General features: G+C 40.7%; 3 protein-coding genes across 11 annotated transcripts in view; 2 read left to right on the plus strand and 1 right to left on the minus strand.

Annotated features, from left to right (window-relative positions):
• Positions 1 to 12,771: 12,771 nt before the first annotated feature.
• Positions 12,772 to 83,193, plus strand: KLHDC10 (kelch domain containing 10). 5 transcript variants are annotated; one of them, XM_078439501.2, is made up of 10 exons: positions 12,772 to 13,115; positions 41,429 to 41,515; positions 57,127 to 57,348; positions 59,309 to 59,463; positions 60,638 to 60,786; positions 62,415 to 62,499; positions 63,588 to 63,654; positions 64,185 to 64,232; positions 66,279 to 66,418; positions 82,963 to 83,193. In XM_078439501.2, the coding sequence occupies exons 1-10, from the start codon at positions 12,944 to 12,946 to the stop codon at positions 83,176 to 83,178; spliced, it is 1,341 nt and encodes a 446-aa protein (XP_078295627.1). In that variant the 5' UTR covers positions 12,772 to 12,943; the 3' UTR covers positions 83,179 to 83,193. The 5 variants fall into 5 exon arrangements, with proteins under 5 accessions (XP_078295627.1, XP_078295636.1, XP_078295645.1 ...); XM_078439519.2 differs by having other exon boundaries at positions 12,776 to 13,019; XM_060633122.3 differs by lacking the exon at positions 82,963 to 83,193 and adding an exon at positions 67,054 to 72,185 and having other exon boundaries at positions 12,796 to 13,115.
• Positions 83,194 to 96,498: 13,305 nt separating this feature from the next.
• On the minus strand, positions 96,499 to 134,102 carry TMEM209 (transmembrane protein 209). Of its 5 annotated transcripts, none has more exons than XM_078439427.2 (15): positions 133,562 to 134,102; positions 131,930 to 132,066; positions 131,702 to 131,760; positions 130,390 to 130,521; positions 129,626 to 129,867; positions 125,057 to 125,258; positions 120,196 to 120,371; positions 119,508 to 119,579; positions 117,414 to 117,510; positions 111,076 to 111,201; positions 108,646 to 108,743; positions 106,816 to 106,930; positions 106,625 to 106,722; positions 103,671 to 103,744; positions 96,499 to 97,781 (listed from the first exon to the last, which is right to left on the minus strand). In XM_078439427.2, exons 2-15 carry the CDS (start codon positions 132,064 to 132,066, stop codon positions 97,727 to 97,729), a joined length of 1,683 nt encoding a protein of 560 aa, XP_078295553.1. In that variant the 5' UTR covers positions 133,562 to 134,102; the 3' UTR covers positions 96,499 to 97,726. The 5 variants fall into 5 exon arrangements, 4 of the variants coding, with proteins under 4 accessions (XP_078295553.1, XP_078295547.1, XP_078295540.1 ...); XM_078439421.2 differs by lacking the exon at positions 133,562 to 134,102 and adding an exon at positions 133,216 to 133,324; XM_078439414.2 differs by lacking the exon at positions 133,562 to 134,102 and adding an exon at positions 132,705 to 133,209.
• Positions 134,103 to 135,764: 1,662 nt separating this feature from the next.
• The window catches only part of SSMEM1 (serine rich single-pass membrane protein 1), a 9,197-nt gene continuing 782 nt past the window's right edge, over positions 135,765 to 144,179 (plus strand). The window contains exons 1-3 of the mRNA XM_060633136.3: positions 135,765 to 136,014; positions 141,588 to 141,642; positions 144,113 to 144,179. The exon at positions 144,113 to 144,179 is cut by the window's right edge and continues 782 nt beyond it. Of these exons, the coding sequence (XP_060489119.2) occupies positions 135,832 to 136,014; positions 141,588 to 141,642; positions 144,113 to 144,179 (305 nt within the window). The 5' untranslated portion in view covers positions 135,765 to 135,831. The remainder of the gene's footprint in view (positions 136,015 to 141,587; positions 141,643 to 144,112) is intronic.

Genomic DNA, 144,179 nt, shown 5'->3' on the forward strand with positions numbered 1-144,179 from the left:
TCCTGCTTCCTTCCCCTCCTTTCCATGGTGTTGATCCCAAACCCTCTGGCATGCTAATCTCACTCTCAGGGTCAGTTTATCCACTTTGTTTATCCCAGGGAAGCAGACAGTTCTGCTGATAGCTCCAGCTGTCAGACTGTCTTTATTGTATGTGTGGGGTGTTGTTTATTTATTTATATTTTAGTAATCTCTATACCCAACATGGGGCTTGAACTCACAACCCCCAGATCAAGAGTCGCATGCTCTTCTGACTGAGCCAGCCAGGCACCCCCGTGTGTGTGTGTGTGTGTGTGTGGTTTTTTTAATGTGAGAATATACAAACATGTATGTAAGTAAGCTTTTTATGCCGTGTTGGACCTCTTGAGAATGAGTCAAATATACTATGTTTGCTAAGTACAATTCTTTCATAAAGTACAAAGGTGCGTCCAACAGCAAGATTGACGTTTTCAGTGAAAATTTAATTTCTATAAAACATGACTAAGGTCTTAAGTGGGTATACATTTGTCAAACATTTTTTATTTCTTATGGGCTACTTTTTATTGATATGTAACTTACATAACATAACATGGTTTTTAGTATACTCACAGAGCTGTGCAACCATCACCACCATCTAATTCCAGAACATTTCATCACTCCGTGAAGGAGCCTCATATTCATTAGTAGTTATTCCCTATTCCTCCCTTCCCCCAGCCCCAGGTAACCACTAATCTATTTTTTTTTTTTTTTTTTTTTGGTCATTATGGATTTGCTCTCGCTGGGCATTTCATATAAATGGAGTCATACAATATGTATTTCAGAGATTTTATTTTTAAGTGATCTCTACACCCAACGTGGGCCTCAAACCTACAATGCCGAGATCAAGAGTTGCACGCTCCACCGGATGAGTCAGGCAGGTGCCCCAATATGTGGCTTTTCGTATAATGTCTTCAAGGTTCATTCATGCTGCAGTATTTTTTTAATGACTGGATAATATTCCATTGTACGGATGGATGCCTTATTTTGTTTTTCCGTTACCCGCTGGTGGACGTTTGCGTTGTTTACATTTTTTGACTGTTACGAATAATGCTGTGGTAGATGTTTGTGTACCAGTTTTTGTGTGGACATAGGTTTTCATTTCTCTAGGGTATATATCAAGGAGTAAAACTTGAGTCAGCTGGTAACTCTAACATTTTGGAAACTCTTAAACTTTTCCAAGGTGGCTGTACCCTTTGACAATCCCATTAGCAGTGTATGAGGGTTCTAATCTCTGCACATTCCTCTCAACACTTATTGTCTATCTTTTTTATGTTAGCTGACCTAGGTAATGTGACGTGCCATCTTTTGTGCTCTTGATTTGCATTTCCTTAACCATAGTGGTGAGCATCTTTAAAAAAATTTTTTTAATGTTCATTTATTTTAGAGAGAGGGAGAGAGACAGCGCAAATCAGGAAGGCGGTGGGGGGGGGGGGTAGCAGAGAGAGAGAGAGAGGGAGACACAGAATCCGAGGCAGGCTCCAGGCTTCTAGCTGTCAACACAGAGCCTGATGCGGGGCTCAAACTCACGAACCCTGTGAGATCATGACCTGAGCTGAAGTCGGGACACTTAACCGACTGAACCACTCCGGTGCCCCAAGTATCTTTTCATGTGGTTATTGACCGTTCTTTTTTTTTTTTTTTTAATGTTTATTTATTTTTGAGACAGAGAGAGACAGAGCATGAACGGGGGAGGGCCAGAGAGAGAGGGAGACACAGAATCGGAAGCAGGCTCCAGGCTCTGAGCCATCAACCCAGAGCCTGACGCGGGGTTCGAACTCACGGACCGCAAGATCGTGACCTGAGCTGAAGTCGGACGCTTAACCGACTGAGCCACCCAGGCGCCCCAGTTATTGACCGTTCTTATTTGGAGAAGTGTCTATTCAGACCCTTTGCCCATTTTTCAACTGGGTTGTCTTTTTGTTGAGTTTTAGGAATTCTTTATATATTCGTGACATTAAACTCTTCTCAGATACATGCTTTGCCGATATGTTCTCCTATTCTGTAGGTTGTCTTTCACTTTCTGGAGAATGTCCCCTGATGTGTAAGTTTTAAATTTTGTTGAGATCCAATTTTTCTGTTTTATCTTTTGTTACTTATGCTTTTGGTGTCATACCTAAGAATCCCTTGCCAAATCCAAGATCATGAAGATTCACCTCTATGTTTTTCTTCTAATACTTTTATGGTTCTAGCACTTATGTTCGGGGCATTGATTCATTTTAGATTTATTTTTATATATGGTCTGAGGAAAGAGGTCCAGCTTGATTCTTTAGTGTGTGGAAAATCTAGTGGTTCGAGCACCATTTGTTAAGACTGTTATTTCTGCGTTAAATGTACTTGGCACCCTTGCCTAAAATTGGCCACAAATATAGGGTCCATACCTCTTTTTAATGAGGCATGTTTACTAGTGTTTTTTAATTTCTTCATTATATGGTATCTATAGTTTGTATTTATCCAAGGATTCCTTAAATCTATGAGACGTTGTACATGTTCTTTTTATACTAAAAGAATTAAACATGACTGTACATTTTTCCTCGAGAGAAACTTTTCTGGTTAATCTATAACCTCACAGATATATAAAAGCAGGAGCCTTTTACCCATCCAGGTCCCTTTGCCTTTATGCCAATAAAATTATCTAAGGCCAAATTCAAAGAACTTTTATTATCTAAAAAGTTGCTAATGATTAAAATCAATAACATGTCATAATTTCTTTATTTTTTACCCTGAAAGTAATAAAGTCATATTCTAGAACTTTCTAAAATTAGAGATAAGGAGAAAACAATCCATAATTTCACTCTTCAACACAATAACCATTAGCATTTTTTATCATTTCTCTCTTTCAGACTTCGTACTGATTCCACTTAAACCAGGGAATCTGTGAACTTGGATAGTATACTGGGTTGAATAGTGTCCCCCCCCCCCCCAAAAGTTATGTCTCCCTAGAACCTATGAATATGACCTTATTTGGAAATGAGGTCTTTGTAAATGCAATTAAGTTAAGATGAGGTCACACTGGATTTGAGTGGGCCCTAATCCAATATGACTGGTGTCCTTATAGAAAGAGGGAAATTTGGACACAGAGATGCACAGGGAATGCATCATGTCACAAGATCGGAGTGATGTAGCTACAAGCCAAGGAATGCCAAGGATTGCCAGAAACCACCAGAAACTAGGAAAGGGACATGAAACAGATTCTCCCCCAGAACCTCCAGAAGGAACCAGTCCTGCTGACACCTTGATCTCAGACCTCGAGCCTCCAGAATTGCGGGAAAATACATTTCCATTGTTTAAGCCACCTACTAAGTGGGGTGTTGTAATGGCAGCCCAAGCAAGCCAATACACCAAGGAAACTAATGGTTAGGGAAAAAAGTCCCGTGATTTTCACAATCCCCTAACTGAAATTTAGCATTTCTGTCAATAGAAATGTAGGCAATAAACTGCAGTCGTATTTTTTTTCTTTTCTTTTTTTGAAATTTTATTTAAATTCCAGTTTGTTAACATACAGTGTAATATTATTTTCAGGTGTAAAATGTAGTCATTCCACACTTCCATAAAATACCCTGCGCTCATCACAATAAATGCCTCCTTAATTCCCATCAGCTGTTCAAACCACAGTAGTATTAACTGTACTGTCACTTTGTCACCCATAGAAATCCAGATATTGTCATATACCATTAGAGTTACTGCAAGTACCTTAAAATATTGTTTATACCGTTTTAAATATAGTAGTTCTGGAGACTCCCACTCAACTTTGTTATTTCATGTGTTAGTATCAGAGGCATATGATTTACTATATCAAAAAATTAATTCTTTTAATATTTTGATAGCTATCTTTTAGTATAATTAGTCTCCTTGGTAATTTTATACATTTTATTTTATGCATTGAAAAGATCATTCTGAAAAAAGTATCCATAGGCCTTACCAGGCTAAAAGAGTTTCAGAATCCTTGATTTAAGCAGTGAAATTTGCATGGAGAAACAAGAATATAGTCTTGTGAAATCTCTCAGGGGAAATGAAAGTGGAGTTTTTCAGCCTACCATGCAGCATGGCCAAAGGTGTTCCCAGATCCACCCAGACCTTGACAAATTATCTTTCCCATTTAGAAGAATCCTCCCTCCCAAATCCTATTCCTTTGTTTGTTTTTCGGTGTGAAAGATTATTCAGGTGCTGAAAGCAATTCCAACTTTGCTTGAATTTATTTGGAGTCCTTGGATTTCTTTACATCTTTTCGTTTGCTTTTTGCTGTGTTTGTAAATTTACATCCTAAAAGACAACGTGCTGTTTTGGGACTAAGAGATCTTCACTCTTCCTGTTTCCACCAAAGGACAGAAGAATGTCTGCAGGTTAAAAAAGAATAACGAAATCCTGTTAAAAACTAATAAGAATGTGTCCAAGACATATTGTATAGAAGAGCAAAAGCTGCCTGCAGAATACACCGTGTAATCCCATCTGTGTAACAAACTAAAATAGAATACCTGCATGTGTGTGTAAAAGATCTGGAGGGGCATCTGGGTGGCTCAGTTAAGCATCCAACTCTTTTTTTTTTTAATGTTTATTTATTTTTGGGAGAGAGAGTGGGGAGTGGGGGAACAGAGAATCCCAAGCAGGTCCGTGCTGTCAGCTCAGAGCCCCATGTTGGGCTCGAACTCACGAACCATGAGATCATGACCTGAGCCGAGATCAAGGGTTTGATGCTTGGGGTGGCTGGGTGGCTCAGTCCCTTAAGCGTCCGGCTTTGGCTTAGGTCATGATCTGGCAGTTCACGAGTTCAATTCCCACATCGGGCTCTGTGCTGACAGCTCAGATCCTGGAATCTGCTTCAAATTCTGTCTCCCCCCCACCCCCAAAATAAATAAACATTAAAAAAAAAGAGTTGGACACTTAACCAATTCAGGCGCCCCCAACATCCAAGTCTTGATTTCAGCTCGGGTCATGATATCACAGTTGTGAGATCAAGCCCCATGTTGGGCTCCTGCTTGGGATTCTGTCTCTCTTCTCCCCTTTCCTGCTCATGCTCTCTCTCTCTCTCTCTCTCTCTCTCTCTCTCTCTCTCTCCCTCTCTCTCTCTCCTCTCTCTGTCTCTCTCTCTGTCTCTCAAAATAAATAAAAATAAACTTAAAAAAAAAGAAAAAGATCTGGAAGAATAGACATCAAACCATTAACGGTCTTTTGGGGGTGGAGAGTAGGATTGGGTAGCAAGTGGATGGGAGAGTTTCACTTTTTCTATATCTTCTTCTATTTACAGATTATACAGTAAGGATGTATTCATTATTTTACAAATCAGAGTTTGATATAAAGACTCAAAATCATTTCCCATGTGGCTATTGGACCAATCTTGGGACTATTACAACTTTATGTATTTTTATCTTATTTCACCTCTCCCAGCTGACTAATTAAAAAGCATTTTTTAAGAATCTACTTTGTGTAGGGTGCCTGGGTGACTCAGTCGGTTAAGCATCCAGCTCTTGGTTTCGGCTCAGGTCATGATCTTACAGTTTCGTGGGTTCAAGCTCTGTATCAGGCTCTGCACTGACAGTGCAAAGCCTGCTTGGCATTCTCTCTCTATCCCTCTCTCTGTGTCCCCCACATGGGCTGTCTCTCTCGAAATAAATAAACTTAAAAAAAGAATCTACGTTACATAGGAAATCCCTCACATTTGTATTATTCTGTATGGTTTACACCTGTTTCTTACAACTCTAGAGGTAGTATATTAATTAGGATTATATTGGTTTCGCGTGACAAACTCAATTAAATCTATCTTAAGCAAGCAGGAGCATTTGGTAGAACAATATTTCTTAAAATGATTAATGTTCATTCTACCTTTTGATTTTATTCATCCTGTTTTACACAGAAGAAAACCTCCTCCTCAATGTTGACATGTTATTTTTATCAGAAGTTCAATGCATACATTATTTATAAGCTTCTTATATATGCTTATAGTGCTTTAAAAACAAAATCAGAATAAACTTCTAAATTAAATAACCATATATTCAAAACAGTTCACATTACTGAATGATGTTTGCTGAACTATAATCACCAATGTTGGAGAAAAGTAGAAAAATATGGCCTGGTTTAGGCTCTTTATTTAATCTTCTTGTGTGTGATTTAGTTTCAATAGTATTAACATATGCAGGGAGTGCCTGTTCATATAAGCTTACCACACCAAAAATACAAAATGATATTAATAGTTTCAAGGTTTTGTTTATTTGTTTGGGATGAGACTTAATACTTGACAAATCTTTGCCAGAGAGCATTCTCCTGAAGTCAATTTAATGAGATGTCACTTAATATCTTCATAAAATTATCTTGTTCCTTTGCAGTTAAGTTAGTGTCACTTAAATCTGAATCAAATGAATATGTAAAACAATTATTACTGGAATTGGTAACAGTAAATCCTATCTGGACTTCAAGTTCAATATTTCAGATGTTGAAAAAACCGTCCAGGGGCACTGGGCTGGCTCATTCGGAAGAGTGTGCCACTCTTGATCTCAGGGTCATGAGTTTGAGTCCCACGTAGGGTATAGAGATTATTTAAATAAATAAATAACTTACAAAAAAAAAAGTCTGGTTTTAGCCCAGAACTTTCTATTAGATTACTGAAGTAAATAAGTAAATATCCAAATGACTCTACACATAACTTTAAAAACGATTGACCATTATTCAGTTTTCTGTAGAAACTTACATTTCTTATTGGACTTGGAACATTAGGAGCACTGTGAAACTCGCTTTTGGATTGCTTTCTGTGATGGCATGCAACCTTCAAATATGCCATGAGTGTATTTTTTCATGTTATATGGCAGTCCTTGTCGCCTTCTCATTAGCCTGCAACAGCTAAAGTAATATGTTACTGCATCTCATTATGTCATTTTTCTGATGTCAAGTGTAAAAGTAAATTTATCAAAAGACAATAAACTAGTTTAATTCTGTTTCGGTCTTTCAGTTATAAAGCACCGCTACAAGAGTGTTATTTTTTTTTAGGTTTATTTATTTATTTCTACTTTTTTTTTTTTTTTAGTTTATTTATTTTGAGAGGGAGAGAGAAAGTGCATGAATGAGTGGTGGAGGCAGAGAGAGGGAGAGAGAGAATTCTAAGCAGGCTCCATGTGCTATGAAGCACAAAGCCCGATGTGAGGCTCGAACCCATGAACCATGAGATCATGACCTGAGCTGAAATCAGGAGTCCGATGCTTAACCCACTGAACCATCCAGGCGCTCCAAATGTTTTTTTTTTTTTAAATGTTTGTTTACTTTTGAGAGAGGGAGAGAGGGAGAGGGAGGGAGGGAGACAGAGGATACAAAGCAGGCTCTGTGCTGACAGCAGAGAGCCTGATGTGGAGCTTGAACTCACAAACTGTGAGATCATGACCTGAGCTGATGTTTAACTGACTGAGCCTCCCAGGCACTCCTATTTATACTTTTTAATGTACAGGTTCCAATGTAGAACTTGAACTCACGACCCCAAGATCAAGAGTTTACTGAGGTAGCCAGGTGCAAGAGCATTGTCTTTATAATTGATGATTATAAGACTACATGGCTTAGTGCTAGAGCAATATTGCATTTAAGTCATAGCCTAAACAAGTATTCCAATCTTTTGTGATACTGCTCAAAAATATGCATGTGAGAATAGATTTTTTTTTTTTAAGTTTATTTATTTTGAGAGAGAGCACAAGCAAGGGAAGGGCAGAGAGAGAGGGAGAGAGAAAATCCCAAGCAGTCTCCGCAGTGTCAGTGCAGAGCCCCACTTGGGGCAAGGCCCCGGTTCCATGAACCGTGAGATCATGACCTGAGCCAAAATCCAGAGTTGGACGCTTAATGGACTGAGCCACCCTGGTGCCCCAACATGATAGATCCTTAGTGTGGCCAGGAGAAGATATTTGGGAGCAGAGGTCTTTTCCCTGAGGGTGCTGCCTATAGGCAGGTTCACCCACGGCAATGGACAGCCTCCCATATAAATCCTCAACCCAGTTCTCTGGAGTGATCTTTGAAAACTAATCTGATCATGTCACCTCTTTTCTTAAAGACTTCAATGTCTCCTCACTCCATTAGGATTCAGCCTAAGCTCCTTAATGAGATTTGTCTTTCCGGTGTCATCTTAAGCAGAACTGTTTAATACCTTCCCTATCCAAAATGAAATCTTGGTTTTACCTTTGCAAAGTCCAAGGCCTTTTTTCCACATATCAAAGGCAAACTCAGGCTTTTATGTTTAAAGCTACACAAAGAAACATGGAAGCTTTGAAACAGTGGGATATATGTGTGTGTGTGTGTGTGTGTGTGTGTGTGTGTGTGTGTGTGTGTGTGTGTGTGTTTTAAGTGGGGGTGGGATAAGGGTAAAGAGTTGCATTCAAAATTTCCATATAAGTTTTTTAGACAGGGCTGAAGTTACTGGGCTTCTGGGAACCTAAAACTTTGGTAAACACATTGGTTGCTTACCCTTTTGCTGATCAAATGCCTGCCTAAACATTGTGAGAGGGGAGCTTAAGGTTTCTATAACCCTTCAGAGGAGGCCCTTCCAACTTGAATACCTAGAGGCAAGGTGTTTCAAGACCTTCCTGAACCACTTTGTCCCCCCACCCCTTTATTTTCTTGCACTCTTACAGTTTCATTCTCCTTTTTAGGAAATACTGGTCATGTTCCATTGAATTGGTTTCATGACTTAATGTTTCAAAAATGCTATGGTAGGTAATCTGCCTATTAAAAAACATAATATACATAAAAGTGCCTAGTTCACAACAGGTGAATCAATAAATGTGAGCCTTCTTCCTTCTTTTCTCTGGGCAGCCAGACCTAACCTTAGCTACAATTTATACTTTGTGTTTTGACGACATCTGTATGTGTGATGCTTATGTGTGTAATGTTTATGAGTAGATGGTTATAATTTTTGTAATTAAGTAAACTACAGACTCATTAGTTTGGGCTTCTCAGTATCAATGCTGATTTGATCTGGGCTGATGACAGTTAGTCACCTTTGACTATTCACCAAGGAATTTGTAGGATTCTGGGTCATGTTTAATCTATGACAAACTAACCAACAATCCAAGAAGTAAACGTTTTTATTTTTTATTTAAAAAAATTTTTTTAACGTTTATTTATTTTTGAGACAGAGAGAGACAGAGCATGAACGGGGGAGGGCCAGAGAGAGGGAGACACAGAACCAAAAGCAGGCTCCAGGCTCTGAGCCATCAGCCCAGAGCCCGATGCGGGGCTCGAACTCACAGACCACGAGATCGTGACCTGAGCTGAAGTCGGATGCTTAACCGACTGAGCCACCCAGGTGCCCCTATTTTTAAAGGATTGCTATACATTGATTGATTGCTAACATGAGAATATGACCTTACATTTATATAAAACATACTTTTCCATGTACTTTCACATGTACTGTTTTTTATATCCTGTAAACGGATAGAGTTACACGTTTGACTTTATTCAGATTCAGTTTTTTGGCAAGAATAGTTAATCATAGGGGCCACTGGGTGGCTCAGTCGGTTGAGCATCCGACTTGAGCTCAGGCCATGACCTCATGGCTCATGGGTTCATGCCTCACGTCAGGCTCTGTGCTGACAGCTCAGAGCCTGGAGCCTGCTTCGGATTCTGTGTCTCCCCCTCTCTCTGCCCCTCCTGTGCTCATGCTCATGCTCTCTCTCAATAATAAATAAACGTTAAAAAAATTTTTTTAAAAAGAATAGTTCACCATCAATGATTATACTTTTGTTAGCACACACGTAATGTCTGCTTGTTCCTTTTTGTTATGCTAGCAGCCATTGATTGTCATTGCCTACCTCTATTATTTCGTTAGGGGTCACCACCTTCCCATTTTGTTTTTGTGTTATTTCATTTTGTTTTTCATTACATTGACTTATTGACGAAACCAGGCTAGATATAGTGAAGATTGTCTCCTTGGATTTAGTTGTTTCACATGTTATTTAACTTGTTCCTTTGTGCCCTGAAAGTTTCTGTAAACTGGATGTTAGAGGTTAAATCTTGAATAGATTCAAGTGAATATTTTTGATATGATGACTTTGTAGGTGGTATCATGTACTTCATGTTATGTTATGTTAGCAGGTACATATTGTCTCCATGCACTTAACTTTATTAACTTTTTAAGTAATCTCTACATTTAACATGAGGTTCAAACTCATGGCCCAAAGATCGAGAGTTGCATGAGAACTGACTGAGCCAGCCATGTGCCTCTGCATGCACTTCTTTTGAAGGCCCCTGTCCAAATCATGTCAATGCCCATCAAAGTGTACCTATATTCCACATTAAAAAGTTTTGATGGCAACCTAATTTTTAGAAGGTTTTCAAAATAATTTAATAATTTTGGGGCACCTGGGTGGCTCAGTTGGTTGAATGTCCGACTTTGGCTCAGGTCACCATCTCAGGGTGTGAGAGTTTGAGCCCCATATTGGGCCCTCTGTCGTTGGCACAGGGCCCACTTCGGATCCTCTGTCTTCCTCTTTCTGGCCCTCCCCCATGTGCTCTCTCTCTCAAAAATAAATAAGCATTAAAAAAATAATAATTTAATATTTTAAATTTAGTTAAGAACAAAAGTTTCATTTTGTTTCTGGAATTAAAACTGATTATCATATATATTACATACAAATTATATGTGTATTATATATACTACATAATATATAATAACTACATGAGATAGTTTTCAGTTGATTCGTTAATATAATCTTGTTTTTGTAGACCTTTTTTTTTCCTTTTTATTATGAAGAATTTCTAACATATACAAAGGTAGGCACAACAGTATAATGAACAGTTCTTCTGTCCTTCTTCACCACCCAGCTTCAGCTTATGGTTAATGTGTTTCATCTAGCTCCACATCCATTCCTCCCTTCCCATATTATTTAAAATTTTTAATTCAGATATAATCCACATAAAATCCACCATAAAATTTACCCTCTCAAGTGTACAATGCAGTGGTTTTTAATATAATAACAAAGTTGTGCAACCATTACTATTCAGTGATTCTTAGTATATTCACAATTATACCACTATCACTGGTCTCTTATCATATAGATTTTTCCTTCCAAATCTCTCATTTTCCTTTGTAATTTATTTGTTGAAAAATTTGATTATTCTGTAGAATTTCCATAGTCTGGATTTTGCGATTTGTGTCTCTGTAGTTTTGTTTTTTTTTTTATATTCCTCTATCCTCGGTATTTCCTATAAATTGATAGATATAGATATCTGATGAGATTCAAGTTCAATTTTTCTACAAGACTACTTCATACTTATGTTTATGTTCTAGAGGCATATATATCTCATCTTTAATTTTGTGATGCTAGCAGTGGGTAATATTCAATAGGTTGATCTCTGAGTGTATTAAGGGTTGAAAAATGGTGATATTGTATTGTTCTTTATTTAGGGAATACTCCTATAAAAAGAAAATTTCCTTCATCTACTATTTGGTTGTACTAAATGGTACAATTGTACTAAATGGTACAATTTCTTTAGAAAAATTAACATTTATTAATTTTGACTTTCATATTTTAGAGCCATAAACTTTTTTTTTTTCAAGTCTCAAACATTTTCATAAGCAGTGCCTTAATAGTGCTTACAAGGTAAAACACCTACCTTGAGGGACTAAAAGTAGGAAAATAAGGAGGCAGGACCACTGGTGACATGAGATTTGACCAAAAGCATATGTAGGCAGCCTCAGCTACAGCAGATTTTCTCTTTTTTCCTTGCATCACATAAGGTTCTCCTATGTAAAGGTTTACAGAAAAAAAAGAAAAGCCACCGTACCTAAGAACCTTGAAAAGTTGTTTTCTCTGAAGAGTATATATGCTTTTCCCTTATTCATAAACATCTTTAATAATCTGTATTTTCCCACTTTGCACTGCCCCCCCCCCCCCGTAAGTTCATAGCCAAGTTTTCTGTTTAATTTTGGAACAATAATTTGACAGTAATAATTTGACAATTATTTAACAATAAGAATTTCTGAACTGTACATCTGCAGTTTTCCTCAATCTTCATCTTCCGTACCTATTTCTGTGTTTCAGGTGATTCAGATTTTCTACTAGCAAAAAAGGGTTTGATTGGACAAAAACATTTTCATAGCCATCAGTCATCCATGAAATTACCTTTTTCCTGGTACTCTTCTTACTGATAGGTGTTATTTTTAAAATCTTTACTAACCTAATAAGCCAGAAATGGTTTCTCATTGGAGTCTTAATTTGTATTTCCAGGATTACTGGTTAGCTTCAACACTTCTTTATGTTTATTAACCAAGTTTAAAATTGCTTGCTTGGTAGGTGGCTGGTGTTTAATTGAGGAGCTCAGCCACTCAATTCAAAGACGAGACAAATGAAACCCAGACTACCTCACTTTTATATTTAAGCTATGACTCCGCCTCTGTTTTTTTCCTCCTCCAACAGAGCCCTTTGTGTGTGTTAACAGTCAGGGAAAGGGGTCTCAGTCTGCACAGCCGGCGAAACACTGTATTGCCCCCAAACATGTGTATTATGTTCACAGCCTAGTTCTGATTTGAGTACTTATGGGAAGAGTTCCTGAACCCTAACCGCGGCTGGAGGACCGACTATCGCCGGGACTCTTTCTGCAGGCGTGGCCTCTCTTGCTCGGCCTTCGATTGGCCCTCCTGATCCCGCAGGACTCGCGACGCGGGCTTGCTTAGCGCGGTTGATGCGTGTGTTGAGTGGCTGCTTCTGCCTTTCTCTCTCTCCACTTTTTTTTTTTAGCCATAGCTATGGTTACCACGTCTCTCCCCGCCTCCCTCCACCTGCCAAGAAGGCGACTGGCCATTGGCTGCCTGTCACCAAGTAAGCCAGTCATTGGTCGCTGGTGAGGACAGGGCGCTCCCCCTACCCCAGTCTCCCGGGTCTCTTGAGGAGCCCAGCAAGGAGGCTCCGCTAGTGCCGCCGGGCCAGGGGCTGCCGGGACCGGCTGCCGCAATCGTTAGCGGGTCATGTCGGCCGCCCAGGGCTGGGACAGGAACCGCCGGCGGGGAGGAGGCGCCGCAGGCAGTGGCGGCGGCGGCGGAGGTAGCGGGGCCGGCGGGGGCAGCGGGGGCAGCGGGGGTCGGGGGACTGGCCAGCTCAACAGATTCGTGCAACTCTCCGGGCGGCCGCACCTGCCAGGTGAGTCGTGGGACAGGGTCCTGCCAGCTTGCGGGCGCGAAGGGAAGGCGACTGCTACCTTTTCTTTTCTCCCTGGCTTTCTTTTCCTTGGGAGGAGCAAAGGCAGGCCCCACGCATAGCAGAGGAACTGGGGCTTAGAGAAAAGGAAAGGTGTCTTTGAGGTCAGGGACGGAGCAGGAACACAACGAAAAGAAGCATTTTTGCTTTGTTGAAAGCTCTGTGCTGAGAGTTGTGTTTTCTTTTCAAAGGAGAGGCCGATGTTTCATTGACATTCCCAAATGTTTCGGTGACTCTGTTCCCAGTCTCATCCTCTTCCGCAGTTTGATCCTGTAAAAGGAGGGTATTGGCGCCTAGCTGTGGGACATTATTTTTTAAAGGGTGCTAAGTTGAGAGAAGAGGGAGGAACATTCCAAAGAGTGTTTTTGTAAAAACCACCTCGAGTGTTTAAGAGTTAGGCATTCTGAGACTAGAAAGGAGGAGGAAAGGCGCGGGGAGGGGGGTAGAGGGTGTTGGGATGTGGATGGGGAACAGAACCAAGAGAATTAGGAAAAACTAGTTAAATTATTAATATTTTGCAATGTCCAGAGACAGAATCGATAACGTGGTCTAGATTTTAAGGGGAGAAAAATGAAGATCAAGAATATACTTGGTGACAAAGTTATGATAAAAGCAGCTGATTGAGAATTGGAAAAATGTATCCAATGTGATTATTTTACGTTTTGGCCTACAATTTCCTATCCTGGAGTTCAGATGCTTTAAAAAACAAATCAAATCGATGTGTGTGTGCAGAGAATTTTAAAGAGGTACATTTGTAAGTGAAGTGTAGTAGAGGGAAGGTAGGGAAGTAAATATTGCACAGAATGTCAAATATTATATTGGGCAAGCGTATTTTTTTTTACCTTGAAGAGAACGATCAGGAATGATGTGTTAATCATTCACCATATTGTTTGTGAATAATGTTGATTTTATCAGTGATATATTTGCTTAGCCGGTGAGTTTTGAGAACATGATGGTTTTTGAATTCATTTTAGTACCATGCCTGTGGTTCTAAGTAGTCAAAAATTATTTGATTAATTTGGAGACAACAAAGGGAATTTTGCACGTTCAATGAGACAGTTGCTTGCTGGTGATGAGGCTATTGATGTGTGTTAGAAATGCACATTAACCATTTATATGTGCCATTAAAATTCACATTGAAGCAGTTGTAAATAGTCAAATATATAATATACTAGGAGTTGAGTTTGAGGTGGTAGTATCAGACTGGGTATTTTAGAACTGCTATATATGTGATCTTTAACATGAAAAAGAAAAAAGGAGAAAACCTTTTACCTACCTCAAATTAACAGCAAACACTTCTATTTTTGTGTATTGACAGATTAGAAGATAAATCTCTTACCAAAGACTTTTACCGGTTTTCCCTCTACCACTGCGATCTTTAGGTCTTTGATCTCAGATTAATTATACCATGGACTTCATATAGGCATTCCCAGGCTCCCAAGAACCTAGTTGGTGCACTTCCTCACTGCCACCACCAGATGGCAGTGGAAGCCATGCTTTCTGATGTGGGGCTTAGGTGTGGAGCTATTTCTGCGTTTCCTTAGCACACAAGGCCACGAACAGCCATTTGTCCAGAGGGAAAGATAAAACGTGAAAAATTTAAACTGTGAGAATTCATGCAATGGGATGATCAGCCTCTTCTCTCTTTCTTTTCCTTTTGATTGGTGCTTCATTCTTCCTTCCCCAAGTAGGCAGCTTCTGTCATTTCTTTACTATCAGAATTGGGAACATCTGCCATCTCAATATATTTCAAATTCTTTTACACCAATTAATTATTTTCCCCAACATTGCATTTTGACCGTCCCCTCCCCCCACACTCATCGAAAGGTTGTGTATTGAGGTGTTTAAGAAGATTTTAGGTGCTGGTGAGGCATAGAAATATCTAGGCCTGTTTTATGGCTGACCCTGGAGGTTAAAAAAGGATTCTTTTTTTTAAGTTTTTGTAGCTAACTTTCTCTCTCCATTGACATCTAATCCCATTTTCCACTTTTTGTCCGGCTCTACCAAGACTGCCAGATACTAAGCACCCAGAACCCTTTCTTGCTTTTTGCACGCAGACCCTCCATCTAGTCCCTGATGAAACAAAACACAACACTCTGGTCTTCCTGGAGTGTTCTTGCGCTCTCCTTCAGTGGTGGCATCTTTATGCACGCAGTTACGCAACCTGAAACTTGGGCATCCTCCTGAAATTTGCTTCTCCCTTGTATTTCAGGTATAATTAATCACCAAGTTCCATCTATTTTATTTCTGCTCTATAACTCCAGCTCATGCTGCCATCATCCCTCACTTAGGTCTCCTGCAGTTTTCTAAGCAGTCTTCCTGCTTCTCCTCTTGCCCTGCAATACATATAGCACACTCACCTTTGCAAGCGCAAATCTGTTCTCATCTCTGCTTACAGCCCTTCACTAGCTTTTCATTGCTTTTAGCGTAGGGCAGAAATCCTTAACATGACCTAAAAGGCACTGCATTGTGTAACTCTTGAGTTAATTTTACGTCATACGGTCTTGCTCTTAGATCGTTTTCTGCTACCTTAGACATATCATGCTCTTTCTGCCACGAGGCCATTTCACATGCTATCCCATCATCCAAGAACTGTCTAACTCCACTTCTGTTTTTTGGCTTTTAGGGTTTTTTGTTTTTGTTTTTTAGCTTCTCTTCCATTAGAACTTAACTCAATCACACTGTGTTTTCAGGGATGCCTTCTTTGACCTTCTGATTTATTCTCTTCTCTCTATACACACTTATAGTGCCGTGTGGTTCTCCTTGGGCATACTTATCATTTATGGGTGATTCCTTGATTTGCATGATTTGACACTCTTCGTATATGCACACACACTAATTGTGTATATACGTCTGTACATATGTACATGTACTTAAATTCTAGATGGATGCATTGGCATTATATGTAAGCAATTAGTTTCTTGTGAATTTGATTGATTAGTGTGGTTCAATCCTCTACAGCCCCATTGACTCTGGACAAATGGATAAAATCAAGTTCTTACACTTAAAAGTAGACCACACTCTGCATTCATGGTGACAGCACAAATGATAATTTTGTGAAACCTTGTTTGAGCAGCTTCTTGCCTTTTTGCTGTCTCCTAAAATGCAGTCGTGAGTTTGTGTTTGTCCCATAGGCCAAGACATTCATAGCTTGTTGGTCCTGGATTTCTAATTCATAATCTCTATACACATGGTAAAGAAAGAACAGGGAACATTTTTGTAGAATAGGTATGCAGAGGTAGAGCTCAGGGGCACCCAGATCATGGAGATAATAGAGTGCAAGTTACTATTGTGATTTCACGGTGTCAGTTTGATTAAATGTATTACCTGCGATGACAGTTAGACATTGCTGCTAATGAAAGAACTGAAAAACTGACAAAGAGAAGGAAATATGTAACAACTGGTAAAGCTGGGCAAAAACAGTACTGATAACTTAAAAATGTGAAATGTGATATATGTTGCTGATATAAAATCCAAATGGTACAAAAGAGCATATGATAAAAGGCAAATTTTCCTTCTACCTTTGACCCCAGCTAATTGGCTTCTTTCCCTAGAAGCAAGCAATGATAAATTTTGAGTGCACGTGCGTGTGTGTGTGTGTGTGTGTGTGCACATGCACGTGGAAAGAAATGGTAGCATTTCTTTGTTTGGATGGGCATTTAAAATGTTTACAGTCTTGCTAATATAAATGATGATATGATGAATATCTGTCTATATATTTTTGCACATGAGTGAGTCTGTCTTTAGAATAAATTCCTAGAAGTGCAATTGCTGGGTCAAAGGATATGTACTATTTAGATTTTCATAGATATTGTGAAATTGCCTTCCATAAAGATTGTACCAGTTTTGTTTTCACTGTTGGTGTTGGAGTGCTTGCATCCCAGACCCTTGATAATAGAGTGGGTTATCAAACTTTCTAAAATTGCCAATTTAATAGGTGTATTTTTCTTCATCTTTTCAATAGGTATGAGAACCATATTTGTTAACTTTATTTATAACATCTGCTTATAGGTTTTATTCATCTGGTTATATTTTTTGTTCATTTTCTATCAGGATGTTTAATATTGTTTATAGGAACTCTGTGTTTTAAGGAAATTAGTTGTCTTTGCTGTGTGTTGAAGGTATTTTTCATAGCTCATCATTTGGCTTTTGACCTTGTTTATGGTACAGTTTTTCAGCAGAAATTAAAATTCTTTTGTAGTTGTAATTATCATTCTTTTTTGGATTTTAGATTTTGTATCATAAGAAAGGCCTTTCCTATTTAACTATTATTTCTGATTAAAATGAAAATTCTTGTTTTTTCTAGGTACTTTTATAATTTTACTTTAAGTTAAATGTACTTATCTATATAAAATATAAATTATGTAAAGTGTTAAGGTAAGAATCCGACTTTTTTCTAGGTGGCTACAAGTTATTGCAGTATTAAAATACTGTCTATAGGTGTACTTGATTCCTACATATAATTTGAGGTTCTTACTGGGCTTTTATCCTGTTTCATTGATCAGTTCACCTATTTATACCTTAATGACCCCATTCTTTGATTATAGTCTGCTCTTACTCTACTTGCCAGGGATTTCCTGGATAGTCTTGCTTGTATAGCTCCTCTCCCCCATGCTGTTGATATTTTTATTGATAGAACATTATAGATTGATTTAGAGATATTTGATGTCTTTTTGCGGTTCATTCTTCTGTTCCAAGAGCAGGGAATATATTCATTTCTTGTTCAAGTCTTCTTTTGCATCTCTCAATAACATTTAAACATTTTTTCATAAAGACCTTTCACATTTCTTATGTTTAGCCCTTGGTATTTTATCTTTTTTGTTGCTATTGTAAATGGAGTTTATAGTTTCATTATATCTTTTATCTTGTTTGAATGTGGGAATGCTGTTAATTTCTGATGTTAATTTTGTATCTAGCCACTTTTAGAATTCTAATACTAGCTAGTTTCCCAGTTGTCTTTTTAGAGTTGTGGGGTTAAATAATCCTATCATTACCAAATAAAGATAATTTTATCTGCTTCTTTCCAGTTTTTATACTTCTTTCTTTCTTTTGTCACATTATTTTGGCAAGTACTTTCCAAAAAATATGAAACAGTAAGATAGTGGATCTTTGTCTTATTCCTAAGTTCATTGGGTGTTTTTGGTGCTTTCCTGTTGGAATGTGATCTGACTTCAGATTGAAGTGTACGTATTTAATCATGTTAAAGTAGTCCACTATTACCATTTTATTAAGATTTTTTAATACAGAAGTAAATTTCATCTAAAGCCTTCATCTATAGCTTCTTTGAAAATTACATAATTCTTATCCTTTGATCTACTTTTGTGGTGAATTGTACTACTGGACCATCCTTGCATTCCTGAATCAATTCACTTTGTCACAATGTATTACTATTTTAAATGTGCTGTTGGGTTCTATTTGCTAAACTTTATTTAGAAATTTTGTATCACTCCTCATAAGCTAAATTGCTCCATAGTTTTTGGTTTATCTTTGTTGGATTATGCCACTTTCATAAAAGTTATTTCAAAGTTTTGGTTTTTTGTGCTTTTAAATTTGTGTTCTTTCTATCTCTGGCTAAATGGCATTGAAGTTAAAGGTTTGATTCAATTGCCTGTGAAATCTTTGGACCTTGAGTATTTGAGGGGAAGAAAAACTATTTGACAAATAATGTCTACTTTTATGATAATTTGGCTGCTTACAATATACATCTTTTAGGGGAAGCTTTGATAATTTTATTATCCTAGAAAATAACCCATTTCATCTAAGTTTTTAAAATTATTTTGTGTGATGTTGAACAGATACTCTTTTATGATTAAAAAAAATTTTCCTGTGTTTTTTTCTTGGTTCTTGGATTTTAGAATCAGCTCTTGGATTTATTTAAGTTAGTTCTACTATTTTCTTATTTATTACTTTTTTCTTTCATTGCTTTAAATCCTTCCTTTAGCTTTTCTTAGGTTTTATTTTGTGGTTGTATTTCTGTCTTTTTATGTTGGATGCTTAATGCTCTTTTCATTCTAAGTGTTTAAATCATAAGAATGCCTCTAAATACTGCTTTAGTTGTGTTCTGTAGGTTATAGGCTTCCTGTTGTAGTTATTTTCTAAATATCTTGCAATTCCATCAATTCCATTTTTATTTATTTTCTTTAGTACAAGAGTAGTTAATCCCTTTATTATTATTTTTTTTTAGCCCCCAACTCCCTAGTTAATCCTTTTAAACTCTTTCTTAACATTTCCATTTCTGTTTTCAATAGCTTGAGATACACTTCACATGTCAAACAAACAATTCACCATTTAAATACCAGGGTTTTTAAATATAGCCAGATATGTGCAGTTATTATCACAGTTGATTTTAGAGCGTTTTCATCACCTCAAGAAGAAACCTCATATTTTTTAGCTGCACCTCCCTTATCCTCTTGCTTCCATTCCCCACCCCACCCCCACCCTAAGCAACCGCTACTCTACCTTTTGTCTCTATAGATTTCCCTACTGTAGACTGTCTCATATGAATGGAATCATATAATATGTGGTCTTTTGTGACTGCCTTTTTTTACTTTGCATAATTTTTTCAAAGTTCATCCATGTTAAAGTGGTGGATATCAGTACTCCATTCCTTTTTATGGGTAAATAATATTCCATTGTATGGATAAACCACATTTTGTCTATCCATTTATCCACTCATGAGCATTTAGGCTATTTCTACTTTTTGGCTGTTAAGAATAAGACTGCTATATTGTGTAGAGATGTCTGAGTGAACATATGTTTTCATTCTCCTGGGTATATACCTAGGAGTGAAATTGTTAGGTCGTATAGTAGCTCTGTGCTCTATGTTTAATATTTTGATTAACTGCCAAACTTTTCCAAAGTGGCTGGAATTTTACATTCCTACTAGTAGCGTATGAGGGTTCCAATTGCGTCCACATGCTCTCATCAACACTTGTTGTTATCTGACTTTTTATTTGTATTTATTTATTTTTATTTTTTTAAGTGTATTTATTTATTTTGAGAGAGAAAGAGTGAGGAGAGGTGGAGAGAGAGGGAGACAGAATCCCAAGTAGGCTCTGCACTATCAGCACAGAGCCTGATATGGGGCTCGAACCCAACTGCGAGATCATGACCTAAGGCAAAATCAAGAGCTGGACGCTTAACCGACTAACCCACCCAGGCGCCCCCCACCAAATTTTTAAAAATTTATTTTTAGAGAGAAAGAAAGAGTGCACACATGTGAACAGGGGAGTGGGGCAAAGGGAGAGAGGGAGAATCCAAAGCAAGCTTCACACTCATCATGGAGCCCGACAGGGGCTTGATCCCATGACTCTGAGATCACGACCTGAGCCTAAATCAAGAGTTGATGCTCAACTCACAGAGCTACCCAGGTGGCCCCTGCCTTTTCACTTTTTTAATTGTGTTATTTGAAGTGCAAAAGCTTTAAATTTTGGTGAAGTCCAAAAATAAATAAATAAATTTTAATGAAGTCCAGTTTATCATATCTAAAACTCTTGCCAAATCCAGGGTCATGAAAACTTATCCCTATGTTTTTTCTAAGAGTTTTATATAGCTTCACTTTTACATTTATGTTTGATTCTTTTTGCGTAAGTTTTCATGTTTGGTGTAGGGTAGAGATTGTCTCAGTTGGCTGCCCTGTTGTCCCAGCACCATTTGTTGGAAAGACTGCTCTTTGCCCATGGAATAGCCTTGGCATTTCTGTCAAAAATCAGTTGACCGTAAACATTCAGGTTTATTTCTGGACACTTGATTCTATTCTATTGATCTATATGTCTGTCCATGTGCTGTTACCTCACTGCCTCCCATGCTTTTGCTCTGTAGCAAGTTTTGAAATCAGAAAGTATGAGTCCTCTTACTTTATTCTTTTCCAAGATTGTTTTGACTATTCTAGGTACCTTGCAATTCCATATAAATTTGAGAATCAGCTTGTCAGTTTATATGAACTCAACTGAGATTCTTATAGAGATTTGTGTTGAATCTGCATATCAGTTTGAGGAGTATTACCATATTAATAACATTAAGTCTTCCAATCTCGAACATGGGATGTTTTTAATTTATTTAGATCTTCTTTAATTCTTTCAACAATGTTTTATGGTTTTCAGAGTTCACTTATATCTTGCTTGCCTTTCTCAGTCCTCTTGTCCGTGTCCTTTACTATGTTTTCAGCAGTGTTTGTACTCCTTTGTGTTATATTCAATGAAGATTTCATTTCTGTGTCGGTTTTATTTTTTCCTTCCATTTCTTTCCTGCTTTCAACCTGCTTATGTTTCATCTCTTCTATGGTCTATCTTCTTTGAGTTAGAATCTCTTAAATTTTTTCTGCCTTTGAAACATCATTAATTTTGGTTCAGTATGCTTTATTGCCTTCCACTTCTTACCACCACAATTATAAAAGGAATAGAAGCTCATTAGTAAAATTTGGTAAGTATTGAGTGAGAACTTGAAAATCATCCATTGTAATTCTGCTTAAAAACCACTATATCAACATTTTGATATTTGCTTTCCTTTTAGTTATCAGTGAATTGTTTTTTCTTTAATACTATGTAAGTAATTACATATCACTAGCAGCAACGTGGATTCTGTTAAAACTGTTGTGTATTTAGGGGCGCCTTGGTGGTCCCGTTGGTTGAGTGTCCAACTCTTGGTTTCGACTCAGGTCATGATCTCGCAATTCACAAGGTCAAGCCCTGTGCTGGGCTCTGTGCTGACAGCATGGAGCCTGCTTAGAATTCTCTCTTTCCCCTCTCTCTGTGCCCCTCCCCTGCATGTATGCACTCTCTCTCAAAATAAATAAATACACTTTAAAAAAACAACAACAACAAAATAACCCAAAAGCTGTCGTATGTTTAAATATTTTACTCATAAACACTCATTTATATTTTCTATTATTAGGAAGAATTTGTTTCTCAATTTATTATATGAATAACTTTTAGGTTTTCTTCTAGCTGATGTCCTATTTTATTTCTTTTCTTTTTTTAAAAAAATTTTTAGTGCTTATTTTTTGAGAGAGAGAGACAGAGACAGAGAAAACACATGAACAGGGGAGGGGTAGAGAGAGAGGGAGAGAAAGAATCTGAAACACGCTCCAGGCTCCGAGTTGTCAGCACAGAGCCCGATGCAGGGCTCGAACTCACAAACTGCGAGATCGTGACCTGAGCCAAAGTCAGATGCTTAACTGACTGAGCCACCAGGCACCCCATGTCCTGTTTTATTTCTCTCAGTTACAGCCAAGCTTTCAAAAAGAATAGACTCTGTTATTTATTTTAATTTCTTTTTTTTCTCTTCAATCTGTTGCAGTCTTGCTTCTGCCTCCTTCATTCCACTCAAGTGCTCTTGTTAAGGTAATAACTTCCTAATTGTTCAACCCATTGGATACCTCTTAGTCTTCATCCTACCCAACTTCTCTAGATTTTTATTTTGACTACCTCCTGTATTAGAGCCTAGGAATCCATAATTAGACAAAGTCTCTATTCCTGAAAAGCTCTTAGTTATCCTTTTAGCTCTTGAACTTCTCATTAGTTTTCCTTTATCTGCCCCTTAATATTAGTATCCAAGAATATATCTGTCTGTTTATTTGTTTTCCCTTCCTACTCTTGTATTCTCCCTGGGTGATGTTATTAATTTCCTGACAATGCCTAAATCTGTCTCCAACCCAGACCTACTTTCCTGTTGGACTGTTTGCCTGTGGCTACCAGACATTACCACCCAAGTTACTGAAGAGTACCTTAAATTCAGTGTCTAAAAATAATTTCATCATCTTCCTGCCAAACCTGTTCTTTCTTCTTTGCTCCTTATCCTAACTAGTTTCATGGCTAATTCATCCATTTAGTGACCCAAGCCAGAAACCTGGGAATCACGGTAGATTCCTTCCTTTTGCTCACCTCTTACCCAATTGGTCACAGTCTTCTCAATTTCTCCTCCTTACCCTAACTCTTCAGTTTGTCCCTTTCTATCTCTCTAACCTCACCACTGATGTCTTTGATTTTATATTTCAGCTGTATAGAAGTATTTGTAGTTAGTTGCCTTACATTCTTGGCAAAAGGTAGGTTGGAGAGAGAGATTTAAAAAAATGTGTAATTTACTGTAATACTACAGTACATTTTATTTCTTCTTTCTAGAGTGCCATTCTCCTAATTGTCTTCTAAGACCCATTCAAGTGTACTTTATACAACTTTTTAAAATTCTCTCTTTTTTTTAAATCTCTTTTTTAATACAAATAGGTTGTTTGTAATGAGTAGGTACTATGTGTCTGGCCCTGTTCAAGGTGTTTTATACCATTAACTTATTTAATCCTCATAACCTTGTGAGGAAAATAACTTTTGCATCTTCTTCTCTGATGAGGAACTGAGGCTTAGAGAGAAGCTACATAACTTGCCCAAAGGTATATAGCTAATAAATGTCAGAGTTCAGATTCAGACCAGTCTGTTGGACTTCAAAGCCCATGCTGTTGTGCCCCTTCTTTGTGTCACCACCTTCCTTTGTATATATATACAAAGTGTGTATCACAGTACTGATGTATACTGAATTGCAATTCTCAACTTACCTGCTTGCTAACTATGGGTTCCTTAAAGGCAAAAGGAATGTCTTACTCTTTACCGTATTCTGCAGAGATTAGAACACTGTCCAGCTCATTACTATGCTTTTAGTAAATGTTTATTGAATGAGTTGGTCATTGTCAATGTCTGCAGGTATTGATGCAAGAGAGTTATTTTACATTACATGGTCTAAAATAGATTTTCTTTACTGAGGCATTTAGCACATACAAGAGTTGTATGGCTTTTCTAAATATTCTTTTTTTCCGAGTACACTTTTATGTTGAACGTTATCATAAATAGTTGTACCACGCTTCCATCTGTACCTTGATTCTGTCCCCTCCTGCCTTTCCAGAAAATGTACATCATGTCCTGTGTCGTCAACCTTTTTCTCTCCGTCAAATCATTCCTATAGCGTTATAGCTTTAAGTTTTATGTCTTCTAATCTCTCCTTTTCCTTTTTTGTTTTTAAGTTTATTTATTTATTTAGAGAGAAACAGAGAGTGTGAGCAGGAGAGGGGCAGAGAGAGAGAGGGGGAGAGAGAATCTCAAGCAGGCTCTGTGCTGTGAGCCCAGAGCCCAATGTGGGTCTCGAACCCACGAGCTGTGAGATGATGACTTGAGCCAAAATCAAGAGTCAGACACTTAACCCACAGAGCCACTCAGGTGCCCCTCTCCTTCTCCTTTGATGGCCAAGTTTGTGAAAGCATTGACTAGAGTTGCTGTCTTAATCGCCATACCTCCCCATCACGTCTTTGAAGTAGGTCTCGTTAAAGTCACAGAATGACTAATGTGTTATCAAATCAAACGAATGTTTTTCAATCTCCATTTTATTTGATCTCTCTTCATTTTAAAACATCCTTTTCCGTCAGCTTTCTAGGTGTCGGATCTGCTCTTCTTATTATGAGTCTGGCCTCTCATACCCAGTCTTAATTTTGTCAACTCTTCCTTTTCGACCAGGCCTTAATGTGAGTTCTCAAGTCATGATCCTATGCCTCCACCCTTTTTTTTTTTTCCAAACTTAATTTTAAGTATTCTCTTCCAAATCCATGGTTTTCAATTTCTATCCATATGCCAATAAGTAAGGCCACTTTCTAACCTCTGCCCAAATCTCTCTTGAGGGCCGTATACTTACTGTCTTCACGTCTTCACTTACCTGCCTTATATCCTTCAAGTTCTGCCTGTCTGAAACTGAATTTGTGACCTTTCCTTATTCTAAAGGTGAAGGGAAGCTATTGGGCAGTTTTAAGCAAGGGATTGATAAGATGTGATTTACATTTTTTTAATGTTTTTTATTTAAATTCCAGTTAACATACAGTATAATATTAGTTTCAGGTATACAATATAGTGATTCAACGCTACCATATAATACCTGATGCTCATTACAAGTGTGCTCCTTAAACCTCATCACCTATTTAACCCATCCCCCCACCTACCTCCATTCTGGTAACCATCGGGTTGTTCTCTATAGTTAAGAATCTGTTCTTGGTTTGTCTCTCCCTCTCTTTTTTCCCCTTTGCTCATTTGTTTTGTTTCTTAAATGCCACATATGAGTGAAATCATATGGTATTTGTCTTTCTCTGACTGGCTTAACAGTCCAAGTGTCTGTTGACTGATGAATGGATAAAGATGTGGTATGTATATGTGTACACACACACACACACACACACACACACACTGGAATATTACTCAGTCATAAAAAAGAATGAAATTTTGCCATTGGAAATGACGTGGAGCTAGAGAATAGTATGCTAAGCGAAATAAGTCAGTCAGCAATTTACATCTAAAAAAATTTTTTTAAGTTTATTTTTTCAGAGATGGAGATAGAACATGAGCAGGGGAGGGACAGAGAGAGGGGGAGACACAGAATGCGAAGCAGGCTCCAGACTCTGAGCTGTCAGCACAGAGCCCGACACGGGGCTCAAACTCACGAACTGTGAGATCGTGACCTTCAGCCGAAGTTGGAGGCTCAACTGACTGAGCCACCCAGGTGCCCCAGCAATTTATATTTTTTAAAACTCCCTCTAGCTGCTGGATGGAGAATGGAGTGTGGGAATTGGCTAAAGTGAAGCATAAAAGCCATTTAGAAGACTTGTAGTTGTCTCCTCAAAGGATTATGGTGGCTTGGACTAGGGTATAGTGGTATAGGTGGTGAGAAGTGATTGAATATGAGATGTATTTTGAAAGTAGCATTTTTTTAAAGTTTATTAATTTTGTGAGAGAGACCACACGTGTGTGTGTGTGTGTGTGTGTGTGTGTGTGTGTGTGTGTAAGCAGGGGAAGGGTAGAGGAGGGAGAGAAAGAATCCTAAGCAGGCTCCGTGCTTTCAGTGCAGAGCCCGACTCAGGGCTTGATCTCACGAACCATGAAATCATGACCCGAGCCAAAATCAAGAGTCGGATGCTTAACCTACCGAGTCACCAGGTGCCCCTTGAAAATAGCATTAACGGGATTTACTGTGAGGTATGAAGAGAGGAATCATATGTTTCTGTCTTGAGCAACTGGATGGATGATGGTGTCATTAAATGAGATGGAACAGACGGGAAGGAGCAGGATTGTGGGGGTAAGTCAAGAATTTTGTTTTGGCTATGTTAAGCATGTGATGCCTATATGACCTCCACGTGGAGAATATGGGGTAGGCAATTTTCATATATAAATCAAACTTAAGGGAGAGGTAGAGGGTCAATATATAAATTTTGGAATTATTAGCATATAGATGGTATTTTAAAGCTGCTGGGCTGGATGAGATCACCAAGGAAGAGTAAATAGAAATAAGGACAGAGGACTAACTTGAAGGTGGGAAGGAAAGGAGAAGCAAGCAAAGAAGGTCCGTAAAATAAGAGGAAAACTGGGACTACTTGATTTCACACAAGCCAAGAGAAGAAAGCCTTTCAAGAAGGAGGGAGAGGTCATCTCGTTCAAGGCTCTAAAATGATGGACTCTAATACTATGGTGCTCTAGTTACCATTGTCGGTGTGGTAGGCTTTGGTGGGCTGGCCTACGGACCTATGAACTGTTTATAACACAGTTCATATCACAATCCGAGATATAAATTTAGAATTTTGAAGCACAGCCTAATTTTTAATAGCCTCTATACTTTTTAAGGTTCACTTTGTTTTTCCTTCCTGAACTATTTTTAAGACCTTTTTCAAAGCAGTTTTTTAGTGGTTTTGAACCCTAAGATCACTAGACCAGATTACCAGTTGTCTATACTGAGCAAACTTGTAGAATGAATAAAAGTTATGCTCAGGCTAAAATATGTAAATATGATTTCCTGTTGTTGGACTCATCCTAGCCTATCCCCTAATATCTTTTCATAACTTTTTTAACTAAAAAGCACTACATAAATATGGTAAAATCAAATAGTATACAAAGGAGACAAAATTTCCCTTCTGCCCTAGATCCCTAGTTCTCTAGACTGTCTCCAGGGGAATCATCTGTTAAGAGTTTCTGGTGTACCTTTCCAGAAATAGAATTTGCATATGTATGCATATAGATACATTGTATCTTCATTTTTAAGCAATTAGAGTACAATATAAAGTATTCTTTATGAACCTATCCTTTTTTTTAACTAAAAAAATATTTTGGGGGTAGTTCTATATTACTATTTAGATTTTGATTGATCTGATTGATCTGAGTCTTCTTCGTGGCTGAAAGTATTGTGTTATATGGATGTACAGTAATTTACCATTCATGCAATAGATACTTATTTAAACTGTTCCTCATCTACAATTTGAAAATATTGCTGGGGCGCCTGGACGGCTTGGTTGGTTGAGTGACTTTGGCTCAGATTGTGATTTCACGGTTCATGAGTTCAAGCCCTGCATCGGGCTCTGTGCTGACAGCTCGGAGCCTGGAGCCTGCTTTGGATTCTGTGTGTGTGTCTCTCTCTCTGCCCCTCCCCCACTCATGCTCTGTCTCTCAAAAATAAATATTAAAAAAAATTTAAAGAGAGAGAAAACATTCCTGCAATGGATAGTGATAAATATTACCAACTTACCCATATAATGTCTGTTTTTAAAGTTTTCTTCAAGTTATGGAACTAAAAACTCATGCTTCTATTTATCCCTTTATTTTATTCAACTTTCCCATCCATTTTGTCTGGGAGTGTTTAGGTTTAATCCTCATAATAATAACACTAGGAACTTTTATAAACATAACCCAGTGAGGAGTAGGTACTGTTATTGTTCCCTTTTCACAGAGAAGGAAGCTGAGACCCAGCATTTCTTGTCTAAGGCCATTAGCTAACTAGAGACAGAGCCAGAATTTGGAACAATCAATGTGGTTCTAAAGTCCATGCTCTTAACTCTGTGCTGTATTCTCTGCTGCCTGTCCTTCCCACTTCTTTCTCTTACTAATGTAATTCAGGCCTTCACTGCCTTATAACTGGATTATACTAATTAATGTTTCTGTCATTTCCTGTCTTCTTCTCGTATTCTATTCTATATACTGAAACAGGATTAATCTTCCTAAAGCAAAACTATGGTTTTCAGGATGTGCTTCCCAGACCAAAATCCTTCAGTTGCTTCCTGCTACATTTAGAATCCAACCTGATATCATGTTCTTACTATATTTGCTATACGGTCAGTGAATTTACTTCAAGCTTTATCTAAGATATCATTGATTTGTCTATAAGATTAGACAGTGAAATTAGGGGTGTCTGGTTGGCTCAGTCAGTTACGCATCTGACTCTTGATTCGGCTCACGTCATGAGATCGGGCTCTGCACTAGGCATGGAACCTGCTTAAGGTTCTCTCTTTCCCTCTCCCTCTACCCCTTCCCTGTTATTCTGGCTCACGTGTGCACGTTCTCCCTCACTTACCAAAAAAAAAAAAAGGAATAAATAGTCTTTGGAGTTGAATAGTGCTTTTTCTTTGAGTTATTTCCCTTTTTACCCACAGTAGCTCCTACCATATGGTTTTATCAACAAACTCTCAACTCAGTTAATTTGAATCAGATGTGTAATTGATCAAAAACTGCTAACCACAAACATCTTGGTGTCACATAAAACAAATTCCTCAAAATACAAACATGCAAACCTCATGCAAGAACATGGAATTTCTTTTTCTTTTTTTTTAAGATAAAAAAAAAATTTTTTTAATGTTTATTTAGTTTTGAGAGAGACAGAGTGAGTGAGTCCAAGAGGGGGAGGTGCAGAGAGGGAGGGGGAGACACAGAATCTCAAAGCAGGCTCCAGGCTCTGAGCTGTCAGCACAGAGCCCCGCACAGGGTTCAAAACCACGAATGACCTGAGCTGAAGTTGGACGCTTCACCAAATGAGCCACCCACGTGCACCTTTTTTTTTTTTTTTTTTAAAGATTTTATTTTTAAGTAATCTCTACAGCCATCATGGGGGGCTCGAACTTACAATCTCAAGATCAAGAGTTGCATGCTCTACCAACTGAGCCAGCCAGGCACCCCAGAATACGGAATTTCTAATGTGCGTTCCAAACTGGGTACTTTAGAAAGAGGTAACATATTTAGCATTAAATGCACATGCATATACTAAACCAAACATTGAGAAAACCATTTCGGAAGAAAAATAACTTTTTAAAGCTACATCAGATTTTTTTCTGCTCAGTTATAATTTTAAGTACAAAACTTCACTCTGCATTTATGGAAAAAGTACTGCAATGCAAATGTTCTTGTGAAATGTATCTTTTGAAATTTTTATTTTTAAGGAAGGAATAGCTATTATTTTATTTTTTAGAATAGCTCTTCTTTTTTAATATGATGCTTCATGCAAGTATCTTACTAGAAGTCATGTCTGCTTTAGCAGTATTCAATCTGACATTTTTTAGTTTTGCATTTAAGTTCTTATTGGCTTTCTGCTGGTTACATGACAGGATTGTCACCAATTTTTCAAAATAGCTTCATTTTAAATATTGAACTTTTAAAAACAGTTTTGTATAAGATAGCAAACATTTATTATTTGGTGACTGTTTTGTTGCTTTTTTTGCCAGGTTTGGTCCAAGACAACTTTTATTGCTTTTGGTCAAGTGTAGATATTTTCTTTGAAGACATTGCATTTGCCAACAGAAAATGGTGACTTGAGAGAAGGGAAAGTGAATTCATAAAGAACAGCCGTGTCTTAGGGTGCCTGGGTGGTTCGGTCAGTTAAGCGTTCAACTTCGGCTCCGGTCATGATCTTACGGTTTGTGAGTTCAAGCCTGCATCAGGCTGTGTGCTCTCAGCACAGAGCCTGCTTCAGATCCTCTTGTCCCCCTCTCTCTCTGCTCTCCCCTACTCTGTCTCTCGCTCTCTCAAAAATAACAAAAAATAATTGTGTCTTCACTTCAAAATTGATTACTTTTCTAATTTTAATCAAGGAACAGAATGAGTAGCAAAGTATTAAATGACATTTCTGGATACAATCATTTAATAGAATTTGTGAATTTCCTTCTACTTGATTTCTCAGTTTTACTTGCAGAAATAGGGAGTGTTCTGTGTCTCTGAAGAGCTAACTGCCTTTGGTGCCTCTTAAAGGAGGGAGTTTGCAAAATTTTAGTTCATCAGGCACTGTCAAAATGTATTGATTGAAAGATCTGTTTTTCCTATTCAGTCTCTTATATCTACACTCACTGAGTACATAGTGTTTCTATCTCTCCCTCAAGGATGTTTTTGGGGAGAAAGTTTATTCTCTGGATACTCATCAGAGTGCAGGAAATCCAGGAATATGAAAAGACCAAATCATGTAGTTTGACTCCTGAGTAGGTTATTACTATACATTTTTATTTCAGTATATTAGGATTCACATACATAGTTGTTAGTAAAGAAACTGGCTAAGTTATTTTCTAGGGTAGTAGGATGTATACCATACTCATTTTTTTAAACTATTTTTTTAAGTGTATATTTATTTTGAGAAAGACACAGTGTGAGTAGGGGGAGAGGTAGAGAGAGAGGGAGAGAGAGAGAGAATCCCAGCCAGCCTCCATGCTGCTAGTGCAGAGCCCGATGCAGTCCCCAAACTCACAGAGTCCAGAGGTCATGACCTGGGCTGAAACCAAGAATCAGATGCTTAACTGACTGAGCCACCCAGGTGGCCCTCTTTTTTTTTTTAAACAAAGTTTTGCTGGAGATACAAAAGGAGATAATATTAAATTAAGAAAAACAGACTCTTGGGGTTCCTGGGTGACTCAGTTGGTTGAACGTCCAACTCTTGGTATTGGCTCATGATCCCAGGGTTGTGGGATTGAGCCCCACATTGGGCTCTGAGCTGAGCGTGGAACCTGCTTGGGATTCTCTCTCTCTCTCTCTCTCTCTCTCTCATCCCCTCCATCTCTAAAAAGAAAAATAAAAGAAAGAAGGAAAGCAGACTCTCTGGCTATGGTTTACATTTCAGGATGGTCACATTAACACAGATACTCCTAGAATACAAATGCAGGCAGTTTTATTTATATTGATTAATTAATTAATTAATTAATTTATTTATTTTTAATATGAAATTTGTTATCAAATTGGTTTCCATACAACATCCCAACAGGTGCCCTCCTCAATACCCATCACCCACCCACCCGTCCCTCCCACCCCCCATAAACCCTCAGTTTGTTCTCAGTTTTTAGAAGTCTCTTATGTTTTGGCTCCCTCCCTCTCTAACCATTTTTTTTTCCTTCTCCTCCCCCATGGTCTTCTGTTAAGTTTCTCAGGATCCACATAGGGGTGAAAATATATGGAATCTGTCCTTCTCTGTATGACTTATTTCACTTAGCATAACACTCTCCAGATCCATCCACGTTGCTACAAAGGGCCATATTTCATTCTTTCTCATTGCCACATAGTATTCCATTGTGTATATAAACCACAGTTTCTTTATCCATTCATCAGTTGATGGACATTTAGGCTCTTGTTTATTTTTTTAAATCTTAAACACAGAAAATATAAGTAGTAAAAAAAAAAAGTTTTAAAATTAACTTTTTATCTTTTTCCTTTGTCCTCTCTTCTAAAACTCTTTAGAGCCATAAAATGTTAAAATTGAAAAAGACCTTAGAAATTAATTATCTTCCCCTAGCTTCTACACAATATGAGAATCCATTCCACAATAGTTCTAATCTTTTTATAAAATCTCTATTTTAATATTGTTGTTTTTTGTTTTTTTGTTTTTTTTATGTAAGCTCTATGCACAATGTGGGGCTTGAACTCATGACCCCAAGATCAAGAGTCACATGCTCTACTAACTGAGCCAGCCTGGTGTTCCTAAATCTCTATTTTAAAGATGTCTCCTTATTTTGACCTCTTAGACTAGTGGACTACCTATTACATTGTGGAGAAAGCTGTCAAATTATGTGTTGGCTCTAATTATTACAAAGACTTGCCTTAAGTGCAGCTACAAATTCTATGAATTTCTCCCAGTTGTATCTTCTTACAGGTTATAGAATGAATCTGTTCTTTCTTCCATTTAACCACCCTTTGGAAAACATTGATAACATTCTGGGTCTGAATTCTGTTTTACTTTTTAACCTGGGGGCCATCAGTTCATGAGTCTGTCTTCAGGGGATGGGTCTTCAGGGGATTATATCATATGTAAAATTGTATATGTGCATTTTTCTGGGAAGGGAGCCAGTAATTTTTATTAGCCTCAATAGAACCTGATTCCCCACCAAAATTAATATGCCAGACCTACCGGGGTAGACCTGGTAATCTGCTTTTTGGTTTTGTTTTTATTTTTATTATTTTTAGTAAGTTTGCAATGAGCGGCTAGTCCAGCATCTCAGGAACTATCGCACTAGGTAATTTCTGAGATGCTTAGAGCATTTCCAACTCCATTGAGAATTGTAGAATTTTTAGAGCTTTAGAGACCATTTAGTTTATATATAGTTTATGGTATATTTATAGTTAATTCTTTCTATCAAAAGATTAAGCTGATCCAAAGGAGTAAGGTTTTTATTTAAAAATTTATTTGAAAACCTTGGCAGCCATTCATAAACATTAAGAATGTGGTAGCGCTATTTTAAATCAGGAGTGTTCCCAAGATTTTTTTTGTTAGACTTAATATTTTAATCTAACACAGGTTTATGAGTTATACTTTTTTATTAATTTTTAATCTGTAAAGATTTTAGCCTATTTTATTCTTACTATTCCGAAGGAAGGACAGTATAGCTTAGGATTCACTTAGGGGCACTAGTTTCAAATATTCCATGTACCTTTTAGAACAGTTTGAGCCTAGTACAACTCCTCCTGTGCCTACCTCCCTTTCCCAAAGACAAAACTCAACCAACGAGGCTTTTTTCTTTTCTCCAGTAAAGTAATACTTGAATAACTAATAATGTAAACCGAATGACAAAAAGCATCTTAAGATTTGAAGATGTCTTTCAGTGTGCTATGATTACTTCACTTTTCTAGAAGTCTGTGCATGATAGGCCTACTTTTTGCAACAAATGTCAGAGGAGTAAAGTCAGAAGAGACAAGAGACTAATGTGAAAGAAAACAGAAAAATGCAGCACAGCAGGGGAAATGAACATGTTTTAATAAACAGCAATGACAAGCAACAGAGATGGCAAGAACCAGCAATTTTCATTCATTTACCATTTATCCCTCTCTTAGTGTCAAAAGTACCTGAGTTAGCTTATAAACAGAGATATATCTGAAAATAGAATGTTTTTTATAAGTAGGTAAATAAGTAAATGGTGTAGTTGAAGACAGATGATATATCATATCTGGTATCTGGGGGGTAGACAGCTGCTTTTGCCTCAATATTGTAACTCCCTAAAGATACATTTCCTGTGTATGTATTAGGGAAGGCGAGTAAGTAGTCAATAGCTGCTTACCCCTAGCTCGAAGGCCCTTGAACCAGAGTGCATGCTTCTTGTTTCCTAAAAGCCTAAGGGATGAGAAACACTACATTGTTTCATTCATTACGATGACTTACTATGGCTTTTATTTTAATAAGGGTGGCAATATGATGGTATATGGGGGGGGGGGTGCGGGTAACACCAGACTCTTGGGAGAGGAGAACAACTTCTTTGGAGGGGTTGGGAGAATGTACCTTTAGTTGAGAGTCCTTGCCTTAATGTTCTTTCATTTGTTCATTCGTTTGTTCAACAAGTATTTAGCAAATGCCTCTATTAGACACATTTCTTAGGTGCTGAATTGAATTGTGACTAAGAGCATTATCATAGAGTCGTTAAGAGTGGTTTGGATCTAAACTGCATGGGTTTGAATCCCAGATTTTTCATTTGCCTGCCCAAGTGACCTTGGGAAAATTACTTAATTTCTCTGTCTTGGTTTCCTCCTCTGTAAGTTGGGAATCATAATAGTATCTGTCTCATACAGATGTGGTGAGGATTAAATGAGTCCTGGAACAGTATTGTTATTAAAGGGAATTCAGTTGTTTTTACACACACACACACACACACACACACACACACACACAAACACACACAAACATGTATATGTAAAATGCTGCCATGACTAAGCCATACACAGTACAATATAGCACTCCAATTTATATTTTAGTTTGTGTTGATTTACATACCTCTTTGTCTCCAAAAGGATTTGAGACCGATCCAAAGCCTCCAAAAGAATACCCTGTATTCAACTAACACAACAGAATTAAGATTATGGGTTCAGATCTTCTTGCTTTGAGAGGCAAAAGACAGAAACTTAAAAATGAGTGTATTTAACTGCTAGGAGTAGAGTAGACACTGGATAAATGTTAATTCTAAGTGTAAAAGAAAGTCATTTACTTAAAAAAGTGGTCACTGCCAGCCCAAAGTGTGCTGTTATGCAAATTACTTAAAAATGCCTCTTCCAGGGGTGCCTGGCTGGCTTAGTCGGTTGACCATGTGAGTCTTGATCTTGGGGTTGTGAGTTCAAGTCCCACGTTGAGTGTATACTTAAAAAAAATAGGGGTTCCTGGGTGGCTTATTTAGTTGCGAGTCTTGATTTTGGCTCGGGTCATGATCCCAGGATCATGGGATTGAGCCCCGCATCGGCCTCTAGGCTGAGCATGGAGCTTGCTTGAATTCTCTCTCTCTCTCTCTCTCTCTCTCTCTCTCTCTCACCCCTCCCCCTCTCTCCGTCTCTCCCTCTGTCTCCCCCTCCGTCTCCCCCTCTCCTCTACTCATGCACTTTCTCTCTCTCTCTCAAAATATCTTAAAAGAAAGAAAGAAAGAAAGCCTTTTCCAGGTAAGCATAGTCCTGTTAGTACACTGGGGAGTAGAGTGTTGGCTGGATTTTAGCCTCACTTAGCCACTTGGCCTGGAGCTCTTGTGCAGTGTGCAACCTACACAACTGTGCAGTGATTCTGAATACAGTATTAATTTGCTTCTCTTCTGAAATTCTTTATAGACACTGAATTGTATAAAGCAATAGGATCATGCCACATGGCATAGCCACCTAAATCAGAATTCTTAGGTCATGTTAAATAGTTTGGTTTATTAAAATATTTATAATTGTTTCAGACATAGCATTTTGAATGCAGTCTGCCCCATATCAACGTAATCAGTTTTTGTCATGTTTTTAATACTTTTCCTTTGAGATATTGTAGATTTACATGCAACTGTAAGAAAGAATGTGGAATGCTCCACACACCCTTCGTTTAGTTTCCCCAAATGATAACATTGTGTTACTATTGTGTAATAACACAACCAGGAAGTCAGCGTTGATACTGCTTGTTTGACCTTACTTCGATTTCATTAGTTTTGCATGCGTTCATTTGTGTGTGTGTTTGTATTGAGTTCTAGGCAGTTTTATCCCATGTGTCGATTTGTGTGACCACCTAGTCAAGATATAGAACAGATCCATCACAGTGACTCCTCATGTTACCCTTGTATAGTCACAGCCATCTCCCCTGGTAAGCCCCTGACAACCACTAATCTGTCTCCATCTCTATAATTTTGTCACTTTAAGAACGTTATATAAATGGAGTCCTACAGTTTTGGCATTGACTTTTTGGCATTGACTTTTGGCATTGGCTTTTTTCATTCAGCACAATTCCCTTGGGAGCCATCTAAGTTGTTACACATATCAGTAGTTCATTAATACTGAGCCTTATGCCATGGTATGGATGTACCACAGTTAAATTACTCATTCATTGGAAGGTTGTTTCCAGGTTTTGGCTATTATTGATGGAGCTACTATGAACATTTGTGTACAGGTTTTTGTGTGAGCTTAAGTTTCTTTTTTTTTGCAGTTTGGTATTTTATCCAAAGGTTTTTTTGCACCGATTGAAATGATGTTGTGGTTTTTCTCCTTATTTTGTTAATATAGTGAATTATACTGATTTTTTAATGTTAAATCATTCTTACATTCTTGGAAGAAATTTTACTTGATCATGATGTATTATCCTTTTATATAGCTTGATTTTATTTGCTAATATTTTGTTTGGAATTTTTGTGCCTGTTTATAAGGGATTGTGACCTGTAATTACTTTTAATGTTTTTATCAGATTTTGATATCAAGGTTCTATTAGTCTCCTAAGTGAGTTTCTCTATTCTCTGACAGCATTTGTGTAAGATGGGTGTTATATATCTTCCTTAAATGTTCGAAGTGAAGCCATCTAGTACTCCTACTAATTTTTTTGCACAATACCTAAATTTGTGTTTTTCTGTCAATATCTGTATTAATCACTTTCTGCATCTTTCTTCTAAACAAGGCAAAGACTTTATTCTTCTGCTTTCCCTCCTCTCAACCCCCTTCTTACCCTCACAGTGATTCCTGTCAATATCATCTAAGATTGGAGTTTTGAATGTTAGTAAACTTTTGTGTTTTGTTCTTTTCCCAATCAGCACTTAACTTCAAGATCTTACTGGTTTCCCCCCTTACTCTTTTCTTGTACCTTGTTTGTTGTTTTTGGATTAATTTTTTTTAGCTCCAAGTAAAGTTTTTAAGTTTATTTATTTGAGAGAGGGAGAATCCCAAGTAGGCTTTGTACTACATGCTAAGCCCAACACAGGGCTCAGTCTCATGGAGCGTGAGATCATGACCTTGAACCGAAATCAAGAGTCGGACACTTAACCAACTGAGCTGCCCAGGTGCCCCAAGTATATAGCTTTGAGTAATTCTTTTGCCAGAAGTCTGAAAGAAGCAAAATTTTTGTTTCCTAGTACATTAAAAAATGTCTTAATTTCACTCTCACAATTGAGAGTTTGAGTAGATATAGAATTCTGGACCATCTGTTGAAAAGACTGTTCTTCCCCATTGAGTGGTCTTGTCACCTTCGTCAAAAGTCAGTTGACCATAGATGTACGGGTTTAATTGTGGACTTTCAATTCTATTCCACTGATCTCTATGTCCATCCTATGCTAGTACTAAGTTGTTTTGAATACGGTATTTTTGTAGTAAGTTTTGAAGTCAGGAAGTGTGAGTCTTCTAATTTAGTTCTTTCTCAAGATTGCTTTGGTTTTCTCGGTTTCTTACATTTCAATATGAAGTTTACAGTTAGCTTGTCCATTTCTGGAAAAAGGGCAGTTGGAATTTTGGTAGAGATTGCTCAGTTCTCTTTTATATCTTAACTTTTGAAAATACTTTCTACTTCTTTTTCCTTCTATACTATATTCTGGTGAATTTCTTGGCCCCATCTTTCATTGTAGTAATTTAGTTTGCTGTTTAACTGTGTCTTTTCAGTTCCTAGGTTTTTTAGTTTGGTGATCAAAATTTAATTTCTGAGAGTTCCAATTGATTTTTTTTTAATAAATGTATTATTACTTTGCATATCTCTGAGGATATTAATTATACTTGATATAAGGTCTTACTCTATTTAACTTGTTAACTCTCTTTAGTCTGAGTTCCTCTGTTTGTCGCATTCATGCCTGAGTCTTTTTCATGTCTGAGTCTTGGTTTTTTGCTTATTCATCTTTATTTGAGAGTCCTAGTTAGCCTTCCTGTGAATATTACATCTGTTGCTGCAGCAGATCTTTAATGGTTGTGGGGAGAGATGAAATGTTAAGTAGGATGGAGCCACCATTGCCAGGGTCTTCTTTAGTGTGAGCGTCCCCTCTTCTACCTGGGAGTTAGTATCCACCCAGGGCTCTGTCCTGTCTGTCTGACCCGGTGTTTATAGTCATTGTTCCTACCCGGGGAGGGGAGGGACACCTCTCCTTTGATGCCACCGTTTCCCTCTGGAGCAAATACCTCTGTTCTGTAATGGTTGACCCAAAGAGGTAAATGAGCGGGAGAGGCTGATCTGCTTTGTAACTTCTGTGCTGGCCCCCAACCTGTAAATTCTGTAAATTGTGTCAGTTCTTCCTGCTGTTTTCCACCTCTGGGCTTCATTTACTGCGAGGTCTGCTCTGACCACTTGCAGTAGCCCTCTCCTCTGGGTGTGTCGGACTATGTTTTTCACGTTGCAGTGATTCCTGATAGTGTTAGTCCACCGAAGACATTTCTTGCTTTCTTTTGATTATGGATTTGTAAAAAATTCAAAAATTAAAAAAGATTTAAAATGGCTTTTGTGTTATTTGCTGGGCTTTGGAGAAAGGAGAATGTGCTTGGCCTAATAGCCTATTTCAGTCAATGACTATGTCATTTTTATAATGAAATAAATTTAATAAAAAAAAACATTTAAAAGCAAAAAATAAGGGTGCCTGGCTAGCTCAGTTGGTAGAGCATGTGACTCTTGATCTTGGGGTGGTGAGTTTGAGCTCCATGTTGGGTGAAGAGATTACTTTAAAAAAATAACAAAAATCAGCAAAAATAAAATATTGATGAAATCATTGAAGAAATTATCCTTTTTGTTTTTGTTTTGAAGAGTAGAAGCAATCACGAATGAAGATTGGCAGTTTGAATTTATACAAATGAAAGCTTTAACGAGCAAAACTTCAGACCAGGAACATATCTATATGAATTTGGAACGGCATATATTTGCTCTATTGCTGGTTTCTCTCTTTTTCTGATCTTTGAGTGAAGGAAGAAAACGTGGGTTCTGAAGTCAGTGCCTACCTTGTGTGAATAACCTCAACATTAGCTTATGCCTATGACAGACTTCATGTTGGCGGCTGAGTGAGGCCAAAGATGTTTGGCAGAGCTCTGAGAAAACATCAAAAGCATTTTTTATTATAACTTTGATTCAGTCATTTTCAATGTTATTCCCTCAGTGTCATTCTAAATTTGCTTGTGTTTTTCCATTATAAAATATGTCCTAGAAATTTGGATAATATAAAAGAGATGATAACCCTCAACCCTAATCATAACCACTGTTAACGCTTTGGTATGTTTCTTTACAGTATTTTTTTAACATAGCATAAATAAATTAAAGTAATATGGTATTATTTTTCTTCCAGTCCAAAAGTAATGCCTACTCAATGGGAAAGCTTGGAAAATAAAGACCAGCATTAAGGAGAAAAATCCAAAAATCATTCATAATAACCACCCAAAGTTAACCACAATTAAAATTTGATGTACATCCTTCCTGTATTTTTCGTCAATCTATACAAGCACTTTTTTCTTTACTGATGTGGTATCAGACTCTAGTACTATTTTGTACTTGCATTTTTTTGTTTGCAATATATTGTGAATGTTTTCCCATGTTAGTAAATATTCTTGTATATACTTTTTAGTGGTGTGTGAAATATGAACATATTTAAGTATGTTTATTTAGCATACTTACTTAACCATCCCCCTATCATTGGACATTGAAAGTGTTTCTAATTTTTTGCCATTATGAATAATATCATAGTGAGTATCTTTGTCCATACATCTTTCCATGCATCTGTGATTGTTTCTTTAGGAATAAATTCCTAGAAGTGGAATAGCTGGGTCAAAGGGTATGTACATTTTAACACTTTTGATACATAAAAATGTCAAATTTTAAGCTAATCACTTGTTATATTCTGTCTTGTATTGCTATCTAATTGTTTTATGTGTCTGTCTTGTCTCCCTAATTAGAATATAAGCTTCTTGAGGTCAAGGGAAGTTTCTTATACATCTTATGTATCCTTTGACAGTGTGGTTTATAATGTTGGACTTCTGAGTCATCAACAAAAATTGTATTGATTTAACCTGTGATTCTCCAGACTTTTGGATGTCATAAATTTGTAATTAAAAAAATATATATATACATATATATATGTATATACACATACATACATATATATGTATATATATGTATATGTATATTTTGGGGATACACATAGACTTGAAAATTTTCTGTTTTTCTAAGAAAGAATAATTCAACCAAAACCAACTAACCATTTCCTCTAACCTTCACCTCATAAAATGAAGCATATTTGATCAAAAAAAATTTCTAATCTCTGAAAAAAGGACAGGCCATTTACTTAAATGGAACATTTTCCTTTTTTTAAAAAAAAAAAATCACTACCTTGTCCGCTTTTTTCTCATTTTGTTTTGGACTGGTGAATCTTCACCTTAGCCTAGCAGTGGTCTGTAGACCAAGATTTGGGCATTGCTGATTTAAAAGACTTAGACAATTAAAAGATAACCCCTTTTGCAAAACAAAGAATTCTTCCCCTTGCCAAGGAGTCTGTCTACTCCACAGTATGAAGTGCGTAACGCATGCACCAGTAATGCCTTTTCATCGCACAGGATTTGTGTACCAGAACCTTGCTGACGACCATCTAAGTATATTTGCAACTGCCAAACCCAAAACCTATACGCTTTCTAATGAATATGAGACAGGGAAGTGTGGTGTAGTGGAAAGAAGGCAGGTTTTAAAGTCAGGCTGAGCTTGGATCCTGGGTGAGGCGTTAAGTCGCTTTGCTACCTGGCTTGTAAAATTAAGATGATAACATCTTTCTCAAAATGTCTTTATGGCCACTGTTATGGCAGTTACTTCACTGTAATGTAATTGTTTGTTTAGACATCTGCCTTCCTCATAAGACCAAGAGCTGTTGAGGGTAGGGGACATATCCTTGCGCTACGCTAGAGCCTGGCCGAGGGCTCAAGGCATAGCAGATGCCTCATGAAATAACTGTTGAAGCCGTACAGGAATTGTTGTGAGGATCAAATGAGGTAACATGCGTGGAAGCTCTTTAGAAACTTTAAACTCTATACAAATGTTAACTTTTTGTATTGCCAGTAAAAGCCATCTTTGGGAGCTATCAAAACTTTGGAAAGAGACAAAATTATTCCTTTAACAGTTCAATAATGCTTTGTATTTCTCTACTATATTACAAGAAAACAAGCTTTAATTGGGGTTAATATGGAACTGGTTTGCTTCCTTGGAAGGCAGATGAATTTCCTTTTTTCTCTCTCCCAGTGGAAGTGCCAAGATATTAAATGTTTGCTTTATTTGGTTGTCACCATGACATTTTAATTATAGCAAGATCTGCTTATTTCATATTCAAAGAATGGTGCCCATTGCTTTATTAACTCTTAACCATATAACCGATAAAAGAATACCAAACCCGGAAGAGAACAGGAGCCTGCATTATGCCGAATTAATTTTAGTCAGTGCTCCTTTTTTGACATTCACTGATTTTTTAAAATGTCATAATTTCTAATTTGTTTGTAAAGCTACTGGTGAATTTTTGCCACAAGATGGCATTGGTGATTATTGAATGCATGTTCTGTTGAACCAGAATTCTGAAAAATGGTGCACATATTGTTTGTATTCTTTGGGGGTGAGTTGAATACCTTCATCACTGCTTGTATATTAATTTAATTTTGTTTTGACTTCCAAAACAGGGTTAAATGCTACTTTACATCACTTCTTTCTGTATTCAAGTATTGTTTTGTTTCCTGTTTTTCTGTCTTTATAGCTACAGTAACTATGTATTATTTGCCATGTGTTGTATGTGTCTGACTTATTGCTGATGATTGTGGTAACAGGTAAGAAGAAAATACGATGGGACCCAGTTAGGAGGCGCTTCATTCAGTCCTGTCCCATCATAAGGATCCCTAACAGGTTTTTGAGAGGTGGGTGATAACTAGCAAGAGATCTGTGCTTCATATGGGTTAAAGGGAACTTTGAATTTTCTAAAGTCAAAACTCTGGTTTTTAAAAATTGTCTAAACAGCTAAAATTGCAGTAAGAAAAGTCTAGAACTTAATTTTAAACCTGTGTCTCATATTGACCACTGTTGGAGTTGGAATTGTAAGTTTTAGGGAGTTAGAAACACTTAATGTGTACTAGGTGGTAGAAATAAATCATCTAACTGATATCAGTATTATTCCACTGTAGCCATATGAGAGAGAACTTTGAGTGAATAATCTATAAAATATGGGCGTGGGAAAGAACTTTCTAAATATCATCTGAGGAATAAATAAAGATTAACTTATGTGACAGTATAAAAATTAAAAACCTCTATGTCAAAAACCATAAATAACAAGATAGATTAAAAGGGGGAAATATTTGTAACAAATGGTTACTACCATGAATATATAAAGAGCTCTTATAAATCAATAGTTTAAAAGCAAATGCCCGCTAGAAAAATAGATAAAAGAACATGAATAATCAATTCAGAAAAAGGAAGCATCAGTAAATATGAACAAATACTTATTTTCACTATTGTTACATAAACATGATAATTAAAATAATAAGATCTCATTTTCACGTATGAGGTTGGCTAAAGGCTAAAAATAAGAATGCCCAGTGTTGGCAAAAGTATGGGGACGTGAAGCTCATATATTGAGGGAAGTGTAAAGTTAACACAGCCTATCTGGATTCAGTTTGGCTATATGATATAAAAAACCTTAAAAATGTTGACATCCTTTGACCTAGTAATTCTTACTTTTAGAAGTGTTGCATTCCTTCTATTTCTTATTTTTTCTACCAGAACATACTCCATACTGAAAAAGAATCTCAGAAGAGGGTTGAAAACTGGTTCACACTGTTTTTCTAGGTATAGCAAATTGTCAGACAAGCATACTTAATGTGATGATTTAGACTTTATTAAATTATTTATAAGCCAGTATATCTAATTTTGACTGAAGATTATTACAAAAAAAAAAAAAAAATCCTGCAGCTGCTATAGATGTTTCTATATCTAGTACCTAATCTATTTTTAGCAGCCATGTTCCACAGCATGGAAAGAATGAAATCTGGACTTAATGGTCAAAATAAGATACTTAGGGTGTTATGCTCCCTTTTAGAATGAATAATGATTTTATTGATACAGACTAAGAGATAATTTTAATATTATATGACAAAACCATTTTTGCATATGTGGCCAAACAAGTGGCACATCTAATTCTATAACATTTTTTTCTTTTTTCTATTTATAAATTAAAATGCCAATTTATTGATTTACAATGAGAAGGCTAACTTGGGCTGACTAAATTTAAGCACAATTAAGAAATTGTTTAATTAGGATATAGAATTTAATATAATACAGTTTTGTACAAATGTAAACATAAAAAAAAAAAACGAAACTGAACCAACATTATATCTGGAGGGTGAGATTTTATTTCCTTTTGAATATTCTGTTTTTCCATTCTTCAGTCATGGAAAAAAGAGATTAGTACAGGTAAGTTGCATATCTTCGGTTCTTTTGTAAGCCCTAAATTGCCTCCAACAATGAATGGCCTAGGAAGATGGCCTCTGCCTGTGCTGAGAGGGAGGTGGGAGTAAAACCAGCATCACCATCATCAGTCACCAGTGACTGCCTCTAAATCAGTGGTCTTGTCTTAGTTCTCGCTTTCTTTGACCTGTTTGTAGTGTTTGATGCTGTTGACCACCTGCACCTTCTTAAATATTTCTCTTCTTTTGGGTTACTTTCCTGTACAATCCTAGATGTTTTCTTCTTCTCTTTGATTGTTCATTCTGTTTCCTTCACTAGCTTCTTTCTTCCTACCCACTACAGGTGGGCATTTCTCCAGCGTTCTGTCCTTCTCTCCATTATCTCCTTTGGTTCTCTCATCAGCTTTCACAGACTTAACTCTCTCCGTTCGTTCGTTCATTCTTTCATTCTTTTAGTATTTCTTGATTGCCTCCTGTGTAGCAGGCAGTGTATCAGCTCAGTATCTAAATAACAGAGAATCAGATAAACAATTACAGAAAATAATTTGAGTGTAATTCTTTGTGATAAGTGTCCTGGTGAGGTAGCATGGTATGGGATTGCACAGAAGAGGCTCCTGACTCAGCTTGTGGGGAGCACAGACAGAGGAGTGGCCATCAGGATGACTTTTCAGAAGAGATGTACTTAAACGCTGAGTAGGTGTTAGTTAGCAAGGGAGGGTTAGCAAGGGAGAACATCTCAAACCATGGGGACCACATAGCGTAAGGAAAGGCAGTTAGGCAAAACAGAGCATAGTCTCCAGAGAACCGTAGGGGGCTCAGCATAGGGGGAAGGAGTAAGGAGAGAAGAAGCTGGAGAGGGTCCAGATCAAGTGGGGCACAACCCAAGGGAAGTTTTCAGAATCATTTTGTGTTTTTAACCAGTGAAGATATTTAATTGAAAGATTAATTACAAGGTTATTACAGTTATTGGGGTGAGAAACGATGGAGACTGCAGTGAAGGTAGTTGTACTAGGAGTGGAGAGTAGGGAGTTGATTTGAAATATAAGGAAGTAGAATTTGATGACACTTGATTCGACTAATATTGAAGAGGAGGAGCTTTCTGTGTGGACCTTTGTGCTCTTTACCCATGTTAAATGGGTGGAGAGTGGGGCAGATTTGAAGAGAGCATGATACATTCAGTTTAATCTCCCCAAGCCAATAATAACGTATCCTTGAGCCCTCAGGTTAAGAGTTATTTCCAGGGAAGTTCCTGGGAAGGCCTGGCTCTGCCCCGATGGCACCCTCGGTGTACCTGCCTGTGTCATAGCACTTATCACACTGAATTACAGTCATCAGTTTCCTTGTCCGTGCCTGCCGTTAGACTGTAAGCTCTGCAAGGGCAGGGATGGTGGGACAGTGCCTGACATTTCTCTGTCTCCAGTTTGTAGCACAGTGCAAGTGGTAGGCATATCATATGTATTTCAGTTGAATTGAATTATTAAGGTCACTGTCAGGGAATAAATAGGATGGGACTAAAATTTTCGTAGGTTCTCAACTTCTCTCTGGTGATGTGGCAGTAAACTAGAGTTGTTGAGAACACAAAAATGCTGTCATTTATCGTTTTCTTAGATTAAAAAAAAATCTATGCTTTTGAAGTTGCCACCTTTAAGTCTTTCATTTTGGGAATCCTATGCATTACCTCTGTTGATTCTGATTTAACAGTTTCAAAGGGCTCGTTTTCTGTCACTGGATTCCTTCTCTAGAACCTGCATTTTCTCTGAAAGATATTTCTACCAATTAAAGTGTGGTGTGAAAACAATATTGGTGTAATAAAAACAATGGGTTTCCATTACAAAATGATGGCCTAAACATACCCATTTATCTTTCTATACTTCTTAGATATCATTGCAAAAGACAAAACAGACATAAGAAAACTAATAAATCGTGATTGTAGAAAAGAAAGGCTTTGAATCCAAATTATCTATGTCTGAATCCAGGCTCCACCATTTACCAACTGTGTGCCTTTGGGCAAGCTCCTTACTCTTTTTTTTTTTGTCCTCAATTTCCTCATCTGTAAAATAAGGATGATGATAGCAGTGCCTACCTTCTAGAGTTATTGTGAGGACCGAGAGAGGTAATGTGTGCAAAGTACTTGGAGTTTTTATATTTAGCCAATGTCGAATTAATGTTAGCTGCTTTCATTATTATTTGATGATACCAGAAAGTCTAAGGAATTTCGAGGTAATAGAAAGCAGTTGGAATTTTATTGATCGAGAAACCAAAACAGTAACATGGAACTCAAAATAGGTGCTCCGGCTGCATGCTGAAGTCAGAGAATTCTCCATAGGGCCTCTTTACTGAAACTCCAAGCCTAGAGTCTGCAAGTGTGGCAGTAGGGAGCAGGTTTAGGAAAAATGGAACATCACGGCAAATAATTAAGGGACTTCCTCCAAAACAGTCACTTCCCTTCTTCCGTCTCTCTATAGACAGAGCTCTGGCAACAGCTTTAGTTCCTAGGATAAAGCTACGAGAACAGCTCTTCAGGTGGAGTTAGGGGATTTGCTTTGGGGATGGTTGAGCAGGCCCTGTTCCCATGGACTTGGACTGGAGAGAGAGTGGGAGCACAAAGCAGAGCTTTAGGTAGTGTGCCTCCACAATAGATGGGTGAGGAGGGTGGAACAGGAGCAGGAAAAGAAAGGGAACTCAATCCGGGATTGACGTACATTGAAGGACCCTACCGTCAAAATACGGCCTTATTCTGGCAATCCTAAGGCAAAACTGCTTACCTTTTCTCAGCTTCTTTCGAAAGGGAAACCTGTCTGTCAGTGTACCTCCACTGCACCACTTACCTGCAGAGACCCACAGTGAAAGAGACCTCTCATTTGGAGTCTTGGAGACAGAGTAATACAACTGTTGAGGAAACCCATGCCTCTTACAGTTACTAACCCATGTGGTCCTTCACTTACTAATATAAATAGGTGATCCAGGCCCATCAGACATTTGCAGGAGACTAACCTTGAAAGAGGATGACTAAGATGAACAAATAGCTGACGTGGGAAAAACAGAGATAATGAGGAAGCGGAATGGAACTTTAGGAAGTTCTGATCATAGGAGGTTTCCTCAGAATCAAGAGTGAATTGGGCCCATAAATTAAAAACCAACTGCCGTGAGAAAAAGGAATGATTAAAGAATTAGTTCTGTGTTGAAGTCTTTTTAAAAAATGTTTATATTTATTTATTTTGAGAGATAGAGAGAGAGCAAGCACATGCAAGCATGGGGCAGAAAGAGGGAGAAAGAAAATCCCAAGCAGGCTGTACTCTCTGTCAGCACAGAGCCTGACATGAGGCTCGATCTCACGAACCATGAGATCATGACCTGAGCTGAAATCAAGAGTTGGCCACTTACCTGACTGAGCCACTCAGGCACCTCTGTGTTGAAGTCTCGATTGCTGAAATAAAAATGCAGTTGGAGTGGTCAATAATAGTCTTAAGACCAATTTTTACAAAAATAAAAGAGGAAATGTAGAGACCATAAGGCAAGAAGACCGAAAGAGAAAATACATGAGAGAAACTCATACTGTCGGGACAAATCTAAGTGGTCAATATTCATTTTGTAGAGTTACAGAAGGAAAGATCAGACAATGGAAGGGAGAAAATAAAGAAATGGAGAATATTTCCCTAAAATGAAGAGGCTATGAAGGGGCCACCAAGGAACAAGCAGGAAGAACACAAACGAAAGCTTCTATCTGTGTACATGGGTGGACTCCTTATGATTCCAGAGACAGAAAATAGTTTACATGGAAAGACTGGTGTTGCATTTCTCACCTGCAACATGATTTGCTTGAAGAGAAGTAGCTTCAGTGTTCTAAGAGAAAATTATTTTGAACAGAAACTCTGCACCCAGCCTCACTAATGGTTATTTGGGGGTCAAAATAAATGAGAATTCTGAAAGTTTACCATACACACCCTTTTTGGAAAATTACTTTGAAGAGATACTCCCAGTAAAATGAAAACAAATCCAAGAAAGAGGGAGATTTGGATATAGAAAGCAACAGTGTGCAAAGAAACCAGTAAAACTTAAAGTTGTGTCCAGATAAAGGGGCTATGAAGCCTAGTTTGATTTTTAAGAAAAGATTTATAAAAATGTAGAAGTATAATATAAATGCGTGTATGTGTATGTATGTGTGTGTATATATGTTACATATACAACATTCTGTAACTAAAAACAGGATAATATAAATATGTGTATGTGTGCATGTTTATGTGTGTGTGTGTGGATAGATAGATATACCTGTAAATAACATTCTGTGACATTTCAGGTGATTTAAACAAATTGGGGGTAAGGAGAAAGTGAAACTGCTTAAGATCATCTGATTTTTTGTTTTAGAATTTACAGGTGTAATATGGGTTTATTAAAACTCAAATAATACGGAAGTACATAGGAGGGTGAAAAGTGAACGTCCTTATCTCAAGCATATATAACAAACTTAACAGATTAGTAAGAAGAAAATAGACATCTCAATAGAAGAATGTATTAAAAGCTTGAGCAGGCATTTCCCAAAGAAAAATCCAGTTGGTCAATAAATAAAAAAAGGTAATGAGACAAATGCATATTTTTTCAATGTTTAGTTTTGAGAAAGAGAGTGTAAGCGGGGAGGGGCATAGAGAGAGGGAGACACAGAATCCAAAGCAGGCTCCAGGCTCAGAGCTGTCAGCACAGAGCCTGACGCGGGGCTCGAACTTATAGACTGCGAGATCATGACCTGAGCCGAGGTCAGATGCTTGATCCACTGAGCCACCTAGGCACCGCAGAGACAAATGCATATTAAAACCATGATGAAAAGAGGTCTACAAACCTTTAGGAATTGCTAAATTAAAAAGACTGACAATACCAACTATTTTGTAAACAGTTAGGCCTTATCTAGTAAAGGTAAAGATTTACACTGTGACTCAGAAATTACATTTCTAGATTTATAGCCTACAAACATTGACCCCTGTGCACCTGAAAACTTGTACAAAAATGTTTATAGCAGCATTAAGAACCACTAATTTGAAACAACCCAAATCACCATTCACACAACATAGAGTGGATAAATCATGGTATATATTCACACAAAGTAATACTATTTGGCAATGGAGATGAACAGACTAATTCACCCCAACAACATGCATGAATCTCAGAAACTTAGTTATGAAAGAAAGAGCCCAGAAAGAATACATACTATATATCATTCTATTAAAATACAATTCAGGGGCACCTGGGTGGCTCAGTTGGTTAGGCGTCCAACCTCGGCTCAGGTCATGATCTCACGGTCTGTGGGTTTGAGCCCCACATCAGGCTCTGTGCTGACAGCTCGGAGCCTGGAGCCTGCTTCGCATTCTGTGTCTCCCTCTCTCTCTGCCCCTCCCCTCCTTACTCTCTGTCTCAAAAATAACATTAAAAAAAATTTTTTTTTAAATACAATTCAAATTTAGGCCAAAATAAACAATACTGTTTAGGAATGCAAACTTAGGTATGATAAAGCCTTTAAAAGAAAGCAAGTTTAATAGTTGCCATAAAAATCAGGAAATATATTTCCTCTAGAAGTGAAGGAGGTGGGATGGATGGAGTTGTGACCAAAAGAAGCAGGTAAGGGGTGTCTCAGCGCTGCCAGTATTCAGTAGTTTGACCTGGGTGATGATTACATATTGCCTTTTTGATAATTTGTTAAGCTACACATTTATAGTTTTATGTGTTCTGTACATGTGTTATATTTCACAGTGAAAGAGATTAAATTAAAAAAGCAAAGGTCCTACTTTATATCTTTATTCTCCACTTTATTCCCCTCTGCAGAAGTAAATGCTGTTAATAGCCAGCTTCCTTTCCATATGTGGTTTATTCTTAATATTGTTAGAAAAACCTGGGGCGCCTGGGTGGCGCAGTCGGTTAAGCGTCCGACTTCAGCTCAGGTCACGATCTCGCCGTCCGTGAGTTCGAGCCCCGCGTCAGGCTCTGGGCTGATGGCTCAGAGCCTGAAGCCTGCTTCTGATTCTGTGTCTCCCTCTCTCTCTGCCCCTCCCCCATTCATGCTCTGTCTCTCTCTGTCTCAAAAAATAAATAAACATTAAAAAAAAAAAAAAAAAAAATTTAAAAAAAAAAAAAAAAAAAAAAAAGAAAAACCAAAGTTTGTGGGTTTTAAAAATTATTAGAGGTTATAGGATGAAGATCTGCCTAGGAAAAAAGGAAAGGAAAATAAGAAAGCTTAACTATTTCAATAAAATCAGAAAAGTGGGAAAACAAGCTTTTTTGATATCAAAAAAAGCATTTTATAAACTTTGATTCTCAGTGTGTTCATTTTGTTAAGTGTTAAATGCATCAAGCTGTACTCTCCTATGCAATTTTCTCTATGTTACATTTCAGTAAAAATTTTATTTAAAAAAATCATACCCATTCCTGACAGGGAACATTTGCAGGCATCCAAGAAAAAAGGAAAATTTATTTTATTGATAGGCTATCTATAAGAACCCAGTTAATTGTAGGGGCACCTTGGGTGGCCCACTCAGTCAGTTAAGCATCAGACTTCGTTCAGCTCAGGTCATCATCTTGCAGTTCGCAAGTTTGAGCCCCACATCAGGCTCTCTGCTGCCAGTGCAGAGCCCACTTTGGATCCTCTGTCTCCCTCTCTCTCTGCTCCTCCCCCACTCATGCTCTCTCAAAAAAATTGTTAAAAAAGAAACCAGCCGCAAGTATATATAATGGTGAAACATTACCAATATCTTCATTAAAGTAAAAATAATGGAAACCAATTTGACAATAAACTTCATATACTGAAAAAAAAAAGTAAAAATAAGACAAAAATGCTTACTATCATCTCCACTCTTCAACCTTATTCTGGAGGTTTCAGCCAATACAATAGAAGACAAGGAAAAAAATTAAAGGGACATATATTGGAAAGAAAGCAGAAAGTTGTCATTAATAACATATATATCATTGTCTACTGTAAAATTCAAGATAATTAATGATAACTAATACCAGAGTTCAGACAGTTGGCTGGATGAAATTTAAACTTGCAAAGATAAATTACTTTCCTATACAGTAACAGCAACAAATTAGAAAATAAAAGAGATATCTAGTCACAATTATATGGAAATTTGTAAAGTACTTAGAAATAAAAACAATGAAACTACTGATGACTATCAAAAAAGATGAGGATAAAAGGCTAGAGATTATGTTCCTTCATGACATAATTTCAGATTCAACAGAGAAGCTACAAGAATGGTAAAAAATTCTGTCCCTTTTGCCCAGATTCTCCAAATGTTAATATTTGATCACATTTGCTTTATCCTATTCCCTCTCTTCTCTCTGTCTCCTCTCCTCGCCCATCCCCCCCTTTCTATATGTATAACACATGTATACATATACATGCATATTGTTTGTTTGAACCGTTTTTGAGGGTAAGCTACAGACATCATGCCCCTTTGCCCCTAAATACTTGTGTCTTTTCCTAAAAAACAAGTAGTCTCTTTGACTGCAGACTCGTACACAAAATAGGAAACTATAAGTAATGGATAAAATTAACACTAGTATCTAATTTACAGACCTTATTTTCAGATTTTGCCAATTATTCCGATGATATCCTTTTTAGTAAAAGAAAATCCCAGATCACGTGTTGCGTTCAGTTCTCATCTTCAGCCTTGATGTTGATATTTTTGAACAGTAAACACTAGTTATATTGTGCAGTGTCCCTTACATTCAGCTTAATGCATTTTTGGTAGGAATACTCTGAAGTCATGCTGTGCTCATCTCATTGCACATGGTGTTGATTTGTCCCATTATGACCCCGTTAACTTTGATCATCTGTATAAGATGGTGTCTTATACCAAAGAACTTCTTATAGGTTTTTAACAAACTGATTTCAAAATTCATTACGTGAGTAATGGAGAAGAACAGCCAAGAGGTTTATGAAAAAGTAACACAAAAGGGAATTTCCTACTAGATGTCGATTGATACTTCAAAGCTAACATAATTAAGACAGTGTGATAATGGTATAGGAATAGACAGTGGAATTGAACAGATCCCAGAAGCCCATGGCCACTGATCCCTAGAACAGTGTGACTGCTGTCTCAAGTATGCTGTGCTCAGCACTTGAAACTAACTCATGATAACACCAGAACCTGTCAAAGCGAATTTATTTTATTGCTGCCATCTTAGACGCTAAAGATTACTCTGCCCTGAGAAGCCAAATATTTACATACACATCTCGTATAGGGCATAGAGTCTCTTTGGTAGGAAATGCTTACACAACTAAGTGATATTGCATGCTGATATGAATGGGTTGCTTTTGCCTGAGCAGCTTGGACTCTGGGAGTAGTAAAAAGGTCTGGTTGCTGGTCAGGGGCGGGAGCTAGCTGGCTCAGTCTTCCTTGGATTTCCTGTCAGGTTTCCAGGTGTACAACAGAAGACCTGTCTTCTCCGGCAGAGGTAATGGAAAGCTTCACATTTGGAAAAAAGTGACCAGTTAAACAATTTATCCTTTAGCTATTTGATATTTATAACCAGCTAATACTTTTAGCGGTAAAAGTTCTTATTTTTTTAATGGCCTCCCCACACATATTTGATAGAACATTTAGAGGTGGCTACATCTTGTAAGTAATAGACTTATTAAGCAATAAATGTTAATATGCTATTTTATTTGCAAGCTTTTGCCATTAAGATTTTGTGGTTTTGCTTTGTATTGATTGTGTGCATTCTTAAAGAGTAATCGATTTTGTGTCTAAATTTGTGATTAGACCTGGATAATTGGGATTTTCCTGATTCTACTCTAGAACATGTCAATTTCGTGTCTGATAAAGGTGATATTTCGATTCAGTATAGAAGAGGTGGCTTTCCATAAATGGTTTGGGGGCAACAGCCTATCCATTTGAGAGGAACAGCTAGAGCCCTACCTCATATAATACACAAAAATAAGTTCTGGATGTATTCAGGTTCTGAATATAAAAAGTCAAAACTATAAAATTACTAGAAGTAAGTGGGAATTTTTTATAATTTTATAATGATTTAGAAATAAATGAGATACAGAGCAGCCTTGTTTCTTTTTCTTTTTGCAAAGAAACCTTAGAAGAAAAGATTGAAAGATTCAGACGAAAACTTCCATCTGTTAAAAGATACCATAAACAAAATTGAGACAAGTAGCAGGCTGGAAGAAAGAAATATAATAATCTCTATAAACCTGTGAGAAGAAAACTCAGTAGATGGAAAAGTAGGCAAGGGATGTGATCAGGCAGTTCCCCAAAGAAGAAATAAAATGGGCTGATAAACATGTGAACTAGTAAAAATCAGGGAAATACAAATTACCTGACACCAATTTGCACCATTCTGATGGGCACAAATGAAAGAGGTTGAAGACAGCATGAATAGGCACTTCCAGAAATCATTGCTGGAGTGTAAATTGTTCCAGTCTTTTTGGAGAGCAGTATGGCTCTATGACAACATTGCGTCTGTAACAGATCAAAGCATATATTCCTTTGACCCAGAAATACTGGGACATTTGCATCTCAATATACATAACGGAAGCTTTGTTACAATATTGTAATGGTGAAAACAGCAGCAACCTAATCATCTATCCCCTCATGGGGGACAGCTAGCTTCTTCCTTCCTCTAGGCTGGAAACTAAAGCCCATTTCCCTGGTTACCATAAGCTCCTGCTTACTCCCTGGGGTAAACAGCAAGTTGTTGTGACAGGGTGAGCACACAGAAGAGAAGATGGCTCGGACATCGTAGGTGCACACTGCCTTAGCTGGAGGTTGCCTTCTGGATATTAGAAGTTCACCTCTGCACACAAGTTCACATTGGAGTTTTTTACATTTTCTAGTGGAAGTTCCTGAATCAGGTAACCTAGTTCTCTGGGTGATTTTAATAGTAGCAGGTCATTTTTAGGAAGGTGGGATTTACACGTGGAGAATTTGGGGGAGGATTCAGAGAACTATTTAACAATCTAAAACCCGATTTTATTTCGGTCAAGTTGATGAGCCTATGCTATATCCCACATAATGAAAATCAATGCTTAGTCTCCATGACATTATCCCTGACAAACTCCCATGATTTATTCAAAATAAAATTTGACTTTCTGATATGTTAGTCACTCTTGGGCTATAAATATGTACAAAGAAATCTCTAGTTACTGACCAAAGAGAAAGAAGAGTAACCTCTTCACTCCCGGCTATCAGACTTCTTGACAGGATGTTTAATATTTATCAAAAATTGATCAGATGCTCTTTACCCAACAGTTTAATTTGCATAGATAATGAAATTACTTACAAAAGCCAGCAATTGAGTTAGACCAGCCCTGTTCAATAGAAATGTTACGTGAACCACAACATTTAAAAATTTCTAGTAGCCACATTAAAAATGTAAAAGGCCATTTGTGATCTTTTTTTTTTAATTTTTTTTTAATTTTTTTTTTTTTATGGTGCTTGAAGTAAAACAGCCCATCCTCTGCAAGTCCATCGATGTTGTTCCTTAGGCATTCTCTCTCTGCTCAAATTGTTGAAGGATGGTGGTTTGTTTCATGGTGTTGTATTTGAGTCTAATGCATGTTCTAACATGATAGAGGCAATGCATTATTGTGTAGCCACGGTTTTCTGGAGAAGTTGATATTTTAGGAATTGTATTTCAGATCTTAAATAAAATTTGTTTCTAAATTTCAAAGCAAAAAAAAAAATGTAAAAGGCAGGCAACATTAATTTTAATAATACTTTAACTCAGGATATAAAAAATTTTTCAACATGTATTCAATACGAAAATTTGTAATTTTACATTCATTTTTGGATATTAAGTCTTTGAAATCCAGTGGGCATTTTACATTTAGAACATATCTCAGTTTGGACCATCCTCATTTCAACATTAATGTTGATTGATTAATTAATTGATTGATTTAATTAATGCTCAACATTAATATAGGACTAGTGGCTACTGCATTGGACAGTGTAGGACTAGCCTTTACAAGCTCTAAAGGACAGAAATGGTTATGGTGTCTCCATTCTCTATCACTGTATCCCCAGCATCTTACACAGTACCTGGTACATAGCAAGTATCTGATAATATTTTTGGCTTAATGAACGAGTGGATAAATCTAAAACTGTCTTTTCACTAACTCCTCAACCTTTCATACATTTGAGTTATAGTTGTCACAAAAATAGTTGCCAGTAAACTTATAATGGAGTATCTGCTGTACAGCCATTTAGAGAAAATCCTAGAATAGACTGTATGTCCTTCCTGTCCAAAAGCAGTTTTAAAAAATTGTCTGTTGACTGCAGGTAATAAAAGTGAGTGACGTTATAGAGATTCTTAGAGTTCCCATCTGCTGACCACGGCAATTCTGTTTTTTCTTTAAATTTGCCTCACTAATTTTTATTTATTTATATATTTTTAAAATACACATATTTTCAATAAATATTTATTTTTAATAAATACTATTTATTTTTGAGACAGAGAGAGAGAGAACAAGCAGGGGAGGGGCAGAGACAGAAGGAAACAGAGGACCTGAGGCTGGCTCTGTGCCGACAGCTGTGAGCCCAGTGTGGGGCTTGAACTCATGAACTGTGAGATCACGATCTGAGCCGAAGTCGGACTTCGGGCGACTGAGCCACCCAGGTGCCTCTAAGTTTGTCTCACTAATTTTTAGAAACATTTATATTTTGAGAAGACCGTTGTGTAACCCAACTCCTGCCCCCCAAATCGTATATCTCTTAAGTATAATTATATCAAAGTCCACTGAGAGCTGGACCGTTTTGAGCGTCCCTGTCATTGTTTACTCTGACTTAAAATCAGCGAAACTTCTAGTGCCTTAAATATCTCCAGCTGTTTTAGGTGTTAGAGGTAGTACGGAATAATTGTTACACATGACCTTTTCCCTTGAGGAGCTTATAACCTATTTGGAGGAGAAAAACCATTAACAAAATGAGTAGAGAAGAATTAAATTTGTAAGTTTTTGTTTAGTGTTTTCTGTGTGCCTTAGGCTTGGTGCTAGAAAGATGAATACAAGTACATTTCTCTCTCTTCAAATAGCTTGCAGATACGTTGAAGATTCATATTTAAACCAATAAACATTTTAGGGGCGCCGGGGTGGCTCAGTCAGTTGTGCCCGACTTCAGGTCATGATTTCACAGTTCATGAGTTTGAGCCCCACGTCAAGCTCTGTGCTGACAGCTCGGAGCCTGGAGCCTGCTTCAGGTTCCGTGTCTCCCTCTCTCTCTGCCCCTCCCCTGCTCGTGTGCGTTCTGTCTCTCTCTCTCAAAAATAAATAAACATTAAAATAAAACTTTATTAATAAACATTTTAATAGCAGTATGAAAAATCTGTGAGGTACAAGAATAATATCCCCTTATGCAGATGAGGAAGCTGAGACTCAGTGAGGGTCAGTGACTTGCTCAAGGTAGCAGTTAGGAAAAAACCTGGATTCAAATCTAGATATTTGTAGGAGCCTTTGCTGTTTCTTCCACACCACACTTTCTGTATTTCAAGATTCCTAGAAAGAGAAATTGAGTTCTTCACTTGAGGTAAATCACGGCTCATGAGTCAATTTTCTAACTGATTCTAGATTGCCTAATATATTCGTGTGTTTACATAATCTTATAGAAAGTGCATATCCTATCATTTGAATTGTAGGGTGCTGAACTGTAAGGGCCCTAGGGTTTTATTGGTGAGAAAGCTGTAAGGGCTGGACTTGGAGGCATTTCCACAAGTAGGCATTGAAGGGTAGGAGGCCAGGCCAAGGTCTAAGGGAAGCACTCGCCTTTCCAAGCAGCGAGACAAACTTAAACAGGCAGGAGTGTGAGAGATCAGGACAAAGTGAGGTCATCAGAGGCCCTAAATCACTAGTTGAACACTCCGTACTTGAACAGGAAGGAACCATCAAAGATTCTCAAGCAGGACTAACAGGTCGGAGTTGAGTGATTCGGTGATTCATGGTTCATTAGTTTTTTAGTTTCTCTTAGATCTGTGCAATTTCTTTTCAGTTCTTATTTAAAACTATACCTTAGGAAGTGGGATTTTGATTAAGAATATATATATATAAGGCTTATGTTAGGTTGATAATAAATGTTTATTTATATGACAGAAGTTTGTTAGGTGCCCAGCATCGTCCTAAATATTAATTAACATTATACTAGTGCCTGTTCCTAATATAAGAAATTAGATAATTCCTTAAGGTAACAGACAACTATAGTAGCTTCTTATTCTATCCAATATGTTATTTAAGCATCTTTGGTGCTATAGCTATGTAAGGGTTTGTGTAGACTTGTATAAACAATTGTAAGGATAATAGAAACCATATAAAATTTTAGTTTTTTTTACTCTAAAATAATCGTGAAGTCGTTTTTAGTGAACTAGGTGATATAATTTCAGAAATTACAGAAAGCTTCAGAAAGCTTTCAAATATCAATTGTAGAAATAGCTTTCCTTAGTAAAGCTCTTAATAGGGTGAAAGATGCTCTTTGAGATAAGTATAAGGATATTTTTTGTTGACTGCCATAATGTCTGGAGTGGGATTTAAATTCTAAATTTCGCTATAACTCTTTGAAAGCCAGTTTTCTTTTTAAGTGTGTAATTATATACTGTGGACAAATCATAGGTTTTATGTGTGTGTATTTTTATTTATACATGACTCATTCACATTTGTGATTATATTTATGTAGTTCTCTAATATTTTCAGTTTAATTTAGTTGGCCTGTGTTTTTGTTCTCCTCTAAGGCAATAAGAAAATTTGTCCTGTTAGCTTTTGGATTATTAAACCCCTCCTCCTTCTCTTGCAAATTTCAAGTTGTCAGCCATTTTCTTGAGTTTATAATGCTATTTTTCCTCCCTTGGAAAAAATTTTTTTTACAGTTTCCAAAATCTGAAAGTAGTTGTATGAAATAGAAATGGAGACTAGCTCCTTAAAATTATCTTAAGTAGTATGTGCGAATGTCTAAAATAACCTAAGCAAATAAAAAGTAAATCCACGTTATAAATCTTCCCCATCCCCTTTTAAAGCTAAAATGATTATGACCAAATTTTGTTTGTGTTTTTAATCTGCTTGGCCATCTGTGGAAGACTGTCCTCTTCTTTCCTAGGCCACAGACCTCCACCAGCACGAAGTGGACATCGTTGTGTGGCAGATAATACCAACCTCTATGTGTTTGGAGGTTATAACCCAGATTACGATGAATCTGGAGGGCCAGATAATGAAGACTATCCTCTCTTCAGGGAGCTTTGGAGGTATCATTTTGCTACAGGAGTATGGCACCAGATGGGCACAGATGGCTACATGCCCCGGGAATTGGCATCTATGTCACGTGAGTGCAAGCCGTCCTGAACTTTTGACTCTTTCATAATTAAGCAATGTCTGTGAGAACAGGTTCAGTGCCGCGTGTTTTTTGTTCATAATTTATAATAATACTGTAATATGATTAAACCCTGTTAATGGGTAGACTTTTCACTATGGTAATACTATAGCATGGTGATTCAGAATCACTTGGCAGTTGGATAGTCCTGAGTTTAAATCTAGCTGTGTACCATTTGCTTGCTTGATGAGTTTTAGCGTCAAGTTCCTTACCTGTAAACTGGGATTAGTAATATCTCAGAGGGTTCAGTATAAAGTTTCATATATATGTATGTATGCTAAGCACAATGTAGTAGAAGATCAACAGATGGGGCTTATAATGACAATGATAGCTTCTGAACAAAGTACTTCACGTGTAGTATCTGTTTACCTAACGACGTCTGCGTAATGCACAAACTAGAATTACTGCCATTGTACAAATGAGAAACTGAGTGGAAAGAGCCCAGGTATGTCCATCGACTGATAAATGGGTAAACAAGATGTGGTATACACACACACACACACACACACACACACACACACACACACAATGGAATATCACTCAGCCATCAAAAAGAATGAAATCTTGTCATTTGCTATGACATGGATGGAGTTAGAGTATATTATACTAAATGAAATAAGTCAGAGAAAGACAGATACCATATGATTTCACTCATGTAGAATTTAGGAAGCAAAACAGATGAACATATGGGAAGCGGGGGAAAAGAGGGAAGTAAATCACAAGAGACTCCTAATGATAGAAAACAAACAGGGTTGATGGAGGGAGGTGAGTGGGGGGGTGGACTAGATGGGTGATGGGTACTAAGGAGGGCACTTGTTGAGATGAGCACTGGGTGTTATATGTGAGTGATGAATCACTAAATCCTATTCCAAAACCAGTATTATACTATATGTTAACTAACTAGAATTTAAATCAAAATCTGGAAGGGAAAAAAAAAGAGAAACTGAGGCTACAGAGATGCCCTAAGGAAATGGCTAAGAGTGCAGGCTCTGGAGTTAGATTGCCTGGAATTGAATCCTAGCTTGGCAAGATTCTTTTTGGGAAACGTTCAACAAGGTTAAACCACTCTCCACTTGTTTCATCAGCTATAAAAATGGAGAAGATAAGATTAGTTCCCACCTCATAGGGCTGTTGTGAGGATTAATTTGGAGATTAAATAACTTTCCTGAGGTCACATGAGAATTGAAACCTAGCTCTAGCTGGCTTCAGAGCCCATGCTGATTCTTATTCTATATTAACTGAATAATTGATTTTAGAAAAGAAATGCCATTGAAATAATACAGTAGCACTATTTTGGGAGCATTTGTCATCAGAGAGAAAGAATGTGTGTGTGTGTGTGTGTGTGTGTGTGTGTGTGGTGGCGGCAGGAACAGAAGAGATCTAGAGAAGAACACCAAAGTTACCAGCAGGATATTGGTGTTTCTTTTTATCTGGTGGAGGATTAAGGTGACAGAAACCATAATTTAAAATGTAGAGATCATTCATTCCCCTGGCAAAAACAGAATGATCATTTTATCCCTTCATCCAGAGCCCTGCTGGGCCTTTGCTAAGACAAAGATAATACTTCATGTTCCTCTGCTTTGCTGCGTACTTGAACCGCCTTGAGCCGCAGTGGTTCATGTCATTTAGTATTATTATCCACAGTGTTTCATGAACTCCACAAATACGCATTGAATACATGTCACACACCTAACAATGAGCTGGCTACATGACACAGTCCATAGAGTGTGAATCAAACCTTTTTCTGCAGTACTTTGTATTAGTTAGATGTCAGTGGTTTGGACTATCTTCTGAGAGCATTAAAGCAGGCTTTTTTTTTTTTTCCCCCAGTTTCTCAGCGATTCTGGGTTTATGTGGGAACATACTACAGGTAGCCAGTACGTAAATGGAATTTGTGCTTCTCCTTCCCCAGTTGTGCTGCATGGAAACAACCTGTTGGTATTCGGAGGTACAGGCATCCCATTTGGCGAGAGCAACGGCAATGATGTCCACGTGTGTAACGTGAAGTATAAGAGATGGGCTTTACTTAGCTGTCGTGGGAAGAAACCCAGTCGTATATATGGACAGGTACCAATCTGTGGCCAGTCACCGTGGATGTATTTCTGCAGATTTTTCTAGTTTGGGGGACAATGTCAGAATAATTATTTCCATGTTTTTAACAGAGAATAAATTCACTGGGGTTAATACTTGATTTTTCAGTTGTGATACGAAGTTGTAATTTATAAATCTGGTTGCTCGCCTTCTCCCTTCCTTTTTTTCCCTCACTCTTTGTTTCTAGTCCAATTGGGCACCGTGATCTAGATCTATACGGAAGTATTTTTCAGTGTCAGGACCCACCACATCCCCACCCCCACCTCCAGTGAGAGATTGGGCTCTACGTATGGTCTGCACGCTGCCACCTTTAGAACAATGCGATTCTGTGGAGAGCTTTCTAACCTAAGTTAGTAGAGGAGGTGATCTCCGCACTTTGGTACAAGACTTTTATAAGACTAATCTGAGCTAAAACACAGATTATGTGGAGATGAGTTTCTAGTTACATTGCCGTGCTTCAAATCCTAGGTTTGAAAAGTTATATCCAAAAAGATAGGGTGCGACCTACCAGCATCAGAGACCCTTTGAAAGTAATGGACTAAGCTTAAAACAGCTAAGCTTTGGCTTCTTGTTTAGCTGGCCAGCTTTCGTACTGGTAAATACCTTCCTTCTGAGCTGTGTGTAGAGGCACACCCTAGATAACTCTGTCCCACCACAGGAGGCATTTAAACTCTGATAACATGATCGTAACAAAAGCTGAGCTTATGCTAAAGAAGAATCTGGTGGAAAATGTGAAGTTTTATGACTGCTAACTCTAGACATTTTACTTAAGGAGTTCTGGTGGCTTATTTTCATATCTGCTTCTTCTTCTTAGAGCAGTTTTCTTCATACTGCTTAGAAAGAGAAGCAGCTTTGCATGGAAATGCTAATGCCCCCGATGTATACATTCTTGGGTTGGCTAAGACCCGTAAGGAACATCCAGTCCTCTTGCCTATCTAGGTAGGACTGCTTTCCAGTTGAGCAAAGCTCTACTTTCTAAAAGTAATCTCTGGGTTCTCTAAAATCTTTAATCCTTTAAACGTCTGATATTCTAGAAGGTTAAAAAGTACAAAAGAATTTCATAAAGTCTGATTTTGGGGTATTTAGTAAGTTTACATTCTTTAACAAAGTGTTCATGAGTCAGTGGTGTTCACATTTCCTTGTTTTCCAGGCCATGGCGATCATCAATGGCTCCCTTTATGTTTTTGGAGGGACAACTGGCTATATTTATAGCACAGATCTGCACAAATTAGATCTCAATACCAGAGAGTGGACACAACTGAAACCAAACAACCTATCCTGTGATCTGCCAGAAGAGAGGTAAGGTTCTAGGATTAAAGCATATTTATTCTTTCTTGCTAAGATTTGACTTTATTCAGAATATTGGTAATATATGGTTTAAAGAAAATTCTTAAAGCCTGGTTAAAATAGCTAACTGGCTGGTAGATCCCAGTTCAGCATTAAAGAAAGGTCTTCTGGTTAAGGAGTGCTATTTCTCCATTAACTATAGATTTTTTCCTCATGTTATTTTCTTTTATACCTCAGTTTTTCTGCATTAAGAAGATAGTAACACTTTGAAGAAGAAACCAATGGTAGCAATTGTAATTAAATACCATATTACAGACAAAACAATTACTTTCTAGTTACTTTTTTGATTTCCCTTCTTAACTTGCATATTAGGGTTCTTTGGCTCATTTGCTCGCAGCTGTATACCCAGAAGAAGGCGCAGTGCCCGTGGCATCAGTTCCCATAGTAATACTCAATGACTATTGATCGGATGGATGGGTGGAAAGGAGGAGGGAGGCCACTGATTTTAAGTGCCCTGTTAAGCACGCAAACATCACATGGTGCTCCTAGTTGCCTTCTAGGAACAGGTGTAGGCCTTTCACTTTTCTTTCCTGATAGGAGTTGCCTCTTAGCAGTAAGCTCTATGAAAAACTTAATTTCTTCCCCTCCTGTTTAAAAGTAAAGACAGTGGGGGCACGTGGCTGGCTCAGAAGAGCACACAAGTCTTGGTCTTAGGGCTGTGCGTACAAGCCCCATGTTGGGTGTAGTGATTAACTTACATGAATAAACTTAAAAAAATACATATTAAATGCAAAGACAGTAAACATTTTTTTATTCACTCTGTTCAGATGAATGCAGTTAACTCTGTTTCCTTTAAACAAAATAGCATAGAGGTGCTAAGGAAGACTTTATTGCAGTATGTCAGTGGGCTGATGATTGTAGAACTACCGTGTGAGGACTTGGGAGGTGGACCGCTACTGGAATAATTTTGATGTAATTTATTTTATCAGCACCAGGGCCTTCAGGGAAAGGAGGAAATAGATTAAGTTTTCAAAGCATTTTCACATGGTTGCCTTCTTGAATCATTTTATGGACATATTATAAATTGTTTCAGCTTCTAGCTAGACTGCTTGGATGAAAGTTCTGGTAGGTGTTTCACATCATATTCACAGTTCTGAGTAGCGTAATTTTTCTGATATCTTTGTATCTATTAAATAAGTATCTTCATTTAAAAGCGCATAGTCTAGGGTTTCTAATGAAATGTAGACAGATCACTTTTTAGAAAATCTGGAAAATACAGATAAGCAAAATGAAGAAAATAAAAAAGCAAAACCTAAATCTAGGGATAACCAGGGTTAACATTTTGGATGTATCTCTGTAGTCCTTTTCTGTGCGTATTTGTGTAACTATAAATTTTTAATGAGATTATAGCCTATCTGCTCTTACATGAGAGCATTTTTTTTTTAGTTAATGACACGAAAAGAAGTTTCCAATATATTAACCATCGTCTACACCTACTTTCTTATTGGAGCATACTAATCCATTGTATATATATTCTATAATTTACTGTGAATAATTATCCAATAAAAATATCCTGTAGCTAAATCTTAGGTAGATAATTTTTCACTTTATTATAAATGGATTTTATTGTGTATTTTCAGATACAGACATGAAATTGCACATGATGGGCAGAGGATTTACATCTTGGGAGGTGGTACTTCCTGGACAGCTTATTCCTTAAACAAGGTATATTTAAAAATAATAATAATGAGAGACAGAGAGAGAAGGATAGGAAGAGGCATGTTTCATATCAAGCAAGATAATTCTGTTACTGTAGATATTTAGATTTCTGGACAGGTTCTTCATTAACACCTGTTGTGTGTTACCTGCTCGTCGTAACAGAAGGCCGAACTATGCCTCTGTTACACTTTCCAGTTGACAGTTGTAGTGATCACACACTAAAAACACATGAAAATGAATCCTGGCACAAACTGGATGAGGAAAGAGACCAAAAGGAGGACACAGTAGCTTAAATGGAGAAACCGATGAGAACTGGAGCCACGTTGCTCAGAATGTCCCACAGAATGTCTCTCATCATCAGTGAGATGTCTAAAAAGAACAGTATTTTTAGGGCTCTGCATCACTCACTTTAGAAAGCTGTACTCTGAAGATTTTTATTCATCCATTCCTATGGCATTTCTAAATGCACATCTCCCAGGGAAGATCTAGATTAGGCTACAGAGCTCCTGCTCTGCTTTGGAACCTTATTGATCTTTTTCAAGTTTTGTCAAAACTGCATTCTCATATTTTCTTATGAACAGTTGCTTTTTTCTGGTATAAAAAAATGATACACACGTTCGTTGTGAAAAATGTGGTAGTTGTAGAATTCCAACTTTTTTACTTCGTTTTTTTTCTGTGATTTTAAAAAATTGGAGTCCTATATCTGCTAGTTTTCAACTGCTTCATTTAATGTTTTTTGCCTTAATATTAGGGAAAATCAGAGAAAAGCAAAAGAAACGAAGACTTTTCAACCAAGAATACATGTTTATTACAGGTTGTTGTTAAAAATTCAGTTTTCAGGGGTGCCTGGGTGGCTCAGTCAGTTAAGTGTCTGACTCTTCATTTCAGCTCAGGTCATGATCCCAGGATCGAGCCCCACATCAGGCTCTGCGCTTAGCACAGAGCCTTCTTAAGATTCTCTCTCTCTCCCTTTGCCCCTCTCCTCCGCTTACACACTCTTTCTCTAAAAAAATAAAAAATAAATTTAAAAAATTGCAGTTTTCAGGCTAGCTAAAGTTATTTATGTGTGTGTATCTTCTCTTTTTCTCCCCAAGATCCATGCATACAACCTTGAAACGAATGCATGGGAGGAAATTGCCACAAAACCCCACGAAAAAATAGGTAAATTTAAATTATTGATTCATTTTTCTTTAATAACTATGCTTTATATTTTTACTTATTTTAGAAGAGAAAAAGTGCTTTTATTGAGTTATATGACAAGTATAATATCTGTTGTACTGGTATTATAACTTATTTTATTCCTTAGCCCAATTATGCTTCCTCCGCAACTGTGCAGAGACTTTTAATGGGGATTGTTGAGTTCTGTGGAAATAGGGAAATGTGGATGGGTTAGGAAGCAGGCACTTTGAATCAAGGTCCGCTTGTTTTTTGTGGGCATAAGGGCTTGGGAAGGCCATTAGTAACCCCGTTTTGTTCCCCTGGCACCTGAGCATTGTAGTTATGATGGGACTCTGATGGCTTTAATTTAATGTGAAAAAAGGAAGGGTTGGAAGGACTAATCAATGATTGCTTAATGCAACAAAGGGGTTGTTTTAAGTAAGTGACTCATAGGATGTCTTTCACCGTGGCACATCACCGTTATTCTATTCTTTCTGTGGATAATGGGTTATTTGTGTTCATGTGTTTGGCAGGTTTTCCTGCAGCCCGAAGATGTCACAGTTGCGTTCAAATAAAAAATGGTAAGTGTTCTAAAGAACATTCTAGTTTCATTTTTGTAATCGTATATGCCAAGAACGTCTTCTTTTTTTTATGTTTATTTATTTTGAGAGGGTGAGTGAGAGTGCGTGAGTGGGGGAGGGGCAGAGAGAAATGATGAGAGAGAGAGAAGAATCCCAAGCAAGCTCCATGCTGTCAGCACAGAGCCCGATGTGGGGCTCAATCTCCTGAACCGTGAGATCGTGACCCCAGCCAGAATCAATATGCTCAACTGACTGAGCCACCCAGGTGCTCTGAGAATGTCTTATTTCTTAATAATAGCTCCTTAAAGGGGGCATAACTTTGAGAAGAGTCTACTTCTTATAGTTTAAACTTAAAGGGAAACCCATAAAATTATGGTTCTCTCAGCAGTTTTCATCCAGTAACCTAGTGGGGTGTTTGGGTTCCCTCAGTTACCAGAGAACTCAAAAATTGGTGATAAGTAAGCTTCTATTACACCACCTGACCTTTCAGCACCTCCCCCCAACCAGTGTCTGTGGCTGTGGTGGGTGATACTAACAATCTTGACATACAAAATGGACACCTTGGTGGGCAAAGTATTAAAATTACAATGAGTCCTTCAGAGTGGTATTTTCTAAAGTTTATTCTGTGTTCTGTCAGATGCCAAATAGGACTCTTGGCTCATTCTTTGGCCGTATTACAACAGAGGCATTGTGTGGCTTCAGAAAGCAGCTGAGGCTACTTCATCCGAGTGTGATAAATGACTCCTCTTTGGACAACCCTCCTGTCTTTTAATTTACAACTTACTTTATCGTTTGGTATACCCCCTTCCATTTTCCCTGGGAGGAAGGTGTGTGTAAATGAATTTGATAGCCTGTATCCTTTCGGCAGTTTTGTTTGGATTTCACTAGGATCATGCTGCCATCTCTAATACAGAGGTACATTTTATTATGCTCCTGCTTTCTCGGTAGGATTTATAGATAGTGGCATCGTTCGGCTTTGCCTCTGGAAGAAGCAAAGCTGTACCTTGCTTTGGAGCTGAACTTTTCTTGAATCTTAGGCCAAAAAGTTTCCGGTGTATTTTGTAGTTTAATTAAGTATTGGCTTAAACCTGATCTAGACCTGAATTAAGACATCTATTCATTTGATTCGTTGAGGCCAGGCAGTATACTAGTGGAGTTCAGCCTTAGTTTGGGGCATTTAGTATGAATGTTTATGTAGACTTTGTTACAAGTCGTCCAGTTATAACTGTCTAATTTTACAAAAACAAAGCAATGACGACGGTAAAAAAAAAAAAAAAAAAAAAAGAAAGACCTTTGATTTTGGAGAAGGTTTAAAGAACTTAAAAAACTGTTTAGATCCAATGGGGCTTCAAACTATCCTCTTTTGGCTAAAGAAAATTTGTAAGAACTACTTTTTCTGCCCCCAAACTGAACATTGCAGTGAATGTTTCTCCTCAGGTTAAATGTCTACATAGAAGACATCTGTCTCTATGGGCAGATAGGTGTCCATCCTTTCCAGAGCATTATTTAAAAGAAGAATTTGTAAACTGGTGACCTGCAGTTATGTTTTGTCTGGCTCACATGTGTATGCAATTTTTTTGGATTAGAATCGAAGTGTTTCACTTAAAAAAAAAATCCAGATTTCCAGCTTCTCTTATAAAAACAGATCTGGCAGTTGCTGACCTTAAGCTCTACATGGTGTCAGTCAGCTGGTGCAGGGCATGTGCACTCTTCTTATTTGTTTCCCTGGATCTCCTGTTTGTGTATTTTCCCTGGACCTTCTCATTCATTCACCTCCTGTGCCTACAGGTATTTGAATTTGAGGACCCAGACACGAGGCCTGCATAGAGGCTTGCTGCATCCTTAGCCTTAGCAAAGATCCCAGCATAGTATCCATACTTTAGCAAGGGACAAGACAGCAGCAGGGGAGGACCACCCGGCTAGAGCCGTCTGTAGTAGGGGGGAATCCACTGAACTTGTCCCCTGTCAGCCTGCCAGGTGATCTACAAAACACGCTGTGGCCGTGGCTCTTTTCTTTGTTGTGATCATGGGTCTCTCTCTTGATAGACGTGTTTATTTGTGGGGGCTATAATGGAGAAGTGATCCTGGGAGACATCTGGAAGCTGAATCTGCAGACTTTTCAATGGGTGAAGCTCCCAGCTACCATGCCAGAGCCAGTTTATTTTCACTGTGCAGCTGTTACACCAGTAAGTTCTTGTTTTCATATCTTCCTTACATAGTTGCAGATGATAAGTCTTTACAGTGATATTAGCGAGAAAAAAAGATTCTGATGTTACCAACCTTGGATAAAGAATGTGTTTCTAAAACTTTCTTCAAGACAAAGCCAGCCCTTCTTCTGAGAAGAGGGGAGAAAAGCCATCATACACAGTTTAAAAGAGCAGCATAAATATAAAAGAAATGCTGTGCATGGCATTTAGGCCCCTGCAGTGACATAAAAGGTGTTTTCTGGAAGGGCAGGATAGCTCTATCCCCCCGATGCCTTGTTCTTAAAGATCCCACCAGTTTCTCAAGGCAAAGACCTTTATTTTCATCTTTGTGTTCCTAGTATTTGGCACAATGAACACTTAATATAATGTTACTTTAATGTTCGTTGAAGTAAAAAAAAAAACAAAGAAAAAAGCTACAGTTTTCCCCTAGTAAACTCATTTATTATTTAAACGCCTCTTGATCTCTGCACTATGTTGGGATCAGTGAGAAATTCTTTTTGTTTTGCCCCGTCTCCATTTGGCCTACTGTGCATTTTGTCGCTGACTCTTCAGCCTAAGTTATCTGCTTCTCTCCCATTTGAATTTGTCCTCTTTTGACTGCCGTCTGTTCATAGGCTGGTTGCATGTACATTCATGGAGGAGTGGTGAACATCCATGAAAACAAACGGACTGGGTCACTGTTTAAGATCTGGCTGGTGGTGCCGAGCCTGCTGGAACTGGCATGGGAGAAGCTGCTTGCAGCCTTCCCCAACCTAGCAAACCTCTCCCGCACACAGCTTCTGCACCTTGGACTCACACAGGGACTCATCGAGCGCTTGAAATGAGGATTTCTGGACTGTTCATTGATACTGGAAATGTTAATTTAAAGAGACTCCTTTATTTATGGGCAGTGTAGAATTGGTTACCCTGATCAAGGCCTTATTCAGAAAATACATCAGATGCCTTTCTGTAAATTGGTTTTAAGTTTATGGCAATCTCACTTTCCCTCGTGCTTCTTTCTTTGCTTCTTCTCCCTCCTGCCTCAACACACACACATACTCCCATACTCCCTCTTCCTGGATGGACTTGAGGGAAAGTCTGAAAGTACCTTAACAATGTTATGAATCATGATCAGATAAAGAATTTTTTAAAGGATCTCTGAAACTATGACCATGTCAGCCAGTGCTCCACAAATTAAAGCAGCATCATTGACAAAAACAAATAAAATTTTTAAAAATGTAAATCCAGCAACAACAATAACAACAACAAGAAGGCTGACCTTGAGAATTGTGCAGGTTACATGCCAACCTAGATGTCAACCTTACTGTTTTCCAAGACGCCTCTAATTGCGTGGCTGGATCTGATGGCAGCACCGGTTGACATCTTGCTGCATCGATACCCAAACCCATCCTTTGACTTTGGAGGAAAGTCAGGTGGCTCAGCAACTCTTGATCAGTGATTTCTTTCCACATTCTTCTGGTGCCAGCAATGGTTAGATTTGGCCGTCAAAAAGCTTGTGTGTGTGTGTTGTAGTTGTGCTGTTTATTGTTGCTCTTAGAAATTATGGCACCAAGAACGTTTCAAATCAAGGAATTGATGGTGGTCAAAGTTCTTTGTTCTGGGCAGTTTTGAAATTCCCTTGTGCTTATAACTGGTTTCAAGTATCTCTGACTTCTTCGTGGGGGGACTTGTAGACCCTAAATATGTGGCATAAATGCCATGGGGCGTAAAAGTAAGCTTGTGAGAGGCCAGAAAAGAGCAAGGCGGGGAGGGCTTCAGCTCCAGGCTGTGAGCTTTGACCATCATATTGGCCGTTTCCTTTTCAGAACTTGAACACTGGGCCATGCACCTGCCATTTTCTCAGGCAGTGGGTTTTATCTCTAGAAAGCCAACTGGCCCTTGATTTTTCCCTTAGCTTATTGCCTCTTTTTTGTCTGCTTTAATGTGCATGGTGCTGTGAGTAATTGTCTAGTTATTGGATAAAAGGTCTTGGGGGAAAAGCCACAGGCCATCCTTCCCAAAGAACTATTGTTTTCAAAACTAGCATGAGGAAGGAATGAAGCTGAAGATCATTAGCTTTTTGGTGTGACATTTCAGTTCTGGTTTGTTTTGTATTTTAACTCTAAAAAAAGGAGTGACCTGAATTTTCACTTCTTTGCCATCAGGCTGCTAGAGTAGTTGAGCAAGTCACTGAGACGTGAACATTTGGAAGTCCTCAGGTGTACGAAAGGTGCAGAAGGCATGCAAGAAGGCACAGTGCTGATCATCCCGTTGGTCACCTCACAACAGGAGACTCAGACGGGAGATTTGGGACACATTTTTCCTTTAAGTGCCTCTTTTTCACTTAGCTTTTAAAGTTACTCTTCTTTTTTCCTTCATCCCAGAAGGGATCTCTTTAGCTCACGTGTGGATTTAAAATCACCTTTGAGTTGTGGCTAAAAAGTCACCCTCCAGTGTTGAGTTCTGGGGAAGAGAAAACTGTGGTCTCTAGACTTGGACTCTTAACTTCCATGCCTTATTAGAACATCCCATCCATGTTGGGTTGAGTTCATGGAGCCCAAATTCTGCAAGGTCTTATGATACCACTCACCTGTGAGTTTGGGTCCTTTTGGGGGAATGATGGGTGTGGGGCAGAGGCAGGACAAGGAGCAACTCCTCTAGAGGTCCCACCCCCATCTTGCCATGACCAAGTCTGTTTGACATTTAACCTCTTACCGCCCACTGCTAAGCTTACTCCAGTGAGGAGCTCTCTCCGGAGCAAGTCAGGTCGAACAGCCCCATGAGTTGAAAACAAAGCTTTACCGCACGACTCCAGCCTGGTCTCTGGATATTCGGTGGACTATATCCAGTTAAATAAGCTGTGCGGTCTAGGGTGGTGAAAGGGTATTTGGTCATGGATTTACGTAGGGACCAAAGCCTCAGTGCTCAGCCTCTGTGCTTACCCTTCCGTGCTCCTTGGGAAATAAGCAGGTCTCTAGCTTTGCTACACTGGAGAGCTAGAAAGAGCGTCTAGTTCAGTCCACACTTGCTAGCAAAAAGGATTTAAGCCTTCTGAGGGCAGTCTTCTTTGAGGTAGACTTTGGAGGCCCGACATCCAAGACCTTGTGTGTGACATTTTTAAAAAAGTACATATCCTTGGTCTAAAGTGTCTTCTTTTCATATAACACTAGTGAAAGCGATGTAGCATGACCAGCTCTGAGTGCTATAGAACCACACATATGCACATGTTCTGGATGCCAAATGAGACTGTGTGTATGATGACTTAAATGTAGATGAACAGAATTTTATACAGGGGGTCCCCGACCATTTAGTATCCCTATAACCAGCACCCTGAATTCCCGACACTGTTACTTGGTTTAGGAAAGTTTATGCCTGCTGCTTCTCTGCCTCTTTGAGGTACTCCCTGCCATCTTACTGCAGTCCTGTAAATTCAAGTGCAATATATAGAAACACATATGGATATATACAGATTATATATAGGGTGTAACTATAAAGCAGGTAGACTACTTTTTTTTTTTTTTTTTTTTTGAAATCTGCCTTGGGGAAAGCCAGCTCATTCCTTTAGAGTCAGCTTATACCAAGAATTTGAGATGTGACCAGCTAGCGTAAGCCAACTCTTGGTCAATCTGGATTTTCAAGTCCTTGTCTTCTTCCCCCAGTTCTTAAAGACTTCTTATTCCTTGGGTTTGTTAGAGTTGAGACTTTCCCCCAGTCATCTTTTGTACTATCTCACGCTTGCCTATCTTACTACATTTCTTGCCCACGAAAAAAGGAAGTCTACCTGTAAGGAATTTCTAAATGGAGAATTAAAATCTAATATTTAATACTGTCAGCTTTCCCATGTACATACTAATTTATCTGTGAATATAAGACTTTGTTAAACGAAGAAAATGATGCTTTCTTCATTTAATAAAATATTTTCCACATTCTGGAAAATCTTATTAACCAATATAGAATAGAATGAAATTTTCACTGTTCTTCAGGGGCCAAACTGAAATCCTTTCCACTGGCAGAATCTGTTTTCAGGGCCCTCGTGACATGGTGTAAAAATTTGCTCTAAATTATTCATGTCCATCACATAGCTAGATTTAAACATATGATGATAAACATTAACATTTCTAAGCAAAAGGTTTATTAACGGTGACCTTCGGTTACCCTGAGTAGCAAGAGTAAAGCACAGATAATTGAAACTCATAGATAATCAGCGTTTCAACTTTTCTATCAAACAATTGATCCATTTATATTCTTCCTCCTCCTTACCCCTTTCCCACAAGCACCTCCTTTTCAGTGGAGCAGGGCTAATAAGTAGTTAGAAATGAAAACGAAGAGTCACGGAGGGCTAGAAACCAGCAAGCATATAGGCAGCCCTATTAGCTGTAATTGTCAATTTGACGACAGCTGTTGAATGCTGAAATTAGGACCCACGGGTGGTAATCCTGAGTTGAGATGTTAACTCTTCACTCCTCTGCTTCGGCACGGTTTTCCTGCCCCGAGTTCTAGGCTGTCTCTCCTGTAACCACCAAAGAACTCTTAGCACCTAGAGGAAGAAAAAGCTGCTGTGTGTGATGCAGAAGGAATCCCATCGTTTGAACACATTTCTTTGGCTCTTGACAAATACTTGCTTTTCCTCTGTTCTTGCAGGAGCCTTATTTTTTCCTTTGGGAGTACCTTTTCCAGCCATATAGCTTGGCATGTGGGAAAAGGTTGAATTACCCTGTAAGTCCGTGTTGGTCTTAATTCTGTAAAACCAGTTTGTTTTTATGTGGTCTTACAGATGTTTAGCAGGTGGCACCGTTACTATAAATCGTCTACCTGCCAGCACTCTGATGTAGCACAAGAAGCCGTTTTCCTTACTCTTCATTGTTCTGGCGTTGAGCTCCAGGACGGATGAGGGCTTACGGTCCCGTGATCACAAGCTCCAAAAACTGGTCACTGTTAGCTTAAAGTGCTTTGGTTCCCCAAATTCCTCGGGACTCTAGGGACGTTGGCAGGGCCCGAGGTCGGCTTCGTAGAGCTCTGTACCTCCCGTGTGTGCCGCCGCGGGTCGTGCCCAGTGATGCGGTTTCCCTTCTGAGGTCGCTGGGTTTGGTGGGAAGCGACCTCTTCTCTTACCTGGTGTTACAAAAAGAAGTTCTGAGTTGTGCTTCAAAAGCGGTACCATCTTTTTCGTTGTAATTTTCATGATTTTATTTTTTTTTCACTTTATAGAAGTTTTTGAAAGGCCCTGCTTAGTCAGTGCGCAGCGTGAGTCAGAGGCAGTCTCGCCGAGCTGTAGTGATTGCTGTTTTACTAGTTGCACATTTAGAATACAAAGGAGGCATCAGAAACACACTGACTTTCTCTGAAGCCACTTCCTTGTACACAGAGTCTGAGCAGGGACAGCGCCAGGCATTTCCCTGTAAAGGCACCTGCCGGTGAGGATCTGACTGGAAGAACCTAGGCAAGAAAGGGGAACCTCTCACACGCAGTCTCTGAGGGCAGGCCTGGGCTTGGCTCTTTGTACAGGGTGTGCTTAGGCCACACACGATGCTTGCCTTACTGTAAAGCTATTTGCCACAGTCCTGTTAAATAGTGTGGAAGTCCTTTTGCAGTCTGGTGTGCATGCCATATGATCAGGACAGCTTTTCCACCTTATTTGGTCTCCTACGAGCAAGTAGGAAAAATAGTGAATTTACCCTAAAATGTCCAATCTGTATTTATGTACCTTGTCAGTGTTTTGCTGTTGGTTTTCTAAAACAATCTGATCAATAAATCTTATCCAAATCTATTTGGCTCAAGGCGACCTTGATTGTGGGGCGGTGATTTGCGTGTACGCGAGCTCACCTCTATGACGTAAGCATCAGTCTGCCCGCCTCCGCCACCCCTTTCCCACCCACCAGGGTGCACTTTTCTCTGTAATTAATATCTGTGAGTCATCTGCCTTCCACCGCCGCCTGCCGTGGGTCCCTCTCTCTGTTCACCATCCGGGACTCCTGGACCTACAACCGTCCCCTCAACAGAACGCTCTTCCCCTCAGGACACCAGCAAGGGAGCGAGTGACTGTGGGGCAGACCACACTCCCTTTTCCTGTCCCGTTCTGTATATTCCCCAAACTCCCACTAGCCGAGTCTGTACGGATGTCTCAAGCCTTTTCTGAAGAGTTGGAGGAGCTACAGGGAATTCAAAGGGAAGATGTGAAACTTTACATACAGAGTCACAACTGTCTCTGAGTCAAGGAAAAAACCCCAGGAGGAGCTGAGCCCTTCCCAGGGGGTCCTTTGGGGATGAAACCACAGTTCCTGGTTCTTGCCTCGGTCTTCCAGATGCTTCTTTCTCCAAAACCTCTGCTTTGTATCGCTTCACCCTCTGCTAGGATCCCTCTCCCAGCAGTGCTTTTCTTCAGGCTCTGAAGCCCGGTGTAGGTGTGGACACTCCCAAGTCTGGTCACTTTTAAGGTCTCTCATCCAGAATCGCACATATGCCTCTTAGTTTTCAGTGTTTCCGTCGACAAACTGTTGGATCAAATATACCTTCCTGGGACAAGTAATCTTCGATATTCTGCCATAAATCGACCAGAGGAAAACATGACAATTTCTACCCCCTGATTTATAGGGCTTCCCAGCCCACGTTACAGTTAGTACGCAGAGCACATTCATTACGCAGAGCAGTCTCGTTTCCTTTGCTTTATTTCTCCTACGTCTTCTGAAGTATACTCCCCTGAGGCCCATCAGGGGCAAGAAATGGACCCTGTGCCTTTTAGACTTTAGACCAGCCAGAGCTTTGAAATGAACTCTTGTTGGTATCTAATTCGGTTCTTAGTTAAGCCCCGTCTCAGCTTGGGTGGGAAGAGGTTTCAGTGGCTTAGTTGGTTTGGGTGGTTTTGTTCTTCCAGTTACACGTGTAAGATTCTAGTTTGTCAAAATGCTATTACGAAGCTCTGATAACTGAACAGTAGGACCACAATTCTCTTGCAGTTAATCTTTGGTAGTAACTGCTTGATGGGAGACGACATTGGTAAAACCATCCAGTTTCCATACTTACCTTCAGATAAAAGGCCCAGCTTCCAGACCAGCGCAAAACCAATGGTTTCCTGCGGTGATGGAAATGTTCTATATTTGCGCTGTCCAGTATGTGGTAGCCACTGGCTATTCAGCACTTCAGATGTGGTTAGTGTGACCGAAGAACTACAATTTTCATTCCATTTAATTTTCATTTCTGTAAGTATAAGCTGTTACGCGTAGCTAGCGGCTATCTCGGTGCAGTGCTGGAAGGAGATGGCCTGGAGAGCTGGAGAACCAAGGCTTGGTTAGCTCTTGGCTCTCGGCTCTCGGCTCAGTCCTTCTTATCGTGTGGCTGCAATAATGTGTGAGGTGCTTTGAAGCATGCCTGGCACATAGTAAGCAGGATCTAGGTATTTACCGTTCTTGCTCTCTACAGTTGATGGCACGGGGAATGAAGACGAAGTATTTACCAAAAGTTACAAAATTAACCAATAAAGAAACTAAGAGGACGAGACAAGGGAAGTGGGGTGACATAGGTGAGAGCTAAATCCTCATGTTCCATGGCAGGAAGGTAATATACAGAATGTCTCAAATCAAGCACTAACCAGGAAAGCATATTGACTAGAGGCATAAAGGAAGGTATCAGAAAACACAAACAAAAACAGCCAGAAGAGCTAACAGTGGTCAGGTGGCCCGGGAGGTGTAGGGGGCCACAGCAGGGACTGCTGGCTTTTTTAAGTATGTTCACGGTTTTTGTTCATTTTTTTCCCCCTTTTCTCTCCTTTATAAATCAGAACCCTTCATGACTCTTTCGATTTAGCCCTTTTTCAGGATACTGTGAATCTGGGTCCGTTCTGACCAAATCAGGCTGTAAAAAATTGGGTGATTCAAAGGGTAGGGCTGGAGTATTAGTATTTTTAAGTTCTTCATTGATTAAGAGGTAGCCTGACTGGTATTTGGAAATCTTTGATTTAAAAGCCCATCTTGGAAGCCGGTAGGAGAAAAAAAAATCCAGGAGAGGGAGAGGAAAAAAAAAAAAAAAGTCTCAAGATTTAATTGTTGCCCGAAGACCATTCCTCACCATCCTGTCCCTTCATAAAATCAAGCAAGATAATACATTATTTTAGAGGCTTTTTCTGTCATCCACTCCACAGTGAGGGGAGGGGAGGTGGAAGGCTTCTGAGCGATACACAAAGCAGACCCGGCAAACCCACCCATCCTGCACAGGCCTTGGGGTCTGGCCTCGAAGTCTCCGGTGGAAGAGGGAGACACTTTTCTCAAATCCTCAAACACACGAGTGTGTCTGAGTTCCTTTCCAATGGTCCGCCTAACAGGAGGGCCTCCGCAGCGCTCCTAGGAAGGAAGGCACCGAGCTCAGCTCAGGCAGACGGGGCAGTGACCAGCCCAGCCCAGCCCAGCCCAGGGCTGCGAAGGAGAGAAGGACAGAGACAGCTGGGAGCTCTGGCCACTTGCTATTTCAGGAGCCCGCACCCGGCCTGGAGCTGTAGGGTGGCTGTGCCCATGGCAACTGTGCAAAGAGAAAGCCGCTGTTAGTCCGAGTCACCTTAGACCACACCGGTCAGTTCGTCCTTCTTGCACCTTCCACCGAAAGCTGCCCGGCTACTGGAGCCGAGGTGGCTCTCCCTGCGACGGCCAAGGATGTCTACAAGAGCTCCTCCACTTGAAGTGAGCGAACTTGCTCCGGCCTCCGCCAGGCATCTGGGGTCTCATTTACTCCCTGAGCCTCACCCTGGAGGAAAAGGTAGCGTGCACTGCAACAGCCAAGGTCAGATCGTGGCTCAGGATGCTAGCAACTGCCCTTGCCCCCTCCCCCCCCAAAGGAAGAGGCCCACTTGCCACCCACAGAGAGGTGATCCGTAAGAACGGTAACGCGGACGTTGCACGGAGTGACATGTACCTAGGGGTGCACCGGGGCGCCCAGGACTGGAACTCCAGCCCTGCTCCCCCACCGCCAACCTCACCACCTCGGAGCCCACCCAGCCTGTGCCTCCTTCAAGCGCCAGCCGCGCCTTTCCCTGCTTCGTTTCTCCCCGCCAAAGCGGTACTGGAATGTTAAGCCTGGAGGGCTGACCCCCACTTGGTGGCAAGCCAAGCGCAGTGACGTGCCTGCAGAGAGAGTTACCCAGATCCGCAAAGCCCGGAGAAGGGGCGGCCTTGCCTGCAATCCCCCGCCCCACAACGGTCGCCCTCCGGGGCCCTGGAGCCCTGGGCCGGCGGCGAGGGCGGCCCGGCCGCCGCCGCCTCCCCCGCGCGAGCGAGGCCCGCAGCCGGTTTCTCCCCCTGCGGCGCGCCGGCCTCGGGCCGGCGACCTCGCGTCCCGGGGCTTCTCTGCCTCCCCCTGGCGGGCAGCGGCAGCCGGCGGAGCTCGGCCGGGAGGGGGCGCCCGACCCCCGGCCCGAAGGCGGGAGCGCGCGGTGCGCAGGCCGGGGTCGGCGCCGGCGCGCGCCCGCTCGGACCGCTCACTAACTGAGCACCTAGTACGCGCCCGCGCGGGGCCGGGAGCCGGCCGGGCCAGGCGGCGGGGAGCACGCCTGCCTTCAGGGAGCTTCCACGGGAGGCGGGGAGCAGGGAGACAGCTGCTGTGAAGAAGCACGAGCGGCCGGACGCGGACAAGTTAGGGAGAGCCTCCCCGAGGATGCAATGACTGCGCGCCAGGAGCTAGAAAGCACATGAGGGAGAATGCCACTACATCAAGGGGCCAGAGCATTCCAAAGACAAAAACCCGGCCCCTGGCGTCTTCTGGAAGGGGAAGAAGCCGCGTAGCCCGAGGACGGGAACCCGGGAGGGGAGGCCAGGGAAGCAAGGAGAGGCAGGCTGGGCAGATGATGGAAGAGCCGGGCAAATCGTGTGGTTTTCATTCTAAGATCAACTGGAAGCTGGAAGGCAGAGAGAGGACGAACCGGTCCCCCCCGCTGCCGAGGGAGGGTGCCAGAGGAAGCGGGGCCCTCGGTCGGGAGGCCACGGCAGTGGTGCGGGCAGGGTGAGGGTGCTTTGGGCCAGGTCACAGAGCGGGGCTGGACGTCGGCTCCCGTCGCTCCCCCACCCTCCGCCGGGCGCCCTGGTGTCGTGACCGACCGACCACCGCCGAGCAGAGGCCGGCGAGCCCGGGCGGCACGACAAAGGCTCCGCCAACCCCCCGCACCGGCGGGGAGGAAGCCGGGGCAGGCAGAGCGCAGGCGGACGGGGAGCCCGGGGCGGGGGGTGCGGAGTAGCCTCCAGACCCTCTCCACTGATCTCAGGGCGCGGAGCCGCCGTCCGCGGCCCACGCCTAGTTGGAGAGCCTACTTGGAGAGCCTCTCGGGGGTAGAGCGGGGAACCGCTCCGAACCGGATTGATCTGGTTTAGAGCGGCTGCCTTCCCCTCCTCCCTCCCTCTCCCCCAGCCGCCCTCCCTCCCCTTACAGCGACTGGCTGGTTTTTGCCGCAGTCCCTGACCAAGGTAAACAGAAGAGGGAAGTGGGAAGAATGCTTCGTTTCCATGGCAACCCAGAGGGCAGTCGGTGCGGCTCTCTTGGATGTGCTTCAGGGGAAGAAAAGGCTCACTGGAAAAGCAACAGGGAGACCGGCCCCTTCCACAGACGCACGGTGGGGGATTGTTCTGGAACGCGGTGTGGGCCTGGATGGAGGGAGGAGCGGGGGAGAGGAGTCAGGCACCATCCGTGCAGTGGCAGATGAGCGGGGAGGGCCAGGGACACACCAAAAAAGCAACCACACATGCTACTGTGACAGCTGTCGGTCAGTGGCTCCATCCCCACACCTAGGGGGCAGAAAACAGGGATGGCGGAGATCTCAGAGCCTCCCCAAGTGTGCACCTGGCTGTCCCTTTCCAGAAAAATCCTTCCGTGGGGCAGCTCAGCCGGAGGGCAGCCACAGAGGCTGGATCCAGAGCCTCAAGGCCATAGATAGGTTTTGTCTGAAACAGAGAAGCCCACAGTTCTCCTGCTGCGGAGTGAGCTGGAGGTGCCCACCCTCCCCCCTCCAGGGGACAGGTGCTTTCCATTTGTCGCCACGTCACTCCAGCTGCTGACCACAACTCCTGCACGCTGAGGGTATCAGAAACCTCTTCTGGTTTCCAGGCTTCATAAGAGATTCATCAGAAACTGGCTCCACCTCAGGCATGGGCCTTCCTGGCTGGGGGCGGGGGCGGGGGTGGGGTGGGGGGTTCACTGTTCGGCTCTCACCTGTGTAGGCAGAAATGGGAGAAAACCTGGGACAGAAGGAGGTGGGAGGCAGTAAGCTTCCTGCCCCCGCAAAGCAGAAAGAAGGTGGATGCTTTGTGGGAAGCTGGAGGGAGGTGCCTCAGTTTCCCGGGGCAGATGCATCGAGAACCCTGGCGGCGGGACTACAGGCCTGGGAAGTGCTCACCTACACGTCATGCAGTCCACACCCTTCTTGAGTGGGCCCTTAGACGCTGGGGTCTGCCTGGAAGACGCCTTCAGGACAGGACCCAGGGCTGGGAGGGAACACCTGCAGAGAACAGGATCGACAGACTTGCTTTTCCCTTGCGAAACACCCCAGAGTGCCAGGTTTACTCAGCTCTTTCCATGGCTCATGGATTCCAAATTTCTGTGACCTTAACTCCTGCCACTGCCCCTTTGCTCGTTCTATTCCAGCTCCCCTTTGCTGTTCCTTGACCAGTCAGGTTTCCATGCCAGGTCCATGGCACTGGCTGTGCCCTGGAAAGCTCTTTCTCCAGCATCCACATGGCCAATCTCTCTCCTTCAGTTCTTTATTCAAATGTCATCTCAACGAGGCAGGGCCAGGGTGAGGTAAATGAGGCAACACGGTCTTCCCTGACCCTTGGTTTAAAATTGTATGTTTCTGGGGCACCTGGGTGGCTCAGTTGGTTGAGCGTCCGACTTCGGCTCAGGTCATGATCTCGCGGTCCGTGAGTTCGAGCCCCGCATAGGTCTCTGTGCTGACTGCTCAGAGCCTGGAGCCTGCTTCAGATTCTGTGTCTCCCTCTCTCTCTGACCCTCCCCTGTTCATGCTCTGTCTCTCTCTGTCTCAAAAATAAATAAACGTTAAAAAAATTAAAAAAAAAAAAATAAATAAAATAAAATAAAATTGTATGTTTCTGGGGGCTCCTGAGTGGCTCAGTCACTTAAACGTCCAACTTCAGCTCAGGTCATGATCTCGCAGTTCATGGGTTCGAGCCCCGCATTGGGCTCTGTGCTGACAGCTCAGAGCCTGGAGCCTGCTTCAGATTCTGTGTCTCCCTCTCTCTCTGCCTCTCCCCTGCTGGCCCTCTGTCTCTCGCTCTCAAAAATAAATAAAACATGAAAAAAAATCTTTTAAAAAGTGTGTATTTCCACCCCCCCCCCGCTAGGTCTCCCTTATCCTCTTCACACCCTGTCACTTGTCATTTATCTTGTTTATTGCCTGACTGCCTCTGTTAGAATGGAAGCACCAGGAGGGCAGGCATTGTCTCTGTCATGCACCAAGAGGTCTCCACCACTGCAGGAGGTGCATTGGGAGGGGACGTAGGGATGGTGGTGCAGAGAAGCGGGGAAGGGACCACCGCTTAGAACCACACTGGCTCTTGTGTCGAGGAGCCTCGACACCTGCGACCAGGGGCTCCTGTCCCTCTGCCTCAGGAGGCTACCGCTGTGCCTCTCCTCGGCGCAAAGTCTCCTGTAGCCAACTGGCAACAGCAGGTTCTACCAATCCGTCAGGCAAACCCCCCACTTGCAGTGTGTCACCTTCAATTTCCTGCCTGCCTGCCTCTTTCCTGATTGACCTGATAAAATTCGGGACAGCTTTTATTGCTTTTGGCAAAAAACCGCCGTTAAGATTTACAGAGCCAAAAGCCGGTACAATGTAATCTTCAGGGTAATTTACACAGTGAGTTTCAAAAGATGAAAAGTTAGCATTTCAGAGGTAATTTCATAAAAGGGATTATCAGATTAATCACCGTGTCAATTTCATAGTGGTGTCTCCAATAATTAATTAGCTTTCTCGGGAGTCAGCAATGCAAAAAGGGACTCTAAGAGGAATAGAAATGGCTGTGTCAGACAGTAAGTGTGTTTTGGGCGATAGATCTTGAGACACTTCGCCTCGGAATTGCCTCCGCGGAATGTCTGGCATATGGGTTCTGCGGCTCAGAGACGTCGTAAGAGAAGAAAAGCGCTGGGAGCGCCCAAGTCTCCGGGACACCTTTTGGATGTGCCGGGCTGAGGCTTGGCTGCACCTGCCGAGTGAAGGCCACCCTGCCACGTGTTGCATCGTCCCGTGACACCTGGAAAATGTGTCTAACCCCGCCGTGCGTTGACAGGCTGCTCTAGATGGGGAGAGCCAGGTGTGAGTTGCAGCCTGCTTGTGAAATCACCCGTGAGAATTCCGAGCCGGAATACCGCCAGGGACACACGCAGTCCGAACAGCGACACAGCCATGTGGCGTTCACTCGGCCGCCACAGGTCAGGGCAAGGCTGTGTCTTCAGTGGGTGTTAATGGGTCCCCCCCGCCCCCCGCCACCTCCTAAAACGTAGGTTGCAGTCCTAACCCCCTGGTATCTCAGAATGTGATCATATTCAGAGACGGGGTCTTTTCAGAGGTAATCGAGTTAAAATGAGGTCATTAGGACGGGTCCCCATCCAGTATGACTGGTGTCCCTATAACAAGAGGGTATCTGAGAACAGACACACACGTGTAGGGAGGACAGCACGCGAGCACGGAGGCGGAGAATGGGGTGATGCATCTGTAAAACCAGAGATTGCCAGCCAACCACCGGAGCTGGGGGAGAAGCAGGGAATGGACCCCCACCCCCCACCCCGCCCCCACCGGCCCCAGAAGGAACCGATCCTGCGGACGCCTTGACCTCGGACTTCGAGCCTCCACCACTGTGTGAGAATACGTTCCCCGTGGTTGAAGCGTCTCAGTTTGTGGTACTTTGTTGAGGCTGAATTGGGAAACTAGCTCGGGGGGTGGGGGGGGGGGGCATCGTGGAGACTTGGGTGTCATCGTTCTTAATAATTGTATTTCTGTGTGTTTTTAAGAGACTTCGTCTTTTTTTTTTTTTTTTTTTTTTTTTTTAGCAGTTTTAGGTTCATAGCAAAATTGAGAAGGTCCGGAGATTTTCCCATGTGCCTCCCCTCCCCCACCCCAGCCTTCCCCTCCAACAACATCCAGCATCAGAGCTGTACCTTGGTGGCGACTGATGAACCCACATGGACACGTGGTTATCACCCAGAGTCCGTGGTTTACCTCGGGGTCCACTCTCGGTGGGGCCCATTCTGTGGGTTTGGACTGATGATGAGTAATGACACGTATCCACCATTGTACGGTCTCATACACGGTGTTCTCACCGCCCTAAAAATGTTCCACCTATTTCCCCCCCCCCTCCACCCCCGCCAACCCCTGGCAACACCTGATCTTTTTTACTGTCTCTGTAGTTTTGCCTTTTCCAGAACGTCACACAGTTGGAATCACACGTTATGTCGCCCTGTCAGCTTGGCTTCTTTCACTTAATGATATGCATTCAGGTTTCTTCCATGTCTTTTGATGGTTTGAGAGCTCACTTCTTTTTAGTGCTGAATAATAGTCCATTGTCTGAAGGTACCACGATTTGTCCCTTTCCTGTATTTTCTTCTTTATTTTTATCTATTTATTTTTTAATTTTTTCAACGTTTATTCATTTTTGAGACAGAGAGAGACAGAGCATGAACGGGGGAGGGTCAGAGAGAGGGAGACACAGAATCTGAAACAGGCTCCAGGCTCTGAGCCGTCAGCACAGAGCCCGACGTGGGGCTCGAACTCACAGACGGTGAGATCATGACCTGAGCCGAAGTCGGCTGCTCAACCGACTGAGCCACCCAGGCGCCCCTGTATTTTCTTTTTTAAAAGATCATTTTTAAAACACCAGCTCAGGACAGAATATAAAGATACGACAAATCCAGGTAGTACGTATAAGAGTATTCTCAATACTTTCTCTTAAAGAATTAGAGACTCGGGGCCTTTCTCTTGGGGTTGCTGACCAGATAGGCTGCGAGCCTGAAGCTGTGGGGGCCAGCGGCCTCTGTTGGAGGAGAGCCTGCCCTGCAGAGAACAAGCCGGCAGACCCAGGGGGGCCCTGATGCCGCGGGTGCGCCTGGACCGGGGCACTGGCCGGGGCACTTTAGTTACATGAGCTTTAAACAGTACATGGCTTTGGGTCTCAGTGATTCTACTTAGAATGTGATCTTCTGGGCCTTGCCTTCCTCCTTTCTCAAATGAGGAAATCTAGGGTGCCTGGGTGGCTCAGTCGGTTAAGCACCGGACTTCAGCTCAGGTCATGATCTCACGGTTTGTGGGTTCGAGCCCCGCGTGGGACTCTGTGCTGACAGCTTGGAGCCTGGATCCTGCTTCGGATTCTGTGCCTCCCTCTCTCTCTGCCCCTCCCCCACTCACGCTCTGTCTCTCTCTCTCTCTCTCTCTGTCTCTCTCTCAAAAATAAACATTAAAAAAAGTTTTTTAAATGAGAAAACCTGCCCTCAAAAGTTGTGAAGATGAGACATAAGAAGAAACTCAGGGTGACCTGGAAAGTGCCAGAATATCCACAGCTCCATGGTTAGATACTTCCTGAGCAACTGACACCACACTTAACAGCCTGGAAGCAGCTCTCGTCCCAGACTCAGGATCCCCCCATCCCCACCCAGGTGCCACTCACTGGCCCTGTTCACCCTGAAAGCCCCTTGTTGACCTTACGAGGGTGTCTCTCTGGGGTCTGACTTCAGAGGTCACCCTTCAGGGAGGTAGCTTCTTCCACTGCATTCGGGCCACACCAACCTTTGCGGTCTGGGGTGCTCCTGGGAGGATGATGGCCAGTTCTTTCAGAAAGGGCCCTAAAGACCAAGATGACAATGACCCCCGGGGCCTGCTTGTGGTGCCTAACCCTTTGAACCGGGCAAAGCTTCCATGGCTATGAAAGAAGCTTCTATGGGCTTCCACAGGCTGTGGAAAAGGAGTCTGAGGAGGGGAGTGGGGTGAGAGGGGGAGCCAGCCAAGTGGCTCAAGGCTGAAAATATATCCTTCGGTGGGGAGATTTACCTCAGACTGTTTCCTCTTCCTTGTCCCTCTTGGGGAGGAAGAGCCTGAGCCCCTTCCTCACGGCACTTCAGAGCACAGAGCCTGAGCCCCAGGCTCCAGGTTCAACCCTGCCTACTGTGGTGGAGTCCTTCCCGCTCCCCTTTGCCTCTTTTTCCCAGGGAAACACCAGATGGGTTAAGGGCTAGTCGGCCATTGCCAGAGGAAGCTATGTGGGAATTTAAGGGCTGCCTCCCAGGTCTACACCCTGAAGCTCCCTCTCAGGGGCTCCTTGAAAAAGGGAGACCCAGCCTGAACCACCAGCACTCTTCTCTCTCAACTGTCACCTGCTGGGCACCTTGCCCACTCTGTCTTTCCTTCATAGATTTGAGTTTAGGTTCTCCCCATGAGAGCAAGATGGCCCCAGGAAGAGGTCTGGTAAGTCCTACACTTGGACCTGGAGGAGGAATTCAACCAATTTTCTTATCTTTTCAACCGGTGTAATTTATTTCCTGCTCTTAGACTTGTCCACGTTTCTTCACAGGGAGCCCTCTGTGGTGCCTTGAACTGTCAACCCTTCCCGAAGATGCCATGTTGGAGTTCTGGGCCTGGAATAGGGAAGAGAGGAGGGCTGGTTTGGGGTGGGGGCAGTGGGATGCAGGAAGCAGATGATATATTAGATACAAGCTGTTTGGGGGGCACACATTTTCTTATTTGGGGAAATAAATTTTTTGTAAACTTGGATCCTAAAATGGCATAATTGCTCACTCTTCCCCAGGAGGGAAGTCAAGCCCAGATGGTGTGATCCATTTCCCAGGCACTCTGGCAAGGTCACTGGAAGGGCCAGCTGGCGGCTTTCTTGTTATTGTAGAGTTATTTTATTCTTTAACATTTTACTGATTAAAGTCCTTGAGTCTCAAGAGACCAGATGGAAGCCAAATAATATAGCTCTTTTGGTTTCCTTTTAATGAGATCAGGGTTGGGAGAGGACTTGGGCACGACAGAGATGGAGAAGCCGTCTGCTGGGTGCCCCGGGACTGGTTGCCCAGAGGGCTTGGTGAGCTGTGATTTCTTTCATCCTCTTCCCTGCAGGGATTCTTGTCAGTCTCTATTTTCCAGAAGACTCTCCTAATGGTTTCTGTAGGACTTTGTGCTTCGCAGGCTTCAATTAAAATTTGACTCCAGCTTGGGAGGTGGGGAGACGAAGAAGCCTGCCAAGACTTTGGACCCTTAAAGCCCCCAAATTCTCTTGCTCCATGGGGGGTTGGGGGCCGCTTGGCCTACGAGTATGGTGGGGGCTCTGAGGATGTGCTGCTCCCTCCCCTCGATCCTGCTGCCTGGGAGCTAAGGTGCAGACTCAGGTCTGGCGTCCTCCGGATAAGCTTTGAGCAGCCCAACAGCAGTGCCCCCCGTTCTGTGGGGATGGAAGGGCCTGAGCCCATCCAACCTAGCTCTCAACCACGCAGATGCAAGATGGCCACCGGCTGGGCTGCCTCAGCTGCACCCAGCTCTGCTGTGGGTCTGCCAGGAGCTGGCCCACCCTCACATTCACGTCGTGAAGGGGGTGAGGGAGGGCAGGCGGCCCAGGCAGGTCACCTCAGCCAGGTGTGGGTGCTGAGGAGACAGGGCCTTGCAGAGAGGGGCACACTACATCTCCAGTAACCGCCACGGGCCTCTTAAGAGTCTCTCTGTTAGTACAGAGCCTGATGCGGGGCTCGAGCTCACAGACTGTGAGATCATGACCTGAGCTGAAGTTGGACGCTCAACCAACTGAGTCTCTCTGGACCGTCTCTAAGCTGTCACCATTTTATTTAGCAAGCAGTTCAGCACCGGCTGTGTACAGAACCCCACGGTAGACCCTGGTGAGCAAAAAGGAAACAAAAGAAACAGGAACTGTGTTCTGTTTCTCAAGGATATTCTAAAAAGGTCAGGAAACACAAATATACCGACAAAATGGCCCGAGGACTAAACCACCCCAGCGGCTGTGCATACGTATTTATGGTACATAAACCATGAGGTTTCAAACGCTGAGGCAGAGGGGGCTAATCAGAGGTGACGTGAAAAGTTCTATACCACTCGGGGCACCTGGGTGGCTCAGATGGTTAAGCGTCTGGCTCCTGGTTTTGGCTCAGGTTACGATCTCATGGTTTGTGAGTTCGAGCCCCGCATCGGGCTCTGTGCTGACGGGCTCTGTGCTGGCGGCGCGGGGCCTGTTTGGGATGCTCTCTCTCCCTCTCTCTCTGCCCCTCCCACTGTCAAAATCCATAAATAAACTTTAAAAAAGTAAAATTAAAATTTTTTTAAGTTCAAAAACACGCGCACGCAGGGGATGACTGTGACCCAGGGAGGCATCTGCTACCAAGCGTGAAGATGGGCCAACCTTCACACGTCCTCGCACCTCAGCGGGTGTGAAGGAAGCCTGCCCACACCGCGCTCCCTCCAGGTGGGGGATTCCTGTGCACTCCTCAGTCATTGCCTCACGCTGGTCGGGCTGCGCGGGAAGGTGAAGGCCTCTGGCTATTGTTCCTTTACCAGCTCTGCCGTGAAAGAACCTCTTACGTCTCAGCTGAGATGTATTGATCTCATTTTTGCAGAGAAAATGGATACAGGGAAGGGCAGCGATCAGCCGCAGGTGAGAGCGGCGAGGCCCTGAGCATATTGAGTTCAATAAATTTGCTGACTGACGTTGAAGGCGGGGAAATGACACCGAAGTCTTGTAGCCAGATCCCTTCTTCCGAGGCCTTGTGTGGCGGTCAGGCAGTGGCGACAGAGGCCAGGGCGAGACCGGCCTGGCCCGTCCCTCTCTTAGGTCTGGCCAAGCAGGGCAGTGACCTTCAGCTTTCCGGACACACGCCAGTGCCCCCCACTCTTCTCCCCAACCAGGGCAGAGGAGCTTCTCAGGAGAGGAGCCAACTCACGTGACCACGCGGGTGTAAGAGACCCCCCTCCTCCTCAGCAGCCACAGGTACAGTTTTGGAAAGGCCGACATCCGGCCTGTGACACCCCTGAGTAACCCCGTGGATACAGAGAGAAGCCAGTGGAGCTGGTGCCTGAATAGCCACAGGGACCTTCAGGAGGAGAGGCCGTTGTTTCCCTACCTCCCTCTCCCGGGCAGCAGCCTAGTTAGAGGGCAGAGGTTAGGAACAGAAGCTCCTTCCAGGCCTGCAGCTGGGGCTGCTGCAGCTTCCTGGAGAAGGGGGGCTTCCTAGTGCCCTTTCTTGCTTAATGTTTGTTTATTTTTGAGGGAGAGGGAGACACAGAATCTGAAGCAGGCTCCAGGCTCTGAGCTGTCAGCACAGCCCGAGGTGGGGCTCGAACTCACCGACCGCCACATCATGACCTGAGCAGAAACCGGAAGCTTAACTGACTGAGCCACCCAGGCCTCCCTTCCTAGTGCCTTTTCTGAGGCAGGCTCCCTCGGACCCAAGGCCACCCCTCTCAGGGCCCACGTCGGGGAGGGAGAAGCAGTCGACTCTGAACAGAGCCTTCTAGAAACTCGGGCCACAGTGGGGACGCAGGTGCCTTCAGGATGAAGGCCTGAGCCACTGGCAGCCCTGCGGCCTACTGGCGGGGATGAAAACCACTTGATTTCTTTGGCCCTCGGCCCCGCACGGCACAGGGAAGCTGGTGGTCACCGGCCTGGGCGTCCCGGCCTGGCAGGGAGGCAGGGACAGCATCTGCCCTGGCCGGGAGGGCCTCCGCCGGCACAGGCAGGGCGCCCTTCCCTCCTGCGGTGCGGGGCCCGCCGCGTGCGACCGTCGGGCGGCCCCGCTTTGTCCTCCCGCCGCGGGGGGTGGGGGGCGCGACGGGATGGGGGTGGTGGCGGCGCCGGGACCGGCAGGGCCCCGCAGGCACGGATACCAGCGCCCTCTGGATTCACGCCAGGAGCAGGTGGCCATCAGATCCCCGGCTCCGGCCCCCACCCCGCGAGGCCCCCGCAGGAAAGCTGGCACCTTTCCCGGCGCCAGCTGCGCCGCCTGGCACCGAGTCCGCACCCAGGGGAGCTCGCGGCGCGCGCCGCTGCCCGGGGACTGGATGCGTGACTCACGCCCGCTCTCTAATCGCTCCCCTCTCCTCCGCCTCGCGTCTCGCGCAGCCTTCTTTCCCCCCCCCCCGGAGACAAGCGTGCCCATCTGACACCCCGCCCGCCCCGCTCCCCGTGACACATTCATCTGCCCTTGCGCCTGCCCCGGCTCGGCGCGACTCCCACACGGCCGCCCTCCCCGGCCCTGGCCTCCCGCTCCCGCTTCCACCAGGAGGGCGTGCCTGGCCTCTACCCCGGCCAGTGCCCTCGGGGCGAGCCCTCAGCACCTACCTGGCAGGTGCGCCGTGTCCCGCCCTTACCTCTGTGCCCACCTCCACACCAAGGCCGCGGATGCCCAGCCCGGAGGCATCTGTGGAGAGGAAGTAAGTATCAGAGCGCAGTGGCCAAGCTCTTCAAGCCACCATTCAGCTCCCGAGGACTCGTGGCACATCCCCTAGAAGGAGCCAAGGACAGAGAGCCTCCTGGTTTTGTCTGCTTTGACCGTACAGGCTGGAGGAAGAATCTAGCCCAAGTGGGCGCTGGGAGGTCCCAGGAGTGTCAACGATGCCTTGTGGCCTGGCACCACAGAGCCGGCCTGATGGGGACAAATGGCTACCTCCTGCGGCACCGCGGAGTCTGAAGGCCGGACTTCTAGAGTGGCCCAAGCAGGACCCTGGGCAGGGGCAGCCCCTCTTTGGGCTTCGGGGTCTTCTGTACAATGAGACGGTCCAGCTGCTTGATCCCCAAGGCCACTTCCAGGCTTTCTAAGCTATGACAAGGAAAAACATCTCACCCCAAAACTGAAGCGGCCCCCAAAGCCAACACTGCTTGCCTGTGGTGTTTCACACAATCTAAAGAGCTCCTTGGGGCGCCCGGGTGGCTCAGTCAGTTGATCTGACTCTTGATTTCGCCTCAGGTCACGATCTCACGGTTCACGGGATTGAGACCCGCATCAGGCTCTTTGCCGGCAGTGCGGCCTCTGCTTGGGATTCTCTCTCCCTCCCCGCTCACACACTCTCTTTCAAAATAAACAAACTTAAAAAAGATACACACACACACACACACACACACACACATCCTTTCTTTTACTAGGCTAAACACAGAAGTGGTGTCAAAGGACTGCCACCTGGACAGCCACCCAGGACCCCACACTTAGAAGGGCCTTGTGATTGGTTTAATGCTCTGTCGTGGCTGTCTTGAAATTCTTGGTAATTTTTTTTTTTTTTTAAATTTTTTTTTTCAACGTTTTTTATTTATTTTTGGGACAGAGAGAGACAGAGCATGAACGGGGGAGGGGCAGAGAGAGAGGGAGACACAGAATCGGAAACAGGCTCCAGGCTCCGAGCCATCAGCCCAGAGCCTGACGCGGGGCTCGAACTCACAGACCGCGAGATCGTGACCTGGCTGAAGTCGGACGCTTAACCGACTGCGCCACCCAGGCGCCCCAAAATTCTTGGTAATTTTTAACAAGAGACCCCACATTTTCATTTTTTTTTTTTTAATTTATTTTGAGAGAGACAGAGACAGAGAGCACTTGGGCAGGGGAGGGGCAGAGAGAGAGAATCCCAAGCAGGCTCCATGATGTCAGCGCAGAGCCCATCGCGGGGCTTGAACCTGTGAACCTTGAGATCATGACCCACGCCAGAATCAAGAGTCAGGCCAACTGATCCACCCAGGCGTGTCCCCCCCCCCCCCACCACCACCAATTTTAATTTTGCACTGGGTCCCACAAATTACGTAGCTGGTGCTGGCTAAAAATACTTAGAGTGTTAAGCAGAAGCATTGTAGACGTCCCTGCAATGTTTTGCTCTACAGATCTTGGCATCCGGAACACAGAAATGTTGAACATTTCCTTATCTTCGGTGCCTGGGGACCAGGGAGAGGGTTAGGAAACCCTTGGTGAGTTAACACCGTTCCAGGGGACAATGGACTCTGTACCATGTTCACGGCCCTTGGAGGCAGGCACAGCCAAGGCTCTGTGGGTTTGTATAGACATCTCCTCAGTGACTGCTGCTGCTGTCCAACATCCAACCCCTCCCCTTCGTCTGTAGTGCTAGGATTATTAGCTGGCCATGGCCATGATCATGGCAGACAGAACCTACTTTCCTCAGATTCCCCTGCAGCTTGATGTGTCCCTGTGATTAAGGGCTGGCCAATGGGATAGGCCTGGAAGTACCTGCCGCTATGCAGGAGACATTCTTAAAAACCAGTTGGTGGGTGTCCTTTCTTCTAAGTTGTATTTTTGAGCAGAGAAGTTTTCAATCTTTAGACTGAGCTCTGGAGTCAGAAGAATATATGCCATGTGTTATTATCATTTCATAACGGAAATTCACATAAGAGCCAATCGGCGCCCCGTTGCCCATTAACGTGCAGTTCTTAACACAGGACGATGACGCAGGCGTCCCATCTCTAAAGGGGGGCGCTGGTGGGGGGTAAGTAAAGTCTCACGTATGTGCAATGAAGAAGAGCTGAGCGGGGTAAGGGAGATGGTGACAGCAGTGCCATTTTAGGGTGGCAAGAAAGCGTCCAAGGAGGTGGCATTTGAGCAGAGCTCTTCCTGAAGACAGGAAGCAGATGTTACACACAGCTGGGGGAAGAGCCTTCTGGGCCGAGTGGGAGGTTCAGGCTATTTTGCCAAAAAGGGGATCTCTTCCCTAAGATTCAGACTTTATGTTTCCAGCTATCTGTTGTCATTCCATCTGGATGTCCCAGTTAACAGCTCGAACTCAGCATGTTGAAAATCTCTCTTCTGCCAACCGGTTCTTCTTCCTCCAATTTCCGCGATTAGCCCTGCAATCGTCATAACCACGCAGGCCGAAGTCTCGGGGGCTGTGTCTACCAAGGTACCACGTTGTGACCATTTCTGCTTTCACAAACGCTCTCCAAGCTATCCTGCCCCACCTGGACTTCGGCAGCAGCCTCCCCCCAGGCCTCCCTGCCTGCTTCTGTCATCCTCGGGACAGCGGGCAGGGGCATCTTCCTTGGGCACACCTTTGACTTCAATCTCTGCTCAAAAAGTGGCGGAGTCTCTCCGGTCAACTCTGCAGCCTTAGGTGAACCTTTCCTTCGAGCCCCAACTTCCCAGGCTCTGGTAAACACGGCTCGGGTGGGATGCTTTGCAGTTTTCCAAAGTCAGCTCCCCTGCTCCTGTCTTCATGGCTGGATCCCTGCTGCTTTCTCCTGCTGAAGCCACCTGTCCCACCTCACCTTCTCACTCAGCAGAGCCTTCTCTTCCTTTGACCTGTAAAATTCTATTTTGCACCACTTTCCCCCACCCCACCCTCCTTTCTGGACTTTTTTTTTTTTTTTTTTTTATTGTAAAAGCGACATACCATTGAGAGGGAATTGAAAATGGAAAAACAATCATCCACGTTCCCGTTTCAACAAGTGAGTTCACATTTGGATATTCTGTTGTAGTTGGCGATCCGCATGCATATTTTTACATAATTGTAACCACAGTAGACGTACGACTTCGATTTGCTTTCACTTCTACCCGACATTTCCCCCATCTTTTTACATAGTCTTGTTAGAGTTGTAGGAATTTTAGAAAGAGGTCAAGATAAGTCTGTAAGTATCTCATTCAAGGATAGATCTCACAGAATTGAGGTACAATAATTGATTAAACCGTTCTATCACTAGACATTTGGATGGATTTTGTTTTTAGCTATTATAGACTAGAAACCATGGGAGGGGAGAACGGGTATATTAAGTCTCCTCTGTATTCCTAGCACCTAGCAAAAGAATTTAAACAATATTTACTGGGGGGATGGATAAATCAATAGGCAAATGCTCACAATGAATATCTTTAGGCATAACTTATTTTTTTCCTGTTGAATATTTTCCTAGGATACATTTTCCTGGGATCGATGAGCCAAAGAGTATTAATATCGCAGGAGGTGGGCATTGCACTTTGTGGTAGATCGTATTTTTCAAAAACGGCCACATCAACATATGACCCATCCCACATACTCTCTCCACTGAGAGGTGGGGTCTAGGCTCCCTCCCTTTGAAAATGGTCCGTTCTGTGAGTTTGAGCCCCGCGTCAGGCTCTGGGCTGATGGCTCGGAGCCTGGAGCCTGGAGCCTGTTTCCGATTCTGTGTCTCCCTCTCTCTCTGCCCCTCCCCTGTTCATGCTCTGTCTCTCTCTGTCCCAAAAATAAATACAAAACGTTGAAAAAAAAAATTAAAAAAAAAAAAAAAAAAAAAAAAAAAAGAAAATGGTCCGTTCTTTGTAGCCGCCTCGATCGACAGGATGCAGTGGAAGAAACGTGCAACTTTCTTAAATTTTTTTTTTCAACGTTTTTTATTTATTTTTGGGACAGAGAGAGACAGAGCATGAACGGGGGAGGGGCAGAGAGAGAGGGAGACACAGAATCAGAAACAGGCTCCAGGCTCCGAGCCATCAGCCCAGAGCCTGACGCGGGGCTCGAACTCACGGACCGCGAGATCGTGACCTGGCTGAAGTCGGACGCTTAACCGACTGCGCCACCCAGGCGCCCCGAAACGTGCAACTTTCGAGTCTAGGTTATAAAAAGTAATATGCTTCTGTCCCCATCTCCCCCCTCCTTTCTCAAGATACTTGCTCTTGGAATTAACAGGTGGCTCAGGCCGCATGTGGAAGCCCTGTGTGGGCAGTCCGCCCACATTCCCAGTTAGGCCCCCGGCCAATAGCCAGCGTCGACCACGAGCCATGTGAATGAACGAGCCTTAAAGACGAGTCAGTCTTCCAGCTCCCCGGGGAAAAGTGACACTGAATGATGCTTTGGGGGAATAGTTTGTCATGCAGCAGGAGTGACGGAGATATACGTGCAGCCCCGTGTTATGTTCCGAAAAGGCCGTACTAATTTCCAGGGCCACCAGCAGTGGAGGAGTGTGGCCGATCCCGGTGCGGCCGGGGGGGCGGGCACAGACTCTAACTGTGGAACGGACGCTACGCTATCCCCGGAGAAAGCATGTTCCAGAGAAGCAGCTCAGGAAGTACATCTTCTGGGCCAATGAGACACATACTTGGAGAAAACTCTGCAGTGTGCCAGGGAACGGGCTGATGGTATCCCGGGACCGGATCACGGGGTTCCCAGCTCTCACACCTCGCACCTATCCCAACACAGCTCCGGCTGTGTCAGCTTGCAGGATGCCGCCAATTTTGCACCCAATTGAGAAACTGCTGGCAGGTGTGCATCTAGATGGCTCCACCCACTCCCAGGCGTATACGTACTCCTTACTATTGAATTAATTTCCATAGAGCCCAATAAGGAAGGATGCATGGAAATGTAGAGCGGGTCCTCTGACCTTCTGCTCTACAAGTTTAGAGCCAACTGCCAATTCCTAGCTTTTTTTTTCCTCTCTGCCACCCTTCTACTCACCAGCCAGAGAGCTCTCTACGGTCTTCAGCATGGAAAGCACACTGAAAATTCCAGTCCAGAACAAGAAAAGGATTGCTTTTCAAGTGAATTTCTGCTCAATCCACTTGGTAATCCAACAAATAGTTCCTGAGTATCTCACATGCACCTGCCCTCAAGGACCTGAAGGAAGCCAGAGTCTCACAGAAGCTCCATCGTTTACAGGAGTTCCACTGCCTGCAGGGTCTCTAGTTTTCCTCGGTATTTGTTCTAGCACTGCCCCATTGTTGCACCTGCCGGGACAGGGTCAGAAGGGCAAGCCGGTGAGAGCTGCAAATCCCTCACCAGCAGAAAACTACTGCGGGTAGGTGAGAGGGGAGGGCGTATGTGTGGGGAAACAGAGTCTTGAGGTGGGAAAAAGTAGCAACTTACTCAGAGATAGTTTCAATGAAAGATCATTTCTCTGGCTGCATAGAAAATACGTTGTGTCTCATTTAAGAGAATCCATAATTCTGGGATGTGGACGTTAGCTCCGAGTTCTAAGTACAGTCTAACCACAACTTTAAGGTAGTTAGCTCCAGGAATTTTCAAGATGGCTTAAAAAAGACTTTAAAGAACTCACGCAGAACTTTGAACTGGAAGCAGAACATCGTACCGAATTTACTTTTTTTTTTTTCAAAAAAAATTTTTTTTACATTTATTTTTGAGAGACAGAGACAGAGCACAAGTGGGGGAGGGGCAGAGAGCGAAGGAGACACAGAATCCGAAGCAGGCTCCAGGCTCTGACCTGTCAGCACAGAGCCCGACGTGGGGCTCGAACCCACAAACCGCGACATCATGACCTGAGCCGAACGCTCAACCGACTGAGCCACCCAGGCGCCCCTTACTGAATTTACTTTTAAGAGTGGTTAACTAACTTGAGACGGATGCCACGTTAACACCTTTTCAAACCACCAGGTTTGGGGGCTGAGGGCTTTAGATCTTTCTTCTGCCAAGCCTTCCTTTCACGAGTTAGCCGGCCTGCTCTGCCCCGCAGGCTGTCCAGTGGATGATGCCCCTCCCCATTAGGAGCACAAGGGGCCTTTCTGTGGAGCTGGAGCTCAGGACGCTGATGCCTGTAGTCTGGGCCAAAACTATCACAGAGCTGCCCGGTTCCAGTCTACACACCATGTGTCTGAGGAAGAATCGTGCCTGGCCGCTGCCTGAGAAAACAAGTCTTGCCCCCAACGGAGCAGATCACCACCTTCTGACTTTCCCCCTATGGGATGCAGTTCATGAAAGCAGAGTCTGATTCAGGGTTGTTATTTTTTCCTTCTAGTTTAGAAATGGGAAAGGAAGGAGACGGTGTTTTCTTGGTAGACCAGAAAGCCCAGCCTTCAAGGTACAAAGGTAGCACTGTCTATGCTGGGGAAGGGCCAGATCGGGGGGGGGGGGGGGGGGGGGGGGGGGGGAGGGAACAGGGGGCAGATCCAGCTGGGCAAGAGCAGTTGGGGTGGGGCAAGGGCGTGTCAAGGCCATTAAGATCTCCTGGTCCGTGAACGAAGATAGTGGCTTCACAATGCCAAAGGGGCCATTTCTTACATTTATGCTAATAAGCTGTTTGGGGACTTTGCAAAGCCAGTTTTTTCCCTACCTAAAAGCACTGTCACCCGTTATTTTAGCTTGTAGCTTCTCAGTGATCTCTGAATCAGAATCAGCGTAAAAGGTGATTACCCTGCGCCAGTCAGGGAAAAGAGCTCAGTCCTCCCAAGCCTCAGCCCATTCAGGCCAGTGGCTCTTCTAGCCAGACTGGTTTTGGAGTATTCATTTTGCTTTGGGGACATGAAAGGATGTAACTATAGCTTTATTGTATTAAAAAAAATTTTTTTAATGTTTATTATTTATTTTTGAAAGAGAGAGCGAGCGGGAGAGGGGCAGAGAGGGAGACACAGAATCCAAAGCAGGCTCCAGGCTCTGAACTGTCATTACAGCACCCACGGCAGCAGCTGGGGACTGCCTGCAGGGGACATTGCGGCGAAACATCCCTGGGTGGACGGGGTCCTGCTTGCTCTGCAGCCCCATTCTGCTGTACCGGACTCCTCTTCCTAACCCTGACTGTGGAACCCACGACCTGTCCCCGAGGTGAGTACAGCTCAGTCAGTGTGGAAATGGAATCCTGGATGACCTTCCAGGGCTCGAATTAAAGATGTGGCTCAGAAGCAACACCTAACAACCCTCTAGACTCAGCAGAAAGCCACTGGCACACCCAGTGAGATGTGGCAACGTCACCAGGCACCAGGAAGCACAGGTGCTCGTTGTGCAAACCCCTCTCATTTTAAGTGTGCAGACAAGGCCCCCCCAGATCCTTCTCAGAAGCTTTCCCGCCAGAGAGCCCAGCCCCCTGTTGCTCACAGTCACGCGTTTTTGCCTTCGGCCACTACCCACGGTCTGGAGGCGGCCGGGACCGGAGTCACCGAGGGATGGGTGCACCCCGCGCCCCTTCCCGTGGACGCTGTGGCATTTGGAACAGCGTGCTAAGGCGCAGGGCCTCACCCAGCTCACTGAGGAAGACCTTTGGGGTGCAGGGACCCGGTTGTGGCATTTTCCTCACACCTCACTCGGGCAGCCCCCCTGTTGCTGTCCGGTCCCGGGGCTGCTTCCTTCTCCTCAGGCCTAACACAGAGGGGAGGCCAGGGTGCCTGGCTGCTCGAGAGGCGTCCTTCAAAGAGGAGAATGCAAGCCTTTCCCAGAAGGTGGCTTTAGCCATTGTCAAGTCGTCCTGAACAGCAGGACAGCTCAGACTAGTAAAAAACTCCGTTCTTTTCGGCAGATGAGAAAAGATACGAGGACGCACCGTTAGACCAAAAGTCACTTCTGAATCTATTCATATGGCTGCCGAGTGCCAGAAAAGGGGCACGGATCCAATCACCCTGGGGGGAGAAATGACTGCCAGCTGGAGTGGCCAGGACTAGCTCCAAAAAATAGCAGGTTTAATCAGAGTGAAGTCTCAAGGCAGGGGCAGGCTGCTCTGGGGGTTCCCCAGAGAGTGAGGGGGACAAGCGGGAGGAAGCGCACAGAGAGCCCAGCGAGCGGCAGCCCGCCCTGGCTGGGCCCGAGGATCTGGGAGGAGAAGGCTCGCTTGGGGCCAGACTGTGGAGGGCTTTAAATGTCAGGCTAAGGAAGTGATCAGGGGAATGAAATGATCAAACAGGTGTTTCAGGAAGATGAATTTGAAGGGAACGTGCGGGATGAATTGGAAAGTCTGGAAGCGCGGCGACAATTAGGAAGCTGCGAGATGAATTAGGCTGTTGCAGTGGTCCTATGTGAGTTGATAAGGGTGCAAATGAGCACAGGGGCAGCAGAAACGGAAAGGGCCAGCTGCAAGAGGCACTGTTAAGAAAGAATGGATGAGGTTCGCTGCCTAATTGGACTGGGGACCCAGGGAGCGAAGGAATCAAAGAGGACACCGGAGGTTTGAGCGTGGGCGACTGGTAGTACAACGAACAGAAAAAGGGAGGTTAGAAGAGCGAGCGGGTTTTGGCAGATGTGAATTCAGTTCCGGTCGCAGAGTCCACAGGACACGCGAATGGAAATGTCGGACGCCAGAGCTCAGGCGGGAGAGACGTTACGGTTGGTGGTCAACATGGGAATCAGATGCAGAGAGGTGATAAACGAAGTTGTGGAGGGAATGAGATCTCTAAGGAAAAGCAGAGACAGGGAAACACAGGACCAAGACTGACCTTTGAGGAAAAGTCCACATTTAAAAGATGGATATTCTAAAAAAATAAAGGACTTCTGTTCCAAAGCCGGGTTTAGAAGTGCCAGCCATATGCTACATGTCTTCACCACGGAAATATCAGTTTAAAGCGTACCATGTATCAGTTCGAGAAAGCCAAGCAACACAGCATTTTTATGTCTTCGTGGGAACTAAATTCTGAACACCTAGATACGCTCCTAAAACAAATTTGGCTGAAGTAAAGGCTGATATTCATAGCGGGGGGGAAAAAAGGATAAATGATACAGAGAACATAATCTAAAATCAACATAATTGGTGGAGTCAAGCAATGAAAAGAAAAACTCGTGAAAAATACCCTATAAATAACATTTAATTAAAGTAGGTATTTACTCATTTTAACGCAAAGACCCAAAAAATTTTACCACATTTGCAGTGCACTGTCTTCCTGACGTGTGAATGCCAACTAATTTATCAAAGTATTTTTTTTTTTTTTTAATTTTTTTTTTTCAACGTTTTTTATTTATTTTTGGGACAGAGAGAGACAGAGCATGAACGGGGGAGGGGCAGAGAGAGAGGGAGACACAGAATCGGAAACAGGCTCCAGGCTCCGAGCCATCAGCCCAGAGCCTGATGCGGGGCTCGAACTCACGGACCGCGAGATCGTGACCTGGCTGAAGTCGGACGCTTAACCGACTGCGCCACCCAGGCGCCCCTCAAAGTATTTTTAATAAAGGCTACATTAAAGTATAAGTTGGCTCAAACACTTGTGGAGACTAGTCAGTATAGGAAAACTACCGAGAATATAGTAACCCACGCTAGACTCACAGTATGCAAACAAAAGAGCTTTTCTTTTTTAGCATGACTCTCTAGTCTTTTTACATGTATATTTCCCACATATTATATTTTCTTGATAGTCACAAAATAAAAATATTATAGCTTTGAATTTTTGGACTAAAAGCTGCCATAAGTCCTATAAAGAAAAAAAACCTTTGTCTTAACGTGTTAAAATTTTTCCCTTATTCCCTTTAATAAAGAATGTTAACCATGTAACAACTGTTATTCCGTGACACCTTCAATAAGTTTTGAAACAGTACTTAGATTTTCACATGTTCTCGTATTTAACATGTTTAATTGACATTTTCTTCTAAAATACCACAGCAAACATGTTCAACATACATCAAAAGCAGTGAAAAGAAACCTCCTTTCCTCTGGACATAGGACCTTCAAAACACAGGAACGACTTGTTGAAAAACAGAATTTACAAATTATTAAAAACGGGATGCACATATAGGACCAAAATGCAGTTACTCAGAAGATTCTAGTTTTGTTTCCAGGTTTCCGTAAGGTGACAGAAGTGGTCTCTAACAGGACGTCAATCCGGAAAACAAACACACTTGCTAGCTAGCCTTCAAGGTCCTATACATAGCTACGTAAGAAAATAGAGTCAAGCAAAACTCAGTCACTTCTTACTCTCCAGATATTTTGAACATATCTAAAAAAATTTAAACAGATATTGTATGATCTTAAAAGAGAACTCTTAAAATAACACAGTCAGATTGAATTATTAAAAAAGCAAGAGTTTCTTAATGTCTTCAGCCTTTTAACCTAAGACCCAGATAGTTTAACTCTGTGAGTTAATCTGAGAGCTGACTTCTAAACATGCCAACACTGTCAAACCTCTTTCAATATTATTTAAAGATGCACATGGACTAATACAAGTTGATCTCATCTCTTTACATGTGGGCCTTGGGCTGATCTATAGAACAACAGGGAAGTAAAGAGATAAAAAAGGCGAATTAGCAATTTCCTTGTTTCTTTTTAAGTATTTACACCAAATAATGCGATTGAAAAAAATAATTTTTTTGTGGGGAAAAATCAGGTGGATGATTCTCATTTGGAGGTTACAATGAAAAAGGACTCAAATTTCTTAATTAAGGGGAAATTGCAGTTTTGGGTCAACAAATATCTGAAGGTTTGCAGTTTCACAGACAACTGAAAAATCTGAAAGGTAATAAAAAAAGTGAAGGTAATGTCTTTTGGTGTAGAGAACACAGGAAATACTTTAACAAGAAGTTTCAAAATAGCTAATTTTTCGTTAAATCTAAAAGAGTCTGTTAACACACACACATGTATCTTATTTCAAAAGACACAGTGACTCAGAGATGCTTAGATTCAACTCCTGGTTCCATCAAATAAAAGTCCTAATGTTTGGAATTAAAAACGACCCACATTACTCGCCAAAAATCCACAAAATATTCACACCGGATAGACCAAGATTAACTCTCCTATAAAAAGAAAAAAAAAAAACTTTTTAGTTGAATTGATTTCCAAACATAAAGGAATACATATTTAACTGATAACATTTATGCCATTCTGTAATGAGTTATGTTACCTGTGACTTATCAGGTGGACCCTAGCAATAGTAATTGCTTTCTTCACTGGGCTTAAAACCCCAATTTAGGACAAATGCGTTTATAGGGTGTGGAAAACTCAAGGAATATTACAGAATAATTTTAGCAAGATTAAAGTAGAGGTAGCAATTAAATTTTTTACATGTAGGATATGATATAGAGCTACTAGGTTTCTTAGAGAATTTTAACCTATTAAACCCGAATTAAGAATTTACTAATTATTATGGATGCTTTAGTGAATTTGTACATGGGAATTCTTAATATAGCTTAAACTAAACCCTACTTATATATAAACAAAAAGAAAAATCTACTTCTACTCTAGAGAGTACTATACAGTATTCAAAGTACAAAGGAGAGGACTATAAGAGAAAGAGATTTTCATCTGACAAAGTAAGAAATCAACCTCCGATGTCCCAAACTGAAGAATCAAGAGACAGCTGCACGCCTCTATTATTTGGAACTATAATAATATCAGAAGAAAAAGGCTAAGAGAGTTTCAAGTGGCTGTCTTTAGTGGGCTTGGGGAACAGGGAACTGGTTATTTCTGTCATGAACTTCTAGCACCACAGGACTTGTAAAATTATGAGTAGTTATTGCTTTTGACAATTTCAAAAATATATATACATATTACAAAAATGCCCTTCAAAAAAGGTCATTTATATATTAAATGGCTTTTCCCATTTCTTCAAGGAACTCTTCACCAAAACTGCAAATGAGAGGGGCACCTGGCTGGCTCAATCAGTAGTGCATGCAAATCTTGGTATCAGGGTTGTGATGTTGGGTGTAGAGTCCCATGTTGGTATATTTAAAAAAAAAAAGAATCTCAAAAAAAAAAAAGACAAAAAAACCCTGCAAATGCTAAATGTCAATCTGATAGAAAAAAAAGTTTTAATTTTGGCTTGTTTTATATGAGGCTAACCAGCATCTTTTTGTGATTGTTAGCCATAGGCACAAAGCTTTTTTGGGTAAGTTTTTCATGTCTATGACCATTTTCTATATATTTTCTTTCTAATGAATTTATATATGCTCTTTACATATGATGGATATTAGCTTGGACTTGCTATATCTGTTGCAACTATAAAATTTTGTTTCAGTTTGTCATTTAGTTGTAGCTTTAAACTTTATTTATGGTTTATTTGCTGAACAGAACACTTAAATTGTTGTGCAGTTAATTCTGTCTAGATTTTGTCCCCCTTTTGGAAGTAAACCAGTCATCTCATTCCAGGAACTGCACAAATATCTGGCATTGACTGGATAATGTATTTGGATCAATCTGCTGCTGCTTTATGGGCATGATTCCAAATGGACTCTATTTGAGCCACTTGCTTATTTCCTTTAAGTTATAGGATAGTTTTTAAGCATTTGATTGTTTTAGAATGTATCAAGTAGATTAATCAATCATTTAAAAAGTTAATAATTTCAAAGTTTTTCCCTTGGTTAAGAAAAAAAAAGTCTCAAATAAATAAAAGATGTATTAGTTTTAGTTTGAAATGTTTCTTTTCCACATTTAAGTTGCTCAATAAGATACGCACTTTAAAAATTGTATGAATTCTTCTTGGCCTCTAAGTAAGTCATTACCCCACTAAATATTTCTATCTTATTTTACTTTATTTTTTAAGTAAGCTCTATACCTAACACGTGGCTTGAACTAATAACCCAGATCAAGAGTTGCATGCTCTACAGATTGAGCCAGCCTCCTAAATACTTCTGAAAATTTTCCATTTTTATGTGGACAAAGCATACCTAGCACTCAACACAAACTTCAAGCTATCATGACAAATCATTAATGCATCAAAATGTCAATTTGGATCTAGAGAGGACAAGATAAACTTTCAATTAAAACCAAACATTCGAGGGGTGCCTGGGTGGCTCGGTCAGTTAAGCGTCTGACTTGGGCTCAGGTCATGGTCTTGCAGTTCATGGGTTCTAGCCCTGTGTCCGGCTCTATGCTGACAGTTCAGAGCCTGGAGCCTGCTTTGGATTCTGTGTCTCCCTCTCTCTCTGTTCCTCCCCAGCTCACACTTTGTCTCTCTCTCTCTCTCAAAAATAAGTAAACATTAAACAAACACTTGCTGTTGATTTAAAATATCTTTTTTTTTATAAAAAAAAATTTTTTTTAACATTTATTCATTTTTTTTTATTTTTTAACATTTATTCATTTTTGAGAGACAGAGACAGAGCGTGAGCAGGGGAGGGGCAGAGAGAGAGAGGGAGACACAGAATCCAAAGCAGGCTGCAGGCTCCGAGCTGTCAGCCCTGGGGCTCGAACCCACAAGCTTTGAGATCATGACCTGGGCCGAAGTCGGACGCTTAATCGACTGAGCCAGCCAGGCGCCCCTAAAGTATTTTTCAATTAATTCTTGGCTTCAAAATAGCCCTTCTGAAGCATTAAGTGAGGAATAATTATAAAACATTATATTTATAACATATTCCATATTTCTAATACATATTCATGCACATATTTATAATTAAATACTGCTAGAAATTTTAGGAAAAAGGTCTGTATTTACTGACATGGCAGAATGTCTAAGACAAACTGTGAGATTAAAAAGCAGAGCACAGGGGCGCCTGGGTGGCTCAGTCGGTTAAGCGTCTGACTTCGGCTCAGGTCATGATCTCTCACGGTTCCTGGGTTCGAGTCCCACATCGGGCTCTGTGCTGACAGCTCAGAGCCTGGAGCCTGCTTTGGATTCTGTGTCTCCCTCTCTCTCTCTGCCCCTCCCCTGCTCATGCTCTGTCTCTGTCTCTCAAAAATGAATAAATGTCAAAAAAAAAAAAAGATTAAAAAAAAAAGCATAGGATAATATGTTTAGGCACAATACATGTTTAAACAAAATGAAAAATAAAACCCAGATCAACTTATTCCCAGAAAGTAGTCTATAAACATACACTTTTAACTGCTAACATTGGGTACTCAGAGGCAGTGGGATTGAGAGGCTGACCAGACGGGAATTTTCAATTTCTAGTCTATACACTGCTGTAGCATTTAAGTATTCGCATATTGGGCATGTATTACTTTTGTAATTAAAAAATAAGGAAAAAAGAATATTTAGTTTAGATGCTTCACAAAAGTGAGTTTCCTATTTAATCTTTCTTACGTTAGAACATATATGACAATGGGACACATGGATGGCTCAGTCAGTTAAGCGTCAGACTTTGGCTTGGGTCATGATCTCACAGTCCGTGGGTTCGAGCCCCGCTGTCGGGCTTTGTGCTGTCATAACAGCTCGGAGCCTGGACACTGTTTCAGATGGTCTTCCTCTCTCTGCCCCTCCCCTGCTCGTTCTCTCTCTCTCTCAAAAATAAACATTAAAGAAAAAAATATATACATACATATATATATACATATATATATATATGTATGTATATATATGATAAAAGGGGATCCTGCGTAGCTGGGTCGGTTAAGCATCTGACTTCAACTCAGGTCATGATCTCATGGCTCAGGAGTTCGAGCCCTACACTGGGCTCTGTGCTGACAGCTCAGAGGCTGGAGCCTGCTTCAGATTCTGTGTCTCTTTCTCTCTGCCCACCATCCCCAAAATAAATAAATATTAAAAAAAAATTTTTATATATGCTAACTAATTTGGATGTAAATTAAAAAAAATAAAATTAAGAAGAGAACTAAAAAAAAACTTGCTAGGATTTTGATAGGAATCACATTAAAACCATACACTGATTTGGTGAAAAAAAAATTTTTTGGACTGTTTATGCCTTTTAAAAATCTTTGAATCTAATATGTTTAAGGACAAGAACTTGGCTTTCTCTAGAGCAGTACTGTCCAGTAGAAATATAATGTGATGTCAGTGAAATGCAAACCACATACATCATTTAAAATTTTTTTTTTTTTTTAAAGGAAATTTTTTTTTTTTTAATTTTTTTTTTTCAACGTTTTTTTTTTTTTTTTTTTTTTTTTATTTTTGCGACAGAGAGAGACAGAGCATGAACGGGGGAGGGGCAGAGAGAGAGGGAGACACAGAATCTGAAACAGGCTCCAGGCTCCGAGCCATCAGCCCAGAGCCCGACGCGGGGCTCGAACTCACGGACCGCGAGATCGTGACCTGGCTGAAGTCGGACTAAATATATTTTTAATTTATTTTTGTTACTTCTTAAATTTTATTTATATTTAATTTTATTTATATTTAATTTATTAAATTTATTTGTTTACATTTAATCTTATTTATATTAAAAAAAATTTTATTTTAAGTGGGTTCTATGCCCAACCTGGGACTTGAACTCACGACCCTGAGAGATTGAGTCGTGAGCTCTACTGACTGAGCTAGCCAGATGCCCCCATAATTTTAAATTTTCTAGTAGACATCTTAAAATTAAAAAAAAATTTTTTTTTTAATTTTTTTTTTTTTTTCAACGTTTTTAATTTATTTTTGGGACAGAGAGAGACAGAGCATGAACGGGGGAGGGGCAGAGAGAGAGGGAGACACAGAATCGGAAACAGGCTCCAGGCTCCGAGCCATCAGCCCAGAGCCTGACGGGGCTCGAACTCACGGACCGTGAGATTGTGACCTGGCTGAAGTCGGACGCTTAACCGACTGGGCCACCCAGGCGCCCCCTTTTTTTTTTTTTTTTTAAACATTTATTTATTTTTGAGACAGAGAGAGACAGAGCATGAGTGGGGGAGGGTCAGAGAGAGGGAGACACAGAATCTGAAACAGGCTCCAGCCCGACGCGGGGCTCGAACTCAGACCGTGAGATAACGACCCGAGCCGAAATCGGACGCTCAACCGACCGAGCCACCCAGGCGCCCCTTAAAATTTTTATAAAAAGTAAAAAGAAACAGGTTTAATTAATTTCAGTAATATGTTTCATTTAATCCAATATATCCAATGTATTAATTCAACAGGTAATCAATGCACAAAAGTATTAATGAGATCTTTTGTACCCCCCTTTTTCTTGGGTCTTCAAATTCTGGTCTATATATATACATTACACTTACAGAACATCTCAATTCAGATTAGTCCTGTTTCAAAGGCTCATTGTCACATGTGATGGATGGCTGCTCTATCAGACAATGTAGTTCTAAAACACATATAAAACAGGACGCCTAAGCTAAACTGAAAAGAGGCATGCATATCGGAACTGGAATGGACCCCAGACGTTCTCCACTCCAAGCCTTTCCCTTCACATTTTCTTAACCTCAGGTTTTGAGAGTTCTAGACCTTGCATTACGAGATTTCCCCAGCCTTAACCAGTCCTCCTGCTTCAAAATATTATTTGATACGCTAATATTTCGTATCACCAAAATGACCATATGACAATTCTGAATTTATTGAAACAGGACGTGAGCTTCATTCTAAATATTTAGAACAACAAAGTAAACAATTTCAACTGACCATTTTTCCGTCCCAGTTAATAATATTATGGAGTGGGTGCTGACTCAGTCTCTCTAGAAGTATAAACATTTTGCAGAAGGCTGTGTCTGAAATGGGATGGCTTTTGTTTTGTTCTGCTGATAAATTTTAAATTGGCAAGAGCTTGATATACATCCTCAGAGTTGCTTCTTGAGGGACACAACCGTAAAGCCAGTGAGGGAAACCAGTAGGGAAATGGAGGTTGGTGAGGAATCAATGGATTTGCCCGAGAGAATAGAACTGGTTAGTGACAGGGCTGAGCCAGTGCCAAAAGCCACATCTCTTGTTCGGGCCACAATCTTTTCAATATATGATGCTGCTTCTGCAGAATCTTAACATGGGAAGAAAAACAGTAAATGTTAAGTACTTGCATTTTTAAAGCATCAATACCTACCCAAGCATTCCTGACTCTTTGGTTTTTATGATGTAGAGAAACATTAACAATGTATGAAACATATTATTTCGGCCCTGGAACAAAGACAAAAAAAGACAGCAAGATTTAAACCAAGCCAAGCCAAAGATTATACAAACCAAACAAAAAGATAAATGCAGATCCTATCAATTCACATTCTACTAACTCAGAATTCCGTGTAATTCAGACTTTCATTTGCATGGATTTGTACAGAAACTTCAATGGCCCAAAATATTAACACTTATAAAGCTGGAATATTAAATTTGAAAAAAATGCAATTAATACTCTCTTCTAGGAAATCTGATGGAGAACACGATTTATGATTATAGTCAATATAAAATTTTTTTGTAAAGAAGCTGGTAACAACAATAACTACAAAGCTCATCAATAGAACTGAAGTCTGCAGTTAAGAGTAAGATACCTGAATAGAAATGTAAACTGGTACATAACCTTTTGTATAAAAGTAGTTTGATAATATATTTTAAAAGCTTTGAAAATATTCTGTAACCTAGAATTCCACTTTTGGACTTTAACGAAATTACCCAAAATGTAGACCGCTATATCCATAAAGATGAATATTCAGCAGTATTTCTTTTTTTAAATTTTTTTTTTCAACGTTTTTATTTATTTTGGGACAGAGAGAGACAGAGCATAAACAGGGGAGGGGCAGAGAGAGAGGGAGACACAGAATCGGAAACAGGCTCCAGGCTCCGAGCCATCAGCCCAGAGCCTGACGCGGGGCCCGAACTCACGGACCGTGAGATCGTGACCTGGCTGAAGTCGGACGCTTAACCGACTGCGCCACCCAGGTGCCCCTCAGCAGTATTTCTAAAACAAAGATTTAGAACATCCAAAATGTTCAATGGTAGGGGAACGGTTGAATAAATTATGTTACAATTTTATAATAAACTTAAAACAATTCAGAAAAAAAAATTTTTTTAATGTTTTTATTTATTTTTGACACACAGAGAGAGACACAGCATGAGTAGGGGAGGGGCAGAGAGAGAGGGAAACAGAATTTGAAGCAGGCTCCAGGCTCCGAGCTGTCAGCACAGAACCTGATGCGGGGCTTGAACTCACAGACTGTGAGATCGTGACCTGAGCCAAAGTCGAACGCTCAACCGACTGAGCCACCCAGGTGCCGCCCTCCCCCCCCCCCCCCAATTTTTTTAACACTTATTTATTTTTTGAGAGACAGAGTGTGAGCAGGGGAGGGGCAGAGAGAGAGGGAGACACAGATTCTGAAGTAGGCTCCAGGCTCCAAGCTGTCTGTACAGAGCCCGATGCAGGGCTTGAACTCACGAACCGCAAGATCATGACCTGAGCCGGAGTCGGATGCTTAACCGACTGAGCCACCCAGGCACCCCATATAATGATAACTTTTTTATAGCCATTAAAAAGTATTTCTATGAAATATTTTTATAGGATGGAAAATTATATTTAAGTTAATTAAATTAAGAAAGATTTTTTTTTCTACCATTCACTTTAAAAAAAAAATTTAAATCCAAGTTAGTTACATAGAGTGTAATAATGATTTCAGGAATAGAATTTAGTGATTCATCACTTACATATAACACCCAGTGTTCATCCCAACCAGTGTCCTCCTTAGGGCCCGTCGCCCATTTAGCCCATCCCCCTACCCAACGCCCAGCCAGCAACCCTCAGTTTGTTCTCTGTAAGAGTCTCTTACGATGTGTCTCCCTCTCTGTTTTTATCTTATTTTTGCTTCCCTTCCCCTATGTTCAACTGTTGTGTTTCTTAAATTCCACATATGAGTGAAATCATGTGATATCTTTCTCTGACTTATTTCGCTTAGCATAATACACTCTAGTTCCATCCATGTTGTTGCAAATGGCAAGATTTCATTCTTTTTGATTGCTAGGTAATATTCCATTGTATTCATATACCACATCTTCTTTATACGTTCATCTGTCAATGGACATTTGGGCTCTTTCCATACTTTGGCTATTGTTGATTGCCCTGCTATAAACATTGGGGTGCATGTGCCCCGCCAAAACAGCATTTCTGTATCCTCTGGATAAATACCTAGTAGTGCAATTACTGGGTCATAGGATAGTTCTATTTTTGATTTTTTGAGGAACCTCCATACTGTCTTCCAGAGTGGCTGCACCAGTTTGCATTCCCAGTGCAAAAGAGTTCTTTAAGGAAGTTAATTTTTAAAAGGAAATAAAACTACATAAATAATACGATTTCAACCCATAAAATAGCACAGAGAAAAGGCCAAAATGAAATTTACCAAAGGCAATACAACAAAAATGTTAACAATAGCTGCCTTTAAGTAATGGAATGAGTGATCTTTCTTTTCAGAATTTATTTATTATGAGACAAAGTGTGAGTGGGGGAGGGACAGAGAGTGAGGAGAGAGCACGGATCCCAAGCAGCCTCCGCACTGCCAATGCCGAGCCCGACGTGGGGCTCAAACCCGTGAGCTATGAGATCATGAACTGAGCCGAAGTCGCATCCTTAACCGACTGAGGCACCCAGGTGCCCCTGCTCTTTCTTCTTTATGCTTTCCCAAATTAAGCATATATTACTTTTATAGTTTAAAAAAGGGACATTTAAGAAACTCATTTTCCCTAATTTAAACAGTTTACCTGTTCCTTAGACAAGAGACTTTAATTTAAAAAATATTATCAAAGCAAGTCACCATGACCTTCCTCAATAGCCATTTCTACATTTAGAAGTAACTTTGGGGGCGCCTGGGGGGCTCCGTCGGTTAAGTGTCCGACTTTGGCTCCGCCATGATCTCACGGTTCATGAGTTCAAGCCCTGCGTCCGGCTCTGTCCTCACAGGTCAGAGCCTGGAGCCTGCTTCAGATTCTGTGTCTCCCTCTCTCTCTGCCCCCTCCAGCTCGTACTCTGTCTCTCTCTCTCAAAAATAAATAAACACTAAAATTTTTTTTAAAAAGAAGTACCTTTGGAAGATTGTACACATGACGTTGGTAGATTAGCTCATAATGAGGAGGGTTGATAGCACTCTGATAGATGCAAAAAACATTCTCATTTGTCACATCTGTAAAGGAAATATGCTACATTAAAAAACAAGCTAAACCTCTAGATATATCTCATGTGAAAATCTCAACTCATTCTGTTAGGAGGTTTATACCTGGTTTATTTGGTGTCTGAACAAAGTGCTGAGAAGTAAATGTCTTCCCGTCAGGGTACTTAGGATGGGGAGGCAATCTGGAATCAAGGTAGGTGCAAAATACATGCATGATGATCTGAAGATGAGGAAACAATTTTTTTAAATCAGCATGAAAATCTATCATAGATATAAGCCCTTTAAAAACACTGCTGTTTATGATGACTCCAATCTTTAAATGTTTCTCTAAAGAGAGAACTAGCAAAATGCTTTCAAGTAGTTATATTTATAAGATGAAATCTATAAAATGAAAAGACAAAGCAAGACATTCCAAGTCTTCTGTTAAGTGGATCATTCATACTCATATAGTTAATAACAAAAAACCAAGATAAAAATAGACATACATTCTCAATTTGAATATCATCATTTGAAGCTTTATGTTTTCCACACTGACAGTCACTATTAAAAAATAAAAAACATGATCTTGAAACTCTTAAATGTTCAAAAACTTTACACTCTTTCATAAGAGTGTAACTGATTTCATAAATCTTAATTCTAGGAATCTTTCTTAAAGCCATAATCCCCAAGAATAAACATGAACCATGATATTCCTTACAATATTAAATTTTTTTTTAATGTTTACTATTTTTTTTAATTTTTTTTAACGTTTATTTATTTTTGAGACAGAGAGAGACACAGCATGAACGGGGGAGGGGCAGAGAGAGAGGGAGACACAGAATCCGAAGCAGGCTCCAGGCTCTGAGTCATCAGCCCAGAGCCCGACGCGGGGCTCGAACTCACGGACCGCGAGATCGTGACCTGAGCCGAAGTCGGACGCTTAACCGACTGAGCCACCCAGGCGCCCCAATGTTTACTTATTTTTGAGAGAGAAAGAGAGAGACAGAGAGAGACAGAGCGTGAATGAGGGAGGGACAGCGAGAGAGGGAGACACAGAATTCGAAGCAGGCTCCAGCCTCTGAGCTGTCAGCACAGAGCCCGATGTGAGGCTCGAACTCACAAACCATGAAATCATGACCTGAAGACGGATGCTTAACCGACTGAGCCACCATGACGCCCCAGTTACAATATTATTTAAAACAGAAAAACAAAAGTTCCTCCCCTACCACATTTCTCAAACTTTTAGGTCCAACATAGGAAAAGTTAATGGACACTGGGTAATAATGAAAAAATACTTAAACACAACAAAAGTGAAAAAAAAAAAGGATACAAAATTTTATGTATGGGATAATAACAACTATGATAAAAACATTAAAAAATAGCACAATCTTGGGGCACCTGGGTGACTCAGTCAGTTGAGCATATGACTCTTGATTTTGGCTCAGGTCATGATCTTAGGGTTGTGAGATCAAGCCCTGCGTTAGGCTCCGTACTGAGCGTGGAGCCTGCTTAAAAGATTTTCTCTCTCCAGGGGGTGCCTGGGTGGCTCATCGGTTAAGCCTCCAACTTTGGCTCAGGTCATGATCTCACTGCTCATGGGTTTGAACCCTGCGTCGGGCTCTGTGCTGACAGCTCAGAGCCTGGAGCCTGTTTCAGATTCTGTGTCTCCCTCTTTCTGTCCTGCCCCCACTTACACTCTGTGTGTCTCTCTCTCACAAATAAACATTAAAAAAAATTAAAAAAACAACAACAACAACCACCAAAAAACCCCACCAAACTATTAAGTGGTTTGAGATAGATGGCAGTGGTTAAGATAGATGCTGGTACAATTTTAAACTTTTATTTCTTAGTTTCTAAGTTCTTTTTAATATTTATTTTTATAATGGAAAATAAAAGCACATAAATCCAATTAACATGGGAAAATGGTAAACTGAGAAAACAGAAGTAGTGACTTACAGCTGAGTCAGTGGGCAGGTCTGTATCCCACTTCCGTCCTTTGAAGTCTCCACCTCTATTCCACCTAAATGAACTCATACAGCCTCCCTGAGAAAGTTCTGAAGCAACAAAGATGAAATTTAAGAAGCCAAAAATATGCAAAAAAAAAAAAAAAAAAAAAAAGAAGAAGAAGAACAAGAAAAGGCTAAGGGGTTACAATAAGGGAAGCATAACACCTTCAAAACCTGATGAAAACACCCTAACATAAACACAAGATATAAAATAGTAACTCACACATCACCATGAAAAAAAAAAACCAGACAATTCCAAAACACAGAATAAAACTACCATTCGGGATTCTTAAAAAAGTCTATGTCATGTGGGGAGAAAAGGGGGACAGAACTGTTCTAGAGAAAGAGACCAAAGAAAGATAAAACACCATAAGGTAATGTGTGAAACCAGACTCTACTCTGGTTAGGAAAAAAAAAGAGTAACATTCTTTGGACAACTGGGAAACTTGAATATGAATTATATATTAGATGATTTTAGAAATATTGGTAATTTTAAAGGTCTGTTAAATGTACTAGGTTTATGTAGGAGAATGTTCTCATTTTTAGGAATTATCATACTAACAAGTAATGATGTCTGTAATGAATTTCAAATGGTAGAGTAAAAAAAAAAGTGTGTGTGTATATATGTAGACAAAGAATCAACTATAGTAAAATGTTGCTGTTTAATCTAGAAGGCCTCTACCTGTTCATTGCACTTTTTTAAGTACAATTTTTTTAAGCTTTTTTGTATATTTGATCTAGTATATAACAATACTTTATATGTACTTTGTATATATGTGTGCACACACATTTCTTTCTGGATATACAAACACCTTGCTATATGTCAGGCAATCTTGCCAAAATATTGCAACCTGAATTTACACGAAATACAGAGGACAGAGGATCGTGTAAAACCAAACCCCATGGGCATGCATTCAGTAAAATCCACAACGTGGACAACTCTACAGGACAAACAATCCAGTTTTTTCAACAAATAAGTTGTAAATGAAAAAAAGGATGGACAGGAAACCTATAGCTTAAAAGGAACTAAAATGCTGTACCAACTAGTCACAATATATGATAATATCTGAATCCCAATTCAAGCAATACCAAACAAAGTAATTACACATTTTATGAGATGGATGGATGGATGGAAATCCGTACATACATAGGCTATATATTTCATGATATAAAGAAATTGTTTTAAAAATAATAGGTGTGGGGGTGCCTGGGTGGCTCAGTCGGTTAAATGTCCAACTTCAACTCAGGTCACGATCTCACGGTCCGTGAGTTCGAGCCCCGCGTCAGGCTCTGGGCTGATGGCTCATAGCCTGGAGCCTGCTTCCGATTCTGTGTGTCTCCCTCTCTCTCTGCCCCTCCCCCGTTCATGCTCTGTCTCTCTCTGTCTCAAAAATAAATAAACGTTAAAAAAAATTTTTTTTTAAATAATAGGTGTGATAATTGTACTGAGGTTATGTTTTTAAAAGGCCTTATCTTTGAGACACATACAAAGCTGTTTACAGATGAAGTGACAACAGCACATAGAACTATATATAACACAGGAGGGGAGCCGGTAGATGGGGATATAGATAGGGCCAGGGGTGCCGAGAGGCTAAAGGCTGCCAGGCCCAGGGGCTGTGTACAGGAGGCTTGAGCACACTGTTGTGTTTAGTGTTAGGAATATCTGAATTCTCCTGATAATAAAAAGTTTTTTTAAAAGTCATGAAAAATGCTTATTTCTGAACCCCAGTCCAAACCTGGGGGAGAGAGGGTACCATAATGTTTTCAAGTTAAGATTTATGATAAATCTGAAGAGTGAAATACTATTTCTAAAGCTTTTTTTACTGATGAGAAATTTTTACAGTTTATCCAAATAAAAGCAGGGAAGCATAAAGAGAGTTTGGGAGTATCAGGGAGGCTAACTTTCCTGATTCTCAAGTCCGTCTCCTCAGAAGATCACATTTCCCTCCAAATAATCCGAATATAACAGAAATTCAAAGTAGCAACACATTAAATATACATTACAAGAATTGAAAGAAAGAAGGACCAACATGCTAAAATGATAAGGAATGTCACAGTGGCACCCGTTCTTAGTGGTTTAAGGGTAGAAAATAGGTGAAATATTTACTGCAGCCCATGTATCTCACATTTAAGTTTCCCTCTACAGAATGCAATTAATGAGCACATTTAAGGCTAACTACATCATTTTGACAATTCTTAGGCAATATGAAATATAAAACCCAAACGTTATTCAAGTATAATAAGCCTTAATTAAGCCCTAATTAAATATATGTTCATAAAACAAAAAAAAAGTGATACTTAAAATTTTTTTCCCCTTGTTACTTTTATTTACAAAATCTCAAAGTAGTGAAATTTTTTTCCTCTTCAAATTACTAGTTACCTTTAATCCTTTCGAACAAGTATTCCTGATTGGGTGTAAGGTCTAGATACTGCACAATCGTGTTCAAAGTCGGGATGAGAGGAGCTTTGACCAGAGCAGCTTGCTTCAAGCTAGTAATGCTAGCCTCTGTTAAAAACAAAACACATAGGACACAGATTATTCTTCATGTGGCGTTCTTCAATAGGCGTTGAAGGAATAAGTGAAAGTAAGAATAGAATAGTTTATTTTCACCATGAGCATTATCTCCTTTACCTACAATTTATTTTATTTCTGGCATGGTGGCCAGATTTATAAACACACACACCACATGCACACACATGCCAAAAGCAGCAGCCAGATCCATTCTGGTAAATCTATAAACAACTAATACAAAATTTTTTTGTGGGGTATGTATAAAAAGATACACGATAGCTTTCAAAATCAGGTTGAGCTGGGGTGCTTGGGTGACTCAGTCGGTTAAGTGACCAACTCTGATTTCGGCTCAGGTCACGATCTTTCAGTTGGTACGTTTGAGCCGCCAGTGGGGCTCTGCGTGTAGGGCTCATCGCTGACAGCTTAGCCTGCTTGGGATTCTCTCTCTGCCCCACCCCTACTCAGCTTGTGAGAGCTCTCTCAAAATAAATAAACTTAAAAAAAAAAAAAACGTTGAGGGGCGCCTGGGTGGCTCAGTCGGTTAAGCGGCCGACTTCAGCTCAGGTCACGATCTCGCGGTCCGTGAGTTCGAGCCCCGCGTCGGGCTCTGGGCTGACAGCTCAGAGCCTGGAGCCTGTTTCAGATTCTGTGTCTCCCTCTCTCTCTGACCTTCCCCCATTCATGCTCTGTCTCTCTCTCTCAAAAATGAATAAACGTTAAAAAAAAAATTAAAAAAAAAAAAAAAAACGTTGAGGGGTTCTGGGTGGCTCAGTTGGTTATGTGTCTAACTCGATTTTGGCTCAGGTCACGATCTCACAGTTCGTGGGTTCGAGCCCCACGTCGGGCTCTGCACCGACAGTGCCTGCTTGGGATTCTCTCCCTCTCTCTCCCTCCTCTGCTCTCTGTTCCTCTCCTGCTTGTGCTTGCTCGCTCGCTCGCTCTCAAAATAAATAAATAAACTTAAAAAAAAAAATCACATTGAGTTAAAAGTTGCCCCTTGGGGCACCTGGGTGGCTCAGTCAGCTAACTGTCCAACTCTTGATTTTGGCTCAGGTCATGATCTCACGGCCGTGAGACAGAGTCTAGTGTTGGACTTCCTGCTGAGCATGGAGCCTAAGATTCTCATTCTTGGGGCGCCTGGGTGGCTCAGTCGGTTGAGCGTCCGACTTCAGCTCAGGTCATGATCTCACAGTCCGTGGGTTCAAGCCCCACGTCAGGCTCTGTACTGACAGCTTGGAGCCTGGAGCCTGCTTCGGATTCTGTGTCTCTCTCTCTGCCCCTCCCCCGCTCATGCTCACTCGCTCTCTCTCTCTCTCTCTCTGCCAAAAATTAAAAAAAACTTAAAAAAAAAAAAAGATTCTCATTCCCTCTCTTTCCCTCTGCCCCTCCCTCTCTCAAGTGCTCGCTCTCAAAAAAAAAAAAAAAAAAAAAAAAAAGTTGCCTCTTAAGCCACTGACAAGCAGAAACTTTTTATGACAGTGATTTCTCTTATCCTATCAGGAAACACAACTATACAAAGAAATTAATAAGCAAAAATTTTCAGAACGTCCAACCTTACTAGTAATATCCAGTGTTGGGGAAAAAGGCGTTCTTCTGTGTGACATGGTTGCTAGAGTATAAACTGGCATAAGCTTTTCAAAGGGTTAGGTACATCATCAAAGCTTTGATGTATTTATTCCTACTGAACTAACCACTTCTTTTTTTTTTTTAATGTTTATTTATTTTTGAGAGAGAGAGAATGTGCATGTGCCCACTGGTGAGGGAGGGGCAGAGAGACAGGGAGAGAATCTGAAGCAGGCTCCACGCTGACAGCAGAGAGCCCGATGCGGGGCTCTAACTCACAAGTCCTGAGATCATGACCTGAGCCAAGACCAGACGCTTAAACAAGTGAGCCACCCAGGTGCCCCAACTCCACTTCTAAGAAATTATCCCCAAGAAATCATTACAAATGTACACAAAGATTTAGGCAAAATGGTATTTACTCACAGCATTATTAATAACAACAAAGGGAGAAAGCCCTACATTTTAGATAATCAAGATCAGTTAAATACAATTTATTACACATACAAAAAAAAAATACAATTTAGCCACAAAACCAGTACTGGAGAATATTTAACAAATAGAAAAATTGGGGGAAAAAGCAGTCAACAAAATTGTATGACCCTTTTTTTTTTTTAATTTACATCCAAATTAGTTAGCATATAGTGCAACAATGATTTCAGGAGATTCCTTAGTTCCCCTTACCCATTTAGCCCATCCCCCCTCCCACAACCCCTCCAGTAACCCTGTTTGTTCTCCATATTTATGAGTCTCTTATGCTTTGTCCCTCATCCCTGTTCTTATATTTTTTTTGTTTGCCTTCCATTATGTTCATCTGTTTTGTCTCTTAAAGTCCTCATGAGCGAAGTCATATGATATTTGTCTTTCTCTGACTAATTTCACTTAGCATAATACCCTCCAGTTCCATCCACGTAGTTGCAAATGGCAAGATTTCATTCTTCTTGATTGCTGAGTAAAACTCCATTGTGTATATATACCACATCTTCTTTATCCATTCATGTATGACCCTAATTTAAAGTGGCTCAGTTGGTTGAGCGTGTGACTTCAGCTCAGGTCATGATATTGCGGTTTATGAGTTCAAGCCCCACACTGGGCCCTCTGCTGTCAGCACAGAGCTGATTCAGATCCTCTGTCCCCCTTCCTCTGCCCCTCCCCCACTTGCACACACAAGCGCTCTCTCTCAAAAATAAACATTAAAAAAAAATGTACAGCTAGGAATTTACCCAAGGGATACGGGAGTACTGATGCATAGGGGCACTTGTACCCCAATGTTTATAGCAGCACTCTCAACAATAGCCAAATTATGGAAAGAGCCTAAATGTCCATCAACTGATGAATGGATAAAGAAATTGTGGTTTATATACACAATGGAGTACTGCATGGCCATGAGAAAGAACGAAATATGGCCCTTTGTAGCAACATGGATGGAACTGGAGAGTGTGATGCTAAGTGAAATAAGCCATACAGAGAAAGACAGATACCATATGGTTTCACTCTTATGTGGATCCTGAGAAACTTAACAGAAACCCATGGAGGAGGGGAAGGAAAAAAAAAAAGAAAAGAGGTTAGAGTGGGAGAGAGCCAAAGCATAAGAGACTCTTAAAAACTGAGAACAAACTGAGGGTTGATGGGGGGTGGGAGGGAGAGGAGGGTGGGTGATGGGTATTGAGGAGGGCACCTTTTGGGATGAGCACTGGGTGTTGTATGGAAACCAATTTGACAATAAATTTCATATATTGAAAAAAGAAATGTACATGTGTGATATACGTCCTCGGCTCCTAAATATACAGTTTTTAAATTTTAATGTTATATTATGGTATAACTTACAATTGATATACATATATGTAGTTAGTATCATAATCAAAAATAATAATTGTGACTTAAAATTGATAGTTGTTATCTCTGGAAGCAGAATTATGGGTAATATTCTTGTGTATTTCTGTCTCTACTTTCCAGCCTTTCTACAATGAACATCATATACACTGCATTTTGTAGTCACAAAGCAATGTTGTCCTTTTTTATCTTAAAGTTTTTATTTATTTATTTTTGAGAGAGAGTATGAACGGGTGGATGGGCAGGGATAGAGGGAGACACAGAATCTGAAGCAGGCTCTAGGCTCCAAGCTGCCAGCACAGAGTCTGATGTGGGGCTTGAACCCACGAACCGTGAGATCAAGACCTGAGTCGAAGTCAGACGCTTAACCGACTGAACCACCCAGGCGCCGCCCCAGCAATGTTGTTCTTTTTAAAAAGCACATCACACTGGTAAAATGTTGTAGAAAATAACATTTTTATAGCTTTTAAAGAAAGCTCAAAGAGAACAAGCACAGGTTCAAATAACATTACCAAGATCTAGAAAGTAACTATTCTGGGCTTTGCAGTCTAACAGCTCTGGCCTCAAAACACTGTTCTGTGTTGACACTGGGCAAGATACTTAATTTGTGTCTTAGCAGCCTCATCCATAAAATGGGACACTGACAGCTAGCTTTCAAGGTTGATGTGAGGGTTATACAAATTACATGAAACATTTAGATACTCAATAGACACCTTTGGGATATACAATTCTATTCTTAGTCTCCAGAGAATAAAGGCTGATCAAAAGACACCCAAAGTAAAAAAATAAACAAATAAAAGACATGCAAACTAAGTAGAAAGTACTAATGTGCAATCCAAAGCACTTAAATATTTCAAGGAAAAATTTATTCTCTACAAAGAGGTGGTTGAGGGGCGCCTGGGTGACTCAGTCGGTTAAGCATTCGACCTTGGCTCAAGTCATAATCTCACAGATCGTGGGTTTGAGCCCTGTGTCAGGCTCTGTGCTGACTGCTCAGAGTGTGGAGCCTGCTTCAGATTCTGTCTCCGTTTCTCTCTGCCCCATCCCTGCTCATGCTCTGTCTCTCTCTCTCTCAAATATACAACAATACAAACATTAAAAAAAATTTTTTAATAAAAAAAATAAGAAAGAGGCGCTTGACTAAGATATTCCTTTTTATTTTGAAACCTAATTACTTAACCCTAAATAAGTTATGGTAAATATATTTTTGGCAAATTATATGGAACCTTAATAGTTTCATTTTTTGCAGGTAAAAGAGTTGAAAATAGGTGATTTTCAATTAGCACTGTTACACATTCTTTATGCTTTGTACAACTTTGGAATTAATATCTGACAAGGGACTTGTATCTAGAACATAAAAAACACCTCAATGATAAAAAGACAAATAACCCAGGGACACCTGGGTGGCTCAGTCAGTTTAGCGTCCTTCTCTTGATTTTGGCTCAGGTGATGATCTCATGGTTCATGAGTTCGAGCCCCATGTTGGGCTCTGTGCTGACAGTGTGGGACCTGCTTGGGATTCTCTCTCTCCCTCTTTCTCTATCCCTCCCCTGCTCGTTCTCTCTCTCTCTCTCTCTCTCTCTCTCTCTCTCATAATAAACAAACTTAAAAAGGAAGACAAATAATTGAATTTAAAAATGGTAAAGGATCGGAAAAGGTATTTTCTCCTATGAAAATGTATGAATGGCCAACGAGCACAAGAAAAGATGCTCAACATCAGTAGACATCAGGAAAATGCAAATCAAAACCACAATGAGGAACCATTTCACACCCATTAGGATAACTATAATAAAAAGGATAGACAAGTGTTGGTGAAGATGTGAGGAACTGAAATCCTCATACGCTGCTGGTGGGAATGTAAAACAGCACAGCTACTTTAGAAAACAGCCTGGCTGTTCCTCAAAAGAATAAACATGGAGTTACCACATGGCTCAGTCATTCTAGCCTAGAGAAATTAAAACCTATGTCCACACAAACACCTGCATGCAACTCTTTACAGCAGCACTATTCATGATAGCCCAAAAGTGAAAACTCAAATGTCAACCAACTGATAAATGGGTAAACAAAATGTTGTAGATCAATATAACAGGATATTGTCTGGCAATAAAATGAAACGAAGCAATGATAAATGTCACAACACGCATGGATGAACCTTGAAAACATATTAAGTGAAAGAGCCAGTCATAAATGACAACATGCTATATGATTCCATTCATATGAAATATCTAGAACACACTTATCTATAGAGATAGAAATTAGATTCGTGGGGGGCGCCTAAGTAGCTACGTAGGTGGCTCAGTTGGTTAAGCATCCGACTTTGGCTCAGGTCATGATCTCGCAGTTTGTGGGTTTGAGCCCCACATCAGGCTCTGTGCTGACAGCTCAGAGCCTGGAGCCTGCTTCAGATTCTGTGTCTCCCTCTCTCTCTATCCCTCCCACACTCACACTCTCTCTCTCTCAAAAATAAATAAACATTAAAAAAAAATTTAAGAAAGTAGATTGGTAGTTGCCTTGGGCTGGGGAATGCATTACTGGGAAAACAGGGTGACTGCTAAAGGTTATGTGGGGTTTCCTTTTTGGGTGATGAGATATTCTAAACTTGATTCTGTTTGCACAACTCAAATCTCTGAATTGTAGACTTTAAAGGGGTGAACTGCACGGCAAGTAAATTCTAACATATATCATAAACATTTAGTTTTGTCCTCACCTCAAGATAACAAAGGAAGTTGTTAAACAGCCCAATAAAAAAAGAAAATTTCTACTTGGCAGATTCACTGAAGGAAAATCAAATGTTGCTCTCTATTTTCACATACCTCCTATCTGAAGCTCGGGACAGCCCATTCGTCTCATCTGTGTGCTGACAGACTCAATCTCTTGTACCAGTGGCACTAATATTGTCTCATTGATCCACTAGGGAAGAAACAAGGCAAAGATTTCACACACATAATCCTAAAGTATTTCTCAAATAATGATATTCATGAAACACTAAGAATATTTTTACTGTCTTGTACTTGAATATTCTGTTAAACAGAATATAGTGAAAGACAATGAAGTAGCAGCTACCTGAAGTCTAGACAGTGAAGTAAGCAAGCCAGCAGAGTGTAAAAAGTTATACTCTTAAAGCACATATGCCTGCTTTTTGCTGACGAAAATATAAAAATTTTAGTTAAGTTTTTCTCAAAATTTCCTGTGGTTATTATACTTAGCTAAAAGGATAATCTCCGATTTACATTTCTACAGCAATTATCATACATTTATCCATGTCGTGTTTATATTGGTTTGTAATTAATAAGATAGTTTTTCAAACTAACATAATTAACTCAGCAGGCTTACTCAATTTGCTAACTACGTGGAAAACAGATCTATTTGATACTGGTTTATGCATATTAAAATATTCCTTTAGGATTAGAACTTCAAATGCCACTTTGGATGGCTAACATCAATCCAATTCTGGATGTGAAAAGACTGTCCAAGGAAACACCCCATTTGAGTTGTTCGTGTGTTATGTGTTTCGCGTAGGTGTTCGTGGCAACTTTAACTGCTACTTTAGTTCTGTTTCCATGCTTCTGTTTAACTATAAAATGGAAGGGTGAAAAAGTTTCCGATGAAATACAAGTCTACAATTCCTTATACAAATTTGTGAATTAAGTAATCTATAAAAACAAAACTTTTCAGTAATCCATTTAGCAAGCGAATCAGATATACCGCAAGGCCTGAACTAAATTCCAATGAGGCTATTTACACACTTAGTGTGACTATTCACATGTTTTGCTACAAATATTGATGTCTTTGATCACCGAGTGCTAACCAGACTCTGCTAGTAAGTAGTATTACACAATATTATATGCTATATGCACACTGCTTTTTAAAAAATATCCAAAAAACTTGAAACTTTCAAGACTGTAATTAGAAATAAAAGAGAGTACAGTACTAGGACATCATTTTACTCATTCATTCTTCCAACATTTACTCAATGCATTCTACTCGTGAGCCACCCTTGGGCTGCAACAAAATTACCCAAGGGGTTCAGGGCTATATTCCCTATGTTGTACCTTTCATCCTCGTGAGGGAATTTTTATGTTTAGAAAGCCATCCAGTGCTTCTGGTTCAAGAAAACAGGCTGCTATTTTCACTACTCCCTCCTGATACCTAATTAAAATTATAGTAAAAGAATAAAAAAGTAGACAAGTGATTTCAACGTATTTCTCGAAGATGTAGAGTGAGTAGATGAGTGTTGAAGGGTGAAATAGTGGAAGAAGTGGCAGCCTCCGTGGAATCCAAGCGGAACTACCTGCAGTGGAGGGGGGCCAGCGTGTCCAACAGAACTTGGGACATACAGAGACTACAGAGGGGCAGAAAGAGGCAGGGCTGAAACAAGGGAACTCACTTATTCTGTATGAATTGGCCAGAGAGAAGAGGGTTCTTCTCTAAAACAACTGAAGAAACTGAAATATTCTGAAGGAGCTTATAATATATATTACCTTCTCTCTCTAACTTAAAAGTTCCCTGAGGGCAAGGACCTCATTTTTGTTTCCCTCATATTTCCAGACATATAAAAGGTTCTGCCAGAAAAGCTCTTTGAAAAATAAAATTGAAAAAAAATTTTTGAAAAAAAATAAATAAAACTGCGCTGTTGGGAAGATCTTAATAACTAGATATGTTATTTCTTTATCCACTCCAAAGAAACTGATTTACTAAATATGGAGAGAAAAACAATCTGATGAAAACAGACACCATAAGGTAAATGTCATGTTTATCCTTACATGTGTGCCATCCATGTTGCATTTTTCATAATAATTAATTCTGATACTCTAATTAGTAATTAACACCTCTAAATAATATTCTAATAACACACTTCGCATAGTAAGAGGCAACAGTATTGTCTGAAGAGTAATGTCAGAACTTACATTTCTGAACTTAGCTGTCCACGAATCCATATGATCGAGAAGTTGTCTATTCATAGTCACTCTTGCCCAAACCTATTAAAAATATGTTTCAAATGAACAATCAGTGAGGAAAAATCTTGTCAGAAATTGGTCACTTTCCTCAACTCTCAAAAATATGTGGAAAAAAAATCTGAAAAACAACTTCATCAACACTGATATTCATCTAATTAATATGCAAGAATTTTCTTACTACCCACTTGGTTGCTATTCATGCACAGATAGATCTTTAAAATTCCTTACGTTGGTATGTTTAAAAAACATTCCTGCTTTATGAACAAAACAAAAATCTTATTTTTGGTATTAAACTGATAAAGTTCAAATGTTCTAATCCAAATGTATTTTAAAAGCAGGAGTCTTGTATATACAAAGTACAAATAGATACTTGAGATACCTTTTTATAAATGAATGCAGAAAAATGTTTTAGGCAGGATACTAATGTCAACTGTATGCAACGAAGAATAAAACGTACAATACAATTGTTTTAGATACACGAAGTTACATAGGAGTCTCTCCAGTGTTTAATGTGTGCCAGATTTATGTTTCTGGCCAGTGAAAGTGAAGACTACAGACAAAAAATGTTCCAGAGGTAGAAGAGACTTTCTAACAATCTGCCATCAGAAATATTAAGTCATTTTTATTTTCCATTTACCTCCTCTGCAGCTTGTTTAGAACTGAGATCAGCCTCATCTTTGTTAGCACATGGGGCCTGAGACCTACAGGCAAGCTGATATTGAAACTTCTTCAAAGTCTGTGCATAATCTCCCATGGAACGATTGTAGTTCCAGAAGGTAGGACTGGTGGAAGGCGAGGTAGAATCTGGACTCCCTACAATAATGAATTTAAAGAGCATCAGTGTGTGCTGTAGTAACTGTGACACTTAGAGTTAGCACACGAACACTGGGTATCTGGGCACCTAGGCGATGGCAATCAAGGAAGACAAAGCCCCAAGGGACTCTTCTCTCCCCTCCTCCCTGACATTACCTCTTCTTTAGAGAACACAGACTGCCTGTGCTAAAAATTAAAAAGAACATTTTCTGAGCAATATCAATCAAGTGGTTGAAAGTATCTGTTTATTTTTGTTGTAAAATTAAGCTTGTTTCATTCTCTAAGACTTTCAAATGACTCAGCAAGAAACAAACAAAAGACAAATTTCCTCAGGAAATAAATAGGCTAAGGAAGTTCCCTGCCTGAATTTTTAGTAGCTCTTTCTGAATGGTACGACTACAGCTTCCTATTAATAAACTACTCTGTGGGCCAGCAGCTCCACTCACTCTTCCCTGTACTACACTGCATTCTCTTTATAGCCTGTAATAATTCCTGCGTTGCATTCAAAGAGACTGCCGATTACACTTTTAAATTTATAAATTTACTTTTAGGAAATGTTAATAGTTAATAAGGGGACTTAATCCTCTAGAGGATTCTACCAGAGCAGTTATCACACTTTAAGGCTACAGTCTGTCTTTTTACCCAAACAGAATTTGAGTTCCTTGAGGGCAGGAAATATTATTTTTCCCCAGCATCCCTGTGAGCTGATGCTGTGGCTGCTCTGGAGAATTCAGTAGGCTTTGGGAAACCTATCAGCTTGGATTTCACTGCCCAAGTGGGAAATGGTAATGAGGCAAAGGAGAGGTAGGGTTGGACTCAGACCCTTTTCTCCTACCTCTATCCCCTGTAGCCAGCACAGGGCCAAGAACCTCAAATGGCCACATTCTTGTAGATAAGAAAAAAATCTGTCCACTGGCACCAGGAGATAATAAGGAAACTCATCTAAGTTGTATGGGGATTTAAAAATTATCCATCTACATATGGGTTTAGAACACCCATTTATACTACCTGTGAAATCCAGGAACCTCCTAGCCCAGAAATTACCTAAGTTAGTTCAAGGTCATAATACTCCTTAGGTACTTGGCAGAGGCAAATACAAAACTGCTAGGAGACAAGGCTTGTATCCAGCCTGCCCAGGATAGAAAAGCACAGATAGAACTGTACTGCAGATAAACTTACCAAAAGCAAACAAGAAATACATAAATCACAAGAGGAAACAGGGTTCCAAGCAAAGGAATCAACAAGACAAAAATGTGAGTATTTAATCTTCGAGAACTTTAGATAACTGAACTATAGGACAGAGACTTTTAGAAAGTCATGTTTAAAGTGACTGAGATAGGAAAAAATTGAAAACATAAGAACAAAACAAGATACACTAAAATAAATCATGCATATATGAAAGAGAACCAAGTAAAACCTTGAAAACTGGGGGAAAAAAAAAGAACCCACCCACAACAAATGAAAAAACTCAGTGAGTTAAACAGCAGGTTAGATACTGCTAATGGAAGAACCAACCAGCAGCACAAACTGTGGGGTGAGGGGGACAACAGAAGAATGCCAAACTACTAAATGCAGAAGAAATGAAAGTATTAGAAAGTCTCCATTTTGCAACCACCACTGCGTTAACTCATTCAGATGCTAAAACCACCGGGTAAAAGGCTGTTGGGGAACAGGACTCACAAGTCTCAAAGTATCGCACTATAGATTATTTATTAATTACAAAAGGGAAAGGCCAAGGTTGCCATCATCTTGACCAACTGATCCTATTTAATCTCACCAATAAAGGGACAAAATGGTATCATGAGTCTCCTGATGTGATATGCTGAAAGGAGCACACTGCCACCTAAGTTGTAGTCTTGCCAAAAAATCGTATTTAAACTGATTCTTATCTAATCCAATAATGAAAAATGATCACACAAATCCAAATTTGCAAAACAACTAGGCTGACTTCTTCAAATGTAAATGTCATAAAAAAACAAAACAAAGAAGCACAAATGTTCTAGATTAAAAAGGACAACAGAAGCATGGCAGCTAAATATGGAAAAATGATCCTTGATCAGATCCTGCACCAGTAAAAGAAAAAAAGCTACAAAGGCCATTATTGGGTCAATTGGAAGAAATATGAATATGAATAACACTAGTATCTCAAGTATGGTAATTACGCTATAGTCAGAAAGGAAAATGTTCACATTCTTGGGAGATGCATTCGAAATAGTTAAGGATGAAGTGACCAGGCAGCAAAAAAAGTGTGTGAGAAAGAGTAAATGTGAGTGTCTGGTTTCTTACTATTGGAGAAAGGAGTTACAAATATGAAAAGGGAGGAGGCTAGAATAAACCCTGCATAGTTGGACTGCAATTGGAGGTATCAGTATGTACTCAGGGTTTTTACTATATAGATGGATGGATATGGAAACCCATATAGGTGTATTTGTGTGTGTATATATACATATATATTCCTGGCTGTCTGTTGAGAGGACCTAGAGTAATGATACCCCATCAACAATGACACATCCAGTGCCCAGACATTAATTTCTCAACATCATTCTCCACTAAAAGCAATCATGGTCCCCTTGGAGAAATGGACTGACTCCAGAGCTAGTTAACCAGGAAAGTACAAGAGAAGCCTGGACTATCTTGTGGTGCTAGACAGTAAAACAAAACAACAAACAAAAACCAGAAACCAGAGGATCCCACTACCCAAACCTGAAACAATCTAACCACTAAAATAAATGACATAATTGGGGAGAAGAAAAAGTTCTTACCTTGCAATAGAATGCCAACAAATGAACGTAAAAGGTGGTTGCACAACAATGTGAATACCACTGAATTATACTCTTAAGAATGGTTCAAATGGTAAACCTTATGCATATTTTAAACAAAATATTTAAATTTAAGCAAATTTTAAACAAAACCTTATGCATGTTTTAAACAAGACATGTTTAAAAATGTAAAAGGGGATAATATAGAAGGAATGATGGAATGAGATAGCCACTACAACACAGTAATAATTTTGAAAAGAAACTTAAAAGGATGTTAAAGCCAGTAAGTCAAATTTGACGAGGAAGAAGATACTTATATAGTCTCAAAGTAGCTCCTCACAAAAATACTTACTATTTAATTTATATAAATACTGAATTACCTAAAACCTACAGGCACAGAGAGTTCAAAGTATAAGGATGGACACAGATACACCAGGCAAATACTAACAAAAGAAAATCAGTACAGCTGTGTTAATATCAGAGAAAACAGATTTCAAGGCAAAAAGCTTAAGATAAAGATAAAAGAAATAACTGACCAGAATGATATTAACAATCACGAATTTATATGCACTTAACATAATTTCATATACATTTAGCAAATTTAACAGAATTACGAGGACACATTTAATGTAAAACAATCAGTGGGAGCTTTTAACCGACTTTCTTACTAATAGGCAAGTGGATGAAGATTAAGAAGATAAAGAATTTAAGAACACGTTCAGGAAGTTTGGTTCAATGAGCAAATATGGAGCCAAGTATGTAGAGACTACGCCATCCTTTTCAACATACCAAAAACCATTTATAAAAAGTGATCACACAACAGGCCTAAATGCAAGTCTTAAAAAATACCAAAGAATTAACAGGGTAGAGGTCACAATCTCTAGTGTAGCACAATTAACTTAGGAGGAAAAATAAAAGATAATCAAGCCTTCATTTCAATGTTTGGAAATTAAAAGCAACACCAATCACTAATATTACTTTTAAACAATAATAATACTTTTAAGTAAGTCCTATGGATCAAAGAGGAAATAAAAATGGAAGCCAGAAAATATCTCAATAAGACAAAGATAGGGAGAGGGAATGACATAGGTTGTTCTTTGCATTATACTCTATGTAATTTTCAGAAAACTTGAAATAGTTCAAAATTTCACAAGAAGAAAAAAAGCATGCATCGACAAATAACAAGATAATATTGATTTGTTTCTTTGACATTTCTGGCACTTTCAGGCAAAATTAAATTAAAAATCAATGGAGAGATTTCAAGTGACACAAAGAGCCATGGTCCAATAACGGACTTCCTCATTGTGGCCATGCTTTAGCACCTAATGTGCTTTCTGTGAAAGTTCCTGAGGGGGAAAAATCATTACGTGGCTCAATAACCTAATTTGGTTTCAAATAATTGACTTTGTTATAATCAAATCCACCCCAAATGGATTAAGATTTGCTAACACTGTTTCTCAAAGTAAACTAAAGAGAAGTTCGAAAATGTTCTGAAAAACAGCAGCACTTCTGGAGTAAATATGTTCTCCCTCCTTTATCCCTCCCTGTCACGCCAATCTTCCCAAGGACCAAAAAGAGACAACTATCACTTCAATAAGCTTTGCTCTGCACCGCTTCAAAAACATTTTATAGCCTCAATTTTTGAATAGAAAGTATAACTTATATATAGAAAAAGCTTTCAATCTTAATGTAGATAAAAGGTTCAAGAATTCTCAGTTCAACTGCATTTTACTTCTTAAATTTGGTGCACTTAAAATTCTAACTCTATAAAATATAAGAACAAAATGTACTTCTCTCTTAAGCTACACATATTAGTAAAAAAGAAGTATTTATGTACAGTTATCAAAATAATGAAAACAATAGGGTAAGGATAACATAAAAGCAACACCAAAAATGAGAGTTGGATCTGAATAAAAATATACATACCCAGCTTAACTCTATGCTGTTTCTCTTCTTCACTTCTAAGAAAAGTATCCAAAGTTCGTAGGTCTGTCATGTAGTCTTCTTTGTCAGTAGGCGAGTTATAGACGGTGGGTGAAGAACGGTAGCGAGATCTCAACCCACTGCCCTCCACTGGTCCGACAGTTGTAGGGTATGGAGAAGAAGGAGAAGGACTATAGCTTGCCAACTACACAAAATAAAAGAACTTTTTCTTATTGAAATTTACTTTTGTGTTGGTTTTTGACTTTCAGAAGGTAACGCACCCATTTGAACGGCCAAAATCCAGAACAGTGACAACACCAGAAGTCGCTAAGGATGTGGAGCAACAGGAACTCTCATTCACTGCTGGTGGGAATGCAAGATGGTACAGCCACCTTGGAAGACAGTTTGGAGGTTTCTTGCAAAACTAAACTACACTTATCATCTGATTAGCAATCGTGCTCCTTGGGACTTAGCCAAAGGAGTTGAAAACTTAGGTCTGTACAAAAACCTGCCTACAGGTATTTATGGCAGCTTTATTCCGTAATTGCCAAAACTTGGAAGCAACCAAGACATCCTTTAGTAGGTGGACGGGTAAATAAGCTGCGGTACATCTGCATAATGGAATATTATTTGGCATTGAAAAGAAATGAGCTATCAGGCCATGAAAAGACATGGAGGAACCTTAAATGCACATGACTGACTAAAAGAAGCCAATCTGAAAATGCTACACTGTATTATTCCAATTATATGATGTTCTGAAAAAGACAAAACTATGGAAAAAGCAAAAGGATCAGTAGTTGCCAGGGATCGGGGTCAGGAGTGGGACAGGATGAATAGGTGGAGCATGAGGGACTTTTAAGGCAATGAAATTACCCTATATGATACCGTACCATAATGGTGGGTATACAGAATTATATAGTTATCTAAACCCACAGAATGTACACAACCAAGAATGAATCCTAAAGTAAACTGTGGACTCTGGGTGATAATGATGTACCAATGCAGGTTCATCAACTGGAACAGATGTACCACTCTGGTGGGGGATTTTGATATTGGGAAGGCTGTGCCCGTGGGGGGCAAAAGGTATAGGACAGGTCTCTGTACCTTCCTCTCAGTTTTGCCGTGAAACTGTTTTGTTTTGTTTTTTGAGAGAGTGAGCGAGCGAGCGCAGTGGGGAGAGAGGCAGAGAATCCCAAGCAGGTTCCACATCAGGGCAGAGCCCCAAAGCAGAGCTTGATCCCACCACCTTTGGGTCGTGACCCAAGCCGAAATCAAAAGTCAGTCGCTCAACTGACTGAGCCACCCAGGTGCCCAAACCTAAAACTGTTCTAAAATATAAAGTCTATTTTTTTTAAAAAGCACTATGTGCACGTCTTAAAACATGGAAAGTTTGAAGACAATAAGTCATACTTAGAACTACAACCTAGAGGTAATATAATCCCTTTTCATATTTTATGTATTTTCAAAATTTAAGTGCATATAGCTATATCAATATATCGTTTTTACATTTTTAAACAATTGTTTTTTAAACCTCATTTTTAACTTTTTTTCTACGAGAGAGAGAGAGAGAGACAGAGACAGCACGTATGTGTGCGCACACAAGTGGCAGAGAGGCAGAGGGAGAATCCCAGCCCCGTGTGGAGCTTGAACTCACAAAGTGTAAAATCATAACCTGAGCCCAAATCAAGAGTCGGACGCTTAACCGAGTCACCTAGGTGTCCCTAAACCTCATTGTGTTTTTAAAGGTAACCAAGGATTTTCCTATAAAAATCCTCTGTAATATTATTCTTACTAGCTATACAATATTTCATTATACATACGTACCGTTATTTATTTTTACATTCAATACATTTGAATTATCTACAAGATTTGGCCACTATAAATAATGCTAACATCTCTGTACATAAATCTTTTCTTCTTTTTTTTTTTTTTAGTAAGTTCCACACCCAACGTGAGGCTTGAGCTCACGACCCTGAGATCAAGAGCCACATGCCCTACCGACTGGCCAGCCAGGTGCCCCTACATAAATCTTTTCTTAATTTCTGAGAAATGTCCTTCAGGAGATTCTTAGAACAGAAATGATCTGATCAAAGCATATGAACATTTAATACATATTCCGATTCTATTAAATGAAAATGTTGTGCTAAGTACTATTCAGAAAAAAGTTGATAGGCGGACCTATTTTGGTATATGTCCATTTCACTATTTTAAAATGTTTATTGGATATAGAAGAATTTTAAAAAATTTACATTTAACTTGTGTTTCCTTATGAAGTTAAACACTTTAAAAATATGGAGGCATGTGGCTGCCTCAGTCAGAAGAGCATCCAACTCTTGATCTCAGGGTTGTGAGTTCGAGCCCCAAGTCTGGTGTAGAGACTACCTAAATAAATAAAACTTAAAAAAAATACAACTACTGGTCACTGGTACTACCTATTTTATTAACTACTTACTCCAGTATAGTGGCAAAAGAAATAAAGTTGAAAAAAAAAGAAAAATGTTACTCCTCTTCCACATTGATTTCTTTCTTTTTTTTGAGAGTGAAAGAGAGAGTGAGTGTGTGAGCAAGGGAGAGAGGCAGAGGGAGAGTGAGGAAGAGAATCTTAAGCAGGCTCCATGGTCAGCACAGAGCCCAACACAGGGCTCAATCTCATGACCCTGAGATCGTGACCTGAACCGAAATCAAGATTTGATGCTTAACTGACTGAGCTACCCAGGCGCCCTGCTTTCTCTTATTTATTTTTTTATTAAAAAAAAAAAAAAAAGTTGTATTTGAGAAAGAGAGCATAAACAGGGAGAGGGGCAGAGGGAAAGAGACAATCCCAAGCAGGCTTCGTGCTCAGCACGGAGCCCGACCCAATCCCACAACCCTGGGATCTGACTCAAGCTGAAATCAAGAGTTGGCCACTGAACCGACTGAGCCACCCAGATGCCCCCTTCTCTAAGATCCTTCTATATGCCATGATGATATCTGCGCTATTCACTAATTGGTTTATTTTTGCTGAGGGGCACATCTTATGCATAATGTACATTATTTTATTTTATCCTCTCGATAATAAGTAAATATTACTACCATACTAATTTCAGATATGAGAGATTAGGTAATTCACTCACGATTGTCCCAGAATTTCAATCCAGTTTTCTGACTCTAGAAATGCACTGTACTAGTCCCTTCGTTTTTGTCTATGTTTCAACATTTCCATAATCAAAAGTTGAAAAGTTTCTTGAAAACTTAAAAGAACTCAATGACAAAACTTCGGAACCCTAATATATTCTGCAGATATATTTGATTAAAGTTCAAATTTTTTCTTATTTATTTAGGTTTTCTACCTGTCAATCTCGGCATTTTTTCCCTAGAAAAATTACTATTCCATTTCATTAACTTTTCCATGGTATTAACTTGGTTCAACAAATATGTATATATAGCATCGATATTTCATATACTATGCTAAGAAAACAAACAAGAATAAAAACACACAATCCTGTACTCAAGAAGGTTACAGTCTAGGAGAAAAAAGATAATTAATGTTACCAAGTTTATACAGAGCTATTTAGTACAGATTAATAGTTTTTAAGAAATAAAAATAACTTACATATTCAAGAGTAAACTATGGTGTTTCCATTAGATGAGTATTAAGTAGCCATTAAACAGAAATTATGTTTGGTTGGTAAAACTATGAGTGATTTTTTTTCTCATGAAAACAAAAACTGTAAGTCATATTTGCCTATGGGTTATTAATTATCACTACACATACATTTCCTCATAAAATTTAACTTATACAAAATTTTCTAAATGTTATTATTTGCCAAAATTGTTATTGGGTAACCAGTAGTATGCAATTTCATTACAAAGAAATATTACGTAACGGGTAAGGGCAGTGTGTTGATTTCACTTCCAGACATTCCTCATTTAACTAGCAGCTGTAGGGATGTAGTTCTAACTAGTGAGAGCGTCTGAAAACGTGACCATGCCCCCTTTAACACTCCTTTTATATTCTTACACTTCAGGCAGGAGTCACAATTTCAAATTTGTCAATTTTGCTTCTATCAAACCCACTTTGTGGAAGTTGGAATGGAGGTTTCTAGTCATCCCATGAAGGGTGGTGCCCATCACGAAGAGTCAAACTACACAACAATCCCAGTTTTTAGCTTAGGAGATATTCCACATGATGAAAAGCATTAAGATTCTGTAAGGATATACAAAAGTTTCATATAAACAAGCAAAGAAAGAGGGCAAACATAGATTTAAAAAACTAAAGTAAAAAAATTATCATAGTCTCAACTTGTTTGAAAGACCCTGCAGAAAGATCCTAGAGGGTGACTCTCAGTCCATTATCTTTCCAAAAGCTGATTTTTTTCTTTCATTTTAGGGTGTGGTATACATAACGTCTGACTAGGTATCAGGATCTGGGTTCTGTTCTTGGCTCTTAAATGGGCAATTTGGGCAAGCCAATTACCCACTGTTTCTCAGTCCTGTCAGTGAGAAAATGAGGAGTTTTGATTCATTTGGTGATTTTCAAGGTAGCTCCCAATTCTAAAATAATGTGACTGGCCAGGAAAAAAGATTCATTACCTTATTATAACCACTGATGGGAGAGTAAGTCACTCCAGGGCTATAGGAACTGCTGCCACCTGATGACAGACCTTGCAGCTGAGGGCTGTATCCGGTTATACAGCTGGTGGTGAACTTGGGGCTGGTACTGGGTGAACGAGATGGGCTATAGCTCAACACGCTCTGACCCTGAATTGAAGGAGAAGGTGGCGAGGGAGGGATTTGGGTTGCTGCCAGATCGTGTGGAGGAGTAGTCTGTACAACTAGAAGGAAGGAAGGAAGGAAGGAAAGAATGAATGAATGAATGAATAAATAAGTAAATAAATAAATAAATAATATGTGCATGCATGTGTAAGTAAAATTTCTATAAAAACAGACTTAATGAAATGAATCTTTTTCTTCAGGAAAAGAGAAAGTAATAGAATAACTTGGCTGTTAAATTACATATTATTACCTAAGGACACAAAATAGTGGTTTACCATTTCCATACAGTTTAAAGTAAGAGATTAGCTTCAATCCATAAGGGTTAGTCATTTAATTTTAACTGTGATTAAACAATGGAACAAACTTTCATGAGGTTGTTGAATAGTATTTCCATTCAGTTTATACAAATAGGAATGATAATCATTGGTCTTAAGACAATTTATTATAGACTTGTTTAATATAGTTGAACCAGATGGCTTTAGAAGTCCCTTCCAGCTGAGTCTATAAAAAGGGCAAATTAAATTGAGAAAGATTTATTGCCAACCTTTCCCCCACCTTTGCAAAAGATATAAAACACTTACCAGCTGTTTTCAACCCTAAAAGTGTTTGCTGTCCAGGGCTAACAACCAGACTTGTTGGTGCCACAGTATATTTGAAATACCTCCAAAAATCAAATAAGGCGTTTAGGCTGAAGAGGGACGCAAGGGCAAGCTCTGGAAGAGAACAGTTTATTTTTTTTAAGGGGGAGGATGGAAGGGATAACATTTAAAGGTGAGTGGAAAACAAAACCCTTCATACTTTAGCAATTTAACAACAAAACTGAAAACTATCTTCTTAGTCCTCATAACAGTTACCATTTAATGAATGTCTATTAGGTATAATGTCTATGGCATTTACTAGTAAATTTCAAAATATTATCAGGCACCTGGCTGGCTCAGTTGGTGGAGCATGCGACTTGATCTCAGGGTTGAGTTGGAGCCCCACGTTGGGTGCAGAGATTGCTTAAAAATAAAAAAATCTTAAAAAAAAAAATCACTAACCCTCACAACCTTGTACAATAAACATTTTCACCTTCAGTTGACTAAAGGAGTCAAGTGACTTTTGCAAGAGCACACAGCTAGTTACCGAAGTCATGATTATACACTCAGGTAGGCAGATCCCAAAACTCTTGCTTATTAAATTTTTTAATGTTTATTTATTTTTTGAGAGACACAGAGAGATAGAGCATGAGCAGGGAAGGAAGGGGCAGTGAGAGAGAGGGAGACACAGACTCCGAAGCAGGCTCCAGGCTCTGAGCTGTCAGCAGAGCCCAACGTGGGGTTCGAACCCACGGTCTGTGAGATCATCACCTGAGCCGAAGTCGGACGCTTATTCGACTGGGCCACCCAGGTGCTCCCAAAACTCTTGCTTATTCACTTGCCACACCATGGACTCCACATTAACATGTGTATTAGACTACAAATTCACTTTAATGGCCGTAAAGACTCTTTATACCCTCTTTATACTGAAGAGCAGAGAGAAGTAGAGAGGAGGACAGAACGAGGAACCTGAGGAAGGCTTTAATGGAATAGAAATCTGATTGTTCTTGAAAGGAGACATGGTAGGGATTTAGGGAAGGCATTTCAGAGAAAATAAATGCGAATCACCACCACCAACAGTTATTTTTCATCAGAGAACTCTAATGATTACCTGGAACTATACTGTTTAATTACTAGAATGTTCCTTCCATGAGGGCAAGGATCTTGTTCCCTGCCTGCTATATTCCCAGTTTTTGGAACACACTACACACTTGAATATTTATGGAGTGAAGCAATGAATACTAAGCTGAATTAAGCATGAATGCAGTTGTTCATTGGTAGCAAACCTAAATCACAGTAAAAATTAATTACTTACCAATATACCAAAGGGGCCAGTATGTCACATTATAATATGAACTAATCAACTTTCCGGTCCTGAAAAAATTAAGAAGCCTTTTCAAAATCTTAAAAAACAAACAAACAAACAAACAAACAAACACAAAAACCAAACAACAGAAAACACCTAAAATCAAAAAAACACAAAAACCTGTGGAACCAACCACTGTCCTCTTTAAGTTTCACTTTTTTTGATTAATTAACTTACATTTCAGTATATATCATTCCAGCCACAGATACATTTAGGAGTCCCCAGGCTAAAACCACTTTCTTAGCTTCTGTTTCTTTTCTCATCTTGATGGTTCTGTCAATAAGGGAAGCACTAGGATTTGCCTCCCCTTGCATCTATCCAAAAACAAAAAAGCACAGGAATTAACGAAGAGAAACCACTTCCCCATTTAAGAAATCCAACTTGTGTCCTTTATAATTGGAACTAAAAACTGCACATATTTTCCCTTATCTTTAATGTCTTTCCAAAAAATTTTATTTATTATTGTATGAAAAGGAAGCCCTAAATTATAACTTTATAGGCACCATATTGTAATCAATAGGGAACTTGCTCATCACTTCAGAGAACACTTCCAATGAATAAAAATGTCTTATTTTGTAATTTAAAAGGGTGGTGATTTTATGTGCAATTATTCCGTATTGTTTTGGAATGTCACAAAGACTAGCCCCTCAAAATACCAAGCTTTGAGAGAAAATATTCCATATTAGCTACAAGCCATTAAAGACTCTCCTCTTGGGGCGCCTGGGTGGCTCAGACGGTTGAGCCTCCGACTTCAGCTCAGGTCATGAGCTCATGGTTTGTAAGTTCGAGCCCCAAGTCGGGCTCTGTGCTGATAGCTCAGTGCCTGGTGCCTGCTTCGGATTCTGTGTCTCCCTCTCTCTCTCTCTCTCTCTGCCCCTCCCCCGCTCGTGCTCTGTCTGTCTCAAAAATAAATATAAATATTAAAAAAAAATTTTAAGGCTCTCCTCTTAACATCTTCACGCATAAGATCGTAAACAACTCTGCACTCGGACCGCTGGGCGCCAAAGATCCCAATTTTGTGTTGCCGCCGGCAAAGTGTGAGGACTGAAGTTTTATAAGGGTGAACGCTCCTGTTGTGAAGGGGATGAGAGCGACTGGGGAGTGTGCAGTTTGGGTCCACGCGGGATTTATATTTCCTTTGTTTCGCTAGGCCTCATCTCCGGCAGAAAAACATTAAGACTTCCATATCTGGAGTCGTTGCCCAGAAAGTACAGAGCAGCGCTCTTCCCGCCACCCAGTCCACGAGTCAAAACTTCCCCAGTCCCGAGAGCTTCCCTCCCTGGGTCTCCCAGCACAAACTTCAGCAACCCCTATCATTTCTTTCTTCCTTTCCGCTACAGGTGAAGGGACGCCTGGCCACACCCCCCTTTGGCTGAACCCTCTGCAGATCCGCAGTCGTGGAAACCCCACAGCACGCGTGGACTCCGCGTCCACTAAGCACAAAAATAACCCCGAAAACCCACCATGTTCTTCGGCCGGAAGCTGCTGGCTCGCGCCACTCTCTACTGCACATGCGCGAAGCCAAGCGCTAAGGCGTAGGCAACCAGTTTGCCGGACGACAGTTACCGGAAGAACGGACCTTCTCGCGAGAAGAGGAGGTTGGGGAGGGCGGCTGGGAGCCCTAGGGCTAGGAACGTTACCAGGGAAACAGCTTTAGGGTTTGTGCCTCCCGCTCAGCTGCGGGGAGAAGGTTGGGCAGCAAAAATTCAGACCAAGCTCTGAACCCGCAGTAAAAAGAAATAACTGTAACAAGCTGAATTTCTATATACTAATATAACTTTAGCTTCCTTAGAGCATTTATGGACTCACTTTTTAAAGCAGATTTTATTAAGCAGGGTAGCTAATTGTAGGGTAAAGAATGTGGTAATGTGTCCAGACGCCCATCAGCCTCAGCGAAGCATTTCTCACAAAAAAAGTGTTCTGACCCAGTGTAAATTCTTAAATATCCCTGTGATGAGGTTGCAGCAGTGAGAGGAAACCCCCAAACGTGTCAAAGTTGCTAGTGGTTTTGAGGTTTAAAAAAAATGCAGTCGTTCCTTTTCTTGCATATTCTTCGGAACTGATCCCGAGGGGGAAAAGAGGTTCATCGGGGAGTTCAGTTTGGTTTCATCGAACGAATCCAAACGCCTACTTTGTGCCACTGAGCCGCGCCGGGATGCGAAAGTGGAGCTCCCTGGTTAGTGTCTGGAAGAGCTCAGCCAGCTGGTGACCTAGGTGGGCAGGAGAGGTGGGGGCAGGTGAGCCCAGAGGCGTGCCACGGATGGGCTCCCGGAAGGAGAGCTTCCTGGAAGAGGCGACGCCGGCCTAAAGCACAGGGCCAACAGCCAGGAAGAGCAGGGCGCTGGGACCCGCCGTTGGGGCTGTGGAGAAATGTTACCCTAATGAAAACATCACACCTTTCCACAAGAAGCTAGTGGATTGTTACGTCATGTACGTCTCAATGACCCAAAGGTTTCCTAAAATGCATCTAAAGTCAAATAGAAGAAAATTGGTTCCTTAATAGATAATAATTATTATTTATTTACTGCGTATCATTAATATGCAATGGAATCTGCAGGTATGCTATGCTCTTAAAAGATCTAACAGATTTTTTTTTAAACTGCGATTTTAATAATTTTTGGACTGCCTTAGCAGCAGTAGTGTTTTGCTCTAGTTTTAGATTGAGACGGACTAACTCAAAAATGGTTCGCAGTGAAAGGGTTCAATGTACAGTCAAAATTAGAATACTAGGTTCCTCCCCACCCCATGTCTCTCTCCTAGGAAATTGTATACATTTGATGTCATTTACAACAGACTCCTCGTTCCTCTCTTGATGTCCTTAAGTTATCGTGCATTTGTTGAAGGCTTAAAAAGGAATGGTACTACTATCCAAATTTGATATATAGCTGGCATTATGTATTAGTTTGCTAGGGTTACTGTAAAAAGTACCCTGGACTGGGTGGCTAAAACAACAAAAATTAAATTTTTTCACAGTTTTCCAGGTTGGAACTGTTTTCTCCTGAGGCCTCTTTCTTTGGCTTACTGACTTCTGTGTCCTCACAGGGCCTTTTTTTTCTGTGTCCACATACCCCTGGGGCATCTCTTACTCTTCTTTTAAGGACATCAGTCATATTGGATTAGGGCCCTATCTTTATGACCTCACTTAACCTTAATTATCTCTTTTTAAAAATTAATTTATTTATTCTTGAGAGCTCGTGAGCAGGGAAGGGGCAGAGAGAGGGAGAGAGAATCCCAAGCAGGCTCTGCATTGTCAGTGCAAAGCCCTATGTGGGGCTCGAACTCATGAACCTGTGAGATCATGATCTGAGTCGAAATTAAGAGTCCAATGCTTGGGGCGCCTGGGTGACTCAGTCGATAGGGCTTCCGACTTCAGCTCAGGTCATGGTCTCACAGCTTGTGAGTTCAAGCCCTGCATCAGGCTCTGTGCTGACAGCTCGGAGCCTGGAGCCTGCTTTGGATTCTGTGTCTCCCTCTCTCTCTGCCCCTACCCTGCTTGTGCTCTCTCTCTCTCAAATAAATAAACATTAAAAAAAAAAAAAGAGTCCGATGCTTAACTCATGGAGCCACCCAGATGCCCCTCACCTTAATTGTCTCTTTAAAGCCCTATCTGTGATTATAGTCAAATTGGGGGTTATTCATTCAACGTATGAATTTGGGGGAACACAATCCAGTCTATAACACATTAGACCCACGTATGTTAATCTATATATGGTCTGTGATACGATACGTGTAAAAGACACTGAAAAAAATGAACGAATACCTCAGAGACTTAGATTTTATAGGCGTTAAAATTTAAGGAAAATACAGTGTATACAAATTTCAAGAAAATAAAAAAAAAGATTAGGGCAGAATGCACCCTATTGACACAGGGGGTAAATACCATAACCTTTCGTAGAAATAATTTACGTAAATCTTCCAAAAGCTTAGAAATCCAAGAAGTGTTTGCCAGTTCCTGTCACAGTTACTGAAGTGTATGTCATAATAGGTTGCCAAGGAAATTGTCATACACATGGAGTGAAGTACTTCTCAGTCATCTTCATTCTTTCGAGCATGCTTTATTTCCAAAGCGAGAAGCCATCATGGGAGACCTTTTTTCCTTATTTTGGGAGGTGGATCCTCCTCCCCTACCTTTAAGTTTTCCTATTCCAAGTCAGGATTATGAATGCCAGAAGGATGACTCTTGCGGGGCAATAGGGAGCTTCCTGCTTTGGTATTTTGTCATTATATTGGTCCTGATGTTCTTTTCGCGGGCTTCTGTCTGGGTAGGCTATCCGATTTCATTTTATATAATATGTTTACTGTAGAATAGGGGATTTTCCATAAAATAAATTCACTTTACTTCGATCCAACTACTTTTTAAAAGTTATTTTAAAAATAATGCAATCTCGCTCTAGAGCATCCAAGAATATGGAAAAGGATGAAGAAGAAAATTTAAGCTAATGTAATCCTATTCTCTAGAGATAACCGTTGTTAACATTTTGGAGTATATTCTAGTTTTTTTTTTCTTTTTCTCTATCTCAATATATTTCTCTCCATTTCTCCTTGATCTTACATCGTCGGCATTGTATTGTACATATTTTTGTATCCTGCTTTTTCAAAACTTAGTATTATATTGCAACACTTCCTCAAGTCGTATTCACACAGCAGCACTCCTCATGACTGCATGACTGTCTTGTGGTTGCACCAGAACAAATCTGTGATTCTGAGACATTTAGGTTTGCAGTTTGTCCATAGGCTATGTAACGCTGGGATGAACTTCCCTACTGGTGAATGACCTCCACATTCCTTTTGTAGCCACGTAATTCTAATCAAAGATACTAAAGTTGTCGTATTTATAGAAGACGTGTTGTAGGATTTGGGAGTTTGTAGAATGAGGCACTACACTCTCCCGACAGATAAGATGTAGAAATAAACTAAACAGAACGAAGGTCGGCATTCTAGACCACCTACTAGCAGAAGAAAATACCATCCTCTTAGGAAGGAGATAGCCCAAATTTTCAGGACTGTGAATCTCCAACATATTATGAGCAACCGAGCTCTTATAAATTGCTGACATGGAGTCCTTGCTGGCCATTCATACAGGTTGATGATTACTCAAACCTCCATCATTTGGCATTACAGTCAGAACACTGGGCTGGCAATGGGCAGCTAGACCGAGTGCTGCATCAGCTCTAGAAGGAGAGCAGGAGGGTTGGTCTATCTATGCCAGCTGGATTCCATTATGATAATCAGAGACTCTTCCCCTCACCACCTCTTCCCCCCGAGAAGTTTCATCTAAAGTCTAAATGCTTCTTCAAGTAGATACTTTGCCGAAAGGAGATTTAGAATAGTGATCGCTGATATGTGTCCTAAACTCCCTAGCTAAGTATATTGAATTTGTCTGGATGGGCCAGAAAAGATACTTTAGAAAATTAACAAAAAATTGAAATTGATTCCTGGCAATTTCCTCATGAAGACCACTTACGAGGTCTAAGCTATTCTTCTGCTCCTTTGCTTGCGTCAGCTCTTTGGAGTCCCAGAGTCCTGAGCTTCAAGGACCTGAAGAGAGCACGTTGTCCTGCTTCCTTTCTGTAGGCGAGTAAGGTATCAGTATCTCTCCTTTTTTTTTTTTTTTTTTAATTGATAAACCCCAAGGAAATCAAGTGACTTGTCCAATGTCACACAAGTGGTTAGTGACAGAGGAGATATAGACCATGGTTTCCTGCCATATACTTCGTTTGCTTCAAAGCATAGCTGAAATGTTGAATTAAATCTATTCAGTGCTATTAAAACCTTAATTATCTTAGAGGTTTCGTCTTTCACTTTGTATCCTTATGGCAGTTACAATTGGTTGAACTGCTTCTTCTGAAGGGTCCCAGATTTGAAATCTGAGAACCATATGAGAGCTAGTCAAGGAGGATGGAATTTTTCTTTCACTTTGAACTTCATTTTCTCTGCTAACCTGTGAGCCTTTATTTACAAACCTTGAAGTAATGGTAAAAGTGTGATGGAAATGTGGTGGTAATTATCCTCCACTGCGAAGCACAGGGATTTCCTCTGGATTTGCCACTCTTCAGGATGCATGTACTTTTTTGCTTTCAGAGACTATGAATACTATATTTAGTTTACACATTTGTTTAGTGTTTATTCAGACTGCTGGTGCCGGTATTTTTCCCAACAATGCCAGTCCAAAACTTCTTGTTTTGCATATGTGGAAACTGAGTTTAAGAGGTGTTAAGTGAATCGGAGAAATTGCAGAGTTGTCCCCTGGTAGCCTTAGCCTAGATTTCTCCTCTGTTCTACCCTACTCCTCAGGGCAGGCTCTGCTGCTGTTTTCACTCACGGAGTCACACACAGATAGTTAATAAAATGCTTTTGATAACCACAGTTCGTATGATTCCACTTAGCTTGATGCAAAATCTTTCTCAGGATTTTGTGATTATGTTTTAATGTGACATTAAGTCAAATATAGAGGCTTTCTGTGAAAATGATATAAACCTAATAAATGTTTTTAAACATTCCCCCTTCCTCATCCATTACAAAAGTATGCATTATAGAAAACGTAGAAATTATAGAAAAGTGCAAGCAATGAAATAAAAATCACTCCAGATTACATGGAAATAGCTAACTACTATAATTTTTAGGCTTATAAACTGCTAATCATTTAATAATTATCTCTATACATATTCAATTTAAAATAAGCCCCCCCATCATTTCTAAAAGAGTCGTTTCTTTTATATATATATATATGTATATGTATGGATATGTATGTGTATATATGTACATATATGTATGTATATATGTATTATATATTAAATATACATTAAAATATATATTAAATTAAATATATATTGTATATAAATTAATATGTATTATACTTATAAATATATATAATATATATAAATTTCTATATAATATATAAATTTATAAATATATATTTATATATATTATATAAAAATATATAGGTTAATATATATTAAAATAAATATATATTAAATATACATACATATATACATATATATACATATATATACACATACATATATGTACATATATATTTAATTTAAATCCAAGTTAGTTAACATATAGTGTAATAATGATTTCAGGAATAGAATTTAATGATTCATGACTTACATATAACACCCAGTGCTCATCCCAACAAGTGCCCTCCTTAATGCCCATTGCATCTTTTGTTCAAAAGAGTGGTTTCTTAAAAGAAGATTCCATTCTTAAGGTTTTCAGAGAATGGTTGCCGTAACCCAAAAAGGAGAGAGGCACCTTGTTAAAGATACTTGCCTGCTATTGCAGAGATCAGATATTAAGAAAGGAATGGGCCAAGGGTCCTGGATTGTAGTTATGAATACCCAAGGAAGCACTTTCTACCCGAAGGAAGTTGGACTTTCTACAAAAATTCATTTTTTTCCTAACTGGAGACAACTTAAAAAGTTATAAGGAAAACTATCACTCTTTCACTCAAACTCAACCATTGCTAACACTTGTGGACATTTCTTAGTCTTTTTTCATATTTTTAGTGAACTTGTGATCATACTGCATATACAAATTTGCATCTTGATTTTTTTATTTTTAATTTTTTTAAATTTACATCCAAATTAGTTAGCATATAGTGCAACAGTGGTTTAAGGAGTAGATTCCTTAGTGCCCCTTTACCCTTTTAGCCCATCCCCCCTCCCACAACCCCTCCAGTAACCCTCAGTTTGTTCTCCATATTTATGAGTCTCTTCTGTTTCGTCCTCCGTTTTTATATTATTTTTGTTTCCCTTCCTTTATGTTCATCTGTTTTGTCTCTTGGATTCCTCCTATGAGTGAAGTCATATGATTTTTGTCTTTCTCTGACTAATTTCACTTAACATAATACCCTCCAGTTCCATCCACGTAGTTGCAAATGGCAAGATTTCATTCTTTTTGATTCCCGAGTAATACTCCATTGTGTGTGTATGTGTATATATACATATATATATATGTATATATATATATATATATATATATACCACATCTTCTTTATCCATTCATCCATCGATGGACATTTGGGCTCTTTCAATACTTTGGCTATTGTTGATAGTGCTGCTATAAACATGGGGGGGCATGTGTCCCTTCGAAACAATACACCTGTATCCCTTGGATAAATGCCTAGTAGTGCAATTGCTGGGTCGTAGGGTATTTCTATTTTTAATTTTTTGAGGAAGCTCCATACTGTTTTCCAGAGTGGCTGTACCAGCTTGCATTCCCATGCATCTTGATATTTAACTTAATATTATAACATGCATTTTCTTATGTTGTGACGTGCCTTTATTATAATAGTTTTTACAACTATATATGATGATTGTACCATAATTTATGTAACCATTGCCTCCTTTTGAATTTTACGTTTTATATTATCTTAATTACTTTCTGATTATTTTTGTGCATAGTCTTCTCTCTTTGGGGGATTATTCCCTGGATTATTAGATTCCTAGTGAGAATTATTGTGTGTCAAAAGTGTTACCAGTATTTCTAAAATTTTGATACATTCTGAAAGAGTTGCTTTATATTTATATCTTTTGGCAAAATCACGTTCAGCATCAAAAAATGGGGCATGGATCTGAACAATGGAACAGACTTATTTATGGAATATTGGGCTAGAATATTTGAAATTGGAACTCTTCAAAGAAATCCATTTCTTTTTTGCTGCCAGATTCACAGATAATGCGTCATGGTTGCCTTTTGGAGGAAAGTTCCTGAAGGATTTAGGAGATATTAAGTTTATGAACTTTGGTAAAGATCTTCAAAGATAATGGAAAAGGAGACCTGATGAAATGTCCTTTACAAAGTAATTTAAGGGGTGCCGGGGTGCCTCACAGTCTGTTAAGCGTCTGACTTCGGCTCAGGTCATGATCTCACAGTTCACGAGTTCGAGCTGTACTGACAGCTCAGAGCCTGGAGACTGCTTCACATTCTGTGCTCCCTCTCTCTCTGCCCCTTCCCCACTCACACTGTCTGTCTCTCTCTCTCTTTCAAAACTAAATAAACATTAAAAAAAATTTTTTTTAAGTAATTTAAAATCAATCCCAGTACCATCAAATCTGTTTTTAAATGATATTTAGGGGCACCTGGGTGGATCAGTCGGTTCAGTATCCGACTCCTGATTTCTGCTTGGGTCATGATCCCAGGTTCAGGGGAATCAACACTGAGCATAGAGCCTGTTTGAGATTCTCTCCCTCCCTCTGTCCCTGCCCCTCTCCCCCACTCAAGTTCTCTCTCTCTCTCTCTCAAAAAAAAAAAAAAAAAAAAAAAAAAAAAAAAAAAAAGTTTAAATAACATGTCTTTGTAGTGTGAATACAGGAAAACTTTATAACCTACAGATCCTTATCAGTATTGTTTTCTCTCAAGTCTTTGTTCCATTTGGTTTGGTTCAGAACACATTGACAGATTTGGCATCAAAGCCTGATCTTCAGTGGGCAGCAGAAGGATCACTGTAATGGAAACTCAGTAAGAATTTATTGAATCGTACTGAATGTTTAAAATTAGACATTGTCCAAGAGTCTAGGGCAGCAGTGGAATTTTTTTTTTTAATTTTTAATGTTTATTTATTATTATTTAGAGACAGAGAGAGACAGAGCATGAGCAGGGGAGGGTCAGAGACACAAAATCTGAAGCGGGGTCCAGGCTCTGAGCCGTCAGCACAGAGACCGACACGGGGCTCGAACTCACAAACCGTGAGATCATGACCTGCGCTGAAGTCGGACGCTTAACCAACTGAGCCTTCCAGGTGCCCCTGGGGCAGCAGTGTTTTATAAGTAAATGTAAGCGAAAACCAACCAACTGAGATTGCTATTACTAATCTGTATTTCTGAAGCAGATGTCAGAGAAGAAAAAGGATGAAGACAGTGGGACCAGCACCTCGGTCAGTAAAGGTGAGCGTGGGTGCATATTTGGTATTGGACTGTGATGAGAGAAATATGTGCTGAATGTGGAAAGCAAAGTACAGAGGAGAACAGCCCAGAATGGCTATAGGGCCTCCCCAGACCTGTGGTGGCCCCTTGCGGGAGCTCCTTGCTTTAGCCCAGGACAGCTTACCTGCTTTTGCAGAGCCGCTAGAGGCTATAAATTACTGGTAGGTAGAGCTCAAGCTCTCGCTTCATTCCTCAACATTCTCCCTTCACATAGCTCCCTTTTCATATACCTTTATTGTTCGGGTTGCTACAGCACTGTGAGCTTTGTATGACATCTTTTTAATTTTTTTTTTAACATTTATTTATTTTTGAGACAGAGAGAGACAGAGCATGAGCAGGGGAGGGGCAGAGAGAGAGGGAGACACAGAATCCGAAACAGACTCCAGGCTCTGAGCTGTCAGCCCAGAGCCCGACGCAGGGCTCGAATTCACGGACCGTGAGATCATGACCTGAGCCGAAGTCGGACACCCAACCGACTGAGCCACCCAGGCGCCCCATGTATGACATCTTTTTAAATAACCTAGAAGTTGTGGTGTGCTGTTAAGTGTTTTAACAACTGACTCCCCAAAAATGTGGATGTGTGTCTACGTGGGGTTTTTTTAAATGTCACTGACATGAAGGATGTATGTCGCACAATTTACAAGTAACAAAACATGTAATACACTTTATAGTAAATTCCATATAGATCGCCAGTTGTAGCTAAATGCTTTCCTTGATTTTTGCCAGACCCTTGCATCCTTGGCCGGCCTGTGGCTGCAACGGACGAACAAGTGTAGCTCCAAAATGAATGTTCTTTTCCTTTAAATTAAGGAGTAAGATGAAAGAAACAAGATGTATGTTAGAACTTAACCTGGTTGTCAATGATGTGACTTCTTTGCTGAATTGGATAATAGTTTTAGAATACTCTGGAAGCATATTTCCCTTGTTTTTGGGTGCTATTCAGAATGTGGTGGCTACAGGATGACACTTTTTTTTTTTTTTAAGTTTATTTGTTTATTTTGAGAGAGAGAGAGCACACATGTGTGAGCAGAGGAGGGACAGAGAGAAAACCCCAAGCAGGTTCCATGCCCAGCGCAGAGCCCAACATGGGGCTTAATCCCATGACCCGGGAGATCATCACCTGCCACAACCAAGAGTCGGACACGCAACCAATGAGCCACCCAGGCACACCATGACACTTTTATTTTTTATTTTATTTCATTTTTTTTAAAGTTTATTTATTTGAGAGAGAGGGAGGGGGACGGGGAGAGGAGAGAGAGAATCCCAAGCAGACCTTGCACTGTCAGTGAGGACCCCAATGCAGGACTTGAATTCAAGAACCAGAGATTATGACCTGAGCTGAAGTCAAGAGCCACCCAGGCGCCCTGCCCATGACACTTCGAAATGTGACCTATGTTAGTAACCTGTTTTTCATCACTTTAAGCCTAGACAATCCACAAAACCATAAACCGAGACCTGATTTTTAGTGCTTGTTGATTTCTACGCCATCCATCAAAACTGATTTCAAATTACCAGTGTGATGTTACAGGGGAGAGATGCAGGGTAGCACATGATTACGTGGTATTTCCAACCAGATAGGACAGAAATAGCTTTAAGAGCCTACCTCATAATAAAATGTAATAAAATAATTAGGAAGTGATTAGTTTTGAATATTTATCACATTTATGTAACCTAAATTGATTTAATGGCGCGTTTGTATAATTTCATTTTTACTAATGGCTGTGTTTTAACAGCTATCTTATTAAACTCCTGAAAGCTTCACAATCTGTTTTTGCCAGCCAGCTGGGCAAAAGACAACTCCAGCACACTCACTGTGTAGAGAAAAGATCCTTTTTAGTTTCCCGCTACCCAAATCACATTCACATACATACTGGAATCTTTAAGAATTCGAGGCAAGGTTAAAAAGGGTCCTTCTCGGGGCGCCTGGGTGGCTCAGTTGGTTAGGCGGCCGACTTCGGCTCAGGTCATGATCTCACGGTCCGTGAGTTCGAGCCCCGCGTCGGGCTCTGGGCTGACCGCTCAGAGCCTGGAGCCTGCCTCGGATTCTGTGTCTCCCTCTCTCTCTGCCCCTCCCCCGTTCATGCTCTGTCTCTCTCTGTCTCAAAAATAAATAAACGTTAAAAAAAAAAAAAAGGGTCCTTCTCTGGAAAGGCTTAGAGGCCTTTCCCTTGGTCTTATATCGGGGGCCCACAAAACTTCAAAAGCCGTGTGTCAAGCTTCCATTTGACCCTTCTGGTCTTTAGGAGATTTGGTGTACAAGTGGTATAGATGCAGGGAGACGCCAACACTTGCAAGTGAGTGGAGAAAAGTGGTGGCTTGGCAAATGGCAACTGAGAGTGAGTTCACACGTGCCATAGGCTTCCTTAGGGAATATGAAGTTCCGGTGACCAATAATATGCCTAACATATTCATCTGTTTCCTTGGCTGTTAGCAAGCAAAGATACTTCCTTTAAGCGGCAAAGCAAAGATGGTGACTGGGCCTCTTTACAAGTGATGAA

This window comes from Panthera onca, chromosome A2, assembly GCF_046562875.1.
Source record: "Panthera onca isolate mPanOnc1 chromosome A2, mPanOnc1 haplotype 2, whole genome shotgun sequence".
In the NCBI taxonomy this organism is placed as follows: domain Eukaryota; kingdom Metazoa; phylum Chordata; class Mammalia; order Carnivora; family Felidae; genus Panthera; species Panthera onca.

What these genes read in the sequence shown, in the direction of transcription:
- KLHDC10 (XM_078439501.2), top strand. Translation starts at nt 12,944, where the DNA reads ATGTCGGCCGCCCAGGGCTGGGACAGGAACCGCCGGCGGGGAGGAGGC. An exon ending in CAGCTTATTCCTTAAACAAG is followed by an intron (nt 62,500 to 63,587) that starts GTATATTTAAAA and finishes TTTCTCCCCAAG; the next exon opens with ATCCATGCATACAACCTTGA. An exon ending in TTGCGTTCAAATAAAAAATG is followed by an intron (nt 64,233 to 66,278) that starts GTAAGTGTTCTA and finishes CTCTCTTGATAG; the next exon opens with ACGTGTTTATTTGTGGGGGC.
- TMEM209 (XM_078439414.2), bottom strand. An exon ending in CTTGTTCGAAAGGATTAAAG is followed by an intron (nt 108,744 to 111,075) that starts GTAACTAGTAAT and finishes TTGTTGCTTCAG; the next exon opens with AACTTTCTCAGGGAGGCTGT. An exon ending in ATGTGTACAATCTTCCAAAG is followed by an intron (nt 103,745 to 106,624) that starts GTACTTCTTTTT and finishes TCTTTGTTCCAG; the next exon opens with GGCCGAAATAATATGTTTCA.